This window comes from Camellia sinensis, unplaced genomic scaffold (genome assembly GCF_055761805.1).
Source record: "Camellia sinensis isolate YWXY unplaced genomic scaffold, ASM5576180v1 Unanchor1, whole genome shotgun sequence".
Lineage (NCBI taxonomy): Eukaryota > Viridiplantae > Streptophyta > Magnoliopsida > Ericales > Theaceae > Camellia > Camellia sinensis.
The window spans coordinates 11,721,245-11,865,423 of record NW_028128987.1 but is presented as its reverse complement, the minus strand read 5'-3'; the positions used below and the strand labels follow the sequence as shown (position 1 = coordinate 11,865,423).

Sequence of the window (144,179 nt, the reverse complement as noted above, 5' to 3'; positions counted from 1 at the left end):
GTTGTCGGGAAGCATAAGCTATAACCTTCCCATTCTGCATTAAAACACATCCCAAACCCTTATGAGAAGCATCACTAAATACAGTATAACCATCCGTACCTGAGGGTAAAGTCAAAACTGGTGCAGTCACAAGTCGAGTTTTCAACTCCTGGAAAGCAGATTCTCTTTGGTCAGTCCAGTCAAATGATGTCCCCTTCTGAGTTAACTGAGTCAATGGTAGAGCAATTTTGGAGAAATCTTTGACAAATCTTCTGTAATATCCAGCCAATCCCAAAAAACTTCGGACTTCAGTCACATTTGTTGGTCTAGGCCAGTTCACTACAGCTTCAATTTTCTGCGGATCAACAGAAATTCCATTTTTGCTAACAACATGCCCCAGAAACATAACATGGTCAAGCCAAAATTCACATTTAGACAGTTTAGCATACAGTCTCTGTTCTCTTAAGGTTTGTAGGGCAAGTCTCAGATGATGTTCATGCTGTTCTATACTTTTGGAGTAAATCAATATGTCATCGATAAATACAACAATAAAGTCATCAAGGTATGGTTTAAAAATTCTGTTCATAAGGTCCATAAAGGCAGCAGGGGCATTCGTGACTCCAAAAGGCATAACCAAAAATTCATAATGTCCATACCTCGTTCTAAAAGCAGTTTTATCGATGTCTTCCGGTTTAACCTTCAGTTGATGATACCCCGATCTGAGATCAATCTTAGAAAACACTTGTGCACCCTGTAACTGATCAAATAAATCATCAATGCGTGGCAATGGGTATTTGTTCTTTACAGTTACCTTATTCAGTTCACGGTAGTCGATGCACAGTCTCAGTGAGCCATCTTTCTTCTTGACAAACAAAACAGGAGCACCCCATGGCGAAGTGCTAGGTCTGATAAACTTTTTGTCTAACAGTTCTTGCAGTTGCACTTTCAGTTCTTTCAATTCAGTTGGAGCCATTCGGTAGGGAGCTTTAGAAACTGGTTGTGTTCCGGGAATCACATCAACGGTAAATTCAATCTCCCTGTCAGTCAAATCTCCTGGAAGATTATCTGGGAAAACATCTGGAAATTCTCTGACTATAGGAATGCAATTCACATCAGTTTTAACGCTATCATCAGTAGACACAGTCAGTACAGAACACAGATATCCTTTACACCCCTTTCTAATTAATTTAACAGCTTTTACTGACGAAATCAAATACGGAGGAGGTACTACTCCACTCCCATTAAACACAAATTCAGGTAGACCAGGTGGACGGAAAACAACTTGCTTGGTCACACAGTCAATAGTGGCATGATATTTTTGTAACCAATCCATCCCCAATATTACGTCAAAATGATCAATGTTCAATGGCAGTAAATCAATAAACAGATGCATATCCCCAACAATAATTTCACATGCGGGGTACATATAAGCACATGTCATGGATCCCCCTACGGGTGATGATACGGCTAGCAGGTAGTTCATAGGTTCTAAGGGTCTATTCAATTTCCGTGAAAAAGCATGCGATACATAAGAATGCGTAGACCCCGAATCAATTAATACATATGCATTTTGTGCACAAATAGAGAGAATACCTGACACAACGGTCTCGGTATTCTGCACATCTCCCGGTACTAGTGCGAACACTCGGCCTTGCCTCACAGGCTCTTTCCCGGTAGCTTTAGGGTTAGGCTTTGGTGGAGCATTTGATGCTGCTGCGCTTGGTGCAGCTTTACCACTGGCTTGTGGAGCAGAGGGGCAGTCCTTAACCATGTGGCCCACCTTGCCACACCTGTAACAAGCTCCAGATACTCTGTAACAGACCCCCTTGTGCTTCTTGCCACACTCAGGACAGGGTGGTATGAACCCACTCCCTTGGCTGGGGCTAGTTGTCGACCCCGTATTCTGTTTCTTATTGGCTGGGTTGTGCTTGCCTTTCTTGAATTTGAAACCCTGCCTTTTACCATGCCATTCGGTTATTGGTGTTTCAGATTGTTTCACTGCTGCAATGTTCGACTCGGCCATCAATGCCCGGTCGAGAACACCCACAAAAGTCGGTAATTTCAAAACATTTATCCGGTCAAGTATTGCCACATTTAGGCCGCCTTCAAATTTTCTGGCCTTCTTATATTCAGTATCCACCATATGCGGTGCATAACGGGCAAGTTCAGTGAATTTTGTTTCATATTCTGCAACGGACATTGTGCCCTGCTTCAGTTGTTCAAACTCAGTTACTTTCCTATCCCTGACACACTGTGGGAAGTACTTTTCAAAGAAGGACTCCTTGAACTGAGCCCAAGTCATAACAGTATTTGCGTCGCGGATCAACATCCACCACCTTCTAGCCTCTTCTTGTAGGGTGAAGGTAGCTAACAATACTTTATTTGCTTCTGAGCACGGAAACACTTCAAATAGTTTTTCTGTTTCAAGCACCCAAGCTTCAGCTTTTAACGGTTCAAGGCCTCCCTGAAAGGATGGCGGTTTCATTTTGCTGAACTTCTGGGTCAGAGCAATAATATCCCCATCATTCACATTAACATTAGGTTCCGGCTGTACCGGAGGAGGAGGAGGTGGAGGCGGTTGGTTCTGTTGTTGTTCAAGTCTAGCAGTTATCAGTTCTATCATTCTTTCCATTCTTTCCATTCTTGCCTCGGTAGACGAGGACTCAGGTTCATTTGCACTGTCCATTTCACTATAACAGTTATAACAATTTTAAACATAAGCAGTCATTGGTTTACCAGTTTAACACATTAACAGATATTCAGTCATAACATAACCACACACTTATCATGCTCATGAGATGCCCTAATCACTTTTCTAGGACACCCTATAGCTCATTTGGACACGTGTGTGCGGTATAACTCGTGGTAAGTATCGCTCTGATACCACTCTGTCACGACCCAAACCCGGCCCTATGGGTTTAGCACCGTAACCGGCCAGTAATCTGAGATTACCGAAGGCCTGCTTAACAGTAATACAGTAAAACAGAGTACAGGGCCTGGCGGAAGCCAATACAGTAAATAAATAGTGTCCATTGAGCTGTGACAGTCTGTATGCAAAAAGGCTTTTCATACATTTATACAAAAACAGTATACACAATATTTACATTTATTCAGACTAGGGACCCGACCTAGATAACAGTACCGTAACACTCGGTCTATACAGAGCAGTAAAACAGTACAAAACAGTACAGAAGGGGGGAAAAACAAACAAAACACCCCCCAAGCCATAGCATGGCAACTAGGAACCTCGCAGTGAGGCACAAAGAGGCACAAAGGCTGGCTTGACAAAACTGGAGTAACCCTGACGCCTCTAGCTGCGGTCTGGTGCCTGAACACCTACATATATATATGAGCAGTGAGCTAAAGCCCAGTGAATAACATAAAGCGTAAAGAGGTTTAGAATGAATGTCCTTACAGTAAGGAAAACAGTTCAATTCAATCAGTATTTCAGTTGTTCAGTACAGTAAACAGTCATATGTGGTACATCCATTAGCATAACAGTAACAGTAGGTCTTGAAAGACCGAACAGTAATGATGGCCATCAGTCAGTAAACAGTAGTGGTTCCACGAGGGAACCGACAGAGAATTCTGTCGCAGTAACAGTAACAGTAAACAGTAAGTACTAAGGATGCCACAGTACAGTTCAGAAATAAAGGACATACATTCATTCAGTAAATAATACCAGTTCAGTTCAGTATTCAAAAGATATCAGTTGAACATATCTTTACACAATTGTTACTCACAGAGTTCTGGGCTACAGTATGCTAGAGCGTGTCTCCCCAGTTGCCAACCCTACACAGTTCACAGATTGAACACACTAAGCTACACAGTTGGGAAATCTCATAACTTAATCCCTAATTTGCCTGGGTGTGTTCTACAATGATATCCTCATCAAGATGCCTTAAACTAGGCCTAAGAATGCCTAGGATGGGATGAGGATGCAAAAATACACTTGGAAAATATTTCGCAAAGTTTGCTGAAAATAGGAGCCTCGCTCGAGCGAGACTTTCTACGCTCGAGCGTAAGTCCAAAATCAAAGGCTTCGCTCGAGCGAGTAATCCTTCGCTCGAGCGGTCTGCAAAACAGTAAAAGTACTGGATGCTGAAATTTTACGCGCGATCCTCGCTCGATGGTCGCTCGAGCGGAGCCCTGGACAAAGGCGCTCGCTCGAGCGGGGAATCCTTCGCTCGAGCGAGGAAGCCAAATCTGGAATTTCCAGATCTGCCTCCCAAGCTCAAACCAAGCATTCTACCACTCCAAACTCGACCTCTTGGGCCCAAATTCTGGAAAACATCATTAAATTCAATGTATAACAAGTTTCAAAGCTCAATTTATGAATTCAAGCCCCAAAGGTGAGTCAATTAAAACCACATTCAAACCCATTTTCAAGAACAACATTCAAACATGTCATGCATGAGTTTTAAACCAAATTGAAGCTCCAAAGCTTGCTCAAATGAGCTCATTTCTTTCCAAAACCAGATGAAAACATGGTCTATAACAACAATATGAGCATGCATGTACTAATGTCCATGTAATTAACCTCAAAATGCAATAATACTAACATGCATGCAAGAGATGAGCTTCAATCCACCATTAATGAACCAAATCATGGCTTAGCTCTACAAATGAGGCATGAATCATGCAAGGATGAACTCAAGAACACCATTAAGATGATGAATGTCCTACCTTAGTCTTGTAGAATTAGGAGTGAGGGAGCTCAAATATGCAAATACACTTCAATTCTTCAAGATTCACAAGCTAATCAACAAAAACACTTCTCTCCCTCCCTAACTCTCTCTATGGTCGGCAATGAGAGGGGAAATGGCTGAGGAAATGTTGTCTTAGGCTCAAGTGTGTGTATTGAGTGGGCCACTAAGGGTGGCAAAATGGTAATTAAGCTTAACTCTTTAATTAGCTTATTTAATCTAATTTAATCATACCTAATCAATTTTCAGATAATTATACCATAAAATCACATTAAATATGAGGGTCACGGAACATCAATCGGTTTCTAATTCGGCCGCCGATAAGGCCTTCAATTAGAAGTTTAAACATATAAACGTGAACAGATAATCAGACAATCAAACAGATAGAATGCAATTAACTAACATATACTCAGTCAATTCAGTTTTAATTTCAGTCAGTCAGTTATCAGTTCCGTTTAGCAGTAATCGGTGATTATCGGTAATCAATCAGTCCTTAATCAGTAAACAGTATGAGGGTTGTTACAACTTGTCCCCTCCAAGATACAACAGCCCGACTAAGTCGTATGGTTAACCAATACTACACAATTAGTTGAACCCAAAGCTTTATTACATACACCCTTTTTTATTTGCCTGATAATCTCACAAATAAGAAACTTAAGCTACAATAAGAAAGGTGAAAGGCTCAATTTATAGGAGAGGAAAGCTTGGTCACCAAGAAACGGGTTAACTTGGAGGAAAAATATAGGAGAGGAAATTGGTGGGAAATTTCCTTGGAGGTGAGGAAACTTGGTGTGAAATTTCCTTAGAGGCTTGGTGGATAAGAATTATAATAACCCTCACCACTGATTACCGTTAAACATTGATTACTGATAATTGAACTGATTATAAGTACTGAACTGACTGACTGAAATTGAAAACCGAATTGACTGAGTACATGTTAGTTAATTGAATTTTATCGGTTGACAGTATGATTATCTGTTCATGTTCATATGTTTAAACTGCTAATTGAAGGCCTTATCGGCGGCCGAATCCGAAACCGATTAGTGTTCTATGATCCTTAGAATTAATGTGATTTTATAGTATAATTATCTGAAAATTGATTAGGTATGATTAAATTAGATTAAATATCGATTAATCGCATAGTTTGATTTAATTACCGTTCCGCCACTTAGTGGACCACTATCTCTTGAACCTTGTATACACTCCACGTATTGATCAAACAAACATTTTCTTCTCCTCTTCTTGCCTCAACCGACCCAAGTTAGAGAGTGAGAGAGAGTTGAGTTGTTCTTGAGAGATTTGCTTGATCTTGCTTGGAATTGAAGTGTTGATTGCTACTTTGAGCTCCTAGACCTTGAACACAAGACTAAGGTAGGACATTCATCTTCTTGTTGTTGTCTTAGAATCCATTCTTGCACAATTCATGCTTTAATTGTAGAGTTAAGCCATGTTTTGGTGCATACATGTTGAATTGAAGCTCATTCCATGCTTGCATGTGTTCTTGGTTGAGTTTTGAGTTGTTTTCATGGCAAAAATGTTACATGCATGCTCATATTTTTATAAGAGACCATGAACTCATCATGTTTTGAAAGATTTGGCTCCTTAGAGCATCAAATTGAAGCTTTGAATTGATTTGAATTCATGCATGTTTGCATGTTCTTCATATTCTTGAAAATGGGTTTGAATATGGTTTTAATTGACTCACCTTTGGGGCTTGAATTCATAAATTGAGCTTTGAAACTTGTTATACATTGAATTTAGTTATGTTTTCCAGAATTTGGGCCCAAGAGGTCGAGTTTGGAGTGGTAGAATGCTTGGTTTGAGCTTGGGAGGCAGATCTGGAAATTCCAGATTTGGCTTCCTCGCTCGAGCGAAGGATTCCCCGCTCGAGCGAGCACCTTTGTCCAGGGCTCCGCTCGAGCGACCATCGAGCGACCATCGCGCGCAAAATCTCAGCATCCAGTATTTTTACTGTTTTGCAGACCGCTCGAGCGAAGGATTCCTCGCTCGAGCGAAGCCTTTGATTTTGGACTTACGCTCGAGCGGAGAAAGTCTCACTCGACCAAGGCTCCTAGTTTCAGCAAACTTTGCGAAATGTTTTCTAAGTGTATTTTTGCATCCTCATCCCATCCTAGGCATTCTTAGGCCTAGTTTAAGACATTTAGGTGAGGATATCGTTGTAGAACACACCAAGGCAAATTAGGGATTAAGTTATGATATTTCCCAATTGTGTAGCTTAGTGTGTGTTCAACCTGTGAACTGTGTAGGGTTGGCAACTGGGGAGACACGCTCTAGCATACTGTAGCCCAGAACTCTGTGAGTAACAATTGTGTAAAGATATGTTCAACTGATATCTTTTGAATACTGAACTGAACTGTTTACTGAACTGGTATTACTGAATGAATGTATGTCCTTTATTTCTGAACTGTACTGTGGCATCCTTAGTACCTACTGTTTACTGTTACTGTTACTGTTACAGAGATCTCTGTCGGTTCCCTCGTGGAGCCACTACTGTTTACTGACTGATGGCCATCATTACTGTTCGGTCTTTTAAGACCTACTATCACTGTTATGCTAATGGATGTACCACATATGACTGTTTACTGTACTGAACAACTGAAATACTGATTGAATTGAACTGTTTTCATTACTGTAAGGACATTCATTCTAAACCCCTTTACGCTTTATGTTATTCACTGGGCTTTAGCTCACTGCTCATATATATATGTAGGTGTACAGGCACCAGATCGGAGCTAGGAGCGTCAGGGTAACTCCAGTTTTGTCAAGCCAGCCTTTGTGCCTCACTGCGAGGTTCCGAGTTGCCATGCTTTGGCTTTGGGGTGTTTTGTTTGTTTCCCCCGTCTGTCTCCATACTGTTTGGATTACTGTATAGACTGTCAGTTGCTAACTGTACTGTTATCAAGGGATTAGGTCCCTGTACTGTGTGACTGTAAATTTTGTATAGACTGTACTGTTTGTGTATGTATGAGTGCATGAAAAATCTTTTTGGCATACAGACTGTCACAGCTCAATGGACACTATTTACTTACTGTATTGGCTTTCGCCAGGCCCTGTACTCTGTTTCACTGTATTACTGTTCTGCAAGCCTTCGGTAATCCCGGATTACTGGCCGGTTACGGTGCTAAACCCATAGGGCCGAGTTTGGGTCGTGACAAGAATGAAGACTTGACTTGGAGACTTGACTTGGAGACTTGGTGGGCAAGTTTTCTTGGAGGAAAAGAAAGGATTAACTAGGAGAACAAGTTATTTGGAGCCCAATCATACAATATAATCTATAACACATTATAATATTAAAATATCTGCTAATAATAGCCTTTAGCATCATGAGCTTGAATACCTAAAAAGAACAAAAATGCATTAAAATAATTAAGTAACTAAAATTGAAGATTTTAACAAGTGCACTTTAAGAGGCTTAAATGTAAACAAGCACGTATCAGGCCTTCATCATCATTTTTTTTAATTCAGTCAACAATTGTTGATATTCTTCAGCTTGGAGGCTTAATAAAACCTACCTAATCTGGATTAGAATTCGTCGTACTAGAAGGACACGTGATTGTCATGTGTATTAAAATTTGACTACACAACCAAATATGATCTTTTTAAAATCCTGGAACAAGCCGAGGAGCATATGTACTAGATGAAATCCACAACCTGAAACAAGGAACAAAACAACTAAACCGGTTGCTACCGATCAAAAGAGCACTTCGGCAATCAAGTCGAGAACGATATCCCTCAAGGATAATCACAAAGTATAACAATGATAGCGAGAGATATAGAAAGAGAAAGAGATGTGTAAATAAATTGAGAAAGAGGGTTACCTGCAGAAATACCAAGAGAGGTTCAAAAATACTAGGCTGGAAGGTTGCTACATTGCAGCTTTTCAGCCTTGGCTCGTGCGGTGGCCCCAGCCGCTCATGTTGCTACTCCGCCACTCGTGTGGTGCAATACGACCTCTCATACGGCGCCCAAGCAAGGTCTCCATGTCTGGCCACTCGTGCAAAGCTCATCGTCGCTCATGTGGTGCACCTGGTCGCTCGAGCGGTGCCATGTCCAGCCTTCATAGCTCCTTGGCCGCTCATGCAGTCAGATTTTAGATAGGGTCATGTTTGAAAGGTGTTTCTAAGTCTCTGTTTTTCATCCTTATGCCCGAAACAAAAATATTAAAAACATCACATGCTAAATAGGCATTGACATCAACTCAACGAACTCACCAAAGTATAATTTGCTGCATCAAGGATCTAAAAGTGTACCAGGGCATCTATACAAGTGTCCCCACAATTGTCCTTGTCCATTGTGTTCTTGAAGTACCTGTACATTTGCTTGTGAGGCATCACCATTTTTATTATTTGCTTCATTTTGGACAATCACTACTGCAGACCATTTGCCTATGTTCTTGTCTCCTAGTATGTGCCATCATTCAAAATTAGAACGAGTCTCACTGTGTGTTCCAATTTATATTAGTACAATTCTGGTTAAGCTTAGATCGATAGAGCTTTAACACAAATTTCATCAAACAACACAATAATCAAACTAATTGTGTTAATGTTCTATGCCTTGAAATATTCAAAGACTTCTTTGGAATAATAACAAGAAGGAAAAGTAAAAATAGAGAAAACAAACTATTTTAGTAACTTTTTGATTTTTTACGGAAAAATGTGCAGAAAAATAGAGAAAATGATGTGACAATTTATAGTGATTTTTTGGTTTGGTTTTTTGGCTAACATAGCTACTTCCCAAACAAGGCCTAAAAGACTCCCAACGTCTACAAGGAATACACTGAAATTACAATATACAATTATGCGTTACAAATGGGACTAGTCCACTTTGTGGACTAGATGGTGTTATTGGCCCCATGGGGTCTATCATGGATCTCATTTTGATAATCTGAATCGTTCAATGTGTAGAACTTGTTGAGTACTTCATTTTTGCAAAAAATCACATTGATCGGATGTCAATAACCCCTTGATTAGATCATGTTTTTGTCAATGGTAAATATAATTTTAAAAATAAATTGTTGATAAAAATGTGTTCTGATCAAATGTCTATTGGACGGTAACCGATCTATTGGTATCTGATCAATGTGATTTTTTTGTAGGGATAAAATACTTGACAATCTCTACATATTGAACGGTCCGAATTATCACAGTGAAACTCGTGGTGGGCCTCATAGGCCCAACAACACCGTTGTAATTAGTCCTAAAAAAAAGATTTATTCCTAAATAATGAAAGATCTATGCTAAGTAATGTGTTGAGGATTGATGACAATGTCATGCCATCCCTCTTGCCCACTTTATAAGTTGGGGCTAGCTTCTCTCTAATCTTAAATCAGACCGAAGAGGTGTTGTCCAGCTCGCTGAGTTCACTTTTGGGTTCTGTTTTGATAATCTGAATCGTTCACATTTTAAAATTTGTCGAGTTTATCATCCCTACAAAAAATTAAGCAGATCAGATATATAATTTGAATCAATTTTGTATAAAAAAAAATAGACGGTAAGAATAAATTATTCATACAAAATTGATTCGAACACGTGATTTTCGTTTTCCGCACGACTTGATATTTTGCATGAATGATATTCTTGACAAATTTTAAAATATAAAATGGTCAAACTTTGAGACGGGAGACCGTGCAGATCCTTATAAGTTATATGCCTCAAATAAGAAATAACTGATTTGGCAATTTATTCCACTTTCCACATTTGATGGGAATAACTTTTCCAACAGTTATCAATTACAAGATGTATGTAGTTCCATATGTCCTACACATACATAATAATAATAATAAATAATGTGATTTTTTTTATAATAGTTAAAAAAATTATAATTAATAAATATAATATAAGGAATAATTAAAAAATTTATAAATAGTAATAATTAAAAAATTTATAAATAGTAATTAAAATAATATCTTAATTAAAAATAATAATCTTAACAAAAAAAATAAATAACATAACCTAATTAAGAGATGATAAGGGGCAAGGTAAAGGGGTAAAGGGTAAATTATTAATAGGTCGTAATAGTTAGATTTAATTTTCTTCAAGTCTTATTAAGAATAAGTCTTAATATAATCGTCACTAAAATTAAATTTTTGTGACGATTTTTTATATATGTCGCTAAAAATTGATAATTACTGATTTTTTTATCACGATTTTTATATATTATCGTTAAAAATTACAATTAGTGACTTTTTTTGTTACGAAATTTTCAAACTATCACTAAAAATTAAAAATTAGTAATTTTTTGTAACAATTTTTTTAAACTATTATTAAAACTTGTAATTAGTAATATTTTTTTATGATTTAAACTGTTACTGAAAATTAATAATTAATAATTTTTTTAATAATATATAATAAAAAATATCATGATAATAATTATCATACAACCTATTAAATAATAGGGTCTGGCTTTGGTCTAGTCCACCATCGGACTGGACCGTGCTGTTGCATCCCGTGGGGGCCCACCACGGGTCTCGTTTTGAAAATCTGAACCGTTCAATGTGTAGAACTCTTCGAGTATTATATATCCGTAAAAAATCACGTTGATCGGATATCGATAGCTATGTGATCAAATCCATTTTTTGTCAACCGTTAATTTATTCACCGTCTATTTTTTTATACAAAACTGATTTAATCACATAGCTATCGATATCCGATTAATGTGATTTTTTATAAATATATAATTCTCAAAAAATTCTACATATTGAACGGTTCAGATTTTCAAAACGGAATCTATAATAGGCCTCTACAGACCTAACAACACAATTTAATCCGATGATAAGCTGGACGAAAGCCAGACCCTAAATAATAAGTCCCAGAGTAGAAGGTTAGTGCAATGGGGATTGTGCTCCAAGTTGAATCAAAGCCTTTTTTTTTTTTTTTTTTTTTTTTTTTTTTTTTTTTTTTTTTTTTTTTACATGTCAAGTCTCCTACGATTGTGGCCGTTGACTAGTGGACTCCATCATCAGTTGGGGAAGAACAACCATGGCTTTCAATAAAGTGTCACCAACCCCAGTCCCAATCCCAAACAATCAATTTCAAGAAACCCAAGAAATGAATAATAATAATAATTACAATAAGGTGGAAATTCCTCAAATCCAGAAGAAACCCAGGGTACTATGCCTCCATGGATTCAGGACAAGTGCTGAAATCCTCAAAAAACAGGTCGGACGGTGGCCTCAAACCCTCCTCGGAAAGCTCGACCTCGCCTTCGTTGATGGGCCTTGTTTGGCCCGAGGCAAATCTGATGTTGAAGCCTTCTTTGATCCTCCCTACTATGAATGGTTCCATTCTAACCAGGTCTCATCAAACCCCATCTTTCCAAACTAATCATCTCATTTATTTTAGATCCATTCATTTGTAGTGATTGTGATTTGGTTGTGCCAAAAAAAATAAATAAATAACTATTCAATTTTGTGAAATCTATGTTTGTTTTCTTTGTTGTAGGATTTTACAGAGTACTACAATTTCGAAGAATGTCTTGCTTATCTAGAAGATTATATGATTAAGCATGGACCTTTTGATGGTCTGCTTGGTTTTTCCCAGGTGGGTTTGTTGAAATTTTTACCTACACTTGGATGACAATGAATTGGGTCACACTCATGTGAGTGTGAGTGTCCTACGCCTGAGTTTTGTATCTCTAGTATCTGTTTGGATAGGGTGATTTGGTGAGAAATGATAGAAAATGAAGAGAAAGAGAAGTCTTTCTCATGTTTAGTTTATAATTTTATTTCTCTCTCTCTGATTGTTAAAAATTGCTGCTCTGAACAATTGTAGGAACACAGAACTCAGCTCTATGACCTGTATTACTAGCATAGTCATGGAATTGATATTCTTGATGTGTCCTTGTAAAATTTTCTTTTTTGATTGTTAAAATATTGCTGATCTGATGAAAATTAGGGAGCACTTTTATCAGCAGCATTGCCGGGGATGCAATTGGAGGGAGTGGCTCTAACCAAGGTTCCAATGATAAAGTTTCTGATAATAATATCAGGGGCTAAGTTTGGTGGACACAAGTTTGGTTTGCCCAAACTGGCTGCTAATGCATTTTCCTCCCCCATCAAATTACCATCCCTCCACATTATAGGTACTTGCCTCTTATAATTTCTGGGTGATCTTGGTATTGAACTAGATGTGGTCAAAATTTCAATTATTTCTTGTTAATTTTGTATATATATATGTTTTGTGAATCGGTAACGAGTATTTACAATTTAAAGAGAGTTACAACCGGATAATCATAGTTGAACAGATATATAAGCCAACAACTGGGTCCCCCATAATGGGGAAGAAACAACCAACCCCAACAGTCAACCTAAGGAAGAGCTCCATAATGGGAAATAACTAAACAAGCCTATAATAGGGAAGAAATTATCAATCTTTGCATTTAGCCAGGATTGACTATCTGACCTCCTAGGTAGAAGTTTACAGGGGTAAGCAACTGAGCTAACCCAATTGGTTTTTGTATTCATTGATTTGAAATGAGCGGATTTGGAATTGATTACAAGAAATATGCCTTAATTTATATTGAATGACTTACTTGTAAGATATCAAAAAATAGATGGAATGATTTGAGTGCTTTATTATGATTGGATTTCAAATGACAAAGTGGAAGGAAATAGTTATTTCAAATCCATGGTAATTAGCTGTACAAGGATTCTTGTAAAATATCCCCACTTTATGCCTTCCTGTGAGGGCATCTCCAATCCTTACACTTTACCCACATCAAATTTAAATTTGAGTAAAAATGCTTAAAAAAAAATTTCACTCCCTTAAAACTCATACCAAAATGAGTTTTATTCAAATTTTGGCTCAAATCAAGCGAGACTTTTATATATATTTTTTTTAACCTCAAATTTCTAAAGCCAATTTGTGGTGATATGTCAACTTCTAATTTACAATTGTGTCACTTACGGATGTAAGAAAAATTGAAAGAACTGACCAAATCGGTTAAACCAAACTAAACCGGTTATATTTAGTCGGTTTTTTAATAGGAATTAGTCTGTACAGTTTTTAAAGTTAATTTTTTTCGATTTTCGGTTCGGTACCGGTTTAGGCACCTTGTGTACTGAATGAAACTGAAACCAACCGAAAGTTTAGCATATTAAACATAATATATATTAAATATATAATGAAATTGGTTGAGTATAAAATTCAATTGATTCACTTAATTGTTTATTTTTTTCTTAAATATTCCAGGTTTGACAATAGATATTGACAATGTGATAAGTTATTAGTTTGTCACTCATATGTGCTTGAGTCAAGTTTTGCTACTACTATGCCTACATAGCTATATCAGATGTTTATGTCATTTTCAATTTTTTATTTTAACTCTACTTGATAGACTTGTGATTTAATCTTATGGGATGATGGTTTTAAACTTTTGTTTTGTTTTGATGTCAAGACTTTGGTTTTCAGATTATATTTTGTTTCTACTTCTACTTCAGTAAAAGTTTAAACACTTAGTATTTATTAATTCTTTTGTTTGTATTTTTGTGAATGGTTAGATTACATATTGAAGTAATGTACAAATGGCTAATTCAATATTTTTATATAAATTATTTACTATACTACAAATTTAAGAAGTAATTCAAATTTGAAAGGTCATAAACTAAAAACCGCACCAAGTCAAACCGTTTGAATTGGCGTGGTTTAGTGAAAAATTCAGTCTATATCGGTTCACAATATAATAGAACCGACATTATCGGTTCGGTAAAATTTCACCTAAGCACCGACCGTCCGGAACTGATTACATCCCTAGTGTCACTTAACAAACTTCTACTCAAATTTGAGTTTGGCCATTGTAGTAACTCTATATGAGATGAAAGCTTTCACTCAAAATTTTACTCAAATCTGAGCAAAATATTTTCAGTTATACATGAGCAAGGGCTGGAGATGGCCTTAGGTCTTTAATCTAGCTCTAAGAACTCGCCCTCTTTTACATTTGAAAATTGAAATCCCTTAATCTGTTGATTTCAAATCTATTTATCCAAGTGTAAACTAGGTCACATCGTTTTCACACTGTTTTTCTCTTAGGAAGTTGATGGCGAATGCAATTTCCATGGTTAAGTTGAAAGCAATGTTCCAAAGATACATATCATTTACTCATATATTACAGTACCTGCTGTGCAGGTGAGACTGACTTCTTGAAGGAACATGGGATCGCATTATTGGAATCATTTCAGGACCCCATTGTAATTTACCACGCCAAGGGGCACACAGTACCAAGACTTGGTTAGTATTTAAGCTGCTTGGTGTAGGTTACCTGAGCTGCTTATAAATTTCTTTTTTCTTTTTTTTAAAAAAAAAATTTATTCAGGGAGTTTGTGACAAACTGTCTGTTGTAGCTTTTGCTTACGACTTATTATGTAGAAATAAGTTACATAAGTTAAAAAAAAAATTGATTATCTGGAAGTTAGGCATGGATGCGTTTGACTTTTGCTTTCTAATTTTCAGTTTTCAGCTTACAATAAGTTGCATCAAACGGGTCATTATGCAGTACTTTCTGTCATAACTGTGTCAACCTAGAACAAGCTAATGATTCTTTTATGGGATTGCATAGATACTGCTATGTAATTTCACATATCAACATACTTGTGCAAAAGAAAGTTTCATGTAATTCTTGGCAAACTTTCCATTGCTTTCATTGAACTTGGTGCTTGTGAATCATTATTACTGAACTCATACAATAATCTATTTAATTTTTATTTTTTCGGCTTACATTTGTGCAGATGAGAAAGGCGTGGGTACAGTGCTTGGCTTCATTGAGAAGATTTGGCAGATGCAATTGCAGGAAGAAATAGAACAATAATATTGTGCTTAGATGTGAATGTTGCCAATTTGTTCTCTTGAAATATTATGAGACATTAATAATATATAACTTATTAACTTTGTTGTGATGTTAGAAATCAATCATTAACTTTGTAAGTTATCTGAAAATAGATGTGTAGGATTAGGGTTTCCCCTAACTCTGAGATATGTTGAATAGAATAGAAAGCTCATTTATTTGTACAAAAGAAGGCAGTAGTTTTTGAGGGTTAATTACACTTTTCACTGAAAAATTGAATCTCTACATTTAAATATAGTTTCAATGAGGCCATTCCTTCTAAATTGAAGTTAAAATTATGTTTTGTTTGGTTTTTAGAAATTTGTTTCAGAAATTTTTTAAAAAAAACTTAAAATTAATTTGGTGAAAGAAATTCTAAAAAAAAATATCATTTTTATATAATTTTATTTTTTAGGATATAGAAATAATTTTTATAATTTTAAAAATATATTTTTGACATCTATTTTTATCAAATTAGTTTTTATTTTTTCAAAACAAAATTCTGAGTATTTTTTTTAAAAGACAAACCAAACATGGCCAATTTTGAGATACTGGTCATTTTTTTAAGGTTTAAATTTGATTAGAAGTTGAAATTAACAATTTTTGAATATTGTTAATTTTCTAAGGTGTACATGTAGATAAAATTAACAAAAAAAAATTAAATGAAATGATCAAATTGAAACTAAACTTTGAAGTGTAAGAATTAAATTGTTTAAATTAAAATTATAGAGATTAAATTAAAATTTGAGTCAAACTATAAAGGTACAAAATGTAATTAATCCTTTTCTAAGGCTGGGCATAGGGTTATCTGACTCGCACAACTCGTCCTACCCGAACTGACCCGCATACATATGAGTGATTTCGCAAACATAATAGGGTTGGGTATACTTTGGAATATGTCATTTTTTCGGGTTACGGGTGAATTACGGGTCTGAACCGCACTCGGAACACCCTGTCTACATTTACATTTAAAAAAAAAAAAAATGGACCGTTCATCTATCCTAGATATTTTTGCCCAAACAAACCAAACCAAATCTTAATCTCTCAAAATCAAAACATCTGCAACGACAGCGAAGCGACCAATCAGCCTTCGCAAGATCGACTCTCTCTCTTCGGCAACTCTGAGGTAAGCATTTCTCTGTCTCTGTCTCTCTCCCCGGCCTGTGATTTTTTAGAAGGCAATCAGATCTGTCTCTCTCTGTGCGTAGCCTCTCTTCTCATCTCACTCTCTCTCATTCTTCCATCTCTCTCTGTGGTGACAAGTGAAGCGACCGATCGACCTTCACAAGATCGACTCTCTCTCTCCGGCAACTCTCAGGTAAGCGCTTCTCTGTTTCTGTCTCTCTCTCTCTCTCTCCGATCTTTGATTTTTTTTTAGGCAATCAAATCTGTCTCTCTCTCTCCCCGGTCTCTGAATTTTTTTATCTGAATCAAGATTCTGTTGATGTGACTAAGATTATGTTTCCATGATGATTAAGATCTTGGATTAAGATTCTTTTAAGATTCTTCATAGACTTGTTTATATTATAAAAGAAAATTAGAAGTGGAAATTAAATATGTTATTGAATTTTAATTGAATATGTTTAGTTTCTGTTTAATTGAACCTGAAATTGAATCTGTTTAAATTCTTCATAGACTTGCACAGAACATTGTTTGATTTTAATTGTTTTTTTTTTAAATTTTTTATGGGAGTTTTCTGTTAATGAATTTTATTTAGAGGGTTTAGGGTTTATTGAATTTTTAGGAGTTATTTTTGGGAGTTTTCTGTGTGATATGGTGGGTGGGTTTGATCTTTGTACTTAAGGGAAATTGAATCTGTTGATTACTGAATCAGTTATTTAGAGGGGAAATTGAATTTATTAATTACTTTTTTATATTATATTTATCATTTAGTTTTTATTTAATTTTCATTCTAATTTTTGTAATCCAATTTGAATGGGTTTGAATTGAATGAAGTTTCCCAACAATTTATTTTTATTTTATTATTGCATTTTGGATGAATGTAAAAGTTAATAAAGAATTACTTTTAGGTAAGTTTAGAATTTTGAATAATTTTACTTTAATTGTATTGTTGAGTAGTAGATAGATAGTGAATGTGATTGATTATCTAGTTTAGAATTTTGAAATATATGCTTGTGTTAGTTTGTGATATGATTTAGGATTTTGAATGATTTGTTTGTATTGTTAGGAATTGATTTTGTTGTGTTTTTAATTTTATAAGTTTTAATTCATTAATTATTAATGTTGGAGCATTTTAGAAAATAGGAAGAAAATGGTCCAAAATAAATATTTACAAAATTGGAAAAAAAAAGGCTTAAAAATAAATTTTTAAAGAAAAAGTCCAATCCGCAAACCCTCCCGCACATCCGTGAACCTTATCCAAACAAATCGCACTGCGAGCGGTTGCGGATTGACTTTTTCTCAAACCGCATATATGCGGACAGGTCCAAATCGATCCATAAACTGCCCAAAACTGAACCGCGACCACCCCACTAACCTATGACATGAAAGAAACTTACAAATTGGATATAGAGGTAAATATACATCCATTAAATCGGATTCATAATTAAGAAGAAATTTTTAATATTTTAATATAACACAAAAGATAAATGGCATTTCATTTGGTACATGATTTGCAACCAAAAATATTCTTTAAGATTTGTTTGGATATGAGAAGTCCCAAAAATACTTGATATATTTTTTTGTTGTCACGGTCTAAACAGGCCTTTCGAATGAAATCTCAGGTTTAAACTCAAATAGAATATTTTGTGTGTAAACTTTCGTTTCTTTTCGAGGCCGAATTACATTAATGGTTCTTGTAATTTAAGATTTATATTATTTTGATTTTTAATTTTTTAATTGTGATTTATTTGATTCTGAATTTTGAATCTCGTTTCAAATAAGGACAATTAAAAACATTGTTACTCCATTTTAAGGGTAAAGTTGTCAATTTAATAAAATATAAACCAATTTGACAAAAATAAATGTCAAAAAATTATTTTTACTCACCAAAAATAAAATTACATAAAAATGATAATTTTTTTTTTATTTTTTTACCAAATTAATTTTTGTGATTATTTTTGTTGATATTTTTTTATAGTTATCATGTACTAGATGGTTATATTTATTGTTAACAGATATTTTTGAATGGTTATCATGTAATAGATTGTTATTAGATTTTTAATATATAATTGATATGTTTAATATCCGAAATCCTTTTAGTTTTGGATTTTTTTTTTTGATTTAATGGATTGGTTTAATAATGATATCAAAATTGTCGCTATATTTGACTTTTAAAAAAATAAAAACTAATTTAACAAAAATAAATATAAAAAAATTATTTGAAAAAATTATTTCTACCCTCCCAAAATATAAAATTATATAAAAATGATATGTTTTTAATTTATTTTTTTTTTAGACTTATTTATAAGTCTCTTTTCAGACACTTATGCTATGTTAAGTCCTGTGTAATTTCTTATAGAGTCTCAAGTCCTATTTAGATAGAAATGTATTCCACAAAATCCTACACAAACGTAACGTGACGTGACACTTATATAAACGTAATGTAACGTGACACCTACATAAACGTAACGTAACGTGACACTTACACAAACATAACGTAACACCTACATAAACGTAACGTAACGTGTCACGTTACGTTCGCAAACTTAATGAGTTTTTATTTTTTTAAATTGAATGTGAAAATGTTGCTGGTTTATGTTGGTGTCATGTTACGTTTCATATAAATATGATCTATGGCAACATTCAATTTTCTATATAGGAAATTGAATGTTGCCATAGATCATAGGTGTCACGTTACATTTATGTATGTGTCACGTTACGTACAGGTGTCATGTTACGTTTATGTAGGTATCACATTACGTTTATGTAAGTGTCACGCTACGTTACGTTTATATAGATATGATTTATAATAACATTCAATTTCCTATATATGGTTTTACTATTATTTATGATATTAACAACTAATATTGAGGGTAAATGTGTCAACAAATTTCTCACAGGACTTATGGGAACATAAGTTTTTTAGTATGACCATATGTAGCACAAGTCTCCCTAATAGGACTTAAAAATAATTTTCCCTTTTTTTACCAATTTAATTTTTAATTTCTTAGAAATTTGTTTCTCAAAAAAATTCTGAAAAACAAACCAAACAGAACTTTATAACCAAAAAAGTTCCAACATTATTTATTTTTTAAAAATGCCATTATATTTCAAATAATATAGAAGTTGATCAACACAAAATTAGTTGTATGACGATTTTGCCCTTCAAATAGAATAATAATGTCTTCAATTGTCTTTATTTGAAATAATATTCAAAATTTAAGGTCAAATATATTACAATTAAAAAATTAAAGATCACAATGACACAAATCTCAAATTATATAGACTATTAATATAATTTGCCTTCTTGCAAACTAATTAGATCTAGGAGAGTAGTTCAATTTAATGTCGCAAGGGGAGTATACTGATTTTTCTTGCTTGTAAGTTTATTTGGGTTTGGGTTTTTTTTGTAATATAGTTATGACCAAAAGTGAAGAAGACAAAGATTAAGGGGTAGTTTGGAATAATTTAAATAAATATATTTTATGAAAAGATGTGTAGTGTGGTATAAAAGTAATGTGACTCAAATAAAAAAAAATGATATAACTTAAATAAGATTTAAAAAAATGTACTAAAATAGTGTACCCCTAACAACCTTTAATTAATCATGTAATATAAATCCTACATATGCGTAGGGGCGTAATTATGGCCCGGTGGCCTAGGCTTTGGCCGGCCCAAACGGGCCTCGCATGCTTCCTTTTTTTGGAAGGTCGAAAAGTGGAGCCCAGGCCCAAGCCCAAGTCCACTCATAATAGAGCCTAGGGCCGAGTCTGAAAACCTGGTGTAACGCCCTGAAATAATTACAATAATCCAACTCCAAACAAATAATACAAGATGACATAATTGAAATGATAGGCTTTCATTAATCATAATTAATATACAAAAATGATAAGAAATAAAAGCTAAACAAATGTTAATATGCCCTAAAGGTTTACATCTTTCTAAGCCAAGGTTTGGGTACATCAAAAATGAGTCATAAGTTCAATACAAATAAAGCTCTCTAGGCTTGTAGAAAAGTTAAATACAAGATAAACAAAACTGAGTCTTCTGCTCTACAATCCTCCCAAGCTAAGTCCTTGGTGGAGGTATATCATCAGCACCTGAAAATGATTTTCTCAAGTAGGGTGAGCCAAAACCTAATAGAAACAATCTACCACAATATATGAATCTTAACAAAGATAGAAGTATGATATGCATATCCAATGCCCATAATACAATCATTTATAACTTTTTCACAAAACCATGCCATGTCGTGCTTTATATCTCAATTCATTTTATCTTAACACATAAGCCATTCACCATTTTATTTAGACAACAAAACTGAGAGTACAACTCAACGGGTGTCTAACCACCACAGCCATTATACAAATACTTTCATTTTGCCATTTTACGAATATTTCGTCCACGGGAATCGACACCCATGTATACGTGCGGTTTTCAGAACTTTCACCCCAGACACACAAGCCAACTTAATTCACTGGAGTCTATCCCCTTTCTTCTTCCAAACATAGAGTACATCCCTTTCAAACATCATACATTTACAATGTATTAAAGACATAGTCACATTTAATGACAACGAATAAAAGATTAGTTTCAATTCACCTAATCCTCATGCAATTTCTACAACAATCATAGTTATCCCCCACCGATAACCCAAAGCAGATATACAATCTCCAAGACAGATAGATTATCCAAATTTCTATAGGTGAGAGGTAATATATATCCAATACCACCATTTATATAAACATTCATCCAATTTCATTTTCTCAATACCAATTTCATTTATTTATACAAAATAACTATTTTAGACACTTTAGAGCAAGACTCCATTTTCTTTCAAAATCCATCTCGGTATCAAAATCAACAAATTTATCACAACACAACCTCACATTTACTCCTATAACCATTTTTCATACATACATTTGAAAACCCCTCTTTTGACTTTAAACCAAAACCCTAGTTTTGTTCAAAATAATTCCAAATTTCAATATTCTTTACACATCAACAAATAACTATGTTAAAACTCATAGAAGAGTGTAGAAAGTCCCTACCTTAAGTTTAGAAGACGAGTAAAGCAAGGAAGAAACTTCAAAGACACCGAAACTAAGTTCTATTCAAATCAAAATGGAGCTCTTGAGATGCTCTGCCTTTTTTCCAAAGACACTAGGGTAGAGAAACCAACGGATTTAGGTAAAAATGTAGAGAGAGAGGCTCTAGATCTAGGGTTTTGAGAGAAAAAAATGTAAAAAAGTTATGTAGAAAGGTGATGCTACGAATTGATATACGTACAGTTCACTCGAGCGCAAGAAGTGAAGCTCCAACGTCAGACACAATAAATTATTCCGCTCGAGCACAAGAAGTGACGCTCGAGCACAGAATGTACACTTCTAGTAGTTTTGCAGACAACAAACCCAACACTCGAACACAAAGGCTGCCTGAGCTGAAACTGCTCGAGCGCAGAAAACACCACTCGAGCGTAGAATACACTCTCCTAGTAGTTTTGCAGACCTGCAAAAGTACTGGGAGTTCATAAAGTCCGCTCAAGCACAAGAAGTACCGATCGAGCAAAGGAGTAAAATTTTGGGCAACAAAAGTTTAAAAACTAAACAATCAACCTGTTTTAAACACTACAATCACAATCCAATAGCCAAACTCAAGGAAGTATGATGGGAAAAGACATGAACAACACTACGAAACCATAAAACCCGAGTCCAATATACTAAAGGGTCGGGTTAAAACCAGAATCGCTATACCTGGGTTTGGGCTTAGGGTCGATCCCGAGGGTCTGGTCGCGGGCCGGGCCTGGGCGGGTTTTTTTTTTTTCTTTTTCAAAAAATGAACGATAAATACATTATCTATGTAGATTATTTTAGGGATAAAAAATAAAATAAAAATTGCACTAGAGTATTTTAGTTAAGATTAATGAGATGTTTAGTTATATTTCATATATGGTAGTATTTAAATTTAATTATGTATGACTTATATTTTTTTAATTATGAACTTATATGTAATTATGTAATTTTTTCCTTTTGAAATAAATAATTTTATATATATGAAAATGAAACTTTCAATATTACAATCATTTAATTAATTATATAATATTTATTGAATGAATAATTTTTATTTCAAAATGAAATAAAAATATTACAAAAATTTATATCATTAAATGAAATATGAAAATGGTTGCAAATTATCAGTTGACCCAAATTGCATTTGACTTTTAATATCAAGTTGTTGGCTTTGTAAATGTTTGTTAACATGCATTTTTAGATGACTAGTGCCCCCTGCAGATGTAACACTAAGTAAATGTGTACAATATTTATATTTTGCTTTAAATGTAATTGTACCATCAAGATTATTTATAGATATTTTTTCAAAATGTTCCCAAACACTACTAGTTGTGTCCCTAGATGATGATCCAACTATTGGAAGAGAGATATTAGAAAGAGAATCAACAGATTCATGTTGTGTAGTATATGTATCAACATCGACATAAACATTAGGAATATTATGATCTATAGTAATGTAAGTAAAATAATATATAAGAACTAACAATTAATTTAAATAATGAGTAACAATAACGAGTAAAAAATAATAATTAATATGCGTTCAGAAATAATTAATGTAAAAAAATGAATAGCTAATATATTTAATTAAACTAATTAATGATGTTACCGACTAGCGAATGCGATACAAAAATTAGTTTCTTCTGATAAAAGTTTCTTCTTGCACAATTGCAATTGCCACCTAGAGATGACACTTCAAAATTAATTGAGAGTTGAGAGAGATTGAGAGTTTAAGAGAAATTGAGAGTTTAACAGAGATAATTGTTTGTGAGATTTATTTTGGAAAATGAGGGTTATTTATAGAAGTTTGGAAGATCGAAGTAAATTTATAAATTAAAAAAAAATGGCTGTTGTGTTTTAAACGGTAATATGACCATTAAATTAGAATATTATTTTTATTTTTAATTTTTTTTTTTTTGCTTTTGGTCTACAGAGGTGCAAACATTTAAATTTTTTTAAATTTTTTTTTATTCATTGCAAATTGCAATGATGTGATGCATGACAAGGCAACAAGGGGCAAGGGGTAGGGCAGCACTGTTGCAGGCATCAATTTTGCCTCCCTACGCAAGGAAAAGGTCTGCTCTTTTTTCTTTTTTCTTTTTTACCGTTGTTGCAAGCCTTTATTTATTTATTTTTTAATTATTATTTAACCGTTGCAACTTGCAAGCCTTTTTTTTTTTTTTTTGAAATTTGACCGTTGGCAAGCAGAACCGGAAAAGGAGGGTCAGGCCACTCACAAAGCCAATTTTTTTTGGGCCTGGCCGGGTTTGGCTTCAAATGGAAGGCCAGGCTTAGGCTCATGGCCCTGGGCTGGGCTCGGGCCCATGGTTACGGGCCAGGCCCACCTCAGGCCACCCACGGGTCTCGAGCCATTTTTACACCCCTACATATATGTTTGCATGAAAATAGGTTAAGTTAGGAGGTTTGGGGTGTAAGCTATGAAGTACGGACACGGACACGGATACGGATACGGGACACAGTAATTTTCAAAAAATAGGGACACGGACACGGACATGGTGGGAACATGACATTTTTTTTTTTAAATACATTTTTATGTGTTATGTACATTCATATTACATTCATCCTAAATCAAAATTAACAAACACTAACTTAGTAATATTAATTCAATAAATATAACCACTACATTTAAACAAATTAATAGATAATCCATTCACAAAAAAGTCATAATAAATTATAACAAGAACTAAGATGAGAAGGAGAAAACATTCAACATCCAACAATATTCTTCACAAAAGCACTAAATAAGATAGGCAAAAGAAGGGGAAAAAACAAGAAGAAGAAGAAGAAGAAGAAGTTGGCCTCCCAAAGCTTCAAGTAGATCCAATTTCTTCCACGTCTTCATCATCATTAGCATTACAATCTTTTTCTTTGTTTGCACCTCTATCATCTGTAAACAACACAACCTCCATCTCAGGTTCATCAAGTGAGAGATTTGCAATCTCAAACATCCCAACATCATCAAATGAATCAAATGTGTCGCCCGTAATATCCCATGACTTGGTCTCTCCTTTAAGGTATTGCAGGGTTCTTCTTGATAAAAGACGGAGATTACTATGAACAAAAACCAAATCTTTTGCACGTAGGGGTGTCATCTTGTTTCTTTTTATTGAATGGATAAAAGAGTATATACTCCAATTCCTCTCAGCACATGACAAAAAAGAAGATAGCACAAGTAGCCTTAAAGCCAAATATTGAAGAGTGGGTGCAGATGCACCATGAACAACCCACCAACTATGAGGATCCATATCATATCTATCTCCAATGGAATCAATGTCAGCAAATGGCCCCTCTTTGGTTAAGAACTTGGCATATTCCAAATTTGCTCTAGTGCGCTCCATTGGATCATCAAAGAACCTTTTCAAGCACTTTGTTCTCTCAAGGCAGACCTCCTCATCCTTATGTGGGAGGAACTTGACTTGGATTTTCATAAAGCCACACATCACTATAATACCTAAAATGAAAAAAATGTACTACTCATTATAAATATGAAAGAATAATATTAAGCTTAAATTAATAAAAATAGTAAATTGTGTTGTAATCATCTTGGATTCAATGAGTGAGCCAAGCAATGAAGTGGTGTGTTGTTCTTGTTCCACCGGTCTACAAGAATATGATGTACTACATTACATAATGTAGACTCTTCTTCTAGTCGCTTTCCTTCATGCTTATATATCACCATATTCACTTTTACTATCATTGTATCCCACATGTCATATACTAAGTGAAGAGAAGGTCTATCGGTGTCACAAACTCTAATCATATCATAAATAGGAGCAACAAAGGAAAGTATGTAGTCGACTTGATCCCACCAAAAGTCATCCAACACCTTATCCTTTACAAACTTGGCCTTACCAATATCATCATCCCTATAACAACTCCATTTGTCACTGAATACTATTGTTTCGAGACCTTACTTTATCAACTTGACCCTCTTAAGCATGACAATGGAAGAAGCAAAGCGTGTCTCAGCAACAAAAAAAAGCTTCAAACTCAAAAACTCATTGTACATTGCCAACCTCACAGAATTATTACAAATAAAATTCTTGATCATCATCACATCACCCACAATCCCACTAATCCAATTACACTCTTCAAATGCAACTAAATTATTTTCCACATTCTTGGCAGCACAAATATTCTTCAAGGCAAAATTAAGGGTGTGCACAACACAAGGAGTCCAAAAGATGTGAGAAAATGACGCTTCAATTAGGTGCCCTACCGCCTTGCAATTTGGGGCATTATTTGTAATGACTTGAATCACATTTTTAGGCCCAACCTCCATGATTACTTCCTTCATCAAGTTGGAAATAAAATACTTGTCCTTTGTTTTCCCTGAACAATCAACCGCTTTAAGAAACATAAGCCCTAAGCCCACCTCTGGTAACAGTCATAAAATTTATTAATGGCCTTCGTTGGGAATCACTCCATCCATCACTGACTATACTCACTCCCTTCTCTCTCCATGTGCCTCGAATAGAGTCTCATAACCTATATGTTTATCCTTTCTTTTTGAAGCAATATAGTTCTCAATATGTTATACCCATGCGATACATATCCATGTATGTTGCTATTTGCAGCAAAAGTAAATGCACTAACATAGTAAGGATTTCTTGCCAAATGAAATGACAAGCATGTTGAATAAAACATTCTAGCTATCTCACCATTTAATCGTTCTCAAGCCCCAATGTTAAATGCTTTCATAACAGGGTTACTACTTCCACTCCCTGTAGCAGTTGGCCTCTTCTTTTTTGATCCATAGATCTCCTCTGGCTCATTAAAACGTAAACCTAATGATGCACTTGAACTGGGAGGAGGCAATGAGACTTTCTTCAACCTAGAGTTTTTCAATTTCAACTCTGCTGCTCCAATTACTCTCTCAAATTCAGCTGTAACAACCCCGACATTTGATTAACGTTAATTCATGATTAAATATGCCTAATAAGTAATTAAGGTGAAATTATGAAGAAATTGCATGTGTGTCACATTATTTGTTCTCATATCTGTCTAACGTAGAAATATTTGTTTGAATTTCTGTTTTGTTTTGTGAATTTAAGGCTTGACATCTGATCATGAAATCGACTTGATGTATGTGTTAGTTGGAATTTTTAGAACATTATGGTAAGTTTAATTAGAATTTGATTCGGAACGATTTAATTAAAATAATTGATGCTCAATTAAGCCTAATTAATGAATTCTTTAATCCAAGCCTATATAAGGCACCTATTATGCCTCCACTCATCATTTTTCCTTCATATTAGCACATTTTTGAGCTCACACATACACAAACCAACGTGGGAGAGAGGGAGAAGAGGAAGTTGAGCTCAAATTAAAAGGGTTGCTAGAGAACTTAGAGATTTTGGCTTGGAACTTCCAACAATTGATCATCTAGAGCATCATTGACAAGCCTAGGTAAGAATTCAACCTTTAGATTGTACAATTATGATGTGTAGGACATGAATTTTAGAGAATTATGTTGGATAATGCAAGGATTGAGTTAGAAATGAAGAGAATTGAACCATATCATGCATGCATGCATATATCATGGTATTTTGAATAGATTTTTAAAGAATTTTCACATGCATGTGTTTATCTTGACTTGGTTTTGAAAATTCACCACATTTCTTACCATTTGATCTTAATTGATCATGTTTTGGAAAGCCTACGTTCTAAATAATTCATGCATGTTATGTTTATGGCATATTCATAAATTTCAAGTTGGAGTTTTGATCAATTGGCATACCTTTGGGCCTTAATTTAGTGAAATGATCTTCAAACCATGGTATTTTACAAGTTTTGAAATGTTTTTTTTTTTTTTTGAGTTTTGGCCAAAAAGATGAGTTTTGAAGTGTGTAATTCGAGTTTGGAGCTTGGGAGTGCAATCTGGAAATTCCAGATTCTGCACTTCCGCTCGAGCGGCAGAAGCTGCGCTCAAGCGACCACTCTGTGATCTTACACTTCCGCTCGAACAATCTAAAGTCTGCTCGAGTGTGAAATGCGAGCTCCCAGAAGTTTCATATTTTTGCAGACCGCTCGAGCAACAAGAGTTACGCTCGAGCGAGGACCTGAGTCTCACGCTCGAACGACCGTCGAGCGTTCGTCGAGCGTGAAAATCACATAACCAGTACTTTTTCAAAGTTTGCAGACCGCTCGAGTGAAGGAAGTTGCGCTTGAGCGTACCCTCACATGTTTGCATGTCCGCTTGTGCGAAGGAAGTTGCGCTCAACAGATACCCCTGTTTCCAGCAAAGTTTTGTAAAACATGTTCAAGTGCATTTTGACATCCACATTGCATCCTAGGCATTCCTAGGCCATAATTAAGACTCAATAAGAAATTAAGACCTAGAAACACACTAAGTATGGAATGAAAGAAGTTAAGTACCAACCGAGTGTGTATTTCATAATGTGTTTCTGCTATGTGTATGTAAGTCACGTGTCACAAGTTATCTGATCTATCTATTCTGTAAATAGAGCCATCTGTGAGTAATAACTTAGTAAAGCTATGTTTAACTTTAATTATTTTCTGAATGATATGAATTAAGATCGGCTTTATGCAATGTTATATTCTGTATAATGAATGATTGTCCAAGTTTCTTAAATGTATTCGTGACATCCTTAGCACAATGCCCTTGCACGGGGGTGATAATACTGTGGTCTACAAGTACAAGGCCCTTGCCTGGGGGTAACAATACCGTGGTTTCATGGCCCTTACTCAGGGGTAATAATACCGTGCCCCAAGTATATTACAAGTTTCCCGGTACCGGAGGTTCCTTATGGAACTAACAAGCATGATAACGCTAATAGATATACCATGTATGATTAAGCATGAACTTTGATTTCCATATGTAGTTTGAACAAGAATATGAATATACATCTGTTTTTAATATGAATTCTGATTTCTGAATCTATTATGGACATCATTCATTTAAACCCTTTACTCTGTTATTATTCACTGGGCTCCCGTTCATTATTTATTTTATGTATGTAGGTGAGCAAACGCGTAACCAGGCCTAAGCTGCTGCTTGGAATGTTCTGAGTCAGCCAACCACTGTGCCTCCCAGGGAGGTTCCTTTTTGAAATGTTTAGTTCTGTAACCTTGCTACAGATGTTTTTGCTTGTTTGCTTATCTGTACATTGAACAATGTTCCCTTTTGGCATTATCTGTGTTTTTGGGTAACGTAAAACTAATGTATGTATGACGTCACATATATATATATATATATGTATGTATATTTGTAGTTTTGAAATTTTCTGTCTCATATATGTTAACATAGCTTTATGGACATTGTATATTTTCTATATTTGCTTCCACAGCCCCTTATTATATATCATTCAGTTAAGAGGCATTTGGTAATCCAAGGATTACTGGTCGGTTACGACGTTAAACGTATAAGAGCGGATTTGGGTCGTAACATTAGCTTTATCCTTAATTGTTACTTTTGGATACACTTCTATCCTTTGATTTTTAATTTGCATCAAATGGGCTTTTACCCTAGTGTATGAACCTTTACGTGTAGCCCGACAAAAGTTACATTGAAAAGTATAGTTCCCCCCTCTTGCACCAATTTTTTCTAATCTAATCACATATTTCCACAGTGGCTTATCATCTTCAACATCAAAGGCAGATTGTGTGTTATTAGTAGAATTTGAACTAGACATTTTTCCTATAAATTGTAACCATTATAAATTAACATTAACATTAGAAGGGGGAACAAAAAAAAAAGAAGTTTTACATACTGTGTGTATATATATAAACCTATAATTTTTTTTTATTTAAAAAATACAGTTTTAGAGATATATATACATATATATAAACATATAATTACAAAAAAATAAAAATAGTATATATATAAACCTATAAAAAAAAATAAAAACAACATACAATCGAGCGTGAGAGAGAGAGAGAGCTTACCTTCAAAGTCGTCTGGATGGAAGACAACTGGATGGAGCTTGACTGATCGATTGAGAGAGAAGGTCTTACCTTTGATCGACTTGATGGGGTTGGGGGTCTTTGATCGACTAGATGGAGGTGGTGGAACGATTGGTTCAAATCGACTGATGGAGGTCTTCGATTGGTCTTCTTCCTTTGATCTCTTAAATCTTTTTTTTTTTTACTTTTTAAATATTACACTTTGACCTCAAATAAATATAACAAAATTAAAAATGAGCCCCGTCGTGTCCCATGCTGTGGCCTGATATGGACACGTGTGTCCACACCGTGTCTCCTACAAAAAAATCATTAAATTAAAAGGGACACGTTATATGGCGCGTCCCGTACATGTCCCCGGCTTGTCCACGTGTCGGATATCGCCACGGCACCGATGTTGGAGTGTCCATGCTTCATAGGATGTAACTGTGTCAAGGCAAAGATTACTTATGTGAAAAATGGATCTAACTTTTTTTGACGAAATTGTGTAAGGTTCAAGTAGGGATATAATCGGTTCGGTACAGTTGATATTTACGTAAAAGATTTTACTAAATTGATAATGTTGGTTTTCTTATTTTGAGTACCGATACAGACCGCTTCTTCCATCAAACAGTACCAAACTGAACCGATTGAAATAGTTTGGTTGGGTTCAATTTAATCAGTTTAGGACTTTTTAAATTTGAGCCACTTTTAGTATAGTCACTAATTTATATAAAAACACTGAACACCATATATTCAATCCATCCGTTTAATAAATACTTTTCAATTCCTAAATTAACAAAAATACAAACAAAAAAAAGTTAAAAAATATTAAGATTTCAATAATAATGAGTTAGAATTAAGATTATATATTGTAAGAGTTTATAAACTTAGGTTATAGAGATTATAAGGTTAATTAATTAATAATAATAATTTATTATACTTATTAAAATCATTAAATTATTAAATTATATACATATATTAAATACAACAACAATGATTCATCCCACTAAAAACACCACCACTAATAGCACTAATGCATTAAAAAAAAAATAAATAAATAAAAAAATACAACTCCAAGACCAAAACATCACATCATTAATGGCAGGACCCACTGCCACCTAATTAGTGGGAGCACTAATTAGTGTTCCCAAGCATTTTTCTAAATACAATATATATTGAAATAATCAATTTTAATTTAGTACGGTGTACAAAGTGTTTGAGCCGAAATTAAAAAAAAAATTAAATTAAAAAATTACACAAACCAATTTTTATTAAAAACAAATCAAATGTAATCGATTTCGTACGATTTAATCAATTTGGTTGATTTTTTTTTTTTTTTCTTCTTACACTCTTACGCTCCAGGGACAAAGCCTCTTACACTCTTACGCTCCAGGGACAAAGCCTCAGGTTCTTTACTGGCCTCAACAAAAATGATTTATTATCTCCTAAGGATTTGTAGTTAGGAAGAGGGAAAAATTAGTCTACGCATCCTCCACAAAGAAGTTTTCTGTCTCATATACGTTAACATAGCTCTATGGATATTGTATATTTTTTATATTTACTTCCGCAGCCCCTTATTATATATCACTCAGTTAAGAGGAATTTGGTAATCCAAGGATTATTGGTCGGTTACGACGTTAAACGTATAAGAGTGGATTTGGGTCGTAACATTAGCTTTATCCTTACTTGTTACTTTTAGACACACTTCTATCCTTTGATTTTTAATTTGCATCAAATGGGCTTTTACCCTAGTGTATGAACCTTTACGTGTAGCCCGACAAAAGTTACATTGAAAAGTATAGTTCCCCCCTCTTGTACCAAATTTTTCTAATCTAATCACATATTTTCACAGTGGCTTATCATCTTCAACATCAAAGGCAGATGGTGTGTTATTAGTAGAATTTGAACTAGATATTTTTCTTATAAATTGTAACCATTATAAATTAACATTAACATTAGAAGGGAAAAAAAAAAAGTTTTACATACTGTGTGTATATATATAAACCTATAATTTTTTTTATTTAAAAAATACAGTTTTAGAGATATATATACATATATATAAACATATAATTACAAAAAAATAAAAATAGTATATATATAAACCTATAAAAAAAAATAAAAACAGTATACAATCAAGCGTGAGAGAGAGAGAGAGAGAGCGCTTACCTTCAAAGTCGTCTGGATGGAAGACAACTGGATGGAGCTTGACTGATCGATTGAGAGAGAAGGTCTTGCCTTTGATCGACTTGATGGGGTTGGGGGTCTTTGATCGACTAGATAGAGGTGGTGGAACGATTGGTTCAAATCGACTGATGGAGGTCTTCGATTGGTCTTCTTCCTTTGATCTTTTAAATCTTTGTTTTTTTTACTTTTTAAATATTACACTTTGACCTCAAATAAATATAACAAAATTAAAAATGACCCCGTCGTGTCCCATGCTGTGGCCTGATATGGACACGTGTGTCCACGCCGTGTCCCCTACAAAAAAATTATTAAATTAAAGGGACACGCTATATGACGTGTCCCGTACATGTCCCCGGCTTGTCCGCGTGTCGAATATCGCCACGACACCAATGTTGGAGTGTCCATGCTTCATAGGGTGTAACTGTGTCAAGGCAAAGTATTACTTATGTGAAAAATGGATCTAACTTTTTTTGACGAAATTGTGTAAGGTTCAAGTAGGGATATAATTGGTTCGGTACAGTCGATATTTACGTAAAAGATTTTACTAAATTGATAATGTTGGTTTTATTATTTTGAGTACCGATACAGACTACTTTTTCCATCAAACAGTACTGAACTGAACCGATTGAAACAGTTTGGTTGGGTTCAATTTAATCAGTTTAGGACTTTTTAAATTTGAGCCACTTTTAGTATAGTCACTAATTTATATAAAAACACTAAACACCACTTCAAACATATTCAATCCATCCGTTTAATAAATACTTTTCAATTCTTAAATTAACAAAAATACAAACAAAAAAAAGTTAAAAAATATTAAGATTTTAATAATAATGAGTTAGAATTAAGATTATATATTGTAAGAGTTTATAAACTTAGGTTATAGAGATGATAAGGTTAATTAATTAATAATAATAATTTATTATACTTATTAATATCATTATATTATTAAATTATATACATATATTAAATACAATATATATTGAAATAATCAAATTCGATTTAGTATAGTGTATAAAGTGTTTGTGTCGAAATTTTAAAAAAAATTAAATTAAAAAATTACGCAAACCAATTTTTATTAAAAACAAATCAAATGTAATCGATTTCGTACGATTCAATCAATTTGGTTGATTTTTTATTTTTATTTTGGGCGCTGATTGAGGGCCCGAGGCTTCGGGGCTCGAATGCCCCGAAATGCCATTTTAGGTAAAAAAAAAAAAAAAAAAAAAAAGAAAAAAAGAAAGAAAAAAAAAAAACAGTTTCCAAAAATGGAAATTAGGGGTATTAGGGCCAACTTTTTTAGGGCCACCAATCATTTTCCTTTTATTTTTCTCACGTTCTTACGCTCCAGGTATAAAGCCTCAGGTTCTTTACTAGCCTCAACAAAAATGATTTATTATCTCCTAAGGATTTGTAGTTAGGAAGAGGGAAAAATTAGTCTAGGCATCCTACACAAAGAAATTTGACTGTCTCTCTCTCTCTCTCTCTGCAATCTTCAAAGTCCAGCGATCCAAACACTGAACGCTGATCGGCCATTTTCCTTCTCATTCTAAGGCGAGTTCATTTCTCTCTCTCTCTCTCTCTCTCCCTCTCTCTCTCTCTCTCTCTCTATATATATATATAATTTCTATACCACTCGTACACCACATACATATATATCTTGTGATTTATAACCCGTGATGCAAGATTTGCAATTTGTTGATGTCAAGGTTTGGCTGTTCTTATGGCTTCCAATTAGAGAATCTTGAGATCTGCTTCTTAGATTTGTAACTTCGATGAAATTCTGTATCTGTGAAAATTCGGAGAATTGGGTATGGTTGGTGATCGATTTTGTGCTTAGTAATTTGCAAAAAAAAAATAAAAAAATAAAAATAATAATAATTTCTCTGGATTTTGGCCACCGTCTGAATTTTCTCTGATTTTGGCCACGGTGTGAATTTTCTCTGGATTTTGGCCACGGTGTGTATATTTGTTACTGTACGATAATACATTCAGTGACGAGGTAACTCTCATTTGCTCTATTTGTATGTGCAAAATTTGATAAGTACACTGGAAACAAGATTGCTTCGAGCGACATTGGTGCACCTGATGTTCAAATGTCTTACAGCCAGAGAAAATTGGTGAAAATGGTGGTTGATCAATTTTCTCTGGTTTATTGTTGTCTGAATGTCTTACCGTCTAGAGAAAATTGGTCAAAATAGAAATGGTGATTGTCCAATTTTTTCTGATTTAATGTTGTCTGAATATCTTATTGTCCGAGAAAATTGGTCAAAATGAATTGTTCAATTTTTTCTGATTTGATGTTGTCTGAATGTCTTATTGTCCAAAGAAAATTGGTCAAAATGAAAATGGTGGTTGTTGAATTTTCTCTAGTTTGTTGTTGTTTGAATGTCTTACAGTCAAGAGAAAATTGGTCAAAATGAAAATGTTAGTTGTTCAATTTTCTTGCGTTTGATAAAAAATACAAAGATAATTGGTCAAAACACAGAGAAATTCTCTGAGAAGTCTAGAGAAATTCTCTGGATCAAATTTTCTCTGGATCGATATTGAGGGACTTTAGATATTATGAAAATATTGAGGGTTCTTTATGTTATAAAATCTTAATACTAGGGACCTTAAAAAAAATTCTCTATTTTTTTTACAAATATTTTACTTTTAGTTACATTTAAGTAAAATGTATCTAAAAAAGTTAAAAAATTGCTTAAAATTTTAAAAATATTCACTGAAATTAAAAAAAACACAAAAAAAAAAAAAATTAATTGAATCTAAAAAATTAAACCAAACACACCAATTTATTTTATTGGAATTTTCTTTTATTTTTAATAATTTTTTTCTCATATTTTGGTTTTTTTTTTTTTTTTTGTACTTTTTAAAAAAATTGACCGGTAGATTGATTAACCAGACACCAAAATACGGAACATGTGAAAAACACATCCAACGAATCACAAGTCTTTCTCTGTCGCCTCCTCACAAATTGGCAGCTATTCGAAATCAATCATTGTTCATCTCCGTTGCGCCCCCTTGTCGTTGATTCTTGAATTTTTGGTTGATTTCTTCCCAAAAATGGTACTCTCGATTACCCTTTCTCTGATTTTTCAACAAATTTTCTGTTTGGTTCTCGGGAAAAATGAAATGAAAATAAAACAATTTTTTTTTTGTTGGTTTGTGATTGGCAGATCCGGTTCATACTGCTTCAAAACCGGCAAGGGAAGACTCGTCTCGCCAAGTATTACATTCCTCTCGAGGAATCCGAGAAGCACAAGGTCGAATACGAGGTAAATTCATGTTTTGATTTTGTTTTCTTTAGTATATTCTTGTTTCTTGGTTAAAGAATTGAGGATTTTGAGTTTTGTTACCTTGTTTGTAGGTTCATCGGTTGGTTGTGAACAGAGATCCCAAGTTCACCAATTTTGTTGAGGTTGGTATTGTATAAACCCTAGCCATTTAGATTTGAATTGAAAGAAAACAAGGATTGTAATGTTATTAGAATCTGATGCACACACCAAGGTTGGGGTGCATATCTTTTCTGTTAGTTTCACAGGAAATTCTAACCAAGCTAACAAATTGTCCAAACTATTGCCCAACTGAATTTGTTGGCTGTACGGAACCACACCCCCCCCCCCCCCCCCCCAAAAAAAAAATAAATAAAAAAATAAAATAAAATAAAATGGAGGAGCACGTCAGACACATTCGAAGCTTGGGAGAACTGCTGAAACATATTGACGCCTTGTAACTTCAATCCATCACACAAGAACATTGAATGAATTGTCTTTAAGGAACCTCATGAGGTTGTAACAGTGATGCCTGTTGGAAGTTGCAGTACCAAATTTGTTTTGTTGCAACAACAGTATTGAAGATGCAGATATGGTGTGCGACTTACTTTGTGGTTTCTATGTTGTCCCCACTGTTGAAATGCACAAGTATGCATGTTCACCTGAATCCCAAATTTTGGAAATGCAAACACTGATTCTCTCTTGATGCCAATTGGTATACATCTTGATAGACACATCAGAAAAACCAAAATTGGAAATGAAGCACACAACCGAACCGGGGGGGGGGGGGGGGGGGGGTGTTGTGGGCACTTATCAATTCAATGGCCTTGTTTGGTTTGTGTTTCTAAAAAAAAAATTGAGAAAAATTTTCTACAAATAAGTTTTTAAAAGTAATCAAACCAAACAAATTTTTCCAAAAATTGTTTGGTTTACAAATTTTCCAAACAAATCTCTCTCATACACATCAAATCAATCACTTTTTCCAAAACTCTCTCAAAATAATTTTTCAAAACATCTTTTCGAAAAAAGTCAAACCAAACAAATTTTCGTACTTTTTATCTCAAAACATGTTTCTCAAATACAAACCAAACAAGGCCAATACCTTTCTGCATCAGCCACATTTCCAACTCTCTCAAGATCAATCTTTTTCTGGTTTTGACCCAACTTTTCAGTGTCTTCACCACAAAACTCCTTGATCGACATGTCAGTGTCAATGGGAGCATCCTTGAGTACCCCATCAGACATGGTGGCAATGGCTTTCAGCCCATTCTTTGAATGCCTCTTCTTGCCCACCAATTGGTCGGACATTGCTGCAGTGAACCACTCATCCTCAAAGCACTGCAAATCTGTCACCAAGATTTCAGATTCAGCCTCTGTTTCTTCACCCATCAGTTTCTCGATGCGATCGAAACCATCCTAAAAGATCTCAATCAGATTTGAAAGCTTTGCATCAGTTTCTTGACGATCTTTGCGAAACTTGTTGCAAAATGACTCCCAAGGTTTCTTGTGGTGTTGCCATTGCCAAAGATTGTTGGCTCTGATACAACTTGATGCACACACAAAGTATTTAGCAAAGAAAAGAATAACAGAAAGAAGCAAGAGAGATAACAGAGAGAGAAGATCAATTCTAACTAACTAAATCTATTCAACTAACTCTTCTAATTAATTCTTGCTTACACTTGTATCAGACTCTTAAGATGATCTTTGTAATTCATTCTTTGGCTTTTGTACGACTGTATAGTATGAGATTTATATCTTGTTTGGCTTATGCTCATGTAATTGTTGTTTTTCACAAAGTAATGGTTTTTGAAATATTTTGAACCACCAATTTAAAAGGTTCTTTTATCTCTTAGATTATATTGGGGAGTAGCGAGGTGAGTTTATGTGTTGATCATTTCAGTTTGTTAATGTGCAGGAATTTACATTAATTGTATGAATAATTAGGTTTAAATTGATACATAATAGAAGTTGAGATGATGGATTTTTTGTAGCTCTAGGAATTTTAGCTCCTCAGAGAATTTAAACCCTTTTTTGAGTCCAAATGAACTGTTACTATTCCAACACACTTTCTATTGAGATAATAAGCGCGTAATTTTACTCTATCTCTTCACAGGGAATCGGACTTATATCCTAGGTTTTTCCAGCATGACTTCTAACTTTCAATATTTTTATTGCTCTCTCAGGTGCTTTCTTTAAAATCAATAATGTGTTTTTAAAATTTTTCTTGCAGTTCCGTACACACAAGGTTATCTACAGGAGATATGCTGGATTGTTTTTCTCGTTGTGTGTTGATATAACGGATAATGAGTTGGCATATTTGGAGTGTATCCACTTATTTGTGGAGATATTGGATCACTTTTTCAGCAATGTTTGCGAGCTAGATTTGGTATTTAATTTTCACAAGGTTTGTTCCTCTGCTATCTGTTTTTTCTATGTGCCTGATGCCATGTTATTCTTTCATTGGCTTAGATACTGTTGTGGTGATATATATGCTGCAAACTACGTTCTTGTTTTCTTTTGTTCTTCCATATGTTATGGGATTGTTGCTTCGCATTTGAGTTTTTGAATGAATTATTAGTTTCCACTTTTGCCAATAGTTAGGACCAGAGCTCTTATTCTGCTTATGGTATGAATTTCCCAAAATTTAATCTATTTCCAATGATTGTAATGAGGAATAGTGGACTGAAGCTGAGTTATATCATGTTTGTGTAAGATTCCTGAAGGCTTTTCTGTATATTCAATTGTGTTTTAAAGATTACAATCAGACCTTAGATTATATAGCCCTAAATCCTAAACCAAAAAAGGAAAATACAAATACAATTATGTCTCTAACAGGACTCTAACACAATCATGCCTCTAATAGGACTCTAATTTGTACAAAACACACAATAATATATTCTATATTCTCACACCCCCGCTCAAACTCAAGGTGTTTTAGCAGAAAATACTGAGAGTTTGCTAAGAAGAAACTGAAACCGAGCGGTAGTGTGAGTCTTGGTGAAGAAGTCCGTAAGTTGCAAAGCCGAAGGGATGAAAGGAAGTGAGATAGAGGCAGACTGCAGATGCTTGCGAACAAAGTGACAATCAATCTCAATATGTTTCGTCCGCTCATGAAAGACAGTATTGTGGGCAATCTGAACAGCACTGCGGTTGTCACAATAAGAGACACCCAAATCAGATAAGAGACAACGAAGCCAAACAATCTCAGCAGTGGCATGAGCCATAGCACGATACTCAGCTTCGGCAGAAGAGCGAGCAACGACTGATTGTTTCTTGCTTTTCCAAGAGATCAAGAAATCTCCAAGAAATATACAGAAACCAGACATAGACTTACGATTAGTAACATCACCGGCCCAATCAGAGTCAACATAGGCCACCAAGTCCAAATAGGAAGCAGAGGATAACAATAAGCCTTGAAAGATGGTACCCCTGAGATAGCGAAGAACGCGAACCAAAGCAGCCCAATGAGTAGAGCGAGGAGCAGAAACGAACCGACTAACCACATGAACAGCATAAGCAAGATTAGGGCGAGTGACAATCAAATAAACTAAACAACTCACAAGCTCGCGATATAAGGTGGGATCATCCAGAGGGACACCATCAATAGAGTTAAACTTCACATTAAGCTCAACAGGTGTATCAGAAACCTTAGTATTAGTAAGACCAGCATGATGAATGACTTCATTAGCTTACTTAGCCTGAGACAGAAAATAGCCTTTGGGAGAAGAAGCAGCCTCAATACTAAAAAAATACCGTAATGGACCCAGATCCTTCATTTTGAATGTGCGGAAGAGACGCTGCTTGACCTCAGAGATAGCAGAAGAGTCCGAGCCAGTGATGATCATATCATCCACATAGAGTAAGAGAGCAACAAAACCAACTGAGGTATGTCGCAGAAATAAAGCAGAGTCGGTAGCAGAAGGATGAAATCCGAGCTCGGTAACAGCAGTTTGAAATCGATCATACCAAGCACGAGGAGACTGCTTTAGACCATACAGAGCACGCCAAAGACGACAAACCTGACTAGAGGGATGGCGAAGACCAGGGGGAGGACGTATGTAAACCTCCTCAGTGAGATGGCCATTAAGAAAAGCATTCTTAACATTCATCTGATAAAGCGGCCAAGAACGAACAGCAGCAGCAGAGATCAAAGTACGGACAGTAGTCATTTTGGCAACAGGAGCAAATGTCTCCTCATAATCAATACCATACTCTTGAGAGAAACCTTTGGCAACAAGACGAGCTTTGTAACGATCAAGAGAACCATCAGAATGAGTCTTGACTTTGTAGACCCATTTGCAACCAACCATGTTCTTATCAGCAGGCAAAGGAACCAACTCCTAAGTACTAGTTTTCTGTAAAGCAGACAACTCATCCTCCATAGCTTGAACCCAATGAGGATCCTGATAGGCCTCCTTGTAAGACTGAGATTCTACAAAAGAGTGAATAGCAGACAAAAAGGTACGATAGGAAGCAGAAAAACAAGTATTAGACCAACTCAACCTGTTTGGAGGATGACGTGCTCGAGAAGGATATCGGTGTGCAGTAGAATCAGAGTCGTCAGAAGTAGAGGGAGCAGCAGCAGGGGCAGAGACAACCGGTAGAGGAGGAGCCTTGCGACGAGAATAAACTAACAACTGAGGAGGAGAAGAAGCCGAAGGAGGAGAAGCAACTAGAGGTATAGGAAGAGAAAATGGAACAAGCTCAGGGGGAACAGTGGAGATGTACTCATCATACGAGACCTCAGAAGGAAATGGGTCAATGTGAACCAAATCCTCTTTGGAAACTGGAGCAGTGAGAGGGGGAAGCTGGAAGTAAGATAGATGTTCAAGAAAGGCAACATGACGGGAGACATAAAGACGACGGGAAACAGGGTCGTAACATCGATAACCTTTTTGAGTAGGACTATAACCCAAAAAGACACAGAGGACAGACCGGGCACTAAGTTTGGTCCTATCTTTGCGGGGAAGAAGATCAAAACAGGCAGACCCAAACACACGAAGGAGGGGAGTAGTTAGGAATTTGGGAGAACAAAGCCTCATAAGGAGACCGACCAGAAAAAAGGGGAGTAGGCATGCGGTTGAGAAGAAAAGCAGCAGTAAGAATTGCTTCCCCCTAGAATGGAGCCGGAACAGAGGCAGAGAGAAGAAGAGACCTAGCGGTCTCAAGAAGATGACGGTGTTTACGCTCGGCTCGACCATTTTGGGCAGGTGTATCTGTATAGGAAGTTTGGTGAATGGTACCCAAATTGGCCAAATACTCACAGAACTCATTTTTAAAATATTCTCCACCCAAGTCAGACCGTAACACTTTAATTGTAGACCCAAACTGAGTAGTAATCATAGACTGAACAGTACGGTATATCTTATAGAAATCGGACTTATGAGTCATAAGATAAGCCTAAGTGTAACGGGTGCAGTCATCAACAAATGACACATAGTATGCAGAACCCCCTTTGGTGAGAACAGGAGAAGGGCCCCAAACATCAGTGTGAACTAAAGAAAACGGTGTATCAGATAAAGAAGTACTTTTACGAAAAGGTAAGGCTGTCATTTTGGCAAGTTTACACCCCCGACATTCAGTAAGTTCACTAGGAGAAACTTTACCCAAAATACCTGACTGAGCTAAAGACCGTAAGCGGTCAGCAGACAAATGCCCTAATCGAGAATGCCATAAATAGAAAGGACCAGACAGAGAATCTAACTGAAAAGAGGAAAAGGCAGTCAAAGAGGTTGCTATAGGCAGATGCAAGCTCTCCACCACATAGAGGTCTCCAATTCTACGGCCGGTTCCAATCTACTGCTTAGACATTCGATCCTGTATAGAACAGATAGCAGAAGAAAAGATAACATCAAAACCAGAGGCATCAAGCTGACTGGTAGATAATAAACTGACAGATAACTGAGGAACATAAAGGACAGATGGAATAGAGACAACAGACATAGCAGACGGTAGGACAAACCCAACAGATACAATAGACATATCAGATCCATTAGCAGCATTGACAGTAATAGGAAAGGGAGGAGGAGTACAATTTTGAAGTAAGGAGAGATGGGAAGTCATATGATGAGAAGTACCAGAGTCAAAAATCCAAACAGACGAAGAAATACCTGAAAAAGAACCAAGCAAACCTGAATGAAGAGAGAAAATAATTGAGGCAAATGGGGATGGCTGGGAGGTAGACAATATATGCTGAAGCTGATTAATCTGAGCAGTTAAGGAAGCCAAGTAAGGATTAGGAGCTGGAGCGGATGTAGTCTAAGTTACACGGACGCGGGTGCGGGTGTCGGATACGGGTATGTGTCTAGGTGTCAGATTCGCCTATTCGTGAAAATAAGGATACGGGGACTCGGCTAAAAAGTGTCCAAAAAGTAGATACGGATACGGGGACACGGCACATAAAATATTAGTAGAATTTTTATATTGTACTAACTAACTACATAATCTATGCATCATGATTTTTTAGTTTAATTTTTTGATTTTATTTTTAACTTTTTGACTGATTTTTGATATTCTTAAATCAACCCTAAATAAAAAATATTTTTGTATTTATTTTCTATATAAATATAATAATGCTACATTGAATTAATTATATTATAGAAGACACAAAATAAAGAAAATATCAAAAAATAAAATGTGCACACATTACCTGTATACCATCATACACACTTCCCAATTATCTCGAGTCATGTGCAGAGCTCATAAGACCATTATTTTTAAATGAGAAATGTTATGTATCTCAAATATTTTATTAAATATTTTACCAAACCTTTCATATGGGGTGTGATTCACACAAATTTACATGCGTGTGAGTCCTACACCCATATAAGAAGTTTTGTAGAATATTTGGGATCCCTAACATAACTCTTTTTAAATAAAATCTTTCTTTTTTTCTTTTAAAAAAATCACAATATAAAATTAAAAAATAAAATATATTAAAAAATACTTAATAGATTAGTGCTATAAATAAAAATTTTATGCATAATTTTATTCGATAAATATTATTGTTCCCATGGCACTTGTTAATATTGAGAAAGTGTAAAAAAAATATAGTTTCAAAAATATAAAAAGTGAATTAAATTAAAAATATATATTAAATTTAATAATAATTTTTTCAGAATTAACATATTTTTTTATCCTTATTATTCCTTAGCAAGTGTCCCATTCACTTAAAAATAAAAACCTATTGAAGATGCATTTATTTATAATAATGATATTATCACAAAATTTATATATATAATTTTATGCATGAATAGAATTTTTTAATTAATATTTTATTTTTTATTCACATTATCTTATTTTGTAGGTAAAAAATATCATAGAAATAAAAAATAAAAGATTTAATAAAAAAATAAAAAAATTGATTTATTTTCTAAATTTAGTGATATGTGAGGAAGATGATTGGTTAATAATTAAAAAATATTTAATTATTGACTAATCATCTTTTAAATATATATAAAAAAATATATAATTGAAAAATGTTATAAACTCTAAATAATTTATTAAATTTTCTATCAAAATTCTCATGTACATAAGTGTGAGACCCACACAAATTCACACCACACAAATTCACTTGTATAGATCGTATATTCATATAAGAATTTTAATAAAAAATTTAATAAATTATTTAAAATTTCTAACATAACTCTATCTAATTTTTAATTATGACTAACTATAACACACATATATATATATATATATATATTATGTATGCATCCATTCCCTCTTATTATAATTGTAATTTATACACACTGTCCCAGTCCAGCTATCTCGAGCCATGTGATGCTGGACCATATCTCTGGAGACTCTATTTACAATCTTCATCTCACATTTGAAAACTTCTCTTACAGAGATAAAAGAAAAAAAGAATGAAGTCTCATTCTCATCTCTCTCTACCATGTCTCTCTCAGCTCCTTTTCTCATCTATCAGTTCTCCGGCGAAAGGCTTGCGACCTCCGGCGAAAGGCGTGCGATGACGGAGCAGAGGCTTGCGACCTCCAATCCAACTACAAAGGCTTGCGACCTCCGGCGAAAAGGCTTGCGACCTCCGGCGACCATTGGTCGACTGTAAGTTTCTCTACCCTTCTTCTTTCTCCTCTCCTCTCATGTCAGCCGTGTCCGAGGAAATCATGCCGAATCCGACACATATCTCACACCCGCACCCGTGTCGCGTCGTGTCGACACGGGTACTCTGCCCTAAACCGGCGAGTCCATGTAACACAGGATGTAGTATACGCAGCGGGATCAGGAGCTGGAGACATCGTAATAACCAGAGAGAAAAGTGAAGGGGACTGATGGGGCAAAGTGTAATAATCAAAATCTGAGGGGTCAAACTATAATAATATGGAACTTGTTTGGGCCAAACAAGAATAAACAACTGGGTCAAGAGTCGAACCACACAGACAGAGACAAGAGTCAAAGTCGACTCTGGAGCAAACAAGAGTCGAAGTCGACTGAGAGACAAGAGTCGAAGTCGAAGCCGATCATGAGGAACAAGGGCAGACAACTCTTCGATCGTGCGAATCGAAGCAGGAAAGAAGTCGGGATGTCGACTCCAGAGGGGTTACGAACCAGACTGGAGAACCCACGACTCACGACTTCAGAGACGAAGCTGAAAGGGACCGAACCTGAGGTTGCGAATCAGAAGACGACTCGATCAGAGAGACTGAACGAACCAAACCCAATCTCAAACTAGATGGGTCACATGAATTCAGAAGGCTGAAACAAAGAACTCAACGAGGCAAAGAAGCTTTGACAATGGCTGCTAGGGTTTTGAACCATGCTCTGATACCATGTAAGATTCCTGAAGGCTTTTCTGTATATTTAATTGTGTTTTAAAGATTACAATCAGACCTTGATTATATAGCCCTAAATCCTAAACCAAAAAAGGAAAATACAAATACAATTATGTCTCTAACAGGTGTAGACACAAATTTTAAAACATGAAGTGTTTCAACACATTTTAAAATTTTATGTTACAAATGTCCACTGTTTAGTTTTTTGGACTAAACAGTGTTGATTATTTGAATAGCAGGTTCTTATTTCCGATCTGTATTTCAGATCGTTAATTACACATTTTATACAAATGAAACTTCCGATTAATGAAGAACAAAATAAACAACAAAAGACAATTTAAAAAAAAAGAAATTTTTATTGAGATTGTTATGGGTTTTGAACCCTCGAATACAAAATACAATTTGGGTTTGGAACCCTTTACCTATTCATCGCCATTAGCGTAGGCTCTTGAGTTCTCTAGGCTTCTCTTCTTCTTTCTTGTAACGATTTGTTTAGCTCTCAATTTCTTTCTTTCTCTCTCTCTTCTTTTCTACTTCTGATTTTCTGATCCCCCGGTCTTGTGTGATGGTCCTCATATTTATGGAGGGCCATCAGGTGATAGGAACGCTTCATCTTCATTTTGAATTTCAAATTGAATGATAGCGCCTGTTTGAATTTTGAATAATAGCGCTATCTGATTAATCATATATCTGATTAACCGGATTGATCTTTGGGGTTTCATCATGTGTAGTGTCCTTGCTGTAGGCTCTACAGGTGTCATCTTTCGTAGGCTCCACGTGTCATTTGAGCATCTTGAATAACTTGATCTTTGGGGTTTCATCCTGTGTGGTGTCCTTGCTGTAGGCTCTACAGGTGTCATCTTTCGTAGGCTCCACGTGTCATTTGAGCATCTTGAATAACGTCGTTAAGAGACGACGTTGTTTTATTTATACACTTCAACGGAGCAGGTTAATTATTTTGGGAAGTGATTGCCTACAACAATCTTATTGTAGGCTCTATGTGTGTCATTGACTGTATTTGAAATTTAAACATAAATTTGGTTTAAAATTTATGTGCCAACAACAGGACTCTAACACAATCATGCCTCTAATAGGACTCTAATTTCTACAAAACACACAATAATATATTTTATATTCTCACAGTTTGTATACCATGCCTCATAGTGGCTATATTCGTCTATATTTTCATGATAGAAACTCTCATTTGCTGCTGTTTTTCTGACATTTGCATCTTGTTTCTTTCTACCTTTGAATAGTAGTGCATGTTGTGCTGGTCAAATTGTGAACTTGCATAGTGATATTCTAGGAAAACATTAAGGTACAATCATGTGTGGTGTTAGAAATTGTAAATGCTGTAGTATTTGGATACTTTTTGTTATTAGCATTTACTTATGTTTATTCAATTAGCATTTGATGCTATCTCTGCTTTCCTGTAAATTGGAAGGCCTTTTAATTTGTTGTATCTTTTATATTTATTGCGCATTTTTCTTGATGATGGTTGCTTTTGGTTAGTTTTTTTGTTGGTGAAGGACAAGAAACGATATTGGGTTGGTGCTTTTCAACTTGTGTGATTTCCTGTGCCTAACCACTTGATCGTTATTTAGTGTTTCTGTTCTGTAGTATAAATATATACAAGCATAGTTGTCAAATCGAGAACTGTATCAAGAATCGAACCAAATCAAGAATCATTATGTTTCAGTACAAACAATGAAAAATGATGTCAAACAATTAGTGGTGATTCAGGTTCAGTTTTATTCAGGGGTTTGGATGTTTTGGGACTGAACTGACCAAGTTGGTTTACCAGATTGGTGGACCGAACTGACTGAACCTAACCTATGAACCATGCCATTTTGGTTTCAATCGGCTCAGTGTGGTTCGATTATTTGATTCGGTTGACTACTTCATTTGGGCTTTTCAAAAATTAGGGCTCAAATTAGGATTTTCATAAATTAATCGATTGAAATAAAATAAGGGTATCGAAATTACCTTTAGGTGAGTCTCTGTGATGCGCACACAAAGTATTTAACAAAGAAAAAAATAACAGAGAGAAAACAGAGAGAGAAGATCAATTATTTCATAAAATCCCCATACGTTCTTGACACCCATTGTACCTTCTTATACTTCTATAACTAATTCTGCTCATCCACTAACTAATCAAGTCTATCAACTCAATTAACCCTTGTAACTAACTCATGCTTACTCATCATCTAACTAATTCTCCACTTGTATCATTCCATCCCCCTTAAAACAACATTGTTCTCAAGGTTGGGATCAAATACAGAAACGTCAGAATACATAGATGACCAAAAATATCTTCACATTATCTGACTTGTTCCTTGTGGCTTGTTTAGTCAAAGGCTCAAATTGTGCCTGTATGAATGACTTTAGAAGATGCAAAATGATGACCTGATAACCAAGATTAGGTCATTGCTTATGTTTCACTTCTAGCTGCTGCATAACCAGAAGATCCCATATGGTCATTGCATCAATTCTGCTAGACCCCACAGACAGCTGCTCAATTTATCTCTGCATTAAATGCCAAAACAAATATGTTCTTGAGCCACAGATTGTTTCCCACTTGAAAGATTATTTGCTATTGCTTTAGTCCAAATAAGGCTTTGGACTTCTGTAGCTTGTGTACAGGCAGGCCATAGGCCTCTTTGCAAGTTCAACCTTGTGTCCAAAGTTGAAATACAATGACACTCAAATCCACCAGGGTCCCAAGTCTCACCGAAACAAGCAAAGTGGAATTTTTTTATTATTTTTTTTAAAATCAGCAACAACAAAGATATATTAAGGCACAAGGCCAAAAAGAAGTGAGGATAAGGCATCCTCTACATGAAAGAAAAAACAGCGAAAAGAAACTAGAAAGAAACAAACCAAAACACAAAAAAAACAACACTCAGTAACATCTAAAAAAAACAAACTGACACCCAATCTGCAGCAAGCGTAAAAAGTGGAATCCCTCGGAACACTAGACTCGCCGAGGCCCAAAAAGACGCCAAGTATCTCACTTTTTCCCATAAAAAATCTATATCACAAGAAACTCCTTCGAAGACATGCCCATTTCTTTCCAACCAAATGACCCAAAAAATTTCAAAGACATCACAACTCCATAGCACTAATAAGCAAACAAACCTCTTAGGAGTTTGCTCCTCTCTAGGTCTCAGGTTCAAAACCTCTTAGGTGCTATCAACTCTTGTATTGGGCCAGTCCATACGGAGCTCTGCTCTGGCTTTAAATGGGCCCCCGCTAGTGGACGGTGGGATTGGTCCCCCAGGGATTAGTTGAGGTGCGCGCAAACTGGCCCGGACAGCCTGAGTTATCAAAAAAAAATAAGCAAACAAACTAGCAGAAACTTTTTTATGCCCTCTAGAGCAAACAGACAACTGATAGATGTCAACATTAATTGCTTCCTCATCATATTGTGCTGCGAAACCCACTGTAACTAAAGAAATTCTTGAATTCAGATCTGTTATAAAAGCCATTTTAACCTCCTTTGATCGATATCCCATAGGCAACACATCTAGTGAAATTCCTGAAATCTGAATTTTTTCGTTTTCTTTAATCCCCAATTCAATGATGCTAGAACATTTGTCATTTTCCACTGATGAACTGTCAGATTTAGGAATCTTCTCTTTAGATACAATCTCTAAATGGAAAAGAGGGTGAGTTTTCATACATGGAACATCTGCTTTTAATTTCCCCAACTCTACCACCACCACATTCTTCTCATTTGCACAAGACTCATCATCTGAACTGTTGTGGCTGTTGTTCCTAGAAATCTGTCCATCCAAAGACTTCTGTCCATCATAAGATTCTTCCTCATACCCAGCATACTTGATACAATCATTCTTTCTGTCATAATCTGTATCAGGCTTCAATACATCATCAATTTGGATAATAGTTTCCTTGTTTTTAGCCACTGCTTTTGAATCATCACTTTCTTCATAATCATCACTATCTTCATCATTCCAACTTAAAGCACCCTCTTCTAATTCCTTTGATTCCTTGCAGTGCATATTTGGATCACATTGAAAATCAAGAACTGTCTTAGAATTAGATATTTGATTACCAGCACTTCCATCAAAAATCTAATTCTTACCATGAGATTTGATCTCAGGGTTGGTGCTCTAAATGCGCATCTCTTGTAGTAACGCTAAACCAATGGTTTGATCCATGGTATAGGGTTGGAACCTTCGCACACCAGCCTTGATTTCAAGTCCATTGATGAAGCACTTTATTGAGAATTCATCAGGCACATTCTGGGTTGTATCAACTATTTCTTGAAACCTTCTTTTGTAAATCCTAACATTTGATAATTGCCTCAGTTTTCTGAGTTTTTCCACTGCCTCTTCAAGATCTTGATTTTTGCAAACTTGAAATCGTCAGCTGTTCTGATTTCTTGAGATCCAGCCCCTCCTGCCATGGCTGTGATACCTCACAGGTCTGAGAATCTACTGCTCTGATACCACTTGATGCACACACAAAGTATTTAACAAAGAAAACTGTTAAATTTGATGTATGGAAAAAATAGAGAGAATGAAATATGTATTGATGATTGATATTATTGATTGATGTATTGATGTATATATTACAATGTTTCATGATTCCTATATATAGAAGAGGGTGAGTGTGTAGTAGGTAAGGAGTAGGTGAAGTGGAGGTGGTAGTGGTGTAGTGGGTTAGGTTTAGTGGAGTAGGTGAGGTGGTAGTGGTGTAGTGGGTTAGGTTTAGTGGAGTAGATTTAAGTGGGTGAAGTAGGTGATAGTGGTAGGTTTTGGTACATTTTTAACAGCCCCCCGCAAACTCAAGGGGGATAGGAACTAACCAACTTGAGTTTGGAGAGACTAACAAAACAAGAAAATAGACAAATACATAAAATAAAAAAGGATAGGAGACACTGTATGGTCGTGTCAGACCATTGGTGAAGACACTGGATGGTGGTGTCATAACGTTGTAGAGGACACTGTATGGGGGTGTCATAACGTTGTAGAGGACACTGTATGGTGGTGTCATAACGGTGTAGAGGACACTGGATGGCGGTGTCAGACCGATGTAGAAGACAGTTTATGGGGTCATGTCGGACCGTTGTAGCAGACAGTGTTGTGACAGTTTACGGAGTCTTGCTGGACCCTTGTAGAAACTAACCGGAATCAATGTCGGGACAGTTTACAGAGTCTTGTCGGACCCATAAAGGAGCTGACCGGAATCAATGTCGGGACAGTTTACAGAGTCTTGTCGGACCCATGAAGGAGCTAACCGGAATCAATGTCGGGACAGTTTACAGAGTCTTGTCGGACCCTTAAAAAGTCGCACCCTCAAAAGGTGTGCCCAATCTTTCAAAAGGCGTGCCCAATCCATAAAAAGGCGTGCCATCAAAAGGCGTGCCCAATCCATAAAAATGCGTGCCATCAAAAGGCGTGCCCAATCCATAAAAAGGCGTGCCATCAAAAGTTGCGCCCTCAAAAGGCGCGCCCACTTCATCAAAAGTCGTGCCCGACAAAAAGCGTCGAGCCATCAAAAGGTGAGCCGGAGACGCGGCGAGGCACGTGAGCGACAGAGCGGCGTGTCAGCCGCGTCGTCAGTGTCAATATAAACCAATGCGGAGGCGGTGGAAACCAAACCAGACTGAAACCTCTAAACTTGTCATTCTGAAACAATCTGTAAATAATCTGTATCCAACCCTTCTCGGAAACACTCAGCAACCCAAAAAACATGGCCTCTTCTTCCCGTTCAGCTACCCAGAACATGGCCTCATCTTCCCGTGGTCTGCTCACTCTCTTTCCCGACCTCAACGAGTCAACAGGAGAGATAACTGGTGCGGTGGCCCGTGAACCTCAACCAAACACCTCTGGTTTTGCTCCGTTGAACTTTCCGATGCGGTCGGTGGAGCAAAAAATGGCAGTGCAAACGGATATTGAAGCCAATCAGTATACTTTGAAGTCATGTGTGGAAACCATGACTGCGGTCACAAACTTGTCGCACCGGCTGCAGAGTAGGACAAATGAGGTGCAGCATTTAAACGCCCAACTGGCTCTGCTCCAGCGCATGTATAAGGATGCGCGAGCAGAGATAAGTGTGCTAAAGGCGGAAAATAAGGAGCTGAAGCGGAAGGCCACCGTGATGTTCCGATTTGGAGGGCCGCCATATGCTGCAGTGGAGGAGCAGGAAGTAGTGATCGTGCCCAGTGGAGTGGGAAACACGGAGGCAGCACCGGCAAGGATTGCCCAGGACGGTGGCTGTAACGCCCTCAAAATAATAACATTAAACCCATCAGATAAGACATGCATTTACATATAAACTAACCACATTCCTTTATTTCATTGAGTTCCATTACATAAGTATTACATGTTAACATCAAAACAAAATGCCCTACGGGCTTACAGCTTTCCAAGTTAACACTTGGTTACAACAAAGAGTACTAACTCGTTACACATTAAGCCCTTGGCTTGAAGTTACATGTAATACATCAAAAGTAAAACAACTACACTATGTCCGCCTCTAGCCTCCCAAACTATGTCCTTGGAGGTGGCATGCTTCCTGTACCTGAAAATGATATTCCCATATAGGGTGAGCCACAGCCCAGTAGAAATGCACTAAACCAACCATGGACATTGACTAAAACATTAGCAATTGATAGTTGGTCAACACTGATGCAATCACATAAATAACATATTTATGTCAACGACTTACAAGTCCCAATTACTTTTCATTTTCCCTTTAACAACAGATAAGCATACTAGCTCTATCATCATTTCCACAGATATGTATAAAAACTATATCCACATTCTCAACAGATATGTATAACAACAATATCCTCAGATAAGCATATAAGCTGTATCCACACTCTACAACAGATATGTATATCAACAATATCCACAGATAAGCATACAAGCTGTATCCACACTTCACAAAGATAAGCATATGAGCTCTATCTTCACTTCTCTAGACAAGCATATGAGCTGTGTCTACGGAGTTCATCCCCTATCTCTTCCCAATACCTATCCGGTTTAGAGGTACATCCCCTATCTTCCCCTAAACCGCGGAGTACATCCCCTATCTCCTCCTCTACACATAACGTATATAAACACATTGGTTCTATATACAATCACACAATACACACAATTAATGTATTCTATCAACCGTCAAGTTCCATGACACATTCCATTGATTAGTTTCCGTTTACCTAATCATCATGCATTGTCTACAACAATCTCGACTATCCTCCACCGATAGCCCAAAGCAGTTATTTCTAAAACAGAAAATAAATGCACAAATGGATATTCAATCAACATTCTATTTCCTCATTTCTCACCAATTAATTATCCCAATTAATTAAACAATGTAATTAGGCCATTTTCCATAATTACTATTTCAACCCTTAGGTCCCATTTTCATCAATGATTCAACAATCATTCCATTTTTCTATGCCAAACATGCATCTAGGTTTATTATGAATAAAACCCCAACTTTTGTAAAATTACACAAAAGTCCCAAACTTTCACAAAATTACCAAACCAAGCCCAACATCTCAAAATACCAAAATTTAAAGACAAAACCCATAGAGAGGAGTAGGTTATCCCTACCTCAAATTCGGAGTCCCAAAGGAGAAGACGACAAAACCCAACGTGCTCCAAAACCCGAGATTTTCAGATTAAAATGAAGCCCTCGACGATCAACAACTTTTTTGTAAAGGCCAAAGGTGAGTAAATCACTCCTACTAGATCAAAACCTAGAGAGAAGGTAGAGTCTAGAGTGAGAGGCTCAACAATGGTGATTTTGGAAAAGTAAGAGAGAGAAGAGAAAGTGAAAAAGTGATTTGAAAAGTCACAATTTCGGGACTTTAACCCAGGTCTCCGCTCGAGCGTAAAACACCCCGCTCGAGCGTCCACTCACAGACTTCCGCTCGAGCGGCCAACCTCCCGCTCGAGCGCAGAATGCACTCGCCCAGCACTTTTGCAGAACCAGACCTCCGCTCGAGCTCCCAACCCTACGCTCGAGCGGCACTCAGACAACCCCGCTCGAGCGGCCAATACCACGCTCGAGCGTACAACGCTGCACAGGAAAATACTGAATGGGTGTAATCTCCGCTCGAGCGCCAACACCTCCGCTCGAGCGTACAGGCCAAAAATCTGGGCAACTAGTTTTGGTTTCTAAACTCAACCATCCTGAAACAAATCCGCCCAACACATCCTATAACTCAAATACGAAGTAAAAGGATGTAAACAAAATAATAAACAACTACCAACATCCACGGACACATGTCCGGATCACGGTATAACAAGGGTAAACCCGGGATCGCTATAGTGGCAAGAAGAAAAGACCGACTGCAGAGTAGAGAAGAAAAATCCCACTGTGCCGATTTGTGTTGGTTTGGTTTTGTGTTTGTTGTGTTTTTTTTTTTTTTTTTTTTTTTTGTTGGTGTAAAATGGTGATCGGGGTGAGTCCCGACATGAAGAAAATAAGTTGGTGTGCAGTTCGTCTTCTTCCTTTGTTTTGTTTTGTTTTTTTTTTTTTTTTTTGGTGCAAAGAAATAACAATGAAAAAAAAGATGAAAAATAAAGTGAAAGAGAAATAAAAAAAGAAAAAAAGAATTAGAAGAGATGTGAAATCAAAACGAGAGAGTGAGGGAAAAAAAGAGAGGGGTTCACGTGGGTGCTGTGTGTGAAAATTTGCAATGGTTTTTTTTTTTTTTTTTTTTTTTTTTTTTTTTTTTTTTATGAAAAAAAAAATAAAGAAATAAATAAAATAAAAGAAAGAAAGTGGAGTGGTGTCTGCCATGTGCATGCGTGTGATGAGTGTTTGGGAATATAGTATAATAAAGAGATATAGATATATATATATATAAAAGATAAGGGTTTGAAAGTGGCAGAGAGAGAGAAAAGAGATATACATGGGCAAATCAATGTGTGTGTCGGTGAGTGGTCTGGAAAGTAAAAGAAAAAAAAATAAAGAAATGGAGTGGGCTTTGCATTCGGCATGGTGGAGGGAAAAAAGTGTAAGGTCGAAGGCTGCACTCGTAGTGCTGAGGGGCAGATTGGCTGAAAAAGGTTCTCATTTGAGTGCTCCAAAAAAGGTAATTATCTCCTTCAAAAATCGGTGGGCCGGCTGGTGAATATTTGAAGGTTGTAATGCTGGAACAAAGAAAAGCTTGCTCAAAGGCCTGATCATTCACGGTTTTGAGTTGATAACCAATTTTTTTTTTTTTTGTGTTTTTTTTTTTTTTTGATCGGACGGCGGCGATTGAGGTATGCAGGCTGATCAGACGGTGTTGAGCTTGAGACCTGGTGGCAATGGAGGCAATCAAGGCAGCAGAGTCCTTGGTCCTCGCTTCGAGCCTTCTTCTGGATTTGGATCTTCTTCTCTATCTTCAGATCTTTCTCTCCTTCGTCCTCATGGCGGCGCTCCTTCTTCCTTCTATCTCAAGACTGGAGATTCCCGGTTCGAGGGCCATGAGCGTGTTCGTTACAGCCGGGACCAGTTGTTGCAACTTAGGGAGGTTGGTAACATCCCTGAGGCTATACTCATATTGTCAAATCCAAAAGACGGCATAAGAACAGAGGGAGGAACAATGACAAAGGAAGAATATTTTCGGGTATGTGTTTGAAAATTCTAGCGGACTAGGTTGAGGTCCGGCGGGCGGCCAAGGCGAGGTTGCCGCCCGCCGGTGAAGCGGGAAATACTAAGGTCTTAACCTTGCTCTGATACCATGTTAAATTTGATGTATGGAAAAAATAGAGAGAATGAAATATGTATTGATGATTGATATTATTGATTGATGTATTGATGTATATATTACAATGTTTCATGATTCCTATATATAGAAGAGGGTGAGTGTGTAGTAGGTAAGGAGTAGGTGAAGTGGAGGTGGTAGTGGTGTAGTGGGTTAGGTTTAGTGGAGTAGGTGAGGTGGTAGTGGTGTAGTGGGTTAGGTTTAGTGGAGTAGATTTAAGTGGGTGAAGTAGGTGATAGTGGTAGGTTTTGGTACATTTTTAAGGAAGAGAGAAAACAAAGAGAGGAGATCAATTATCACATAAAATCTCCATACATTCTTGATACCCATTGTACCTTCTTATACTATATGTATAACTAATTCCACTCATCCACAACTAACTAATCAAGTCTATCAACTCAACTAACTCACAGGTCTGAGAATCTACTGCTCTGATACCCCACTTGATGCACACACAAAGTATCTAAAAAAGAAAAGAACAACAGAGAGAAGGAAGAGAGAAAACAAAGAGAGGAGATCAATTATCACATAAAATCTCCATACATTCTTGATACGCATTGTACCTTCTTATACTATATCTATCACTAATTCCACTCATCCACAACTAACTAATCAAGTCCATCAACTCAACTAACTCTTGTAACTAACTCATGCTTACTCATCAACTAACTAATTTAATTCTCCACTTGTCACTGATGCAATTCAAGAAATTGACATAGAAAAATAGTAGAGAGAGAAAATGATAGAATTAGATCATCATTCAGCCAGAAAGTTCCAACAAAATTCCCTTTGCATTCCTAACACCCATTGTACCTTCTTATACTACATCTATAACTAATCCCACCCATCCATAAACTAACTAATCAAGTCTATCAACCCAAACTACTCAACTAATTCTTGTAACTAACTCATGCTCAACTAACTAATTCTCCACTTGTATCATTGATTGAATGAATCACTGATTGAGTGATTGTCGACAAGGAGAGATGATCCTTGTTATGTCCACAGAGACATTAACAAGAAGTTGGATAGAGACGATCGTTGCATTGACTGTAAAGATATCGACAAGAAAAGAGAGAGAGAGAGAGAGAGAGAGATTTAATATGCTATATATGTGTGGACGGTTAGGATTAAAGGCAGAGTTTTAAACTAAACCGGTTTAGTTTCAGCTGCGGAGGTTTGGAAAAATATAAGTCGACCGCGAATGAATTTAAAAAAATTTACCAAAATAAAAACCAAACCTACCAGATTAAGGAGGGAAATTGTCCAAATTTTTTTTCTCGGCCAGTTCGGTCCTCTCTCCTAAATATTTCACCCCTACAATCATATATATGAAAAAAAATTAAAAAATTGATTTTGGCACATTTTATAGAATAGTTATTATATACGGATGTGATTACACCATCTAATGGAGAAAATATTACCTTCATAGCAAGAGATGTGGGTCTAAATTCACCGATTGTAAAATTATTCAAAACTTATAATATGATCCCTTTTGGCATTCAAAAATGGACTTAGGAATAAGGTTGTTAAGATCGGGATCCTACATAAGATCGTTTTAGGGGTCTGTCGGATCGGATCGTAGGATCGGATCGAGAATCGTAAGATCCTACTAAAATGATTAAAAAATGCAATAATTTTTATATGACTAAATAATACTATCAAAATATATATAGAATAAGCCCCAAAAAAAGAAATATAGCAATTCAATGTAGCATTCAAACATTTTTTTTTCAAAAAAAGAAGTCAAAAACATAATAAAACCAAATACTAACACTTGCAGGCATTAAAACAGCAGTAGCATTATCATTTATAGCATTGTAGGCATTTCCAATTATACATAAGCATGATTAAGGTGTCTCAACTTCACTCTCATCTCAACCTCATTCACTGAACTGCATATAATTAATTTGAAGTTCCATGTCCATGAAGGCTCACCAATAATGGACAAACCTGAATTTCCCAGAAAGTGACAAACTTTCAAAGTGCAAACAAGAGCAAAAATAAATAAATAAATAAAATAAGCAAGAGTAAAATTTCTTTATTGATGAAGAATGATTGTTCAGTTGTTTTTAGTATTTTTTTTACAGAACAAAAATAAATAAATAAATAAGAGGTAATTTACAGAACCAAAAATAAATAAATAAATAAATAAGAGGTAATTTACAAAACCAAAAATAAATAAATAAATAAGACCCCAAAAAAAAAAAAAAATCACCGAAGGAGGTGATTCAGTAAAGAAAGAAGGAGAGATCAATGAAGAAAGAAAGAGGAGCTGCTGAGCAGCGAAGAAAGAAGAAGAGTCTTCAAATTCGAAGAAAAAAAAATAGAGCAGCAGACCTGGAGTGGAGTCAACGAAGGAGAGAGAGGGAGAAGAAGAAGAAGAAGAAAAGGAAGAGGAAGCAGCGTACCTGGAGTTGTTTGCCCAGGTCAGGCTTCGTTTGATGTTGAATGATTGAATCTCACTTTCCCTAGGTCAGTTTTCTTCGTTTGCCCTAATCGCACTTTGCTTCTCTCATTTTAGGTCCTGATTTTGCTTTTAAGTTGCCCAAAAAATCCTTCAAATCTGGATCGCATGGAGTCACGATCCAGATGCGATCCTACCGATCTCGTCGATCCCACCACGATCCTGCTCTAGGGTCGATCCGATGTACGATCCAGATTGAATAGTGCATATTGAGTCGTAGGATCGTACGATCCTACGATCCGGATCGCGATCTTAACAACCTTGCTTAGGAACCCTTTATAGAGTAATAAGTAGAAAAATCAAGTAGAATTTCTTTATTTTAAAATTCAAAATACTTTAAAAGATATGCTTATTATTCAAAAAAAAGTTTAAATGAAGCAGTTGTGGAACCATTGCATCTGACAGACTTGATCCAAATATTAGACCATATTTATTTCAGTAAAAATATCAATAGATAATTCATGGGTTCAGGTTACTTCAACCTTAAACATCCTTAAATGCATTATGACATTTTCTTAGGAAACAAATGAGGAAAAAATGTTAAAATATGTTAGGTTTGATTGGATCTAATTGGATCCTATTAAAAACTTTCTAATCACCAAAATAACAACAGTCATGCAAGGTATTGATTATTTTCATAATAAACATTGTTAGAAGTTGTATATGGCATTTTCACTAAAAAAAAGGATAAAAAAATATTGGAATCTATCAGATATGATAGTTTCAAGAATTGAATGTATCATAAAAAGTGAATCAATTGGTTATGAATCATGCGATTTACGATAAATTTTATCCCAAAATAGATCCACCTATAGATTCATATCGATCTATGCATGAATCACAAATCATAATATTATGATAATAGAGCTTACAAGTAACTTCTGCATATAAAATTGGACAGTTGCTGTAAGCTATGTACAGCATCATTATTAAATTAGAACGGTAATTTAATGCGTATGGCTAGTAACATGAATAATTTTGAGAGATCATGTTGGGGTGCTGGACCATCAGTTGAAGAAAGAAAACATGATGATATGCAAAAGTTGCAACAAATATGAATACGAACTGGTGTTAGTAAATGACTTGGCCACTGTGTTGGCGATTAGCTTTGATCAATCTGTGTGGATGTTGGCATGATATTGTGAGAAAATGATTGGTAGCATTTTCCTCTGCTGGCCACTTAGATTAATACCCATTTGGGATAGCTGTGCTGCACTACCACCTTTGTGTAACTGCGAAGCAAAAACTATGTTTTACTTTTTAGAGGATGCATGAGATGTGTTATATTTGATCATTAAAGAGTGGCATATGTTAACCCCTTAGCTCCATTTTTGTTTGACATAAAAATCATTATGCTTGGTGAGTAGCTTCCATGTCTCTTGATCAACCATCACATTTTTGGACCTGCCTTTAAATTTATGCAGCATTTTGTCAATTTTAGAGGTCTGGTGTCTATTTTAGTTCCCTATACATTGATATTGTTCATTGATTTCTTTAATTTTAATTTTTTTAGTGTTCTGATTACCTGTCCTTTTAAAATAGGTGTATCTGATACTGGATGAGTTCATTCTTGCCGGGGAGCTCCAAGAAACAAGCAAGAGGGTATGTAGTGTTCTATAACGTTTGTTTCATTCCTCGTGCATCTAGAAAGAATGTTATAAAAGTTTCTGCACCTCCTATTTTGTGTTTTTTAGGAAAATGATAGCTACACAAATATCTGGTGATGTTGTTACTATTTAGTTTCAATTGACCATTATATTAACTTTGATTGAGGTGGATTTCCAAGATCTCCAACAAAAGGCTTTTGTTTGTAATTCTTGCATATAATTTTTGAAACTATTTGAGGAATCTGGAACTAGAGTTGGGTTTTTGTTTAAACTTGCAGGCAATTATAGAGAGAATGGGGGAGTTGGAAAAGCAGGAGTAAAGAATTATGTTGCAGCAGCTTGTGTTCGAGCACTTTTTTCCATCTTCAATCCTTCGTGGGTTTTTTTCTCGTTTCTTTTTTGGTGAAATTTGTTTACACCATATCACAGTTGGTATTGTTGTGATAATATTAGAAAATTCAACCTAAAGGATTTTGCTTCCTGCCCTTTTCTATATCTTCAGCGTGCGGCCTTTTGCATTTTCTTCTATGACATCTCTGGTATTTGTTGTTTAAATCAATTTGTTAACCTATATTATACAATGGACAAGATTGCTTGTGCATATGCTTTTGTTTTTATAAATAATTTATTTATTTATTCTGAAATTATTCTTATGTTAGAAGAACCTCCTCTGGAAAGGGTAATGGAGTATGACTTGGTTGAACTATTTTTCTGTCGACATTCTGGACTCTGTTGAACTCTCTGCAAAATAATTGATTTCCTCCATTTTTACTACATTGTTTTTGTTTGGTTTCAATTTCGTAATTAGTTTTCTAAAATTTTTCTACAAAAATAGAAATTAGTGTGATAGAAACTAACATCAAAAATATAATTTTAAATTTTTAAAAATTATTTTTGTGCTCCAAAAAGGTAAAATCAGATGAAGTGATGAGTGTTTTTTATTTATTATTTTTTTTATAAATTTAATATTTATTTTTAAGTTTTTTTTTTTTTGTTTATAGAAAATATATTTTGAAAATCAAATCAAACAGTATGGAAATGCAAATTGTATTTGTTTAACTTCAGTTACTCTTTCTTGCATTCTAAGGAAAAAACCAATCCAATAGTATCACCATCCAATAACAATTCACTATATAGATATAAACCCAAAGCCAACAACAGATCCAAAAAGGCTACTCTTGAAACACTAGCAATACACTAAAATTATGCATATATGTTTTTGCCTCTCCATAGAAGTCGAAGCAGACAATACAGGACTTATTCTCTCATCTGATAGTGCAACAATTGGAGTTTTGAATTTGCCTCTGCACTTGGAATTGCTCGTTCTTAGCCAGAAGGGAGATGATGATGATGGTGTTGCCTTTTATCCCTGGCATGGGGCAAACATGAGGTAATAGTTAGTATCCTTATATTGTCACGATAATCTTATTTTGATCCATTTATTTTTTATTATAACTGTTAATTTCTTATACTTTAAGCCAAGTTATAATATCATATTTTCGTCCCTTTGATAGTCAATGAGGTAGATGAAACTTGAAAGTGAAGTATTCGAAGTGAAGTTTAAATAAAAGTGTAGATGTATTATAAAAAAATAAAAAATAAAATATCATTAAGTTTACTTGACAAGTTCCATCGACCCCATTAACGATTGATGGACAGAAAAATGATATTGCAAGCTAACTATCACAATTAAAAGTAAATAGATTAAAATAAAATTATGATAAAATTACAGGGTACTGAAGCGTAATCAACTCAAACAATTTTTTCATCACATCTGTTCCCAACCTTGCCGTTTTTAATATAGTACTTCTTTTGTACCTTGTTCTTGTAACCAAACACAGACCAACATAAAACTACTTTTCTGACTTCTTAATGGCATAACCAAACTAAACGTATATTCGAGGCTAGTGCTATGACAATTTGGTTTGTATTAAATAATAATAATAATAATTCCCACAATGATCTAATGACTAGGAATGGCAACGGGGCGGGGCGGGGCAGGGGCGGGGATCGCACTCCCCGTCCCCGATCCTCGATGGTGGAAATACCCCCGTTCCCGGTCCCGATCCCCGACGGGAAACTTGTCACTGCCCCCGCCCCCGCCCCCGCCCCCCAACGGGGATCGGGTTTCCCCGACCCCGATAATTCCCCGACTAAAATTAAATAACAACAACAACATAAACATTATCCAACAACAGATCTAACACATCAAATGTATATATAATTTCATCAAATGTATATCAGATGTAAAAAATTCATCAAATGTAAAAAATATATAATTCATCAAATGTAATTCATCAAATGTAAAAAATAAAAATAAAAAATAAACAATCTAACACATCTTTCATCAGATCTGAGCATGTTGAATCTAACACAACTTGTGTGAGGCAGATCCGAGGGAGGAGGCGACAGAAGCGACGGAATGATGGAGATCGGTGTGAGACAGACGCGACAAAAGGGAGAAGGCAGTGATGGAGATCGGTGTGAGACAGTGAGATCGGAGGGAAGGAGATCGGCAGCGAGTGAGATCTGCAGCGATGGAGATCGGCGTGAGGTAGCGCCGTGAGGCAGCGCAGCGATGGAAATCGGAGGGAGAGGGGGGAGGCTGTGGCTGAAGAAGGATGATCGGCGTCGCGATGGTTGCTGTGACTTGGTCGCGACAGTGGTGAGAGTGAGAGAGAGAGTAGAGTGAAGAGAGAGAGAGAGAGACGGAAGACAGAATTGGAGATGAAGGTTTGGTTTGGTTACTATATGTGTGTGTATATATATATCGAGGGGTAAATTAGTAAATTCATTTCGGGAAAAAACCGAGCCAAGGAACGGGGACGAGGCCGGGCCGGGTACGGGGCTGGGACACTTATCCCCGTCCACGGCCCGAATCTGTTCGGGAATTGATTTTTAAATACCATCCCCGTCCCGTCGGGGATATTTTTCAAAAAAAACCTGCACAATTCGGGATCGGGGGGTCGGGTCCTCATCAGGCCGGTTTCAAATTGCCATCCCTACTTATGACAATGCTTGAAACAATTGTAGGAACCAATTCAAGCAAAGGACCAACAAAATTCCCATTAAGTAAAAGACCCTCTTTTCTTAATCACACTGTGCCTGTGACCTATAAAATTGATAGATGCCACATGACATAATTGAGTTGCATAGGCCTCTTATAATGAATTAATTTTTGGGTAAATTACCAATAGCTCATAATAATTAGACTTAATTCTCAGCAAATCCTATTAAAAATAAGTTTTGATAAAATTGTCGCTAAATTTTTTTTTTATGACAATTTTTTATATGTCTCTAAAAATTGACAATTAGTGTTTTTTTTTTTTGGTCATAATTTTTATAAATTATCATTAAAACTTATAATTAGAGACTTTTTTATGACAAATTTTTCCCATAAGACCCATTAAATAATAAATCTACTTATTAGGACTTACACGTAAGTGTCCCTTAATTTTTAGTCACTATGGAGCCCTGGGTCCCGTCAAGTTTTTTTTTTAAATTCTATTATTATCACTTTCATATTTTATGAGTGTTTGTAGAATGCATAATGGGATAAATTCTTAATTTTATAGAAATTATATTTATAAGATGTATCATAAGATGGCACACTAATTTTATAAAAAATTATTTTACTGAGTATCTCTAATACTATTAAGAATTTTGCCTTTTCAAAGATTATGGTGAAGTACAAATTTATTTTAGGGTAAACTTTACTTTATTCCGTGTGATTTGAGCTAGGTGCGATTTATCCTCTAACATTTGAAAATAACCACGTAACCTGTGTGGTTTCTAAATCAAAGCGCACATGTAAAATTGACTTGTATACCCTTATCCTTATCTTTATCCTTATATTTTCATTTAAACTAAACCTATATAATATATATATATATATATATATATTGTTCACAATTCACAAAGTTCCAGAGAGAGAGAGAGAGAAAAGAGCAACAATAACGAGGGCCAACAACCAACGAACCTCAACAATCAATTCTTTGCTATAGACATTTGGTTATCAATTCTAGAGAGAGCCCTAACCAAACCTACTTCTAAGAAAAAGAAGGTCTTGTTTGATTTGTTTTTCAGAAAAAAAATTTTGAGAAAATTTTTTTATAAATAAATTTTTAAGAGTAATCAAATTAAACAAAATTTTTCAAAAAAAAATTTCAAAATTTTGTTTGGTTATCTATTTTCCAAAATCACTCTCTCTCTCATACACATCAAATCAATCATTTTTTTTAAAACTCTCTTCTCAAAATAATTTTTCAAAATTATTTCTGAAAAAAGGCAAATCAAACAAGTTTTCGTACTTTTCATTTCAAAAACTACTCTACAAACACAAATCAAACACACCTGAAATATTTATATAACAAAGAAATAGATACATATTAGGAATGGCAATTTGAAACCGGCCTGACGGGGACCCGACCTCCCGGCCCCGAATGGGACGATTTTTCCCTGAAAAAAACTCCCTACGGGCCGAGGATGGTATTAAAAAATAAAGCTCCGATCATTTTTAGGCCGGGGATGGGGATAGATTCTCCTGTTCCCGGCCCCAGCCCCGGCCGAAGTAATCCCCGTATATATCCCTGAATATATATTCCGCATATATATATATATATATATGTTTAGGTTACTTTTAGACTCATTTCATTTGAGCCTCTCCCACTCACTCTCTCTTCTCTCAGCCTCTCTCTCTCTCTTTCTCTGCTGCGATGCTTACGGCGATGGCGTCGGCATCGACCGCTCCTCCTTGCTCCCTCACGGCGTCACTCCTCCCTCACGGTATCACAGCTGTGGCTCCTCCTCCTCTCTCCCTCACGGTGGCTCCTCCTCCCCCCTCTCTCTCTCTCGCTTTGTTTTTTGATTTTGTTCTTCAGATCTGGAAGTACTGGTCACCGGTGCCAAGATCCAAGTTGAGGAGTGAAGAGACGAATCTGGGTGTGTTGTTAATGATCCTCAGATCTGGAGCTGAATATATATGTTAAATCTATTGTTGTTATTAAATCCATTGTTAAATCTGCTGATGTTGAATCTGTTATTGAATCTGTTGTGTTGTTGTTCATGGGTATTAAATCTATTGTTAAATTTTTTATTGAATATATGATCTGAAGCTCTGTTTTTTTTTTTTTTTGTTGGCCGGGGACTCTTCAGAGTCGGGGAAACCCGATCCCCGTTAAGGACGGGGTCGGGGGCGGTGACAAGTTTCCCGTCGGGGATCGGGACTGGAGACGAGAGAATTTTAACCGTCGAGAATCGGGGACGGGGAGAGTGATCCCTGACTCCGTCCCACTCTGTTGCCATCCCTAATATATATAAACATATGTATATATATGCAGAAGAGGAGAAATTTCATGTGGGTGATGAGGTGGGTTTCTTGAATTTCTTGCATTAAACAAGTGTTTTTTGGTTAGAATAAACTAGGGGTAGGAGAGAGAATATTTAAAGTATTGCTGGTCTATGTTTACTTGACTGCACAACTGTGAAGCCCTAGACAATCAATCATTGATAATCAATCAACACCAATCAATCACCCCAATCAATCCGCCATTCTTAAAACTGACAACTAAATACAGATTAATGCATATATATATATACTAAAATAAAAATACAAATACAAATTATATATATGCATTTATAAGTTTAGCCCAAGAATATCTATGTCTATACTTCTATCTATATCTATCTATACTATTTATATAATCAAATGTAGTTATTTTGTCAAATTTTTTTAAATATTTATTCCTAAATTCGCATAATTTTAAAACACGCTCTTTTCAACCTTCTTTGATTGTCTTTCGTGTTTTCTATTTTTCTTCATTTTTTATTTGTTTGATTAATTAAAATTAAAATTAATTTCATTATTTATGGATAAAGATTTGAATTTCAAAATTCGTCCATATAGATAAACATATAAAAACTGAAAATTAATTTTATAATCTACAGATAAAGATAAAAAATAAACAATTAATTTAAAAAAATTAATTTCATAACTTATAGATAATTTAAAATTTCTTCCCATAAATAAACAAATAAAAATTGATAAATAACTTATAAAAATTAATTTCATGACTTACAAATAAAGATAAAGATTAAATAATTGATTTTTTTTTATAAAAAAAAACAAAAGTACTCTCTTCCCCCCCCCCCTCTCTCATTTCATGCTTTAATTAATTTTATTATAGATAAACATATAAAAATTCAAAAATAATTTATGAAAATTTATTTCATGACCTATAGATAAAGATAAAAATTTTAAAAATTATTTAAAAATAATAATTTCATGACTTATAAATAAATAAACATATAAAAATTGATAAATAATTTATAAAGATTAATTTCATGGCCCACAGATAAAGATAAACATTATATAATTGATTTTCAAAAAATTAAAATAATAAAATTTAGATAAAGATATGATTTGTTAATCTATATATCTATCAAAAACATATATATCTAAATCTTTATTTTGATTTACTCATTTTTTTTCTCCTATTACATATTATCTTTTTTTATTTTAAATTTTTTATCTTATGAAATGCTCTTATCTATAACTTCTTATCTCTTATTAAATTCATAACATTCTCTTGATAATTTTTATTATTCGTTATCATCTACCAAATGATAAAGATTATAAAATAAAATAAACATTTATTCCTAAATTCTCATAATTTTAAAACACTCTCTTTCTTACGTGGCAACCTTCTTTGATTGCCTTTCATGTTTTCTATTTTTCTTCATTTTTTATTAGTTTGATTAATTAAAAACAAAATTAATTTCATTATTTATGGATAAAGATTTGAATTTTAAAATTCGTCCATATAGATAAACATATAAAAATTGAAAATTAATTTTATAATCTACAGATAAAGATAAAAAATAAACAATTAATTTTAAAAAATTAATTTCATAACTTATAGATAATTTAAAATTTCTTCCCATAAATAAACAAATAAAAGTTGATAAATAACTTATAAAAATTAATTTTATGGCTTACAAATAAAGATGAAGATTAAATAATTGATTTTTTTTTTAAAAAAAAAGCAAAACTTCCCCCCCCCCTCATTTCATACTTTAATTAATTTCATTATAGATAAACATATAAAAATTCATAAATAATTTATGAAAATTTATTTCATGACCTATAGATAAAGATAAAAATTTTAAAAATTATTTAAAAATAATAATTTCATTACTTATAGATAAATAAACATATAAAAATTGATAAATAACTTATAAAGATTAATTTCATGGCCTACAGATAAAGATAAAGATTAAATAATTGATTTTCAAAAAATTAAAATAATAAAATTTAGATAAAAATTTGAATTTCAAAATTCGTCCATATAGATAAACATATAAAAACTGAAAATTGATTTTATAATCTACAAATAAAGATAAAAAATAAACAATTAACTTAAAAAAATTAATTTCATAACTTATAGATAATTTAAAATTTCTTCCCATAAATAAACAAATAAAAGTTGATAAATAACTTATAAAAATTAATTTCATGGCTTACAAATAAAGATAAAGATTAAATTTGATTTTTTTTTTAAAAAAAAACAAAATTATTCTCTCTTTTTTCCCCTCATTTCATACTTTAATTAATTTCATTATAGATAAACATATAAAAATTCATAAATAATTTATGAAAATTTATTTCATGACCTATAGATAAAGATAAACATTTTAAAAATTATTTAAAAATAATAATTTCATGACTTATAGATAAATAAACATATAAAAATTGATAAATAATTTATAAAGATTAATTTCGTGGCCTATAGATAAGATAAAGATTATATAATTGATTTTCAAAAAATTAAAATAATAAAATTTAGATAAAGATATGATTTGTTAATCTATATATCTATCAAAAACATATATATCTAAATCTTTATTTTGATTTACTCATTTTTTTTCTCCTATTACATATTATCTTTTTTTATTTAAAATTTTTTATCTTATGAAATGCTCTTATCTATACCTTCTTATCTCCTATTAAATTCTTAACCTTCTCTTGATAATTTTTATTATTTGTTATTATCTACCAAATGATAAAGATTATAAAATAAAATAAATATTTATTCCTAAATTCTCATAATTTTAAAACACTATCTTTCCTACGTGGCAACCTTCTTTGATTGCTTTTCATGTTTTCTATTTTTTTTCATTTTTTATTAGTTTGATTAATTAAAATTAAAATTAAAATTAATTTCATTATTTATGGATAGAGATTTGAATTTTAAAATTCGTCCATATAGATAAACATATAAAAACTGAAAATTAATTTTATAATCTACAGATAAAGATAAAAAATAAACAATTAACTTAAAAAAATTAATTTCATAACTTATAGATAATTTAAAATTTCTTCCCATAAATAAACAAATAAAAGTTGATAAATAACTTATAAAAATTAATTTTATGGCTTACAAATAAAGATAAAGATTAAATAATTGATTTTTTTTTATAAAAAAAAACAAAAGTACTCTCTTCCCCCCCCCCCTCATTTCATGCTTTAATTAATTTCATTATAGATAAACATATAAAAATTCATAAATAATTTATAAAAATTTATTCCATGACCTATAGATAAAAAATTTTAAAATTATTTAAAAATAATAATTTCATGACTTATAGATAAATAAACATATAAAAATTGATAAATAATTTATAAAGATTAATTTCATAGCTTACAGATAAAGATAAAGATTAAATAATTGATTTTCAAAAAATTAAAATAATAAAATTTAGATAAAGATATGATTTGTTAATCTATATATCTATCAAAAACATAAATATCTAAATCTTTATTTTGATTTACTCATTTTTTTTTCTCCTATCACATATTATCTTTTTTTTATTTTAAATTTTTTATCTTATGAAATGCTCTTATCTATAACTTCTTATCTCCTATTAAATTCTTAACCTTCTCTTGATAATTTTTATTATTCGTTATTATCTACCAAATGATAAAGATTATAAAATAAAATAAAAAATTATCGCTCTAAATGAGAATAGTATTAATAATGAAATAATAAAGGTTACATGGGAGAAGGTAGCACAAAAATCTCATAAAATTAATTTTCTTCACTATATTTATAAAAGGTAATAATTTGAGATTCTTTCTATTAGTTATAAAAATAATTTGCATTAGATCATTGTTATGTTTTTTTTTTTAATTTTTTTATAAGGCTGTCATTCGTTATAGTATTTCTTCAATCCCATCTCTAAATTCTCTCTTTGAAATTTTTTTTTTTTAATAATTAAGTTTAGAATCAATTTCTTATCAAATTTGTTTTCTTGATCCTTATTTTATTGAAGGATCGAGACGAATAAAACTTTCATATAATATATGAAATTAATGAATATAATATAAAGATGATAGGGAAGTACTACATATTTGTTAATATCTCTATGTTATTATTAGTTGATTTGCTAGATTACACTATAAATTTAGAGTCTATATGATTTAATTCAATGTTCATGACTCTATTTGTATTTGACCATTTTTTCGTTGAGTAACCGATATAATTTTTTTTTTTTTTTGGTATATAATGATTAAAGCTATCATTTGTTATATTTTTTCAAGTACAATTCAAATATTTTTTTATCATTTTTTTATAAATAAAATAGATTAAAACTATTCTCTTATGTAATTTTTATAATACTATGACATTCTTATCTTGATTAATTTTTTTAAAATGATGTACAAACTGTGCAAGTATTATTCAAACTATGGAGAATGATTTATACTTTGATATGATATGAGTGTGTCATTGATAGAGGAAATCAAAGATAGAGAGTTGCTAATATAATCAATTAATGATTTATTTGAGAAGTTCTTTTTATAAGCAAGGCAACAAACTTAGATTAAAATTTTTTAAAAACTACTTATAAATTATAATTAGAAATTGATATTTATTTATAATTTGATCCCACAATAATAATATACACCATTGATTTAAAAGTCCAAGTAAATTTATGATAACTTTTCTGAGTTTATAGAATTTCTCTCTTTTAATGTTTTGTTTAGTTTGATATAAGTTATTTATGTTATTAAGTGATTGTGATACTATTATTCTCAATAATTTTTATAATTAATAATTTCTTATGCATATCAAATTTTATTGTAAAATTTTATGAGTTAATTATTGTTAACATCTACCTAGATGGCTTAATATTATGGCTTGTCGTTATTAAGATATGATTTAAGATTAAGATAATTTATTTATCACACAAAATATATATAATTTATTTTTCCGTGTATGACACGGGTTACCGCTAGTATATATAGTATATATATAGAGGAAAGGGATGTTGGTATGGGAAGGTAAGGGGGAGTGAATAGAGAGAGAAATAGTAGAGAAAAAGAAAGAAGCAAAAAAGAATGATATTTTTTTGTAAATTTGAAAGTAAATGAAGGGTAATTTAGTCATAAAAATTCACCCTAACCTTGGTTAGAATTTTTTGTGAAACTAACGGAAAGTACCCCAACCTTTGTGTGCGCGCATCGGATTCTAATAACATTACAATCCTTGTTTTCTTTCAATTCAAATCTAAATGGCTAGGGTTTATACAATACCAACCTCAGCAAAATTGGTGAACTTGGAATCTTTGCTCACAACCAACCGATGAACCTACAAACAAGGTAACAAAATTCAAAACCATCAATTCTTTGACCAAGAAACAAGAATATACTAAAGAAAACAAAATCAAAACACGAATTTACCTCGTATTCGACTCGTGCTTCTCGGATTCCTCGGGAGGAATGTAATACTTGGCGAGATGGGTCTACCCTTGCCTGTTCTGGAGCAGTATGAACCAGATCTGCCAATCACAAACCAACAATTTTGTTTTTTTTTTTTGGGGGGGGGTAAACAACAATGATACATCTATCTAAAATTAGAGGCCTCAAATGATTTATTAAATTTTTTATCAAACTTCTTATATAGGTGTGGGATCCACACATATGTAAATTTGTGTGAATTTTACACCCATGTAAATGGTTTGATAAAAAATTTAATAAATTATTAGCATCACATCAGATGTGTTTCACACACACATTAGAGCTTTCCAAAACATTTTTATTTGGATAAATTACAAACACACCTCTGACGTTTACTTAAATTATAAATTATCCATGTAGTTCTAAAAATTACATTATGTCCCTTCAAATTTTTAATTTTATAACAAATAGGCTTTTTTATTAATAAATCATCAAGTTAGTTAATAATTTTTAATAATGTTAAAATTTTATTTCAATTAATGATTCAGATAATTTTATTATTGTATAGGTTAACAGTTAAAAATTTCACTTTTTCAATTAAGTCTATTAAATAAAAAATTCTGACAGGGAGGTATTTATAATTTTCTAAACTACAAGGGGCAATTCTTATTTTAAGCAAACCCTAAGAGTATATTTGTAATTTGTCTTTTTTTTTTAATTTTCATTTCATTTTTCCCGAAAACCAAACAGAAAATTTGTTGAAAAATCAGAGAAAAAAAAAAGGTAATCGAGAGTACCATTTTTGGGAAGAAATCAACCAAAAATTCAAGAATCTACGACAAGGGGGCGCAATGGAGATGAACAATGATCGATTTCGAATAGCTGCGAATTTGTGAGGAGGCGACAGAGAAAGACTCGTGATTCGTTGGATGTGTTTTTCACACGTTCTGTATTTTGGTGTCTGGTTTAATCAATCTACGGGTCAATTATTGTTAAAAAGTTAAAAAAAAAAAACCTAAAACTAAAACTAAAATATAAGAAAAATTATTAAAAATAAAAGAAAATTTTAATAAAATAAATCAGTGTGTTTGGTTTCAATTTTTTGGATTCAATTTTTTTAAAATTAAATTATTTGTTTTTGTGTTTTTTTAAGTTTTAGTGAATATTTTTAAAATTTTAAGTAATTTTTTATTTTTTTAGATGCACCTTACTTAAATGTATCTAAAAATAAAATATTTGTAAAAAAATAGGAGATTTGTTTTAAGGTCCCTAGTATTAAGATTTTATAATATGAATGATACTCAATATTTTCATAATGTTTAAGGTCTCCCAACATTGATCCACAGAAAATTCGATCCAGAGAATTTCTCTATATTTTGACCAATTTTCTCTGGTTTGCTCATAATTTTCTGTGTGTTTTTTTTATCAAACCTGAGAAAATTGAACAAACATCATTTTCATTTTGACCAATTTTTTCCAGACTGTAAGACATTCAGACTACAACAAACTAGAGAAAATTCAACAACCACCATTTTCATTTTGATCAATTTTCTCTGAACTGTAAGACATTCAGACTACAACAAACTAGAGAAAATTCAACAACCACTATTTTCATTTTGACCAATTTTCTCTGGACGGTAAGACATTCAGACAACATCAAATCAAAGAAAATTGAACAACCACTATTTTCATTTTGACCAATTTTCTCTGAACTATAAGACATTTGGACAGCAACAAACCAAAGAAAATTAAACAACCACTATTTTCACCAATTTTCTCTGGACTGTAAGACATTCGAACAACAGGTGCACCAACGTTGATCGAAACAATCTTGCTTCCAGTGTACGCATCAAATTTTGCACATACAAATAGAGCAAATGAGAGTTACCTCGTCACTGAAAGTATTATCGTAGAGTAACAAAAATACACACAGTGGCCAAAATTCAGAGAAAATACACGCAGTGAACAACCAGAGAAAATTCATACAGTGGCCAAAATACATAGAAAATTCACGCAGTGGCCAAATCCAAAGAAAATTTACACAGTGGCCAAACCCATAGAAAATATTATTATTATTATTATTGTCAATTACTAGACACAATTAATCACCAACCATACCCAATTCCCCGAATTTTCACAGATATAGAATTTCATCAAAGTTATAGATCTTCTTTAATTGGAAGCCATAAGAATAGCTAAACCTTGACATCGACAAATCGTAGATCTTGCATCACAGGTTATAAATCACAAGATACATATGTATGTGGTGTACGAGTGGTATAGAAATTATATATATATATATATATATATATAGAGAGAGAGAGAGGGGAAGAGAGAGAGAGAGAGAAATGAACTCGCCTTAGAATGAGGAGGAAAATGGCCGATCAACATTCGGATTGCCCTGACTTTGAAGATTGCAAAGAAATAAACTCACCCTAGAATGAGGATGAAACTAGCCAATTAGCATTCGGATCGCTTGATTTTGAAGATCGCAGAAAAAGAAAGTCAAATTTTTTATGATATATTGGTGTAGTATGTAGGATTGAAGGACCTTAGACATCATAAAATAATATTGTGGATATTTTCCATTACTAAAAGTGGCAAGGGATCTTAAACTAATTTTTCCTAAGAAGATAAGTTGATAGAATTAAGGAATAAACAAGAAATTATCAAATTTTATGTACTCAAGTAGATTGAACATACAAAATGACAATAATAAATTGGGTAAATTACACTGACACCCCCTGAGATTTATGTTTATTACAATTCTCTCCCTCATATTTGGAAAATTACACTGACCCCTTTTGTTAGTGTAATTATTTGACGGTGTTAATTTTTAAGTTAAAATGACATATTTACCCTTAACCTTTACATATACTTTAAAGGGTAAATTACATTAACACCCTCTGAGATTTCAATTTAATACAAATCACCCTTGACATTTAAAAAAAAAAACTAATTTAATAAAAATAAATATGAAGAAATATCTTTAATTTGTAAAAAATTATTTCTAACCTCTCGAAAGATAAAAATTATATAAAAATGATAATTATTTTTTATTTTTTATTTCTTAAGCAAATTAATTTTTTATTTTTAAATTTTGTTTTCTAAAAATCAAACCATACATAACCTAAGAATTTTTTGATAAGTCATTTCTTACGTTGGTAACTTATTTAATTATTTGTTAATTTTACAACATTTTTACCATCTAAAACCTGCTTGGTAACTATTTCGTTTTTAGTTTTCAATCTATATTTACAAAAATTTTAAAAACTGTCATAAAAACTTATTTGATAATTTTTTTGTTTATAAATGGTTATCTCAGTTTGTAAATTTGAGAAAAAAATATAAATTTAAAAAATGAGTTTACATTGATTTTTAATCAAAAATTTAAAAATTTGACTAACAAATTTTGTTTTCAATGATTTTTTTTTTCAACTAATACTAACTGAGAAGGCAATTGGTAATGTTACTTTAAACCTTGAGGAGGGGATTGTAATTTTTAAAATGTGAGGGGTGTCAATGTAATTTATCCACTGAGGGTAAAATCGGTATTTAAAAAAATTAAATTGCTGACATCAACAAAATCTGTTAGTTGACTTAATAGTCAACTAATTGAGGGAACAATCTGTACTGAAATTTAAATTTCATGGAAGGGATGTAATTTTCAAAAAGTGAGGAGGAAACTGTAATAAACATAAATATCAGGGGGTGTCAATGTAATTTACCCTATTAAATTTAAATAAAATAAAATTGGGTTATAAATATATTTTGTGCAAATTTATATTGAATTTAATAATTAAAATATTATTTTTTTTTCTCCAGTTTTACCCAATAAGAATAGACAAATAATTTAGGTTAAAAAAATTTAAATTTAAATTTAAATTAATAAAATTAAAATTTTAATATTTATTTTGTTACAATTGTGTGTGAGATTTTTTTACATAATTTCCTCTTTCTTTTTCATTTTTCACCAAATTACTCTATTAAAACAATCAAGCAAACAAACAAACAAACAGGCAGACATGCCCTAAAATCCAGCGACTGTACCGATGGTTTTCCGAAAGTTCAAAAATTGGACCGTTGGCCGAAGCAATCCTATCGATCATCTGTAAACGTCGCCGCCGTGCAGATCAGGTTTGTCTTTTCCTTCTGTCTCACGAACCCTAATCTTGAAGCTATCAATTGTGTTGTTACTCATTAAAATCTTGTTCTAGTTACAATTTTCAGTTTTCCAGAGATTGTTTGGATTATATGTCATTGGTTGGGAAACAATACTAAGATTTCTATTATAAACCCTTCTCAGTTGTGGACCCAGAAATTTCTGTTGTTGCTTTTTTTTTTTTATATATATTTTTTTTATTTATTTTGGGGGGGGGGGGGGGAGGGGGTTTAAAAATGCCGTGTGTAAAAAAATAAAAAATAAAAAAAATTAAAATTTATGTTGGAAAATTAAATAAAAAAAAAAAAGGGGTTTGAACATTGTAGCAAAATAAATCCTGAGTTTTTAATTTTTTCAATTTAATCCCTAATTTTTTAATTGTTTTTAATTTTGTTGGAAAAATTGTATTTTAGTTACAAAATTCAATGGAAATTGGTGTTTTAGACATTTTCTGTGCACCTCCATTAAGTTTAATGACTAAAATAAACTTTTTTTTTGTGGCAATTTTACTTAACCAAAATAAGCAGATGATTTAGATTGAAACCACATAAAAAATTAATGTTTAAATTGATAAAATTAAAATCTCAACTTACCAAAAAAAATAAATAAAATAAATCTCAGGTTTATTTTGTTACAAGGTTCATACCCAGTATGTAACTTCAAATTTATTGTCAACAATGAACTTTGTGCCATTTTTTCTTGTAATAAAAACATTTTGGTGCTGTTTGGTAACCGTTTACAATTTACTTGTTTTTGTTTATTGAAAAAGTTGGACATGTTTATTTTTATGTTTATTTTTGAAAAAATAAAACAAAAAACATATTTGGTATCCACATGTGTTTTACAAATCTATTTTGAAAATAAGTGAGAAGTTGTCTGCTGTCAGTGGTAGTTGCCAGCGGGAGGTGGTGGTTTGAGGTTATTGTCGGCTGGAGGTGGTGGTTGGAGTTGATTTTCAATGACTAAAGGTGGTTGCCGACGGCCAAAGGTGGTTATTGGTCGCCGGAGGTGGTTGCCGAAGGTCACTAGTGATAGTGGTTGGAGGAAGTCACTGGCAATAGTGGTTGGGGATGGGGATGGCTGGTGATGGTAATGAGCGGTATGTGGTGGTTGGAGGGAGTGGGAGAGGAAAGAAGAAATGAAAATATACGTTCTAAATAAATGAACCCAACTTTAGTTTTTTTGATTACAAAAATTTCGAAATTTTATGAATTGCTTACAATGTTTTGAAAACGAAAATAGACACCAAAAAGTATTTGTTTATAGTTTTTAAATTTTTTATGAACATAAACATAAAACTGTAATTATGATAGTTACCAAACACGACCTCTGCTTTTGGTTTGAATTTCCAGGATTTTCAGATCTTATGTTCTATTTGAGGTAATTAACTAAAGAAATCATAACCCTATCAGTTTGTGATGTAACTCATTGCTCTAGTGTTCAAGACTATTCTATAAACCTTTCCTAGTTGCCATTTCTAATTAGTTTTGTGGATGTTATAGTTAAATTGTTGGATTACTGCTATTTTAATGATGTTAGTTAAAAAGAATCATTTTTTTTTTTTGAATTTTTTTTTTATTTTTATTACTTTTACTTTTGGGGAAAATATGAAAATGCACACTTTTCAGATACCATTTAAGCCCCCACTATCACTTTGCAGTCCTTTTCTGAGACGAGCGTACAACGCCAACTGCAACCGCAGCAATCAATCGTTCACTTCCACAACTCCTAAACTACTGCCCTGCACATGAGGCTACTCTGTACTGCTTTTGCGACAACCAGGTATACCTCCCTTCCACCCCTTGTTTTTCTTTTCTTTTTTAACATAAGATGGTCTGTTGGGCTTCTTTTTTTTTCTTTTTCTTTTTCTTTTTTTCTTTTGTTTGCCCTTTATTTATGTTTTATACGAATCAATTCTCAATCTGTAACCATAACTGTGCCATGATTCTAATTTTTGATTGAGTTTAAATTATTTATGTCTGTGTCGTAAATTCTTGGTTTACGGTTAACCAATAAAAGAATGCCACAGCAGCTAATTCATGGGCTACATAAAAAAGCACTATATTCCCTGTTTCTCTCCCTTACCCTGTCTTCCTTCCTATCTGGTTTCCTTCACTATAGACCCCCTCCCCTAGTAAACCCCTCTCCCTCATCCAGCTACTGAGACTGAATTTCTCCTTTGGGCCTCCAAGAGATCCATACGTGAATGTCAGGATGGTGATATCTCTTTTGTTTGTCCATGAATACAGATACTTTGATCTGCAATATACAAAGAAATAGGTAGAGACCAACTATTTGGTGTTATCAAATATTTGAAAGATCAATAGGAGATCATGTCCTTCCCATCTGAAGTTTCACATGTCCAACAACCACCACAAAAACATAGTTCCACATGTCCAACAACCACCACAAAAACATAGTACCATGAGTAAAATGTTGGTACTGGGTAGGACAGACGTAGGCAGGTTTGGTTGCTGGTGCCTTTTTGTTTGATGTAGTTGGTTTGGTTGGAGAGGAATCGATGTACATTTCAAGAGATTTATCATGATGTGTCGTGGCTTGAGAATCGGTTGTTAGTTACTTTTTATAATTGATTGGAGAGAATGGTGGATCGGGATTTGTTTGCTTTTTAGAATTTTTGGATGATGTTATTGGGTAGGCGTGTTAGTTTCTTTTTGAGCTTTTGCATTCTTGTATTCTTTGCATCGCCTTGATACTCTTTCAATAAAGGTTTCTTATTTATCCACCAAAAAAACAAAAAACAAAAAAATGTTGGTATCGGGAAGAGGAAGTGAGGTGACGGTGGTTGATGGAAGGGGCTAGGAAGGGGGAGGAAATGGTGGTGGGTTGGTGGTGGGAGACGGTGGCGGTGGTCAGTGGTAGGGATTGGAGAAAGAGGAAAGGGAGGCAGGGAGGCAAAGAAACACGGGAGAAGGGAAAGGAGAGGAGGTGGTCAAATGTGGGAAGATATATGTAGGTGGGTGAAAAGTTCTTGGTGAGTTTCATCAACTGACCAATGTGGCACTTTATGATTTGCTACCCGTAAACATGTGACTTTACGGGAAAGCCATGAGGAAGTTAAATCTTTTTTATTTTAAAAAAGAACAAAGGAACAAATAGTCACCCTCTCTCTAATCTCCCATTCTCTCTAATTGAGCTCAATTTTTTTGGATTTACTTAACAAAAAAGAAAAGATGCTGATGCATATGTTTGAGGCGCACAACTGTTACCTTAGTTTTCGGCATGTTTCTGACTACTTAACCTCATTTTCCATGTTGTGTACATGACAAAAAAAGAAAAAGAAGAGAGAGGAAGAGAGTTAAAAAAGAAGAAGAAGAAGTTGTGTGCCACATATATCAAGCAGTTAAGGTTTTTTGCTTTAATAATTGCTCATTAAACGACTTTAGGATGATAGCCATTGTTCTTGGAACGGTTCATTTGTCTGAACATAGGTGCAATTCTATTTAAGTGAAACTTTAAAATGTGGTGAAGAGGATAAGGAAACAAAAGTTGCTAGTTAGTCTAAATAAATTCAGTCTGGTTAACTTTTTGTTTCCTTTGATTTAAACTTTTATTTTGAATTGCTATTATTCTTAAATTTAGAAGGATGTGGATTTTTTTTTTTATGAAAATGGTAGGAGAAGATGATAAATATATACTTTTTCATAATTACAAATGAACTATATTAGAATTCTCAAACCATTTTATTATGCATCACATCATATTCCAATGATGCTTTTATTTTCCACCTGTTTGAAATGTTTGGTTGGGCTTGTTTTGTACATGCCAGAGTACTTGCATTCTCCAATGGAGACTAGGACGGACATAAACGTGACCAACAAATCCCCATCTTTTGGCTCTCTTCTTCAGTGGAGCCAATGGCAATTGCTGGATTCTATTCTCCCAACAGGTGGCTTTGCTCATTCTTTCGGTCTCGAGGCAGCAGTTCAAGCTCGTATAGTCTCTGGTCCCGAAGATCTACGTACTTACGTGATCCACTTGTTGGAAAATACAGGTAGCCTTCTTCTTCCATTCATTTATTCTGGAACCATCTCTCCCGATATGCAAACCTGGCATAGACTAGACAAAATATTGGAAGCGACACTGACAAATGAAGTGGGTCGTAAGGCATCGATTTCACAAGGATCGGCACTTTTGAGAGTGGCTTCGGCTGTATTTTCAGAAATCCCGTCTCTGAAGATAATGAGAGAAACATCTTTAGCTACTGGCAGTGTTGCTTTCCACCACGCTCCCATTTTTGGGCTCGTATGTGGACTTCTTGGATTTGATTGTGAAATTTCCCAAAAGGCTTACATGTTTATAACGATGAGAGATATAATCTCTGCTGCCACTAGGCTAAATTTGGTTGGCCCGTTAGGTGCAGCCGTATTGCAGCATCAGATTGCCCTTGTTGCGGAAGATTTGTCAAACAAATGGATGAACCGTAAGGTTGAGGACGCGTGTCAAACGGCCCCTTTACTTGATACAGTGCAGGGTTGCCATGGATACTTATTTTCTAGGTTGTTCAGTTCTTGAATGGCTGGAATAAGGTGTATGAACAATTTTCATGGTCTCAAAGCAAATCGTTTTGAGTTTTAGCCTAAACCAATAGAAGATTTGTTGAACAAATGATGAATATTTTCTTAGCATCTCAAATATCTGATTACTTTGGTTGATTTGATTTTGTTATGTAACAAAAAGATGCTCAGAAGCATGTTGTTGTTTTCTCTCACATATGCGCATATACACAATTTGATGGTTGAAAATTGATATGAAAAGCTTCATATTTTATAATGGTGATTTTATTTGGAATATATCTTCGTGATTTCTTTTGTGGCGAAGATTTTATCTAATAAGTGAAGATTTACTTATTGAACAATACTATACATAAATACACTTAAGAATAGTCATTCTTATGATATTCTCGATATGAAACATTTTGTACTTTGGCATGTTATACTTCTATTTTTAACTCTCATTACTAGTTATTTCTTCATTATAAATTTTTGGGTACGTAATAGTTCCACCACTCGAACAAATTATTCTATAAAATGGTATTGATGGGAAGAAATCTATTAAACCAATCACTTCCGCTCACATAAATAAACACAAAATATGATTCAAAATGTTTATAGATTGCAAATATTTTATCTCACATCTGTATATTCTGCGTGTGGTACTTTGTATATTCTTCTTGACATTTGTATATTCTGCGTATGGTACCCCGTGCAAGTAAATTTTTTCTTAAATCTTAAGCAAATGGGGCACACAATCCTAGGTTTAAGAAGGCCTGGGTAACCAAGTTATTCTGCCCCCCAAGGTAAAACAACTTGAACCCTGTAAAAACAAAATCTAACGTTTTGCATGACGGCCAAAGCTAACAAACCCATCACATACAAGCATAATATAAATTCTACACGAGTATGCTATGATATCAAGAGAGAAAAAAAACTGAAAGACCTTATGTTGAAACTGAAAGCAGTAATATTGGAGATTACGATATGGCAATGATTTCTAAGCACACAAGCGGAGATTGACTAATCCAAAGAAATCCATCAAACTATCTTCCACAACCAAAACCACCCCCAAAAACAAAATAAACACGACATTCAAACAAAACAAACATAAGACTTTCATAGTTCTGGTAACCATGAAATTGTCCCTCAACAACCCTTCAAAATCAAAGACAACCTTTGACAAATTAAATATGAAAAAGTGTGCAAGAAGTTTGAAATTCTAAAGGCATTCAAAGATTTTCAGAAAGTTCACAGGCCGTAGACATGTCATCCCATGAACAAGACCCACAACCACGTTTTTGGCAAGATGAATCAGATACAGACATAGTGCTAATTTGCTTGCAGTCACCGTTGAAATCTTCACCAAGAAGTGTGCCTCTAGTATCATTCAGAACGGAATGTTCCCTACCTCGCTCAGTACTATGACCAAACCAATTTGAGGCAAGTAAGAAATCAGGCCTCAAGAACATCATCTGATTTGCATTTTCTTCATTTACATCACATTTCGTTGTAACCCAGTCAACTGCTTCTTGCTTCGCTAGACATTCTTCATAAAACCACAAAAATCAATTAATATATTACACATGAAAAAGGATATGAGATACAGACACAATATGATACAGATACAAAAAACCTTTAAAAATTAAGAAACTGCACGGCTAAGATACAATTGAAAAAGAAATATTTTTTTAAAATTTTAGTAGAGCAAGTTCAACGTGTGCTCAAGAATGATGAGAAACATACTACAAATTTTGAAATACAAAATACAAATCATTAGGACTTAAGTTCTAGTTTAAGTCACTAGCTGGTTCACTTTTTCAATTTTCAATACATCTTGCAAATATTACAATAACAAAACAATCCACAACTTGTCCATGTGTTTTTTCCTTTCACACTAGTGTTAAATATAAAAACACTGCATGCAAAATTACTTGCTTATTTAATTATTGACATTTAATTTTACGATCATTATATTCTCTTGTTAATTTCTATGAAGTAATGGTAGATATGCATGATATGATAAGGATATGCTAGTTCGACAATTCTATTACTTTAACTCACCATGTTCTTTTTATCAAAGCAAGCAAAGTATTGAAAAAATATTATTGTATTTATCCTCACAATTATACTATAATGTTATGTAAGAAATGTTACAATTCCAATTTCATAAAAGTTTTAATGCGTGATTTAGGGTAGCTGATACTTCAAAATGAAGTATCCATTTTGAAGTATTGGATACTTTTAAGACGTATCAATACGGACACGATACGGATATGTCTCCCTTCTAAAAGTATCCATGCTTCATAGCAAGCCAAACTTCATCCAAAAAAGCCAATGCAACAAAAAAAATAAAAAATTACTCACCTGGAAAGATCTCAACTGAATGGGGTTCGTCGAAGGAGGATCCGCTGATAGGAGTACACTCGCTGAATACTGATGAAGTAGAATGACCAAGAGGAGAGATTGGGTCACTATGAATTTCCCATTGTGTCTCGCGGAGATTCTGAGACAAGCTGTCCATTGCATCACCAGCCACAACAGAAACATTCGAAGTCAGGTCGCAAGAACTGTTCTTTGAGCTCTTCAAAGTATGCGATTCATAAAGTACTGCTTCCAGCAGACCACTGTTCCGTCTAGAAAGAGAATCCGACTGTGCTTGCTCAGTCGAGGGGGACTGAATAAGAGTACTGACAGAGTCAAGGGATGGCAGTGGGGACGATGGTGTTCCTGTTTCCCAGCTACCTACTTGAGCATCTGAATATTGGAGTGAAGGGAGCTCCGGATTCATAGCCCAAGGCATGGGCTCCGAAGAAGAGAAATTGCCATTTAAAAGGGCATGGCTGCCAGGAAGTATGGATGAGGACAATTGGGTAATTTTCTCACAACCATCATCTGGGTATTGATCAAATGCCGGGAAATAATCAGCAGTGCTACTATTGACACAAGGAATCAGGCACTCAGATTCCAGGGATTCCCGAAAGCGTTTTGGTGGATGCAACATTGAGAACATCAAGCTATCACTATGGGAAGAACCAAGACCTTGTGCTAGTAAGCCACTTGCAGGAATATCGGGAAGTGCTGGCGAATACAACTGTTGGTCGAGTTCCAAATTTTTGAATTCCACAGCAGGAATCTCAAAGCTATTTGTTGACAAGAGATCAGGATGGTGTGTTTCCACCATTGGGAATGTACCCACGTTCTGACACTGTTGATTCTCATGCAATGCTTGAGATATATCAGGAGGGTAAATCGGTAAGCCAGCACGGTGCCGTCTCTTGATTCTCGTATTCCAGTAGTTCTTTATCTCATTATCCGTCCGTCCAGGCATCTGACAAGGGAGAGTAGAATCAAATTAGAAAAGCAGTTGAGCAGAAAAGCAAGAAACTAATGCTTCATTTATTTTGGCGGAAAGCATAATCAGGAAAGGAAATGCATCCTCACTACTCGTTAAAGCTGCAAAATGATTGTAATATTGGTAATTTGTTGAGCTCAAAATTTCACATGAAACGGTAACTAATGGGTGGTGTATACAAACCCCCCCTCCAATATATAATTTTTATACCCCAAACATAAAAATAAAATTAAATAAAATAAGTAAAGAACAAAAAAATATAGAAAAAGTCCAAAAAGAGAAAGAAGAAAAGGAAAATCCACTTATTCGTCAGGCTTACACTAATAAATTTATAGATTTTTATTAGCAAAAATTTGTAAATACTGGTGCTGCAAGCAGATGATGGGTTTTCCTGTACGACATTCAAGTTGACCTTTCTAAAACAAAGATAAAATGATATGGTTTTAAAAAGGAAAAGAAGAAAATTCAATTCAATTCATTTTAAAAAATAAATGACATCTTTGTATAGTTTAGTACCATTGCTTTGGATGTGCTATGAATCATAGTTATTTTTAGAGCACTACACTAGTCAAGCAAGTGCATTACCTTTAGATAATAAAGATGGCATGGCTACAATCGGTCACAGAAAAGTTTAACTGTTTTTCTTCTTATTTGAAGATTATAAAATTCATCATTAGCAGTATTGATCATTTTATGATGAGACACAGCAGAAGTGTGACTTTTGAAGAAGAATTTCCTTAAGTAGCTTTACCTGATATAAAACAGCACCCTATCCCATCTGGCTTCATCATCTCACAATGGATTTATTACTCCATATTTTAGGGTTTTAGTTAGGTTCACCAATTTCATATTACCGCACATGTAACACTTAGGCTGTGTTTGTATCATGGATTTGAGGAGGAATTTGCAAAGGGAAATGAAAAGAAAAGGCAAAAGTTTAAAGGAAAACCAAAAAATAAAAAAAAAATTACCCTATATTTCATTCACTTTTCCTTTCTCTTCGCAAATCTCTCTCCCAAATCTATGATCAAAACACAGCCTTAATGAATTCGGAATTAGGATGGAAATGGCAAAATTTTATGAAAGGCAGCCAACGCAAACTTTCTTAGAATGCAAAAACAATGGCATATTAATTATTATGAAGAAACTATAAAGGGAATTTTTAAGGAATTTCATTTAAATAAATTTCAAGATATCTCGAGAAAAGATTTGTTACGTAATATGACTAAATAAGAAATAACAATTCCGATATGACACCAACTATGAAGCATTGACATGCACACGGGACATGGATACGAAATGAAATGACATGACATGGACACGTCGACACGGAAAATTTCAAAAAAGTAGGACACAAACACGGCTCAGACACACCACAAATAATTATACGTTGATATAATATTATCTAATAATATATTATATTATATAGTTATATTTGTGCATAATATATACAAAATTAAATAATTACTTTATACCAAATAAATCTTGTATCTAATTTTCTTACATGAATTTTTAGGCTATTGGATTGGACCATATTAGTTAAAAATTAGACAAACCATAGGAAACATATATAATCGCAACATTTCCCTCATCCTCCTAACCCTATATATACATTTTTTTTAAAGAATTATATATTATGTTATTCTTAAGAATTATACATTGTTTTTAAGAATATAAGATATTTATGTCAAATTCAACTTTGAAAATCATACGGTAGTAGATATCAAACTGTTGGTCTCATGTTTATATTTTTAGTGATAGACATGGCCAAGAAGTGACGGACACATCGTAAAACGAGTGTTGGGCACATATCCAAAATTAATATTTTTAATTTTAATTAGGGACATGGTAGAAAGAGTATCTGACACTTGTCTGAGAGTGTCCGAAGAGTGTCGGTCTCCGACATGTGTCCAACATGGACACGTCGCCTTCTTAGAAGTGTCTGTGATAGCCATGTGATGTATGAAACTTCAATTTGTGAAGAACTACCATCTTCTATACATTATCAATTTTGATAAACACATCCGAGAAAAACTTTTGACTAACCTAATTGGAGAAGTGTGCATGTTACAAGTAGCCATGCACTAGAATTTGCCTGTTGACAATAAACCAATGTACATGTCTACCTAGACTTTCTATATGTTTCAATTCAAGAGGAAAACAATGTAATGAAGAAATATGGCTCAAAAGGTGCAAAATGCAAATCTAAAAGTTATTATGCTAGTGTCATTATGCTTTATTGTGGAGTGTATGAGATAGACAAGGAAAGAACCAAATATTCTCAAAAAGTGACCTCCTTATAAAAGGGTAGTCTTAGGTGCACAAGGCTCCCGCAATGGTAGGGTTTAAGGAGGGTTAGAATTATGCAGCCTTACCTTACATGCAGATCGGCTTCTGCCAGCGTTATTTAAGGTTAAAGGCAAAACAAGGCGCCCAGATCTCTTGGGGCATAGGTGTAAGGCGCGCATGCTTCATCTAAACAAAGCGCATATTATAGATATTGCATAGTATTTATACATACGACAAATTAAATTTATTGTGTGTTTTATCTATCATATACTAACCAATGAAACATTGTATTTTTACAGGAGATTATTACCACCTAGCACATTACATCAACAACTTCAAATGAAATAAATTTAAATTAAACAAATTAAAAGTAGTTAAGCAATTATACAATAAAGCAAATAAGTAAACAATTAAATATTTAAACGAATTAAGTAAATAATATATCCAATTAAGTAACTTAACAATAAATACTTTAGATTGCAAATTATTATTTGGCTATTGTCACTGGCCACAAGGGAAAAACTAAAAAAACAAAAGACGATATGCGAGCCAAAATATAAAAGTTTAGGTATTTATCTTCAATTTGTTGTTTAGGGTTGAGACTATCTATTTATTAGGGATAGTATGTGAGCAACATATGCAATTACAATGAGCTCCAGTAGATCACAGGGTTGATATTGCATCTTTAAAAAATTAGGCACAATCGAAAAAGGAGTAAACCGCAGGTGCGCCTCACACCTATGCACACTCCTGCAATAAAATTGGTTTCCGTGGTTTGAACCCATGATGCCCATGTCACAATGGAGCAACCTTATCATTACACCAAGGCCTGCCCTAAAAAGCTCCTCCCAAGAAGATAAGAAGATATATTTTTTTTTCCCCATACTACATCAGTTGTAGCACTTTCCATCTATGTAGTGCATCCTACCTCGATGTCAACATGACATAACAATGCATGGAACCTTAAATTTATTCAATGCATTCAAAGGAAAGGGGAAAAAAGAGATCTACAAAACAGATTAAACAATTACAGATAGCTGATGTCAATGTCTGTTTGGTTAAAAATTATTATCTTGAACCAATATTTACCCAAAAAAAGGTAAGGAAGAACTATTCCAGAAAATATACCACTACTACAAAATGCATGGCACTAAATTTAACCAAAATATTCCCATGTTAACGTCACTAGAAATATATGAAGATATAATATTAAAGATATTACTAAACGAGAAATCATAATGAAACATTGATACACACCTCTGCAGCCATGCGAGCCCATTTGTTTCCCATCTTGGCATGTAGTTCAATGATTTGCCGCTCTTCCTTTGGGGTGAATGCACCTTTTCTCAAATCTGGCCTAAGATGATTTGCCCAACGTAGACGACAACTTTTCCCACAGCGAGAGAGTCCTGAGTGCTTCTGGACAGCATTCCAGTTCCCCTCTCCATGCCTGTTAACATAATCCACCAAAATTGCATCTTCTGCCGATGTCCAGGGGCCTTTCTTCAACAGACCACCACCACCCAATTTTCCTATGCTGCTAGCTTCTTCAACAGATGGTGAATCCATGCAATCCTCGGACATCTTATCTTCACTATCACTTGTCATTTTGCTAATCTCCTAAAGGCTGATAAAAAAATCAAAAAAATCAAAACACTGCAGTACAGCTCCAAAGAATCAATGCTGTGTAAGTACTAAATAGGCGGAACCAGTAAAATTGAGAAGCAATCATTGAGACTAAGAATTGGTGTAAAAACTGCATGGCATATACAGTTGAGCAATTGACTAATAACAGTAAGGGAAAATTTCATTTTACCCCATGGTACAGGGCCATGAGCACATATCCCCTTATTATTTGGAAATAACCACTTAACTACCTATGGTTTGTGGACTAAAACGAACCATCACATTTTCCATCCAAATTAAAGGAAAATCCATTACACATACCTATATCTCAAAATAACTAGAATTATGTGCATATAACCTATCACACAGGAGCTAAAGTGAAGGTTTATTTCAAAGGAGAGGTATAAAATGAGGGTATTTAGGTCAGTTTACAAGTTGTTAGTCTACAAACCATAAAGTTAAGTGATTATTTCCAAATGCCAGAAGGCTATGCATACATAAGGTGAAATTTTCCCTAACAATAAAAGAACATAGCCTCATCGTGTAAAAAGCAAAACATAAATTACATTTCAAGAAAAACCCATAAAGCTTAACATCAGTGGTGCACAATTAACAAAATTGCAAATTCATCGTTGAAATAAAATTAGAATTAGTAAGAACGTAAAACCAACCCAACCCATGTACAAAATCAGCAAAAAAAGTAGCATAACAACTATTTCAACCTATCTTTCTAGCAGTTTAGTGATCCAAAACACTATAGCATTGTCTGGTTACAAGATTTCTGCATTCGTATTGGAGAGCAAAATCTGGTTTAGGTTGTTGCCAAAAGAAAAATAAAAAATAAAAAAAAGAAAGAAAGAAAGAAATTTCTGCAATTACAAAGTAGTAGTAACTAATTTTGTTAACAAATACATATACTGCATAAGGGAATGTTTTACCCCGAATGGAAGTTGCAAAATTAAAATAAATTATCAAAAGCTCATTATGCTTTCCAAGATTCCTCTTCCCACCAAAATCCAATCCCAATTTATGTTTCTCACAGCATATGCTATTCTTAGATAGTACCACAACACAATCTTATATAGATTATAGAAAACCAAAAACTTTTGAAAATGTGACTTACACAAATATAAGTAAATAAAATTTCCCAAGTAACCAAATTTTCTAATTCATACCTTCTAATTCAATAATGTAGCATTTATGAACGAATTTAAACCAATTGCAGTGGTAGGGAATTAATTAAAACTCTACAAAACACTACAATCAGTTTAAATTGGTTCGTAAATGCTACATTCTTGAATTAGACTTGTTTCAAGAATTTATTTTTTATATAAGAAAACCAAAAACTTTTGAAAATGTGACTTACATAAATAAATAAATAAAATTTCCTAAGTAACCAAATTATCTAATTGATACCTTCTAATTCAATAATGTGCATTTTTGAATGAATTTAAACTAATTGTAGTGGTAGGGAATTAATTAAGACTCTACAAAACACTACAAGCACTTTAAATTTGTTCATAAATGCTACATTCTTGAATTAGAAAATTTAGTTACTTGTTTCAGGAATTTATTTTTCTTTTCTTATCGGTCGCGTCTTCAAAAATTTCTAGTTTTCTACCTTATCTAACATTGTGTTGTGGTACTTTATCTAAGAATAGCATCTATTGTGAGAAACATAATTTGGGTTTGGACTTTGGTGAGAGGAGGAATTTTGGGAATCACGATCCTGATCATTGCTTTTAATTTTGTAACTTCCATCAGTCTTCCATTCAGGTAAAATATTCTCCTTACTAAATATATGTATATAACAAAATTAAATACTATTAGTTTGCAATTGCAGAAATTTCTATTATTGCTTATTTTGGCAACAAACTAAACCAGATTTGCTTTCCAATACATTTGAAAAAATTTATAGAATTTAATATAAGCAAATAATTTAGGGTTCAACATAAACAAAATGAAAATATTAAACATTTTAAACATAAATACCGATAAACATCACTATTTTAAAAAAGAGAAATGAACAATATTTCAAATTTCAATATAAAATATGAATAAGAAGAGAGGGGAGAACAAGGCTAAGAACAGGAAGGGGGGAGAAGGAAAAAAAAAAAAGACCAGTCTAGAGAAGGAGAAGAGTGGAGAATAAGAATAAGAAGAAGGAAGAAGAAAAAGAAGGCAGCAAAGTGACCAGAACAAAAGAAGGCGGCAGCAACATCACAACCATGTGAAAAAGAAGATAGCAACATAGAGAAGAGAAGTAGAGAAGACAACAACGTAGAGAAGAAGAAGAAGAAGAAGAAGAAGAAGACAACAACGTGAAGAAGAAGAAGAAGAAGAAGAAGAAGAGAAGAATTTTTGGAGTTGCTGGACTGGATAACGGAAACGGCAGCGTCAAAAATTCTTCGGAAATTAGAAATTAAGGCTAATTTTTCTTCTATTGTTGATTTGGGGTTAAATGCCCAATGTATTGGCATGTATACTTAAGAGTAGGGATCTGCTATAGCAGCACCATATTATATCAATGGTCAAATTTCAAACAAAACCAATCAAAGCAAAAAAAAAAAAAAAAAAAGCCCTCAAGGCCGCACCTTGGGCCAATCGCACAACTTAACAAAATTGCCTGGCCTGGAACACTACGAGGCGCAAGCCTTGCCCCTAGATGGGACTTGGGCCTAGGCACACACCTAGTCATGCTTTTAATAACATTTCTACCGTGAGCATTTCTCCAATTGCCACTCTAGTAAGCATGTCTCCATAGCTAGTGTAATTACCTCAACACAATGTGAAGTTGAAAGAGCACAAAAATTGATAATTCCTTTTGTAACTCCTAATCAATATAAATGTAATGTGCTGTGAGACACATGTACCCACGGTTTTGAATGGAAGTCCACAAGTCCACAGTGAGAGAAACCTGTCGGGTTGAACTCCGAAAGATTGCTTTCAAAGTTTTCCTTTCACTTGTATAAATTTATGTAACCTTAGACAATGTGAAATTTTGGTGGAAAGGCAATGACAAACCTTTTAAAACACTCTTTTTTCCACAAAACTAAAAGGTCATCAATGATAATCATACAAGCAAGTTTCCTACGACAATGTTCATGATCAAATTTCTAATTAACAATATGAACTTGACTATTAATTGTTGAGGATAAAAAACAAAAAATTGTTGGGTTGGGTCCTTGTTATTATTACCCTGATAAGAAAAGCATTGCTAATTGTAAGTGTACTAGTGCCTAAAGCACCTGGACAAACAAATTCACATCCACAATAATTGCAAGTTGCACGTTCAGTTTTACTGTCGGCAGTCCACACTAGAGATTTCGATTTGTAAAGTTCATTGCGCTTACCCACCTTTGATTTTGCTCCACCCACATCTCATCCATTTTCTTTGTGATTTGTGCATCAGTCTCCCCCATTGTGTATAACATAAACTAATACAAGAGTTTCCTACATAATGAAGAAACAATTCAAAAACCAAACAAATCAGAAAGCACTTCATTAATTTCAGAATTTTCTTAAAAAGTTTGAAACGATTTGTTTCTCATAAATCTAGTTTTAGCAGTGTCACAATTATAGTAATTATCAATTCTACATTTGTCAAGAAGAAAGTATACTCTGATTTAGAAACGAAAAGGCCATCATATCTTCTGATTATTACGATGATAATCTCCATTTCTTGTTTATTTGAACAGTCATTCGCATAGATGTATATACTCCCTCCGCCCAAATTATTTGTCTGCCACTTTGAGGTTTCTATGAAATGAGGCATGGAAGGGAGCGACTATCAAGAAGTTCCAGGAGTTACGAAGGAAGCTCCAAGCTCATATTGGTCATGGGTTGAGAACAGGAATTGAACTCTATGAGATCTTATCTCCCGTAGGTTCCTCAATAGCTCAGTGATAGAGCAGTCGGCTGTTAACTGATTGGTCGTAGCTTCGAATCCTACTTGGGGAGATTTTATTCATTCTTAATCCTTTAATTCAGAATGAAAGAGCTCGCTTTGACGGTTAAGACTAGGTACCACTTCCCTGTCTTTGTTTCTATTGCATTCTATCTCATCGTATCACGATATTTGATATTTGAGAATCCCCTCGAAAACAATAACTTAAAGTTATTATATTTTTATGTCAAAAATTTTAAATTTTTTTCACCAATTAAAGGATCTCTTTAAATATCTTAATTTGTGAAAAAAAAAGTTAAAAACTTTGACATGAGAATAGATTAATTTAAGTTCACGTTTTCTATGTTGGATAAACAATTTGGGACGGAGATAGTACTAATTGTGAGGACCAGAAAACCTTTGAATCAATCAAACAAAAAGCTAGATTTGAACAAACACATAGATAAAGAGTTCCAGAGACTAATTACAAACACAAATACAAATTTATTATGCAGATCTATTCACGAAAACAGTGTACATTGCAATTCACACAGATCTCTACCTCTTTCGAGTCGCAATTGAACGGTGGTGGAGTCGCAGGCTGAGAGACTGCGGTGGAGGCGTCGAGCGCCGAGAGCGGCAGTAGAGATTGAGACGACTCAGATGACAGACGGAGACGTCTCGCGGCGGCGGTGGTGGTTATAGTGGTGTCGCCGTCTTCTACAGACGGGGAGAGTCGAGAGAGTCCAGAGGTTTCTCTGAGTGATATATACTTCATTTGTTCATCTAACCAAATCAATTACTCATTGATCTAACGGTTAATAATTTATCAATATTATCTCATTTTTAATATAAAATGAAATATCTAATTTTTATCAATTTTGATTTTTAAAATGTTGTCCAAGCACGCACCAAGTTTAAATATATATATATATATATATTAGGAGATTTTTTTTTAAGGCCCATAATATTAAAATTTTATAGTATAAAGAACAATCAATATTTTTATAATGTCTAAAATTTCTCAATATCGATTCAGATAAAATTCGATCCAGAGAATTTCTCTGGACAAATCATAGAAAAAATTCTAAATTTCTCTGGACACATCACCGAGAAAATTCTAAATTTCTCTGGACAACAATGAGGACTAGTGCTCTATTTCAGAGAAAATTAGATTGGTCCAGAGAAATTGTCACGACCCAAACCCGCCCCTATAAGTTTGGCATCGTAACCGGCCAGTAATCCGAGATTACCAAAGGCCTTCCTGTATAATAAAAAATAATCGAAACTAGCGGAAGCAATATACAAAAACACCAATAGTCCAATGAGCTGTTGTAGACGCGCCCGTGGGCCCCATGCTACAGTTCGGACTCTCGAATTGTCACGGTTCTTAATCTAAACCAAAGAGTCTAAATCCGGCAAATCGTTTTAAGAAAAACAGATTTTTAGAAAGAAGTGCCAAACATGGACTGCTTTGTCAGATACAGAGTCGCCACCTAAATATTTTATTTTGGGGGAATTTAGGAAACCCTGACTCATTTGTCTAAGGCCACGTGTCCGTCATCACCAAAATTGCCTCAGCTCGGGAACTTGGGTACGATTGGGGAAGGTCAGCTATGAGCACCCCCTCTCGCCCGATCAAAGATCGGCCTCTACTAACCATGATATCTTGTTTTGAAAGCATTATATATTCTTATTCCGGTTATTAGCCTAGAATTACTACGTTATGCGCACAGCAAACAAGTATAGACCAAATCGCCTAAATTGGAACAAAACACTGCATGTTTGTTTTGAAAATGGTTTGCTACTTGCAAGTAGGCTAAAATGCATGTTTTGCCACCCTCAAGTGGGCTTTAAAAAAGATGGTTTTGCCACTATCTAGTGGGCTTAAAACTCATAGTTTTAATGGATTATTCCAATTTAGGTAATTCAACCTCCATCCACAGGCATTCAAGCAGTTATATCACATAAACAAGTAGCCTCATGGTAAGTATGCTGCCATGGCAACACTCACACGCATGCAAAGATGCTAAAACATAAATGCTTACCGAGTACTCCAAGCCAAAACAGAAACTAGTTAGTAATCATATGCATAATCCTAGTTCATGTTAAGATGGCTAATGTAACACATGCAAGATGCAGCTACAATAGGCTCGGCTAATCTATGAATGGCATATGATGATGCTACAACTAACACGTATTCAACTTGGAATTGAAATACAATGCAGTTAGTATGATGTGCCGAGCCTGGTGCATGCAAGACAAATGTATGGATGCACGCATGCATAGCACAACGTATGCTAAATTAAATATGCCCTAATACTAATCATCAAAGCAAGTAAGTAAAAGGGAGAAAGAAGTGGGGGTTGGAAGATATACACACGCGCACCCACACTTATTACAAATTTGCCCTCGCTCAGAGGGACCAAAAGAATAATACAATTAACTAACCTACAAGCTAATTAATTATTACAGACAAATTAACTAGTTAAGGAAATTAACTAAACTAAGAAAGCAGTAAAGGCCTCGGGAGGAGGGCCCAATGCACGCGTGCTCGGGTTTGCTCGGAAATCCATCGCCATGCACAAACAGCCTCTGTTTACCCTGCTCTGCTCTTCTGAAAATTGCACAACTCCCAAGGAGCGCTCTATGGATATTGGGGAGCATCATTGACCAAGTGGGATCATCACCGGCCATTTTTAAGTGGTCATCGACCATCCATTGAGCTCTCGGCCAAATATATTTGGTCGGTCGGCAGTATATATGGCCGGCCAGCCAAAACTTCCTGCAGAAACCTGTTTGACAGCAGCAGAGGGCAGACAAGGCATGGTAATGCATTTTCAAAGCAATGTTTGCACCACCACCCTCCTTATCATGTTCATGACTCAAAGGAGGATGGTCCTCGACCACCAATCACGCATTTCAATGCATGATGGCCCAAAGAAGCCAAAGTGTGCAATTTCAATATGGAATGAAATGCACAAAACAAATAATGGGCCCCAACCTCTATCATAATCAATTCAAGAGGCATGGGATGCATGCAATGCTATGTAACCTAAGTATGCAAACTAAGCATGCGAATGTGCAATGTGTCAAACATGCAAAATGCAATGTAACAAACATGGAACAAGGCCAAATATGCAACAACATACAAGGCAAGCATGCAACAACATGCTAGGATGGTCTTGAACCAAAGTGGACAGCCCTCAAGTAGGCCCAAAACAGTGGCCAAAAAGATGCAACAAAAGCATGAAAACACACACACAAGCATCCATGCACAAGGGCCTAAACATGGAGCATAAGCCAACAACTCTTCAAAGCATGAAAGGGATGGAAAATGCAAGTATGCAAACATGGAACATGGACTGAAATATGATCTCTAATGATGCCAAATCATGAGAACAAGCCAAGTAAAGCATGCTAGTGACCCACACACCCAAAGCTAACAAGCTAGAATGCGAAGAGACCATGCGAAACATGTTGAGCATGATCAAAGCAACTGAAAACAGAGCTAAAGCATACTAAAACATGCATGAAAGCTTCACAAAGCTTGGCCAAAATCATGCTAGAACAAGGGTCAAAGCCTAAAACATGTTAAGGCAAATTCATGGCATTACAAGACAAGTATGCAAGGCATGCATGGTGTGTCTAAACCAACTTAACACAATGCTATATCATGGCAATATAAGCACAAAAATCAGTTAAGGCATGCTTAACATGAACCTAAACTAGATACTCTCTCAAGAGGCAAAAATGGCCCTTTTCAAGGACAACAAGGAGAGGGGGTGGCCCTCTCCTTCTTAGGACCTCAAGGAACCATCCTCACCATTGAAATCCCTCAAGATTTCAATGGTGAGGAGGCCCAAACAAAGTAGTCCCGAAGCTCACTAAAAACACACAAAAATGAGGCCAAACAAGGCCTAAGAGGGGGTAAACGACCCTAAACACAAAAGTAACCTTAATGAAGTATCTTAAACACAAAAAAATAAAACTTTTTTATGTTATACACAAAGCTCAAAACAGCAAGCAAGATAGGCTAAAAGTGTGTGCAAAAACGGGGAATAAAGAGGGAGAAGGAGTTACCTTTGTAGCCAAAAGGGGACAGCAGCCTCTTGGTCTAAAAAAACAGTCCCTTAGCCTCTGAAAATGGCCTCCAAGCTCCTTAGGTTGATGATGGAGGTGTTAGGCCAAGAGTTGTAGTGTAAATGTGCAAGAACTAGACCCTTTTAAACACTCTAACCCACACAAATGTAGAGAGAAAGGGAGATATAGAGAGGGAGTGATATATATATCCTATATCAGATTTTTCTAACCCTCTAAAGGGGAGGAGAGGCCCTCTTTTTATAGAGAAACCAAGGGGGCAAAGCTTCTCTTAGAAGCTTTGAGCAAAAAGGCTAAGCTTCTCTTAGAAGCTTGGAGCAAAAGGGCCAAACTTCTTGGAGAAGCTAGGCAAAGGGGTCAAGAGGTTAAAGCTTCTTCAAGAAGCTAAAAAAGGATCAAGCTTCTTGGAGAAGCTAAAAAAGGGTCAAGCTTCTTGGAGAAGCTAAAAAGGGTTAAAAGGTTCAAGCTTTTTGGAGAAGCTAAAAACTAAGAGTTCAAAAGGTTCAAGCTTCCTCAAGAAGCTAAAACAAGGGGTTCAAAAGGTTCAAACCCCCCTCAAGAAAAGGTCTCGGCCAGAAAAAGTGGCTAATCGGTCAAAATGTGCCGACCGACCATCAACAGTGCCGACCGGCCTTCACCAGTGGCCGGTGGCAAGGAAATAAGGCCGGTGGCCTCAAGCTATGGCCGGTGAGGTGTGGGGATGGCCTACAAGCTATTTCTCACCCTCAGAAGCAAAACAATAAGTGTTTGATGTAAAACCAAACACAAAACAAACAAGTCGAAAGGTCTTGAGGTAAGGCGCGTAGCTGAAACCTCCAAGAACTCAAGACGAACACGAATACGGATGATCATCGAGTGTTCAAACGATGACGTCCAAGTCTTGAAGACAGTCAAAAATGGGATGTCTACAGCTGTGCATCTATATGAACAAATATTTATATGCAAAAATGTTAATTCACCCACATTCAGTACATAACTTATAACTTAACATCTTATACATAACATATGCACATAACAAAAGTTTATTTCACGATCAAAAGCTTGACAACGGCCTTCCAGGCCTAGCCCCAACTCAGAGGCACACAAAACAACTCAATAGGCTTCAAAACGGTGGCTCAGCTAAAGACCTTTTCTAGGCTTGCCCTGCAGAACGCTCACCTATACATATATATATATATATATATATATATAAACAGTGAGCTAAAACCCAGTGAATACTATTAAAGTAAAGGGGTTAGTGAACGAATTCCAAATATGTCACATCCGTAAAACAAATCATGACACAATCATTCATATTAGTCTCATATCATAACATAATATAATAGTACATCTCACAGAACATATCACATATCGTCTTTTGACTAGAGTAATCGGTTCCGCATACCGATTAAACACATATTACCACAATGAAGTGGCTAACGAGATCTCGTAATCACATATATGTCATGGACCCGCATTAACATGCCGTCTCCCATGACTTTGGACTATCTATGGATGCCATAATAGATTTCAAACATAAGATATTCGTTCACGTAAACAAATATCATTTAAGAAATCATAACTTATCAAATCACATTGGGAACATAATTTATATGAACATATCTTTACAATAATGTTACTCACAGTGGGCTTCCAGAACGGTTGATCAAACAGTTCTTGACTCGTGACCTGCAATCACAAATATGCATAGCACGATACACAATCATCTTAAACATATTTAGTTCACTTATGCTTTTAAAAATGGATGACTAGAATTAAGAATTAATTAGATTATTAATTTCCTTTAATCTCTAATTAAAACATGTTTAGCCATGTATTAACCAAACTAATTAAATATAAGTAATCTAATCATAGACCAATCCTTATTAAGTTCACTAATTACACAATTAAGCCTAAATTAGGCTTATACACATTAAATTACAATTATTCAGTCATATTTAAATTACTGAATCAGAAACTCATAAATTTGCACATTTTGCAATTTCAACTCTATTTTCAAGCAAATCAAGGTCCAAATAATTAATCTTCACATTTATTTCCATAATCTTGAGCTAACTCAATTTCAATTGAATTTAATTAATTCTCAATTAAGGCTTAAGTTGACTACATCTAATTTTATGAACCAAAATCAAATTTTTAATTAAATTCTTATAAAGCTCTAAATATCAAATTAAACTCATTTTTTCATTTTTGAAACTCAATTTCATGAAACAAACATTTTCTTGAACCCAATTTCTAATTCATGCTTAATTTCTCCTTAAACTCGATGAATCATGTAAGAGAACAAGTATAGAATCAAAAATATACCATGCATGTAAAGATTAGGAGTTAATTTGAATAATTCTTCAATATTTTCACATGCATGCCCCAAGCTCTCAATTACATGAGCAAATCTCATATTTAAGGACAAATTCAATTCATTTAAACTTATATCTTGGAAGATAATATGTAATAGAGCTTCAATATCAACAATTTAGAATAATGTCTTACCTTAATTGATGCTTCAAGACCAAAAATTCAGCTTTCTTATGGTTCCTCTTCTTCTTATTCCTTTCAATTCTTCCTGAGTTCTTCTCTAGCACATTCTCTTACTCTCTCTCTACGTGTGGCTCACCAAGGCCACTAACTCTTCATTCTAATTCTTTCTTCTTTATTCAATTGATGAGTATAGAAGAATAAAATACTATTCCACTAACCCTTTAATTCTACATACATAAGGCTTGACTTAATTAGGCTAAGAAATTAATTAAACAAATTAACTTCACTCAAATTAAATTCATCTCATCATCTTATAATCTTAATTATACTAAATTAAATTATACTAATGTGTATTAAGCTCTAATTCCTATTCAATTATTTAATTCCAACCTATTAAAATTAGCGAATCAGACGAAATCAATTTTTTAATTAAACTTCTCGGATAACTTTAAAAATTCCAATTAACATATTTTTGTACTCAATTTTGATTTCTAAACCTATTTATGTCATCAATTTCAATTTCAAAGCCGAATTCACAACGGATAGTTTCTCAATTTAAACAAATATTTACAATGAATCAAATTAGATAATTCACAATTAATCACTTGACATATGCCATAATTAAAATTCAATACATAACTAATTACTTATAATTACAATTAACATTTTCAGGTCGTCACAGAAATTCTCTGGTTTGAATTGAATTCTCTCTATATTGAACTCAATTTTCTCTGGGTTGGTCCAGAGAAATTATCTAGTTTGGATTGAATTTTCTCTGATTTAGTCCAAAGAAATTCTCTGGTTTGGATTAAAATTTCTCTGGATTGATTTGAGGGACTTTAGACATTCTCTTCTTGGCATTTCATCAAACACCTTCTTTGCTAAATCCATGTCCCCAACTTTGTGCATATTTTGCATATTTTCAAAACAACTTGTGCATAATCAGAATCAAGTATTTTCTTTGATGAAATATGATCATTTGTTCAAATTTGGAAAAGAATATAACAAAATTATTTTGAGGATAAGAAATCCATGAATTGAAAGCAACATTCACAATCTGGAAAGATGTGAATTGTGTGTAACTCATTCATAGCATATTTATTACATTGAAGACATGGAATTTAATTGAAGACACTTTTTTTTTATCAGCAAAAAAGAAGCTTTATTGATGGAAAAACATAATGAGTATGATAACTTATATCAATAAAGAAGAGGGTGCAAAAAGCATCACAGTGAAACATTCAGATCTTAACTAGGTTGGCACCTAGATGCACACCATATCATCTGCTAGCATACACTCGAAGCTCCAAGTTGGTGAGAATCCAACATGCAGAGCAAAACAAAACAAAAACAAACAACGAAAAAAAACACCACAGCCGCCCAGGCTAACAGCAAAAGCAACAAAACACTCCCCTTGAAAGACCATTCATCCAAAACCCCTCTACTAGAGCATTAGACCACTACTACAACTCCTCTGGCTGAGCACAGGTTTGGAACTACAAATATGTGCTAACCCCTTTGCACACCAAAGCTAACTCAGGACTGCCATCCTACCTTTGGTAATGCAACTATCCACCAATAACAAATACTTTCATCCACTTAACAGCATTGACTCCAGGGCTATCATGAGCAGCAGTAGGATACCCCAACAGCAGCAAATCATTGATTCTCAATGTAGTCCACATCACGACCTAATCCAATACTTCAATACAGTTGACTTACCTTTCAGCAAATTGTTGATGAGATGAATAATGGTGCATGTTTCCTTCTGAAACTCTAAAGACTATAATTGAATTTAATTGAAGACACTTGATCATTTTTCCTTCTGAAACTCTAAAGACTATAATTGTCCTTAGGCCTCGTTTGGGAATAGGTTAATTTAGTAACTTTTTGGCTATTTGGCTAAAATATGAGCTAAAAAAAGCTAGTATGTTTGAGATGACTTTTTTGACTTTTTACGAAAAGATGTGCAAAAAGTAGAGAGAAAAGAGAATCTTTGATTTTTTGGTATGAGTTATTGATTTTTTGGCTAATTTAGTAACTTTTTGACTTTTTAACTAAAAGAGAAGGTTCCCAAACGAGGCCTTAATGTAGTCAGGGAAGCTTACAAAACTACTGCGTGGAAGCCACCCATATAACAATGGTACATGTTTTGATGACGTCATCTCGTGTTTGCATCTTTGGCCACCATGGCTCGCAACATTCCGGCAACGGCGTGGTAGAGAATGTGCACAAAGAGTGAGGGTTTGGTTTGGATAAAATAAAGATCAGAGAGAAAGAGAGAGAGAGAGTCAAATTTCTTTGATTTGATATATGGGTGTGGGTTTAAGGACCATTGTGGATCTCTTCCATTACTAAAAATGGGAGAGGGACCTAAACTAGTTTTCCCTATATATTATTTAGTTCCTACAAAAATTCAAGTTGGGCTTTTTATTTGAGAGCTTTTTTTTTTTTTTTTTTTTTTGAGAAATTATTTGAGAGTTTTTATTTATACTATAGATTTAACTTCTTATACCTTTTCATTTTCTTACGTATAACTCTCATGTAAAAACTCAACTCTCAAAATCATTAACCTTAATTTCTCAAACACGCCCTTTAACTAGCGTTGTCTTTGCAACTGTGTTGCTAATGCCATAACCTCTTCTACTTGTTATCCCCCTTGTGAACCACCACAACCCCTTTTCTCAACCATCGCAAACCACCACAACCACTCCACTCTCATAAACCACTGCAACTCACATTTTTTTCTCGCAAACCACTGCAATCACTCCCAAGAACCACTGCAACCCCTTTCCATAACCATCGACCTACCTTGTGCACCACCCCTCCCTACTCATCATTCCCAATGATCCCCGTTAGGTAGCCTCTCAATGAACCACTTCACCCCCGTTTAGTAGTCACTCTTCGAACAAACACGATCCGTTCGGTATCAAAAAATCGAATAAAAACTATTCATTGCTTTGGTTGGCTATATTCGAACATTGAGCATCTGTTCAGCACTATGAAGTTGCACAAAGACAATTGGTTTGACTCTTATAGTTCGCTAATGATCTCTTCTTTTTCTCTTTTCTTTCAAAACCTTTAGTTTTTCCTCCCTTACCTTTTAAAAACCCTAGATTTAAGGTTAGGAAGTGGTAAGAGCAACGCGGTACTAGTTGCTAGAGTGGAGATGGTTGTAATGTGGTGATCATCAGGGTAGGGATAACTACAATGCAGTGGCCGTCAGGGTTAGTAGTGTTGTGAGGGGTAGAAGTTGTAGGTTGGTAAGGTGGAAAAAGGTTGTGGAGAGAGTGGATGAGGGCTGGAAAGTGGTGGTTGCAGACAACAACTATGGTGGTTATGGTGGTCGAAAGCCGGTGTGTAAGTTAGGGTTCGAAAAGGTGTGGGGGTATAAAGAGATTTTGAAAGGTTAGCGATGAGGGTATATTTGGAATTATGAGGTAAGTAAGGAGATAAAGTGAAGATTTTTGAATTTTTTTTATGGGGTCTAACATTAGTAATTTTTGCATTTCAAAAGCAAAACTAAAAATTTGGTAAAAAAGTGCATATAAAAATATAAATATTTATCAAAATTAACGTCAAAATGTCATAATTTAAAATTTTGCTTTAGGCTTCAAAAAAGATTGGGTCTAGGGGTGCAACTCAGGTAACTTCTTTTGGATCCAAACTTGTTTACTAAGCATGATAAATTGAACTCAAGTTAGGTCTTAATTGCCTACATTTTTTGAATAGTACTATTTTAACCCAAAAGTTAGATTCAATTTTTGAACTCAATTATGTGACCGTCTATTAGAATGTCTAACGCAACTTTCTCTCTCATGTATTCTTTAATCCTCAGTCAATTATGTCTTTTATACATCTTTGAATCTTAAAAATAAGTTTAGAAAGTGGATTTTTATATCATTTTTTTTTCTTCTTTTTAATTTATAGCTAGGATGATTAATTAATTAATGTTGACATTGATTTCTTTAGTAAAACTACCATAGTAAATTTAGATTTATTTTATTCAATATTTCTCATACTCCATTTATATTGTCCCATAAAAATGCTTTTGTGATTTTGTAATTCAATTAAAGTAAAAAAAATTAAAATTTCATTTAACTAAGTTTTTACCTTCAACCAAATAAGGGGTTTAATTTGTTTATGTTATTACACATTCTTCATTCTAAGCTCTTTAACCATCTTAGTTTTTTTGTTACTTTTTTTATTATTTTTATTTTAATTATTGAAACAATTAGGCCACTTTTTAATTTGTTTCCAAAACTATCTTAATGTTAAATACATTTTTGAAGTAGAAGTTTATTAAATTTGAAGTGCAAGTATGATGAATTTTCGATTATAAAGAACGCGTATTAACCAATCATCTATATAATAAAGCAGGATGATTTTTGAATTTGTACTATACACATTTGTCCTATTAGGACATTTGAACGGCTCAAATCTACTCAATTTATAAAACAACGGCTGAGATATATTTTTCAAAAAATATCCTACATGTACGTTTTCTATTTTCTCGCTTCTTTCTCTTACTTTTTCCATTTCTCACCCATCCTTTTATGATCTCATGATCCTACCTACCTCCCTCTCTCTTTTCTTTTTATTTTTTTATTTTCTCTCATTTTTATTTTTCTCTCTATTTGTTTTATTTTTATTTTTTTAATTTTCTCATTTTTGTTCACTTATTTTTTATTCATATTATATGAAAAAATCTGCAATCCCAGAATTAGGAGCCAGATTTTACTCTGTGTAATGGAGATTAAATTAATAAATTTTATAGTCCACAAATTAAATGAATTTGAATAATTAATTATTATTTTTAAATATATTCAATACATGATAGACTTCATAAATTTAGATCTCATATAAATCTTCAACATCTATATAATAATGCAGGATAGTTTTTAAATTTGTCCTACACACATTTGTCCTACTAGGACATTTGAACGGCTCAGATTTATTCAATTCATAAAACAATGGCTAAGATATATTTTTCAAAAAATATTTTACATGTATATTTTCTATTTTCCCGCTTCTCTCTTTTACTTTTTCCTTTTCTCACCCATCCTTCCATGATCCCACCTTCCTCCCTCTTTTCATTTTATTTTTTTTATTTTCTCTCATTTTTGTTTTTCTTTATATTCGTTTATTTTTCTATTTTCTCCTTTTTGTTCAATATATTTTACACATATTTCCATACAATATATGTATGCCGGTAAAACACTAGGTCATCACGGGCATACATACAATTTCCATATAATTATTTAAGCAAAAGCATTCTGTATGTATGCCCGTGAAAATTGTTTGTATGCCAAATACATCTATGTACCTAGCTATATATTGTATAAGCAAAATGAGTTTTCGTGAGGAGTGTGATGAGAACTCTAAAATTTTATAATAGATTTGTGAATTTATCAAATTAAAAAATAAATTTAAATAATATTGAAATTACAATTATATTATAATCCTATCATTATTTATATCGTGTCTTCAAGCACGGACATACCCTAATTTTTTATATAGTAAAAGATGTTTTAATAAACACATTTTTCTCAATTTTTTAAAGGGAAATATCACATCAATGGGGTTTCAAAAAAGTAATTACAAATTAATGAATTTTTTTTTATTAATAATTAAAATTATAAACTTTTTCATGTATATGTAATTTTATTTATTTATTTATTTTTTTGTTTTTGATACTATTGGACTGTAATAACCCTAATTTTTTAAATACAAATAGGATAATAGAATTCGTGATTGATTGCTAAATATGTTAACATAATTTCCGAAATAAGTTTAAAAGTGTCTTAATTGTTTAATTCCCCCCCCCCCTCCAAAAAAAAAAAGTAAACAAAAAAAAAAACAACAGAGAAAATGATAAGGAGCCCTTAAATATGTTTGATCAATGATTATATGCAAGAACTCTACCTTGCCTTAATTAGCTTCAGCCTCTGTTTGGCAAGTTGATTTTCAGGCTTTTTTGGCTATTTTAGCCACAAAAAACAAAATAGACTATTTTAACCATAACAAACAAAACATCACATCCAACCTATAATCATTACATTCTTCTCTCACAAAAAAAGTCAAAAAAGCCAAAAAGCCAAAAAGTCCTTCACAAACCAAGCTTTTTAGCCCAGGCTAAAATAGCCAAAAAAGCCAAAAAGCCAACCTACTTCCCAAACCAACAAACACCTTATTTCATAATTGCAAGCGTATAAATAATCAACATATGGTTTTCATATAAATTGAAAAGAGCTCGATTTGCCTCTAGTTCAACTATGAAATGGACACCTACCCAACAAAAAAAACTATGAAATGGACGAACAATCCAAGTACTAAATCGGCATTCTGTGACAAGCAGATAGTCTGCATTTATCCATATCTAATCACACTTGCCAACATCTTTTGAGTCAACCTATAAAGACCCAATATTGAGCATGAGTGAGTAAAGACAATTCACATTTTTGTTTGCCACAACATTCGGTAAGCTCGGACTACTTAGTCCAGTTCAAATTCAACCTTGAGACGAGCATTTGCAATTGAAAACTAATTGGATTATTGATACATTGCGTTGTAGTCACATCAGACTGCACAACCTCTGGTGACGAGGAAAAGTTTGCAAGCTGGGAGAGGTGACAAAGGTTCCATTCAACCGCTAATTTAGCTTAAAATAGGAAAATTAAAAGAACAATAATGTTTAAAAAAAGAAGAAGAAAAGAATATCTTGCGTTTCTGATTAATGTGCACGAGCAAAGTTCTCAATCAATTCTGAGAATATGACAAATCCTGCACCTCCAATCACGAGCGAAAGGGTGAGTTTTCCTCCAGGAACCAACAAGGGTTGTTTCGATGACAACTCAGATGAATTTGAGTACCTATCTGACCAAGCCATTGCAGCAGGAAGAATTCCAAACAGTACTAGCACTACAAAGAGAAGATGAAACAAAGTGAGAGAGATTTTAAAAAAATAATAATGCATGGTTTAAAAGAAACTATTTTGCATCTGATTGCAACATATGCAAGGCAGTAATCAATTCACCAACTTGTACAGTTGGCCTGTCGTTCAACCTTTTGGATGATAGATTTCTGAAGTAAGTGAAGTTCAATTATAGAATACCTCCATATGTTCCGGCAAAATCCAATGCTTTGAAGAATATATCTGGGTCAAGCAACGACAATATGAGTGGCGGAATCAAAGTGAGTAGATATGGCAGAGGCTTGTTTTGGCCAGATGGGAGTTTCAGCACTGCAAATTTACCAATTGGTTAAAAAATTGCTATAAAAAAACTTGCTTTTCCCTTGAACAAAGGAAACATTTATATAAACATGTATTCAGCTCACAATATCGTCATCAATAATGGTTGTAATCAACCCAAACCATCATCAACTACAAATTTAACATATATAAGAAAGCATATGCTGTGTTGCTAAACTTCGTTTTTTCTTGAACAAAGTAGACATTTATTTAATGATTCAGCTACACACCAAAATATATATATATATATATATTGTCATCAACTAATGATTACATATTACTTGTTAATAGGACAAGCTTCCACTCTAAGTTTAACAACTCGGGTACTTGCTAACATGTCCACTTCTATTTGTCTCTGAATTTTGAGGAAAAACACTAGTAAAAGTATTTTTACTAAAAAACCCTCTTAATGTTTTTCCACAATCTTTCATTTGGAAGGCACTGATGCACGAGGGCACTGATTATCATTCATGTGTCTAATTTTTAACTCGACTATCATGTAAAGTTCTCTATTGTGACATTTGCAATCATGCAAGGAATTGTAAGTGCATAAATGCACACACTTACATACCATGTCCTCGTACTCCGACCATAAAATGGTTGGTACCAAACTGGTTCATAATCTCATTTGAGAAGGAACCTTGTGTTCTCATATAACAGCTCTCTAACCTATTCAGCCACAACAAAAAGCTGATAGTTGAGGTGATGTAAACCATATCAGGAATAGAAAACAAAATGTTTGGACATTATGTTAGGTGTTGTTTGCTGACGTTTATGGTTTACTATTTTTAGTGTATACAGAAAACATTTAACATGTTTGTGTTTGTTTTTGGTGAGAAACGAAAACAAAAAACATGTTTTATATACACGTATGTTAAAAACTTGTTTTGAAAACAAATGAAGGGTGGCCGAAGGTGGTTATTGATGATCAGAGATGGTGGCCGGAGGTGGTTGTTGACCGCCAAAGGTGCTAATCATAGGTGGTTGACGGCCACTAAATGTGGTGGCTGGAGGTGGTTTTCGATGAGAGGTGGTGAATGAAGGTAGTTGCTTGCCGGTGGAAGGTGGTTGGAGTTGCTTGAAAGTGGTGGTCAACTATGATGTTTCGAGTCCTTTTAAAGCAATTTGAGTGTATTAATCTGTAATTTTTGGAGTGAATCTGGGAATGGTGGGAAGGCTTTAGGGTTGTTTTGTCTCACCTTTGAGTTGAGACCGCTCAAGCAGTAACGTCGACTTTCCAGTATCTCGTTTTGCAGTTTGAACTCCTAGGAGTTCGTATTCTTTGCTTGAGCGAAGGTTTCGTTGCTCAAGCGGTCTTTTGCAGGGAGGAGGGAGATTCTGGGAGTTTGAATTATTCGCTTGAGTGCAGGTTTAGTCGCTCGAGCGATTTGTCCGCAATCTGCTCCAAAAATTTGTCCAATCACTTAAAAGTTGGACCCTTACACCCTTTTCTTTCACTTTTCACTTCACTCTCTCTCTCTCTCTCTCTCTGTGTACATTACACTTTCCCTCTTTTCTCTCATCTCTCTCTCTAGAAACCCTTCCAGGCACCTAATTTATTTCTTTGATCTAACCAAATCCATTGGGTTTTTGACCCTAGTGCCTTCATTATTATTGGAGAGCTTATCAAGAGCAACATTGTGTGTGGTGGAGATCATTTTCGACGCCGTTGATTTTGGAACTTTTCTCACATTTTCATTCCAAATCTTAAGGTAGGGAGTCTTTGAGTTATATATATGATTTTAGCAAGACTAGCCTCTTTTTTTTTTTTTTTTTGGATTTGAATGTAGGGTTTGGGTTTTGTAGTGTGGATTTTGAAAATGTTAAAGAAAATGGCTTCCTTGTGAGAATGTTCAAATTAAAAATATTTTATGAAATCGTAAAACTCTTGGGAGTACCTTGTTAGGAGATTCCATGAAAAATGAAGGAAAAACCTTTTTGGATCAAACCCTAGTTTTGAAGAAATTTGGGGCAAAGTAGATTTTGTGAGATATCCATGAAATTGTTGTTAAATTTCTCATGAATTGAAAGAACCCTCCTTGTGTTGATTGTGTAGTAGAGATATCCATGGAATGAATAAATGTTGTTGGAAAATGTTGAAGATTTTGAAATAGTATAAATGAGACTATGAAATGAATATTGATTGTGAACACGAAATGGCATAAATGTCACATGGATTTGTATTTTGTCATGATTTGGGGAACGATTGAACACTAAAAGTTCACTTGAATAAGTGTTGACAATCATGAAAATATTGCACAAATGAAATACATATATGTAGTTACCTTTCATTTCACTCGTTTGCATCGTTTTGAATATTGTTCATTTACGGTTAGGCCTTGGAAATTAATTCATTGTTTTGAGAAAACTGTTGTTTTGGTGTAAATATGTGTGGTAAGTCCAGATGGGAAGTGTAGTTGGTATTGTTCAAGTTGGCCTGAGTGTGCAGAGTGAAAGGCCGAAAACACGCGCGAAGGAAGTACCACATGCCTTCCGGTTAGGAGCCGGTCAAGTGGGGGATTGGTAGTGCTTGTTATGCCTACTTATAGACACTAGCCTAGGGATTACTTGAGTAGTATTTACCATCCCATTGTCATTTTTTGAATTTCTTGGAGAAAATGAACTTTTCGAAAGAAACATTGCTTGTGTTTCAAAAGAAATGGAAAATTTTTACATTTGAATATGACATGGCATTGCATTCACGTATATGAGATTGCTTAAACATATATACTTTGTTAAGATATCTTTACTAGGCTTTGTGCTCACCCCTGGTGGATTTGTGCAGCAAAAGATGTAATGATCCCGCCTAGTTGAAGGTGTGGAACGTCTTGAGAGCAAGAGACTCTCCCCTTTTGTGATCTTATGGCAAGCCAAGGGCTTAATGTGTAGGGGTTTGATAACCTTTTTGTATAACCAAAAGTAAGCCTTAGAACTTGTAGCCCTTGGGCATTTACTTTGCTATTATTTCTTTTACTTTTATATTATTACACATGCTATGGTTTCAACCTTTTAGGAGATTGAATATGTATTGCATGTGAACACTTTTGTATACCTCTCTTAGGAATGAAATACAAACTGAGAGAATTGATTAATCATAGTAGGATCGTCTAGTGAATGAAATCATCATGTCTATTTTATGTCTATTATTTAGGGGCGTTACATCAACAGTTGAAGATGGTGGCTATAGGTGGTTGTTAACCGCCAGAGTAAATCACCAAAAGTGGTGCATGAAGGTGGTGTCTATCAAGAGGTGGTGGCTGAAAGTGATTGTCACTAGTGGGAGTCGGTTGGCGGCGACTGTAGGAGGTGGTGGTTGGAGGTGGTTTTTGGAAAATGTCACTTTCAGCGGGGATGGTGGTGATAAGTGACGGATGATGGTTACAGAGGGTGGGAAAAGGAAGAGGAAATGATCTTTTTCTTTTTCTTTTTCTTTTTCTTTTTTTAAACAAATGATCTTTTAGTAAATTTTGAAACCTATTTATAAATTTAAAAAATGAAAATAGACAACAAATGATGTTTTTATTTTTTTATAGTTTTCAATTTTTATTTTATTTTATTTGTAAATATAAACAGAATATGTAAAGCATAAACATTACAGTTAGAATGTAAAAAGATGGAATTTAGGATTGGGATTTAAGAAGAAGAAAAAGAAGAAGAAGAGAGAAATTTTATATATATTGAATAATCATTGTCCCTCAACTTTACATCAGTCAAATATATATCGAAACTCTAACATAGCAATATGACCATTGTACGCTCAACTTACATAAATATTAACAAGAGAACAAAAGAACAAAATAAGCATTCTAACACTCCCCCTCAAGCTGGAGTATAGAGATCGAACATGCCCAGCTTGACAAATAAACAATGAAACGAAGGCCGAGCCAAAGGCTTGGTTAGAATATCACCTAATTGATCTGCAGAACGAACATAAGGAGTCACAAGTTGCTTGCGGAGTAAGAGATCACAAATAAAATGGAAATCAACTTCTATATGTTTAGTGCGTTCATGAAACACATGATTATTAGCAATGAAAATAGCAGTCTGATTGTCACAAGACATGCTCATAGGAGTGGGAACAGAGAAGCCAAAATCTTGAAGAGACTGAACCCAAAGCAACTCATAAGCAGTATGAGCCATGGCATGACACTTAGCCTTGGCACTAGAACGAGCAACAACAGTCTGTTTCTTGCTACGCCAAGTAACAAGAGTACCACCAACAAAAGTACAATAGCCCGAGGTGGAACGTCGGTCAGTCTTATTACCAACCCAATCAGCATCACTGAAGCCAGTGACAGACAAAGAGGAAGATGGGCGATAGAGCAAACCCCGACCTGGAGCACTTTTCAAGTATTGCAAGATACGACACAGCCACAAAATGGGATTGGCGGGAAGCATGCATAAACTAACTAACCACACCCATGGCATAGGTAATATCTGGACGACTGACAGTGAGATATATTAACTTCTCAGCTAACCGACGATAATGACCAATATCGGGATATAAGTCTCCAGTCACCATCAAGCTTGACACTAGAAGCCATGGGAGTATCATTGGGCCGAGTGCCTAAGAGGCCAGTCTCAGTAAGAAGATCAAGAACATACTTCCGTTGAGAAAGAAATAAGCCCTGAGAAGAGCGGACAACTTCAATCCCAAAAAAATACCGAAGATGGCCCAAGTCTTTGGTGTGAAATTGTTATCCCAAATACTGCTTTCAAATCAGCAACACCATTGGAGTCACTCCCTGAAATGATGATGTCATCCACATAGACAATAAGAACAAACCTTCCAGTAAACGAGTGGCGAACAAAAACAAAGTGATTAAAGATGGAACGGTGAAATCCATAAGCAAGTACAACAACACTGAAGCGATCAAACCAAGCACGAGGGGACCGCAAATCAGATCTTTGTTTCATTAAAAACAACCAAGTCATCCGAGAGTAATCATCCACAAAAATAACAAAATAAAAGAAACCATTAACAGTGGGAGTTCTAGAAGGACCCCAAATATCTATATGGACAAGAGCAAACGACTCAAACACACGACTAACACTACGACTAGGAAAAGAACTACGGTGATGCTTCCCAAATTGACAGGCTTCACACTCAACCTGAGAAACATGACTCAAACCCGGAACAGCTAACTTGAGCTTGGCCAAGGAGAGATGACCCAAGCGAAAACGCCACTGAAGAGGAGAGACAGTAGCACTCAACACAGTAGATGGAGGATGAGAAGAGGTCTCAACGTCCAAAAAGTATAAGCCATCCTTTTCATGCCCCGAACCAATCATCCTCTTGGTCTAGAGGTCCTGCAAAACACATGAAGTAGGAGAAAAGGTTATCAAACAATGGAGAGCTTGAGTCGATTGGCTAACAGAAAGCAAATTAAATGGAAACTTAGGAACATAAAGACCAGAAGGTAAAGAAAGGGATGAAGAGGACCTTGACCACAGATAGGTTGAGAAGATCCATCAGCAAGTATAATGGTATGATCAATAGGTCTAAGAGTATCAAAAAGAGAGACATTACCAGAGACATGGAAACTAGCACCAGAGTCTAGGAGCCAATTCTGAGAGGACTTAGCCACACATGCAATATTACCTGAACTAGCCATGGTAGCAGTAGAGGATGAAGGTAGACTAGGCCGGAGAGACTGGACAAGAGCAGTAAGCTCACGAATCTGAGTAGTGAGTGTTTCATGCGAATTAACCGGAGAAGCATCAGAGCCAGTGGACAACAAGGAAGACTGTGAAGATGGAACATCTATAACCTGATGGACACAATTAGATTTGCCATACTTCTGCCAACACCAAGGTTCAGTTAGACCTTGGGAATCACAATGAGTACACTTGCGATCACCACGTGTACGAGAACCAAGTCTACTACTACCTCCACCACGTGAGCCACCACTAGGAGAACCACCTCCATGAGAACCCCGTGAACCAGAATAAGAGCCCCGGGACCAGATGAACCATGAACACCCCCACGAGTAGACCCATGATAACTGCTACTAGAAACCAACGTAGAAGATGATAAAGTAGAGGACCCAGAGGTGGATTGTGCTTGTCCCAATGAAGAGCGTAATAGCCTAGAATAGGCATTGGCAGCAGAAGGTAGTCTCACTGGCAAGAATCTGATCCTTGAACCCTCGCAACTTAGGATCTAAGCCAAAGAGTAAAGAAGCCATCATAAACTACTCCCAATGTTGCTTCTATTTGTTTACATCAGTAGTGAAGGGCCGATGCTGCAATAACTGATCCCATAAGGTCTTGAGACTACTATAATAATTAGGAAGGGACCGGCCAAATTGACGCATAGCAAAAATCTACTCATATAGCTCATAGACCCGAGAGACATTGCTCTAATTCGAAAAGGATTCAGCAAGGGAGTCCCAAATTTTCTTAGAGGTATCACAAAATTTCACGGTAGTAGCAACCTGTGGTTCCAAGCTATGCCAGATCCAACCCATAACACAGGAATTCTCACTACACCAGTCATCATAAGCTTTGTCATCAGTGGTAGGAGAGAGTTCGCTAATGAAGCGGGATTTCTATTTACCACGAAAGAAAATTTTTACAACATGCGCCCAAGCCAAATAATTGGCACCATTCATGGTAGTAATAGATTTGGGCATGTCATCATCTTTATTCATAGCCATTGCCTTAGTCTCAATTTCAGCCATGACAATCAATCACTCAAAATACTCAACACAAGAGTATGAATGCAACAGAATTCTTGCAAATAGGAATTATCCACACCAATCAGCACTTACGACCATGAGTATAGCCACTGGAACTAGTTCAATCAACAAGAATCCAAGATTACAGAGGTATTAGTGGAGAACCTATGTCTACCAAACAGATTTGGACTCAAATTCAACCAAAAACACTAGCCCACCAACACAAATCAACACTTTAAGATCAACCAGACCTTGCTAGATAATTTTCAGCCCCTATACAGTAAGTTTCAGTAGGTAGAGCCTGGAAAATAACACTGCCAACTATGTATGGTACCAAAAAGAGTCCAAAATCGAATCAAACATCAACCCAACAGTAGTAAATCAATAAAATAATAGCAAATAACACTAAATGAGTGATTTTCGGCTCCCAAAGATAGGATTCCAGCACGTAGATTCAACAAAAAACAGTTCCAAATATAGATTTGTAGATTGACACCAAAAAACACGAAAAACATTCAAAAATAGAAAATTCACATAAGGGATGATCAAAAAATTCCACAAAAATCACTATAAATCTAAGGAATATATTTCGAATCTAGGGATGGAGGACCCGTCCGTACAATGCTTATGTCATGCTAACGTCATTGTACGGCTGATGACATCAGCACATCTCGGTCACCTCCAATCGATCTCTAGAGTCTATAGAAACCTTTCTAATGAAGAGTAGATTGCCTTGATACCAAGTTAGAATGTAAAAAGATGGAATTTAGGGTTGGAATTTAGGAAGAAGAAGAAGAAGAAGAAGAAGAAGAAGAAGAAGAAGAAAAAGAAGAAGAAGAGAGAAATTTTATATATATTGAATAATCATTGTCCCTCAACTTTACATCAGCCAAATATATATAGAAACCCTAACACAGCAATATGACCATCGTACCCTCAACTTACGTAAATATTAATAAGAGAACAAAAGAACAAAAATAAGTATTCTAACAATTACCAAATAGGGCCGCATATTTTCTTCGATGACGACAACTATACAACTGTGAAGATCATTGACCCCTAGCCCATATATCAAAAGAGTAATGATACACGAACAAAATTTATATATAAAAAATTTATACGAAATGATGTGGCTCATTTATAGCCATTCATTGGATAGCAAAAAAACCCATCACCATGAATCATAATTGTAGAAATACCATTGACAAATCATCCTTCTCTAGACAGGTGGCTGTACTGCCCTCTCTTTTTCAGCTTGGCTAGATATCTTGTCTTCTTGGCCTCCACCATTTTCTTCTTTGCTTCATCCGCCTTGCTCAACTGCTCGGCCAACTAATCTCTCTCGGCTGAGATATCAACAAGTGAAGCCTTCAGCTTTCCCAGTTCGGCCTGCTTCGACTTGTTGTCATTAATGGCATTGCGAAGACTCTTCCTCAGCTCTATCATGCGTTCATGAGCAACGAAGTTCTTTTGCACGGCCTGAAAAGGAGAAAAGCTAAGCATTCATGGACTGGACAGTCAGTTCAGCGAAATAAAATATGGCCCTTACCAATACTATAGATTTGGAGGCCAATCTGATGGCTTTCAAGTCAGATAGCTACTCGTGCTTCTTCATGTCGGCTGAGAGGAACAGACCCTTAGTCAGGTTGAAGCCCAGCACGTTATCCTTGTCTACATAGACCGAGTCAGTGGTGGTCACAGCTTGGCCTCATTCATGGACCGGACAGTCAGTTCAGCAAAATAAAATATGGCCCTTACCAATACTATAGATTTGGAGGCCAATCTGATGGATTTCAAGTCAGATAGCTACTCGTGCTTCTTCATGTCGGCTGAGAGGAGTAGACTCTTAGTCAGGTTGAAGCCCAGCACGTTATCCTTGTCTACATAGACCGAGTCAGTGGTGGTCACAGCTCGGCCTTTGTATTTCAGCTCGAGTGACCACACTAGGGGGGCAGTGATGTGGCCAGGCTGTTCGGCGACAACTTGCTCTATCTGCTCTCTGTGTTCAGCCACCAGCAGCTCGATTGAGTCCTTATCCACCATGTGTTGCTTAGTGGTAGACTGCCTCACCCTTTTAGTTAGCCGAGATGAAGCTAGTGCAGTGGCCAAGGCCAACACCGGGCCAATTTCTTGCACAGTTGGCTGGGTGGTTTGGCCTTCGCTTGTTTCGGCCGGTTGGGAAAAAGAGCTCGGTCCAACGGTGATCATAGACTTGATAGCTCTTATCTTTGCCATTTCTTCCTTAGTTGTTAGTGGGACCAAGTTGATTTCTGGAAGATTTGGATTTGGTTTTGGAGAAGGCTTACGCAAAAAATCAGTACTTTGCTCTTGCGTGGCGTGTTGTATAGATAGGTTGGTTCATAACCGAACAGCTCGTGGCAAACACGGTTCAGATGCTTCAGCGTGGTTCTAATTGTGTCTTGGTTGGCATAGGAATAGCTCTCCGCCAAATGGCCGTGATCTGCAAACAAAAAGAGTGTTAGCTCGGCAAGTTATTCTAAAATAAAAGAAATTGGACCAAGTTATATTGCCCACCTGCACTCCCTTTTTTTCTTATTTGTGTACCAGCCTGGTATCCGTGCCTCGATATATTCATAATTACCAAACACCCACAGGAAATCGTCATCTCTTTGTCCGGTGTGCCGTCAATCAATTTTGCTCGGCCCTTTTTCACCTTAAGGTACCAGCAGAATCCACCCTTATTTTTTCTAAGTGAATACTAATGGAATATCTCGGCTAGCCCTAGGTTTCAACCTAACACGCGGTTTAGCGCAGCTCCGCCATTGATTATTTTATACGTATTGGTTGACACTTGAGTAGGGCACAACCTAGTTTGCCTAAGGAACTCGCAAACTAAGGATTGGATCGGGAAGCGGAGCCTCCCTTCTACTAGGGCTCTGCAAAATACCGCCCAGTTCACTAAAACCACACCGATCTACATTGATCCGCACCACTCTATCCGCTAACCGCAGTTTAAATTTTAAAATTTAACCGCTCTGCTCCGCTATAGTTAATACATATATATTTTTTAACCTATAATGAAATATCAAAATAAAAATAAGTGTGAGAGTGATTTAATATGTGAAATTTATTACAAATTAGTAGTTATATGAGAGGAGATTAATGATACAGAGTTAGGCCGAACAGATTTGGGCCGGACAGAGTTGTGCCGGACAGATTTGGGCAGGACAGAGTGTTGGGCCGAGGATGTGTGGCCCAGTTTGGGAAGAAGTTGCTCGGTTAAGGCAACGCTTGGTTGGACCGAGCTACATGTTTGACGGAGGCGAAGCCAGTCAAGTCAAGTTAAGTGACCGGCGCCCGGAAAGGCGTGGTCAGCCGAGGTACCTGTTTGCTCGGCTTTGTCGAGATGTTGCCTAGCCCGGTCCTTATTAAGCTTAGCTAGTGGAGTGCTTGGATATGAAGCACAACACGACCGTTGACGGACAAGATGGTGCAGCTCGGCTGCCGAGCTCCCAGCAGAGTGAGCGGGCAGTTGAGATTAGGCGACGCTCAGCAGGATTTGTGCTGACAGATGGGATAGCAGAGCCACGTGTCGAGGGACCATTGGGAGCAGGTTTGGGACGCAGAAGGGTATATAAGCATGTCTGTGCCCCCCATATGGGGGGACGAACACTTTTGTAAGGAACTCCTACACAAACTCTTTATCTGCTCTCCCTAAGGTGATCGGACATAAACGGAGCTTGGAAGAAAGGAGTACGGGCTTGCTGAAATATTTGCTCCCCGTACAATTGGCGCCGTCTGTGGAAAACTTACAGATATAACCTTGTCTTCCACGCTCGTCTGACCGCCGACCATGGCGAACAACGAAGAGTTTCCGTTGTCTGCCATAGACGGAGCAACCCCGGAGTTTACCCGACGGAGAGAAGGACCTCCCGCCATCCATCCAATGGCGGACTTGGAGACACCCACAGGAGGACAGTCAGGAGACGCGCGGGATAAGCGCGGGAGAAGTTATGGTCATTCACGAAGTCCGGACGGTCATCGGCGGCGGAGAGAATCACAGGCCCGACGTCTGGAACACAAGTTGAGGGACCAAGACGCTGTCATCCGGCGAATGGCGGCTGAGATGGAGGAGCTCAAGCGGCATGTCAAAGGGAAGGGTGTAGCTAGAGTGGGTGGCCACAGTGAGCGCACCCCATCCCGCCGTTCAGGCGGTCAGAGTCGGCGACGCACTCCATCCATTTCTATTACCAGAAGTTATCAGGTTGGTGATTCCGACGTGCATGCAGAGAAGTCTGGCGCGCAAGATAGCACTTACCGGCCTTCACATCCGGCGACGACGTCGAAGTACTCTCACTCCGCTCATTCAGAGGATTTGCGGGCGGTCTTAATGGAGCGGGCTCGCCGACGTGAAGCTCAGAGGATACTGGCGTTCCAGCGGCTATCCTACGGGGTTCACGCCAGCGAGGAGGTCGGAATGCCTCTACCCCGCCAAGCAGTGCCGCTCCTAGTGGATTCAGATTTGGCCAGGCTAAGTGCCACCCCTTTTGCCTAGGAAATAGAAACAACACCGCTTCCGGTAGGCTTCCACCAGCCGAAGTTCACGCTTTACGACGGGAAAACCGATCCTTACATGCATGTGAGCCACTTCCGACAGGTTATGGCCGGACATAGGCGAAATGAAGGACTTATGTGTCTGATCTTCCCGTCAAGTTTAGGTGAGCTGGGCTTGAAGTGGTTCGAGAGGTTGCCGAAAGGGAGCATACAACGGTGGCATCAGTTGGCCGAAGCCTTTGTGACGCGCTTCAAAACCAACACAAAAACACCAAAGGAAGTCGATCACTTACTAAGTGTTAAGATGGAACCGAGCGACACACTGAAGGCATATAACTCCAGGTATTGGGAGACCTTCAACGAGATCTTGGATTGTCCGGTCAACCTTGCAATCACTCAATACAAGCGTGGTCTCCCGGTCGGACATAGACTGCGGGACTCGCTCACCATGCACCAACCGACGTCCATGGGCCAGCTCATGCAGCGCATCAATGAGCACATCTTGGTCGAGGATGATGCGTCAGCATCTACCGTGAAGTCAACTCCGGTAGCAACAGACAAGAAGATGGCAGGCAAAGTGCACGCAGTTGGGCGAGAGTCCGGCCGCTCAAGTGACAGAGCCGAGGAATCAGACCGTGGCTCGAATCGTAAGAACCGGGGTGGAGGACGTCGGAACGACCGGGATGACTACACCCGAGATGATGTTGCGGATGCCAACAGAAGATTGAAGGCAAGGACTGGCATCACCACGGTCTTCAAGATTCCAATTTATCGCATACTCAGTAAAATCCGAGACGAGGAGTATGTCCGGTTTCCTGCTAAGTTGGGCGATGGACAAAAGGGCTACAATCCGCGGTATCGTTGCACATTCCACCGGGAAAGAGGCCACCGGACTGAGGATTGTTTGCCTTTAAGGCAACACTTAGAAGAGCTGGTCGCAGCCAGGCACCTAGACCTTTACATTGATGGCGGCGTAAAGCCGAATCAGGCTCCGGTCGATCCCAGGGGACAGGATGACCGAGACGCACCACCACAAGGAGTTATTAATGTCATCCACGGCATCGTGGAACCGGAGCGTGTTTGCGAACTCCGGGGCATGATAAAAAAGGCAGAGCATATGAGGGAAGTTTTGTCGGTACAGCCTGCCATCAAAAGGGGAAAGACTGAACAAAAAGACGCGATTAGTTTCACCTCAAGGGATCTAGAGCGTATCCAGACGCCGCACAACGATGCCCTAGTAGTGACACTACGCGTTAAGGAATTTGATGTTAAACGGATCTTGATCGATCAGGGAAGCTCGGTCGAGATCATGTATTTTGATGCGTTCAAGCAGCTCAAACTCCGGGAGATAGACTTGGCTCCGGCAACTTCGCCACTGGTTGGTTTCAACTCGCAACCGGAGTGGCCCTTGGGAAAGATTATCCTGCCGGTCAAAGCGGGATCCGTGGTCAAGCAAGTGGAGTTTTGGGTGCTACAAGTGCCTTCGACGTACAACCTTATCCTTGGAAGGGGATGGCTTCACGCTATGCAAGCTGTAGCGTCGACCTACCACCAGGTGATGAGATTCCCCTCGGCTATGGGGGCAATCGAGGAGATCTAGGGGGATCAAGTCATGTCCAAACAGTGCTTCGTGGCGGTGAATGGCAGCCGGGCTGCCAAAGGGTTCGTGCAAATGATAGAAGGACCGGAAGACCGAGGAGTTCTAGAGGACGTGGGCACTAAGGCAGAGGACAAAGCTGTGGAGGACCTGGTTGAGGTGTGACTCGATATAGAGCGGCCGGATAAGTTCTTCCTGCTCGGTTCCAGCCTTACTGCCCAAGAGAGGACCGAGATGGTTGAGTTCTTGATGGCCAACATCGAAGTCTTCGCATGGTCGCCTTACGACATGCCGGGCCTCGATCCAAGTTTTATCTGCCATCACCTCAACGTCTTCCCTAGAGCAAAGCCAGTCATCCAGCGAACAAGGAGATCGACACTGCATCACGCCGAGGTAGTTGCAGAGGAGGTGAAGAACCTGCTTGAGGCAAGAGCAATTCAGGAAGTACACTACCCTCGGTGGATTTCCAACACAGTAGTGGTGCCCAAGAAGAATGGAAAGTGGCGAGTTTGTGTCGACTATAAGACAGTCAACCGAGCTTGTCCCAAAGATAACTTCCCTTTGCCGCGAATTGACCAGCTTGTGGACTTGACGGCTGGACATAATAGGCTCAGTTTCTTGGATGCCTACTGCGGCTATCATCAGATTGCCATGCATGGCCCCGACCGAGAAATCACCTCCTTTACTACACCGAGGGGACTCTTTTGCTACCGAGTCATGCCTTTTGGTCTGAAGAATGCCGGGGCGACTTTTCAGAGGATGGTGACCAAAATGTTTGCTTCTTTGCTTGGCCGGACAATGGAGGCTTACATCGATGATATGGTGGTAAAGAGCCGACATGAGGCAAATCATTTGTCCGACTTAGCCGAGATGTTTGCCATTCTAAAGAAGCACAAGCTGCGCTTGAATGCGTCAAAGTGTGCCTTTAGCGTGGGATCCGAAAAATTTTTGGGGTTCCTAGTCACGAACCGAGGCATCGAAGCAAACCCAACTCAGATCAGAGCCGTGCAAGAGTTGAAGCAGCCCAGCTCGGCTAAGGACGTGCAGCATCTGGCCGGGATGGCCGCCGCACTTAATCGGTTCATAAGCTGGTCATCAGATCGCTGCCGCCCTTTCTTTCAAGCATTAAAGTCAAAGTTCTCGTGGTACAAAGAGTGTGGCCGAGCTTTGACCGAGCTCAAGGAATATCTTTCTACCCCGCCACTGCTGGTTACACCAAAGCCGGGTGAGGAACTCTACCTTTACCTTGCCGTCTCCCAGCACGCAGTCAGTGCGGTGCTCGTCCGCGCTGAAGGGATCAAGCACCTCCCAATTTTTTATGTCAGTAAGACCTTGCTGCCGGTTGAGACGAGGTACTTGCCGCTGGAAAAGCTTGTGTTGGCATTGATGATGGCTTCAAGGAAATTGGCGCATTATTTTCACGCCCATACCATCATCGTACTGACCGAGTTTCCCCTTAAGGCCTTGTTTGAACGGGCGGACTTTTCAGGCCGAATTCTCAAGTGGGCGGTCGAGTTGGGACAGTTTGATGTAAAGTTCCAACCGCGCACAGCCATAAAGGCCCAAACTCTGGCCGATTTCGTTGTTGAATTCTCGCCAGGAACTCATCCGGTATGCCCGGTCGATATTGCCGCGGCAGAAGAAGGGACTGCAAGCCCGATCGAGATACCACAACTGGGTGGAGTTACCGAAGCGGAATTTGCGCGCCCCACCGTAGTACCCTCAGCTTGCACAATTCAACCAACTGGTGACGCGATGACGGAGTCGGGTATTGTTGTCCCACCCAATCTTTCCGGTACCACGTCGTCAGAAGGTGAAGTAATGGAACTACTCAGCACAGAGCCTGCGGCCGACATAATACCGCAACCTGGTGATTCGCCTACGGACTTAAGCATTGTAGACCGACTTGCTGAGTCCGATGCCGTATCACCAAGGGGGGCTGGAGTGGAACCAATCAACACAGAACTTGAAACCAGACAGCCAAGAAACCGTGATCTCATTGCCCTTCGCAACTCTCAGGACCCATCAGACTGCTGGAAACTTTTTGTGGGGGAAATGTGGAAGCTTTTTGTTGATGGAGCGTCCAATCGTCATGGTGCCGGCCTAGGTATCGTTCTTATCTCCCCGGATGGCCTAACCATTGAACATTCTATCACGCTTGGCTTCCCAGCATCTAACAACGAGGCTGAGTACAAGGCCCTTCTCGCCGGGCTCAAGAGCGCTATTCAAATGAAGGCTGCCGAGCTACTGGTGTATAGTGATTCCCAGCTTGTGGTTAACCAAGTCTCTGGGATTTACGAAGCAAAGGATGACAGAATGGCGAAGTACCAAGCTCTAGTCAGGGAACACATCAAGCAGTTTCAGGCAATCAGAGTCCAACAGATTGGCCGTGAAGAAAACAGCCGAGCTGATGAGCTGGCCAGCCTCGCTTCGATGGTAGACAATACGTCTCCAAACCCCCTGATTATTGACTTTCTTCCACGGCCAAGCATTGAAGACGCCGGGCTGACGGATGTACTCTGCGCCGCGCTAGGTCCTTCCTGGATGGACCCCTTAATCTTGTTCCTCAGAGACCGGACTCTACCAACTGACAAGAAAGAAGCACACAAAGTCCGGGTGAAGTCAGAGCGGTTTTGGCTTTCTCCATCTGGTGCGTTGTATAAAAAGTCCTTCACTGGTCCTTATCTAAAGTGCGTGCACCCGAGTAGTGTGGAGGCCTTCTTGTACGAAATTCACGAAGGCATTTGTGGCAGCCATATAGGGGGCCGGTCCTTGGCCTACCGAGCTATTTCGCAGGGATACCGGTGGCCGTGTATGCAGGCCGACGCACAAAAGTACGTCCGCAAGTGCGAAAAATGCCAGAAATTCGCCTATCAGATCCACCAGCCTGCCAGGGAACTTCTTCCCCTCACCAGTCCTTGGCCCTTCGCCATGTGGGGGCTAGATATAGTGGGGCCACTGCCAACAGCACCGGGCAACCGGAAATTCTTCATTGCGGCCACAGATTACTTCACGAAATGGGTTGAAGCTGAGCCCTTGGCAACAATCAAAGAGAAAGACGTGAAGCGGTTTGTCTGGCAGAACGTGGTCACGCGGTTTGGCGTCCCCAAGATCTTGATCTCTGACAACGGCACCCAGTTTGACGGTCGCCTATTCAGAGGATTTTGTGAAGATTTGAAGATTGAATTCTACAACTCCACTCCGGCTTACCCGCAGTCCAATGGTCAAGCCGAGGCATCGAACAAGACTATACTGGATGGATTGAAGAAACGGCTGGAGAAGGCAAAGGGAAAATGGGCTGAGGAATTACGCAGCGTCCTTTGGGCATACCGAACAACCCCGCAGCGATCTACCGGGGAAACTCTATTTGCTTTGGCTTATGGTATGGAGAAGGTCATACCTTTGGAAGTTGGCATGCCCACCCTAAGAAGCGAGAGTTTTGAGCCCGAACTGAATGCCGAGGCTATTGCCTTGGAGCTGGACCTAGTGGAAGAGCGTCGGGAGAAGGCCCTCATCCATGTGGCCGCCTACCAACAAAAGCTCTCAAAGAAGTACAACAAGACGGTGCACCCCAGACCGTTCAAAGTTGGTGATTGGGCTTTGAGGAAAGTTATGGGCAACACCCTAGTGCCAGGTGAAGGCAAACTAGGGGCAAATTGGGAAGGACCCTACAAGGTTACCGGTCTAGCGGGCAAGGGGGCTTACCACTTGGAGGATCTAGAGGGAAGAGCAATACCCCGGCCATGGAATGCGGCCAACTTGAAACTGTATTATTTCTAAGCTTTTGCTTTCTTTTTTTGTGCAAAGGAATTTTTGGGCTTGCACTTCAGAATGTAATTCTTTTTGTCAATATATAGAAGCAATTTTGCTTTAGCACTTGGACTGTTGTTTTAATGTAAAAACCGAGATGGTTTATTTCGGTTGGAAGAGTTGGTGTTTTGTCCAACTTCGGATTCCCAACCGAGATGATTTACTCCGGTTGGAAGAGTTAGTGTTTTGTCCAACTTCGGATTCCCAACCGAGATGATTTACTCCGGTTGGAAGAGTTGGTGTTTTGTCCAACTTCGTATTCCCAACCGAGATGATTTACTCCGGTTGGAAGAGTTGGTGTTTTGTCCAACTTCGTATTCCCAGCCGAGATGATTTACTCCGGTTGGAAGAGTTGGTGTTTTGTCCAACTTCGGATTCCCAACCGAGATGATTTACTCCGGTTGGAAGAGTTGGTGTTTTGTCCAACTTTGGATTCCCAACCGAGATGATTTACTCCAGTTGGAAGAGTTGGTGTTTTGCCCAACTTAGGATCCCCAACCGAGTTGATTCATTCCGGCTGAAGAAGTTGGTCTGTTCAACTGTTATTTCCAGCCGAGATGCTTTACCCCGGCTGAAGACGTCGATGTTTTGTCCAACATAGTTATTTTCAGCCGAGATGGGTATTCCGGTTGAAAAGTTGGTGAAATCAACTTGGGTTTTATGTTCAATTTTACAATTTATACCGAGATGTTTTGCTGAAAAAGGAATTGATGACGACCGTCCAAACGCTTGATGAAATCATAGCTTTTCATTGATAAAAAGTTAATACAAAAGATGGGGAACTTAGCCCGGTTACATTTGCAGAAACTAGGGGTGTTCGCGGATCAGTTTTGTGCGGTTTGCGGTTCGGTTTTGACCCGCCCGCATCTATGCGGTTTGGGAAAAAATCAACCCGCAACCGCCCGCAGTGCGGTTTGCGGTTTGTGCGGATAGGGTTTGCAAATGTGCGGGCGGTTGCGGGCAGTTTGCGGTTTACACTTTTTTCTTTAAAAATTAATTTTCAAGTTTTTTTTTCCCAACGAATTTAGGCATCAGATTCATTTTATATATTTGTGATAACAATTTTTTGAAAAGTTTATAAATAAAAATTGAATATCAATGCATTAAATGAAAGTACCCAAAACAAAGAGACTCTACACTAGCATTTTTGCCATGAAAAAAATGTATATCAATGCATTAAAGGTTGTACTCAATTAGAATTGCTAGTTCAGTAATCAATAATCAAACTATAAGTTCCATCGACCATTAGAAAGAAAATTTTATTAGGAAAAAGTGGATGAATCACCAATGAAAATTATATAAGAAACCAAGTTTAGGACTTGATAATTCTACGGCATTAAGAAAGTTGAGAAATACTTAAAAGTAAGGATCCTAGTGTCATAGAGAATATAATGGTGCTCCTGTAAAAGTTACAAAGTTGGTATATAAAAAATAATAATAATAATAATAATTAAAGTGCGGGCGGTTTTTGCGGGTTGCGGGTTTAAACCACGACCCGCCCGCAACCCGCAAATTTGTCATATTTCAAACCGCATCCGCCCGAATTATGTTTGCGAAACCGCCTACTTATATGCGGGTTGGGCGGATTGGGCGGATTGAGCGGTTCGGATAAACCGTTGCCCACCCCTAGCAGAAACAGAAAAAAGAAACCTAAGCTAGGGCGGAGAGATCAGGGAATTCCTCATTAGCCTCCAGGTTGACCGTGGCAGTTGGGTCCTGGACACCGGTCCCAGTCTGGCCGGCCTGTTCCTGTTCGGTTTGGTCCTCTCCTTCAGCGTCTGCCTCGCCCTCTTTTTCAAGTCCTTCCTCGGCCTCAGCTTGCAGCGCGATGAAGACGTCATTGCCATATGGAATGAGGTAGGTCGGCAAGAAGACAGCCGGTGAAGAGGCAAACACGTCAGTGTCAGGACCCTGACCGAGCTGTTGACAGGCAGCCTTCCATCCAGCCTTGAAGTAAATGTCCTGGGTGGCAAAGACTTGTTTCTTGTAGTTTTCCTCGGCTTCATTGAAGCCGGCGTTATTGGCGTCCTCGCAGTCTTTTTTCCTCGACTTCTTCAGCTCGTCAAGCTCGGCCTGGATCCCGTCCTTCTTTTTCTCGGCTGCTTCAAGTTGGCCGAGCAGCCTGTTGTTGTCGGAATTGGCGGCTTCGAGCGATGACTTTGCTCGGCCAAGCTCGGTTTGGAGGCTTTCGACTTGGCTGGCGGTATCACTCGCCTTCTGCCGAAGTCTGTGGATGCGCTCCATGACCAAGTGCTGCTTTTGGATAGCCTGCAAAATGAGAATTTGATCAGAGAAGAAACCGTTCAAACACTTGTGAAAATTGAAGCAGAAGATTGAAATTCTTACCCTGGTCATGGACTTCACGGCGGATTTGACCAGCCGGGTGTCAGGAACGTGGTCGCTGCCAACCACGTCGCTCGGCAGCAGCAGAGCCTTTGAGAGATCGAAGGCAAGCAAGTGCTCCTTGTCGCCTTTGACCGAAGCATTGGCCGGGATCTCTTTGCCCCGGTGCTTCAGCTGCGGCCGCCATGCTGGGATGGGGCTGACCGTGACAGCAGGTTGCTCGGTTGTTAGTTCGGCGACAAGCTCGACAGAGGGATCTGCCCGTGGTCTTTTGCCAGCCCGGCGTGTTTCTTTGCTAGACTGCCCGGCGGCTGGAGAAGCTAAGGCGATCACGGCGGCACTTGATTGACCGGCAGCCGGGAAGCGGGCGACGACGCTCGGTATCTCGGCCGAGGTTGCGGTGAGCAGGTTTTTGATTCGGCTTCTTTTGGCCATTTCTTGTTCGTCTGTCAACCGGATTAAGGGGACGTCAGGAAGGGTAGGGTCTGGAGGTGGCGATGGAGCACGGAGGAAGTCTGTTACTTTACTCCGGCGCGGAGCAGAGTACCTGTAGGTTGGGGGTGTAACCGAGCAAATCGTTGCAATCTCGGTGGGAATAGCGAAGCACGGTCCGAATTGCCTCTACGTTGGGAAATTGGTAGTTGGCCTGCAAGGCTTGAATCGTTGCAAAAGAAACAAGAAAACTGGTTAATCACAACATAGAGGTAGGCTGACCGAGCAAGTTTGAGCGGCTTACATGAGGAACCGAAGTTCTTGCTTATAAACCAGCCCGGTACGTCGGCTGTTTCGTAATTGCCCGACACCCAGAAAAAATCGTCATCGTGCAAGTCTTTGTCCGGGGTGCCGGTTACAATTTTCTCCTTGCCCGGCCTAATCTTAAGATAGTAGGCGAGGCCGTCGCCGGTATGACCAAGGGTGTACTGCCGCAGTATCTCGGCTAAGCCTAAGTTTGTGCCTAGCCGGTTGTTTAGTTCGTGCACACCGTTTATTATCCGGTAGGTGTTGGTGGACACTTGGGTAGGTGTCAACCCGGTTCGGCGTAGGAACTCGGTAGTTAATGGATTGAGTGGGAAGCGCAGGCCTCCTTCGACGATCGACAGCACGGTGAAGGGGCATTGCTCTGTTCTACCCCAAGGCGTGGTCTCTTCTTCTGCGAGCTCCAGGTGGACATCGGCCGGTACGCCGTACTCCTCCCTGAACGCAGCCAGCGCGGCCGGAGTATCCACTAGGAAGCGGAATTTCCCCATTTGTTGCCGACCTAGGATAGCTCGGCTGAGGGGTTTGGCACTGTGGTAATTGGTTGTTGCTCGGCCCTGAGAGCCTTAGGAATGGACAGTGGTCCCCTTGGACTCTGCAGGAAAATGATGGCAAGTGTAAGTGTGAGCGCGGTAGCGCAAAGGGAGCTGGACTTTAGCTCGGTCATTAAAAGTGCCAAACCACCTCGGTCGTCTAAGCTTACTAAGGAGCTCGGTCGCCCAAGCAGACCAGATGTTAGCCCGGTTGAGCGACCAACTCCTTTTACTATCTCGGTTTTTGCTAGGGTTGAGACAAACATGTTATTTGCTCGGTTAGATTGGTTTTTTCGATCAAATGAAGACCAGGAGCCCGGTCCACCCCAGTTCTTCAGTGTTCTTCAGGAAAAATGAAGAACACCGTTAACAATGGAGGGTTTGGGATGGTTTTAGGAGCCCAAGGCCTAAAAGCTACGATTTCATGCCCTAATGTGTGAAATATCAAAGAAAACGACAACAAAAGAGAAGTTTGAGGACTTACGAGCGTAGGGCAGGGTCCTCTTCTTCAAGCACGAACTCAGCGTTGGCAAGGAATAAGGGGCAGGAGCTTTGTGAAGCTTGATAGGCAAGAGAGGCAGTAAGAACGGAAGGAAGAGGGCAGGGGCATGTTTATAAAGGAAAAGAGACCGCCCAAATTCAAATTCTGGCAAAACGGCGGGTTGACTACTCGAGAACCAATGGCAGCCCGCCACGTGACCCCATTTATGGCGTCGACAGAACTGAAGAGACAGGTTGAAGATTTAAGGAGCCAACCGGACTACTTTCAAAAAAGAGGACGTCAGCCAAGGAGTATAACCGGGCAAGTTTGCAGACAGTAATGCTACCTAGCCCGGTCGCCATTTAGCATTCTGAAGACCGAAGAAATGTTATCCCGGTCAAAGTGAGTAATCCCAGTCACGCTTTTGCGGACGGAATTAAGGGGCAATTGAGAGGGAGATTAATGATACAAAGTTAGGCCGAACAGATTTGGGCCGGACAGAGTTGTGCCGGACAGATTTGGGCCAGACAGAGTGTTGGGCCGAGGATGTGTGGCCCAGTTTGGGAAATAGTTGCTCGGTTAAGGCAACGCTTGGTTGGACCGAGCTACATGTTTGACGGAGGCGAAGCCAGTCAAGTCAAGTTAAGTGACCGGTGCCCGGAAAGGCGTGGTCAGCCGAGGTACCTGTTTGCTCGGCTTTGTCGAGATGTTGCCTAGCCCGGTCCTTATTAAGCTTAGCTAGTGGAGTGCTTGGATATGAAGCACAGCACGACCGTTGGCGGACAAGATGGTGCAACTCGACTGCCGAGCTCCCAGCAGAGTGAGTGGGCAGTTGAGATTAGGTGACGCTCAGCAGGATTTGTGCTGACAGATGGGATAGCAGAGCCACGTGTCGAGGGACCATTGGGAGCAGGTTTGGGACGCAGAAGGGTGTATAAGCATGTCTGCGCCCCCATATAGGGGGACGAACACTTTTGTAAGGAACTCCTACACAAACTCTCTATCTGCTCTCCCTAAGGTGATCGGACATAAACGGAGCTTGGAAGAAAGGAGTACGTGCTTGCTGAAATATTTGCTTCCCGTACATTATATATATGAAAAATATTATGTAAAATTTGTTTATGTTATATATATAAAAAAATATTAGCAAATTAGTGTTATATATTATGCAAAGGCTTGATAATTGGTTAGAATATTCTTCAATCTACCAATCCGTTCAAAACCGCTCAAACCGCAATTTGCCAATCCGCTAATCCACCATTCGGTTTATAATTTTACTCTCAAACCGCCCGAACCACACCGCGCACACCCTTACCTTCTACTATTGATACTAAGGTAAATGGGCAAAAGTCAAGATCACCCCAAGGCGTCTCTCCCTCCTTGGCCAGTTTGAATTGCACATCATTTGGGATACCAAACTCTTTGCGGAATTCAACAATAGCTCCTGGCAAGCTGACCACAAAGCAACAATTCCCCATGTAGCATGGTTTATTTTAGTTGCTACCTTATTGGAGAAATTATTGCTCGGCTATTACGTAAGACACAAATTGAAGGTGACTGCTCGGTCTTTGAGCATCACCACCTAGCGGTTAAGGTGTGCCTGGTCGGTCCTAGCTCAGTCTACATTATGAAAAATGAAGTGCATTAAGTTCTAGCATGGTAACAAGGGGCATGACAGTAGTGTGAAACTCATCTTGGCCATCGAATTGAAGCCTGTTTCTCGCTTGGTTGTAGAGCTTAAGGCTCGATGGTAGCCCAGTTGTGTGGCCTAGGTCCTAATTCTAGCTCGATTATTGAGCTTAGGCTGTCGTTTAGGTTTCAGTTCGGTCTCAGAACAAGGAGCAAAGATGTTGCCTTAGTTTTTGGGCTGGACCTCAACCTTAGCTTGGTCTTAGAGTGATCACTGAGACCACAGCCTTAGCACAACCACGAAATTAAGCTCGGTTTTGGTTCGGTCCGCGTAGTAAGCTTGGATTTCATCTCGGTTCCCCAGCCGTAGATCAGTTAGGAAGTGGTTGGGCCTTAGCCCGATTCACTTTCTCAGAAAGACTACAAACAGGAAGTTTGCTCGGTTTGGTTTTGATTTTGGATCAATTACTTGGGTTTTCACCTGGTTTAGCCTAGGTTTTCACCTGGTTTAGCCTAGGTTTTTGGGTGTTCATCTCAAAGAGTCAAGCAACGTGTTAAGTGATGACGGATTTGGGGTCGTTTTGAAGCTTAACTCGGGCCCAGGCCCCATTTACGCGAATTTCAGTATAGATTAATGTCGTGGCAGCATATAAAGAGGCAATTAACAATGCAGCATATGGGGAATACGAAGAACACGAAGAACATCAAAGAGAAAATGTAGAGAGATTCGGAAAACTCACGAATTATGGCGTTAGATTGAAATCCGATCAATGAGGCTGCTCTTGCACTAGCTGATGAGACGGCCGATGTGAAGAAACAGTTGAGATCCTCGTCGGATAGTCGTTGTAGTGATGGTTTGGGCTTTATTTGCTAGGGTTTCACTCTGAAGAAGATGAACAGTGAAGGGGCTAAGACACATGTATCATCTATATATAGACAAAGACAAAGAGACACCAACTTTTTGAATTTTCGAAGATTATGCTGACGGCTGGAGAGCTGCACAGAACCACTAAGGAGGCCCCACGTGGCATGGATGTGACGAGTCGTCACTACGATAGACTAATGGATTAGCCAAGCGGTAGGTGCAAGTTCCGAGAACCAACCTAGGGGTTTAGCTCGGTTTGTAGAGTAATCCCAGGCATGCCGAAGCAAAAGGAATTAAGGGGCAATTTAGAGGGGGATTTGTACTGAACAACTAGGCCGAGCTAAACTAACGCGGGCCATGATGTTGGGCTGAGCTAAATCGACAGAGACCAAGATGTTGAGCCGAGCTAAATCAACACAGGCCAAGATGTTGGGCCGAGCTAAGCCCATGGGCCTCGACATCGTGCCGAACTAGTTTGGGCTTGGGCCGCAGGCATAGGCCAAGCCGATGTGGAATCGAACTAGGGCTGGACATGCGTTCTTACGGTGGGCCAAGCTGGGCGGGGTTTAGGCCGCGATCTGTAGCTGAGCTGATGATCGAAGAGCGGCGAAGTTGGTTGACCGCCCAAGAAACAAAATGCCCTTGCGAGGCTGACCAAGCCAAAAGTCAGCTAGAAAATCGGCCTAATTCAGCTCGACACAGGGTTGGCCTAAGCTAGCGCTCTGAGTATGACACAAGTGATTGCTCGGTTGTGGCGTTCCACATGGTCCAATGGAGAAAGGAGGGAAATCCACTCCAGGGACATGTCAATACCGTTTGACAGTTTGGCTAATGTTGTTTGGCGATATTAGCGAGTACACGTATAAGGAAAAGAGAAGGCAGTATAGTCACCCGTCCAAAGAAGGACGACAGAAGTAGTGCACGCACAATCTGGGGTTGCATGGCCAGCATAGATAAAGCGCACATCAACTACCAAAGAAGGGTAAACAAACTTTAACAATTCTCTCTCTCTAGCGCTCTATACTCTTCCTCAACTAAACTAACTTGACCGTCGCAGGGGGTTTTTCGGCAAACCACCCGCTAGGTAGCTCACCTCTGTTCTATTCGCAATGAATCGGAGTCCATTCAGAGCAAGGCGAGCTTGGTAGTAAGGCATACGGAAGACAATGAATATTTCTCCCCCATACAATTCTGTATGTTTTTTTTGTATGAAAATTCTGTATTTTAGCATTTTCCATATCAAAATAACAACAGCAACAACAGTCATAATAATAAAATGGACAAGAAACCATCCGTTTTGAAAATCAAGAGAGAAACACACTCACAGTCAGCAAGGAAGTCGGCAAGGCCCAAAACAAACCCAATATAGGAAGTCGCAATTGCAAGAAGTGAGAACACATCAACTATTGGCTGCAGAACATCATAATTATCACAAATAAGTGATATAATATTCAGATGAATGTTCCATTTACCATCGGTCAACTTGTCCACCCAAAATTCCGATTCTTGTACATGGAATTACTTACCCCAACAACTCGGTTGGCAGATTGCAATTGTTGTAAGGGGTCAATAATCTTATCAGAGCCTATTTCAAAACTTGTGATTGATCCGAGAATAACAGCATTCCAGACAACAAACAGAGCAAGGGGGATAGCAGTGCCTAGGACAATTGCAGTCCTGCGGATTGACATATTGATGATGTCCACCATCAAATTCCAAACAAGCATTTGACAAATTTTAGTTATAACAAAACATTGTACCTAGCGCCATGAGCACAAACAGCAAATCGGTTTTGGCAAACAACAGAGGGAAAGTAAAATTTCATAAATCATAACAGCCTCCTATGGATTTAATTCTCAAAAACCAAATGTAAAACTCATGGTGTTAAGAGATATTTGTACCATTTTTTAATGATAATATGTAAATGTGTCAATTCAGGCTTTAATTGTGGCTTGCACTGAACAGTTTAGTCTTTGACACCTGTCTGCAAGATGCTACAAACTTTACCAATGGACTATGGATTGGTTACATTTTGCTAGATAACCAATTGTCCAAAAATCTTAAACTATTCAGAATGAGTCCAACAATGTAAATAAGCTAACACCCTCCCTCGCGTGTTCCCATCTTGCAGGTGGAGAGGGAAGTAGACAAAAACATAACTAAAACACCAGCTACATGAAAGGAATGAAATTCAAGACACAGCCAGAGTTACCTTCCACGAGAAAACAGAAGTGGACACACACAGAAAATAGAGGACAGCAGTATCAGTCGCAAAATGATGGTAACAGAGTGATGCGCTTAAGTCTATGAAACATTAAAGAACAATGTGTTTGGTAATATAACCCAGAAAACTAAATCTACTTGCAGATATCATCTAAAATTTATAATTCAATATCTATGTGAAGCATCCTCCACTCCACCTCCCATCTTTTCTTTAACACAATATTGCAAGATGAGCAAAGTACTCATGTGGACATATCAAGAAAGGATCGACTTCAAGCTCTCCCCTTACTTTTCTGGTTTAATCCATTCTATTTTAGACATGCTCCAGTCCTAGCTCAATCATTAGGCATCTGTTATCATGCTAAATTATTTAATGTATAGTTGGAAAGAGATCTCTTCTAATCTTTTAGCTTCTCTTGATTAGCTTCATAGCATAATTGCCTGTTCAATTTTTCTAGTCAACTGAAAAGTTCTGCATGTCAAGAGCTAAAGAGAGATACTGGCTCAAATTCCACCAATGGAATATTGGTAAGATGAGATGAGTCACATTGCCATAACAAATTTGGCTAATGCTTGGATTACAACATATAATGACCCCATTGAGAATACATTTTTAATGCATTATTATTATACTGCCTATGTCTAGAGAGCAATCAACACTTGTGGTTCTTTTTATATAGCAACACATCCATTCCTCAAAGATTTAAATCAAGTAGTACAAGTAACTTCTTTCTATTTTTTGAACTAATTTTTTGTCATTCACATATAACTTGAGCATGATGAGAATGGCCATTCATTTCAAACATTGAATTATGATTAAACTAAATTATCAGAAATCAGCACCTCTATATGTACAACATGTTCACTTTAGTTTCAAGCAGAAGCATGAATGACAAAAAATTTCACCTCACTTTTGACAGATTTCCTTCAAGATTCGTACAAATGACAGGCACTACGTTCTGAAACAAATCAGGTTTGAAATTATTGGATAAACCAACAGTTCAAAAATGCTGAAATGGCTTAAAATGTTGAATTACTGAAGGATTTGGATGCAGCTATTACTTGATAAACAAAAGAAAGTGCTATTATGGGTATACTCGCAGGAACAGCTCCAAAGTTGGCTTTCAGAAGAGCATCCCAATGCAAGTCACTACTTGCAACTACCTAGTAGGAAATAAATAAATAAATAAATCCGCATAACGTAATATATATACATATATATATACGGACAAAAAACATAAAGGAGCCACCAGGACAAATAAATTTTGAATAATCTCATTAGTAAATAAATTTTACGAGAAATTCAGATAAGTACTTATGGAATTAATACAAGGGTAACAATGCATTAAGAATGATGGTTTTCCCTTTGTTTCACATTTGTTTATCTGAATTGTGTCCATACAAAGTAACAAGGATAAGTTTAACTGAGACAGTATTCAGTAAGTAAACTACAACAGAATCACCATCTGAATAAAAGCATTACTGAGAATCTCTCTCTTCATTATTTTTTGTATTCCCTACTCTCTATTTTTGGGCCCACTTTCTGTCAAACATAACCTTCAACTTTGGAGCATCCCACCCATAGGTCAGAACAAATATTCTATTTTTCCATTATTGTCAAAAGTTATGTCATAGATTTCAATTATACAAAGCTTTAAATTTTTGTAAATTTTTGCATCCAGGCCACATAATGTCACTATTATGTGCTCCTACATGGAAACCTCTTAAATATTGACATCTCATGAGAGAGAGAGAGAGAGAGAGAGAGAGAGAGAGAGAGTCACATTGTATGGATTTTTGTCCTTCACATTTAAGGAATTAATAACTTCTGTTTCAATACAAATGAAACTCTCGTCATAATAAGTAAAAGTATTTTGCAGTTTTATGCTAGGAACACAATATTAATAGCTATATAGTTCGAGAAGGAGAATTACCACTAGAGCTGTGAAAGAAGTGATGATTCCAAATACGAGAACACCATTTATTGCTCCAATAAACCGCTGGCTGCATAAAGTATAAATTTGGAATCACTGAAAATTTCTTTCCAAAGATATAAAAGGCATCTATTTATAAAGGTAATCAAAATAAGTAATGAAAGAAGAAAAAGCAAAAAGGAACTACTAAATCTCCTATTGTCCTTTTATCTTTTTTAGGTTAGTCCATCTCTATTTTCATTTAGGACATAAGAGCCCATCTCTCTCTATCTTATTATTTTCTTCAGTGCATTACCAAATCTCTGCTCCAAAGCCTATAGAACTCCTAATATGAAAATAACACATTTGCACTATAGTAAAATTAGAAAGTGATAACTGGGAATATTATCGGTCCGTTAAATGCAATGGAGAATAATCAAATGAGACAAAACATCCACGCATGAAGTGCACACAGATGCAACCAAGCTCAAACAAGAACATGAATGAAAATCCATTCAATACGGTAATCATCTTGCCCATACACAACAAAATCCAACAAATGGCTTAATCTTCATGCTGCTGAGGACAACTCCAGTTATGAGGCAATTATTCTATGATTTATTCCCAAAGTAGCAACAAAAGTCCATCTTGTTGATATAACAAGTCAAATTATACTTGTTTGGTGTAGCAACCTTGACGAAGAGACATACATGCAGTCTCATAGTAGAGCAAGGAATAAACCACCACCGCCACCACCAAAAAGAAAGAAAAGAAAAGAACAAAAACAAAAACAAAATCAAAAACAAAAACAAAGAAGAAGAAATACCAACCTTCCGAAGAAGCAAATGCCTCCAAAAAGCAATGAAAACAATGTCGCACTTTCCCATCTGTAATAATAATGCTTCCAGTCAACACCTTTAACTATATACAAGTACTCTGTCATGGAAGATATCATTCTCCAATTGTGTCTATCTAGATTGTTTAAAATCAGCAATTAAAAGTTCGCTTATAGTTACATAAGAACTATCAACAATGTGGTCAACCTATCAAAATTTAAACCTTTCTTCACTTTCGCAGGAAAATATACTGTTTGTGCCTTGTTGCTTTACATTCAGGAGCCCATGGGCATGCAATTGAGAATATTATTCTATCCTAGTTTAAAAGAAAGTTTCTAGAAACTAAAACCAAGTAGAAGATAAGATTTCCTATATAGAGCATTAACACCAAGATTGGTCCACATCAATATATGTCTGAAACAGCAATTCCACAAGAGGAATGACATTATGAAAAGCAGATTCTTCACCAAACGTTGAAAACGAATTATGATTGTCATTGTGGTGAAGCCAGACTGAGGTTCAAATTGCAAATTACTCCCTCTATCCCAAATAATGGTCTCTTTTGGGGAATCTAACTTTTTTTGGTAGTACAATTATTACACTTTAAAAAATTAATTTTCCAAAATTACCCTTTGATAGTACATTTTTTAGGGAATATCAATGTCATAATTGTACTTTTTTGTTGTTAATGAATTTAAAAGAAGGGCAAAATAAGAAATTTATATTATTTTTGTACTTGATATTTGAAAAGGGGCTAATATTTTGGGAAAATGAAAAATGGAATAAGAGACTAATATTTTAGGACGGAGGGAGTATATTTTTTATTATTCTAAAATATGAGTTTAATCTGATCGAGATAATGGGAACTAGACAGCTGGAACCAGAACATTAAGTCCAGGTACAAATCCAAGTTCCTCAATAAAAATTGATTTTATCGATTCAGAAGTAAAATACATTTGCAGAAAACTATAGATGCATGATCTGGATGTTGGAATACTGGGCTCAAAACCATGCATATGAAATAAAATTCTGAAACATGGGTTTTTTGTAGTTCTCCCTTAACTTATCGCATTTTAGTGATATACATGTAAATGAAATAATAATTATGAATTTAGATAATAATGAAATCTAATAACACAACTGATCTCATATGTTGCAAGGACAGCTGCAAGTGTTGCGTATCATTTGATGACAAGAAAATCACCATGATGTTGGCAACAAAGAGAAATGACACCAAAGCATAATAATGACATTGTATTGGAAATTCATTTTCAACTGAATGAAAATTGTCAGTTCATTAAAATGTGACCTTTCATTCCTTTACAGGATTTATCATCTTAAAAACAGATTGTGCAATCAAAAAAATGACGACTGTATAGAATATATGGCAAGACTAGTTTCCAGAACAATATATGGTGAAAGCATCAACAAGCATAGACTATGTCACAGAGTTGTAATCAGAAGTTAAGATTGTAATTCATACAGCGGAATGCCAAGGAAATTTGTCAAAATATCTGAAGAACGATCCACATAAGCAACAAGAAGGGCGTAATGTATGAAGATATACGACCAGCTGCAACAAAGGAACTGAACTTTTGTCAGACGACAAGTCCGTATTCAACTAATACATACTCATCTATGTTACATGGACTCAGGAACGGGCGTCTGGTGCGGGTGCATATCTAGAGGTTAGACCCAAAAAATCTCAAATTTAAGGGCACACAAACTTGATAAAAAAGGTTCAAATTTACAATTTTTTAATCTATTATGTGAGATAAATAGTTTTATATGTAACATATAGGCCAAGTTTGAGAAGACTAAATAAGTGTACTTTTTGACTTTTTTTGTATTATGTGTAGAAAAAGTAGAGAGAAGATGTTGATTGATGTGACCCAAAAAAGATAAAAGATGAAATAAGTGCACTTTTTTTTGTTAGCCAAACTTGGCCATAATGTCAAAATGGCATTTTACTTATTTTATACCAATAATACAATAATATATACATATAATGATATTGTTAAATACAGTATATAAGCATTGTCCTATACTTTTCATGTGTGAGATATGTATCCAATACTCTGTTATCAGAAACTTGCCATTCACGATTCGATTCATGATTTGATTTGCAATTTTTGCAAAATCGATATGAATCTATGGGCGAATCTATTTTGGAAGTGATCTCTAATGAATCGCATGATTTACAATCAATTCACGATTTGATTCACCTTTTATGATTCATGTAATTTTTAAAATTATTGTGTCCAACATATTTTCGACTCTTTTTCTCTCCATCTTTTTAGTGAAAATGACAGAATACAATTTCTAATAGCGTTTAATACCAAAATAAAATAACCAACATATATACATAATTTGCTGTTATTTTAGAGTGATCATGGAGTTTTTAATAGGATCCAATCAAATTCAGTCAGACCCAACATATTTTTAACCTTTCTTCTCTTCTTTTTTTTTCTCCTTTTAAAAAATCATAATATACCTTCTAAAGAAATTTAAGATTAAAGTTACACTATGAATTATCTATTGTTATTTTATTAAATTGAATATTACATATATGAGGTCGGTTATGCCTTTTAAAATGTTTTAGGCTTTAAAATAAAATATTCTGAATAATTCTTTCTTATTATTTGCTCACTGTTATTTAGAAAAGTATGTATGCTTATTGTCCAACTATCAATATTGTTGTTAATTATTGTTACTTTGGAAATTGCTAGTTTGTCTATTTGGTTATTATCTTTATTAAGAATTGTTAATAAGAAATATCTAAAAAAGAAAAAAGATAAGATGGTGATCTTACATAGGAACCTTTGTTAACTTCTTACCTATTAAACTACATGATTATTATTCAAAATAATATTTTCATTGATTTAAGTCTAAATATTTTATATTCATAAGATATATTTAACATCTAAATGTGTAGATATATGTTTTTAAGTAATTTAGAAAAAGTGACCGAATCTTTACGATTTACAATTCGATTCGCTTCGCGATTTGGTACAAGACCATTTCGATTCACGATACGAATTCCGATTTGACAACTATGGTCCAATACTTTCATCGGACAATTTTAATGGCCATTGATACCTGAAATAAATCTGCCTACCATGCAATTTGAACTCCGGCTGTCCCAAGAGTTCTCATGGCCATTGATACCTGAAATAAGTCACAGGTAATTAAGACAAGAAATGTGCATTTAGTAATTTGCTTTTGGTACGATTCCTTTAAATCAAGATTGAACATATTAAATTTGCTTAACTGCAAAGGCAGAATATGTTATATTTAAAGGTTTCGGAATTGCAATCACACCAACACTTGGGATATGCACAGCGAGTTCCAGGAAATTGTGTACGCCAACAGAGTTCATTTCTATCTCCATAGATATGAAGACTAATCTTCCGCAGAACAAAGTGTTGTAAATTCAAGGAGAACAGAAAATCATTTAAATTCTCAACTTATTTTATGACAATTGAAATTAACCGAATTCAAGCATTTATTCTAGAAGAACATCCATGCCATAATTATATCAAGATCCTCCACTATGAGTCCATCACTCTTTGAAAGGAAAAAAGGCTGCACGAATTATTCAAGTTATAAACTTTACCTATGAAATGTTAATATCTTTTATCCCTTGAAGATCTTGAACATGTATTGCAGTGTAAATTGTAAGCTCAGGATAGGAAACAACAATGAAATTACCAATCTTTTACCCCTTGAAGATCTTGAACATGTATTGCAGTGTAAATTGTAAGCTCAGGATAGGAAACAACAATGAAATTACCAATGACACACCACCAGAACCCAGTTCACACATTGTCTTCACATTTACTTCAGCAATAAGCAGCCCTGTAACAACCTGCATCATTTTACCATTTGTGGCAAATTCACTAACATGTACAAAAACCAAGAGAGGAAGAGAGACACATGAATGTGAGAAGAATTTTTAGAAATAAAAATTGTTTATTTCAAGGACCGTTTATCATACCACTTGATGGTTGAAGAAAATCGTTTCAAAATTAATTTTATGAATTCAATGATAGAGATATCAGTTGAATTTTGTAATAAGACAATAAGATTGAATATGGAGAGATAATAAAGACAGAAAAGAGAAAAGAAAGAAAACAAAGGTTTAACGTGGTTCATTCAATCTTGGCCTACGTCCACACACACAAAGCCCTATATAGGCTTACATCTTTCATTCACTCAACTTGATACTCTTATTTACATAATACACCATATATATAGAGTGGGGGATACAATGAAATCCCTTCAGTTAAGGAATTGAAATAAATCAAAGATACAAAACATCATGAAAAACACAAATCATGAGATCTCTAAATATTCTGATATCTTCCATATCTTCTAATATCTTTGACAGTATAATCTTATCTCCAACATTATCCAATATAAAACATACAAAGAAGACATGTGATTTATAGTGGGAAAATGCTTCAAACTCGAACGTAAAAACCCATTGACGTTTCCACTAATAAAAATGAAGTATGACGCTTACCAAAATCCAGACGCATAGATCCTACATACTCAACACCTAGGGCAGTTCCTATAGCAATCTACTATCCACGTTAGCCAATCTCCAAGACTCACTTGTACCTTAGATCTTCACTAGTCACGTCAACCACGTGAACATGATCTTCCAAGCCCGTACATGCCAACCACAATCACGATCAAGTCGGCAGCCTTCTAGACCCACAAATGCTGTTAACCCTAGCAATGATTGTGTGTGATCTAGTATGATTGTGCAATGCTCTCCAAGGTCCTTACCTCATAGTCAAAATACTTTAGAGACTTTGGAAATCTCAAAGGTGTTTTCTCTCTATCAATCACCCATACATATGGTTAAAGGACAACTATATATAGCCCTCAAGAAAACCTAAACCACTAAGGATGAAACACTCAGTGAACTAGGTCATATTTTCTTAAAAATCAACATGCATTCAAACGGAAGAGAGTGTTCAAACAAATGATGTCTTTGGACCTCGTTCTTGCTCAAACGACAGCCAATGTATTCAAATGGAAATGCTACTATTTATGCATGAAAACTAAGCTCAAAAAAGCTAAGTGAAAACCAACCCAAAGGATCCTACGGTCACATACTATTAATTAATTTAGACTATTGCAAAACTAAATCAATTATGGTCAAAAGACAACCAAACAAAAATTACAGAAATAATACTCGTTGCAAGTGTGTATTGCATGCACATGCATGAATGTATTTTACACATGGATAGCCCTGAGTTTCATGAAATCTTTGAACCATCCGTTAGAGTATGACGAGTATGTGCCAAGCTTCAATTGAGTCTCCATGAGAATCGAACTAGAACTGCTCAAGGACTCAAACTAAGATAAAAAGTAAAGATTACAGCCTCTAATACTGGAGCGAAATTGGCTACACAAAAATGACTAAGGGGAACCTATTCTTATGAAATTGGAATAAAATGATGATTTCAAGATTATAATGTTGGGCCTTAATATAGCACCAATTGATCTAGAGCCAATAATAGATCTCGTGTTAATAAAAAAAAAAAAAAAAAAATCCCAAGAGTAAAGGAATGGCCATTGGAATGGGTGCATCATCATGACATCGTAACATGTCCCGTGCATTGTGAATTCCAAGGACATGACTTATGCATAAGAAGCATAGATACAATACAAGCATGAAACACAGATACAACATTATATAGTCACGTCACCAAGAAAGTTCTTTTAAAAATCAGGACGACGGGGCATGGCAACAAATAAGTATATGCTTTTACACATACATGAAAAAAAATTATTTCATTTGTTATGTTACAACATACATATATATTTTATTCCATTATAATAGTAATAAATCATTCATTTTTCACATTTCACATATTGAAAAAGAACAACTCTATTCATAAATAAATGGAAATTTTAGGGCATAAAAGTCTTAAAATGAAAAAAGATAAAAACAAGAGGAATTAGTATGAAAAAATTCACATTGTTTGGATTTTAATCATTGGTTCCCAAGTTATTTTCTTTAAACTTACGTTGTGTGTTACACATGCCTAGGAGATGGACTTGTGCATCATCCCAATGTCCAAAGCATGTTCTATACTAGAAGAATTAACAAAAAACTAGTAGGACACACTTGGAGGAGTCTAGGAGAGTGTTGGTGTCTAACACGTGTTTGACACAGACACTACACCTTCTTAGAAGTGTTTGTGATCTATAGCTTATTGCCCACCTACTGATCATGCATACAGAATAGATATCTGTTGTTGTGAGAGAGGGAGGGAGGGAGGAGGAGAAAAAGAAGAAGAAATGAAAAATAATTTGCATGAAATAGAATGTTGTGGCGAACACTGAGGTTATTACCATAAATACCCAGCAAACAATGCAGGTGACCGCAGAGGCTAGAAATCCAGATTCTTGTGTCACTGCAGGAATTGCAAGGATCCCTGCACCAACCTGTTTATAAAATTCAATTCCAATGTTAATGCATGCATGTGACGCTCACTCATAGAATAAGAACAAGGGTTTAGCTAAAATTATAAATGAGGAGCTTTTCATTTATATCATACAATATTGTCAAACATGGGCCACCAAAAAATTTCAAATGATTAGCAGAAACTAACTAATTCCTCTTAAATATTTCCTAGTTTTTCCTTCTTGGCACCAAATTCTTGGCAAGAGGCCAACTCTTAAACATTTCAATTTATTCTATATTTTAGTGAGAGCCTCACGCACTAACTCACTTTTTTTTTTCTTTTTTTATTGCAACCAGAAATCCACCTTGTTTTGGGGGTTTCTAATGTGAATGAGTAAACCATGTAAAGACAATATATATATATATATAGGGCATTGCTATTCAAAACCAAAAATTAGACCCAATTTTTCACCCAATGACATGACAATCAATTACGATATTATAGATAACACTCTCTCATATCTTCTATAATCATCAACCAATCAACCAGTCATGTCACTTACACATCATTGACTCTAGAAATGGGTTTAGAAAGTGTGTTTGTATATCATTTTCCTATATATATAATGCCAGAGAGAGAGAGAGAGAGAGCATACTTACAGTGGTGCCAGAGACGAGAAGAATTGCACTGGAAAGGCTTCCTGGAAACAAAAGTAAAAAAATAAAATAAAATCATAAATGGAAGCAATTAATTAACATTTCAATTTCAAGCGATCATTAATTTACTTTACTTGTTGAGAGAGAGAGGGGAATAGTAGTTACCAGGCTCCCTCTTGAGAGTGGCTTGATTGAGGTTAGAGAAGAGCCTTTCTAATTGGAATTCTTCATCTTTTTCTTCTTGTTGGGTAGATTGACGATGTGAGAAGCATTTTACTGACAAGGAAGTTGGTGATGATGATGATGATGATGGATTCTTTTGGAAGCGCCGATACAGAAGCAATGGGCGTCCAACACCGCCCACTGTACGCTCATCGTGATGATGATGATGATGGTGATGATGATGATGATGATGAATGTGATGGAATTTTTTTATAGGTTTTGATAATAATGGCACATTAAGAATTCGCATATCTGGACTGAAAATTGAACAAGTAGACGATGATGCTGAACAGGCCATGGCCATGGCTTGTATGTCTTCTTTTCTTTCAGTCACTGTGAACCACCCAACATGCAATAACATCCGAGTATCATCTGTTTTCTTCGTTTCTTTTCTTTTCTTTTCTTTTCTTTTCATTAGGGTTGTTTTCGGAATTGGACTATTAGGGTTGTTTTAGGAATTGGATTATTTTGGTGATTTGTTTTTTGGGGGCTGGCTGCCCTCGGTGATCGGATTGGAAGGGAATAGATTTTGTTTTGATAAATTTACATTATTTAATGTGTAAAACTCGTTTAATATTATATGTTTATAAAAATTTATATTGATCGGATATCAATAGATATTCCATCAGATCAGATTTCTATCAATTGTTTATTTTTTCACCGTTCATTTTTTTATATAAAACTGATTTGATCACATAGCTATCAATATTTGATAAATATAATTTTTGATAAATATATAGTAATCGACGAGTTCTACATATTCAACGCTTCGGATTATCGAAACGGGACCCGTGGTGGGCCTCTACGGACTTAACAGTACTCTCCAATTCGATCACACACTAAGGGGAAGCCAGCCCTTTTTTCAAAAAAAAAAAATTTACAAAGAGAGATTTTATTTATAAGTGATTCTACTTATACTATTAGTTCACTTCTTTATACTCTTCATATGAATTTTTTTTTTTTTTTTTCAATTTTACTCATGTGTACTAAATTTAAATATATTTTATTATCTTTTTACACTCATTGCTCTTCAATTCTTACTGCTTTTCTTTCCTTCTCAGTTTTTCTTCTCTGCCAAACCAAACCAAGCCTTAAGTCTCATCAAATGGAGTCAGCTACATGAATCCTTCTTCTCCACGCGGTTCTATCAAAGGCCATTTCGTTAGTCAAATTAAGTAGATCCATATCTCTATTTACAACGTTAGCCAACGTTAATTTAGGCCTACCTCGTCCCCTAACACTCTTCTCTACCATTACAGCATCACATCTCATCACTACTGCCTCTGTTGGTCTCCGTTGAATGTGATCAAACCATTTTAATCGATTTTCTCTCAACTTATATTCTATCGGTGCTACTCCTACCCATTCCTGAATACACTAATTCCTAATTCTGTCTTGTCTAGTATTGCCACATGTCCACCTTAGCATCCTCATCTCAGCTACACTCATCTTATCTACATGTTATTTTTGGTTGCTTAACACTCCGTCACGTACAGCATCGCTTGTTTAATAGCCATTCTATAGAACTTATATTTTAGTATAGTGGGTATTCGTTTATCGCATAGTACTCCAGACACACTTCTTCACTTACACCATTCCGCCTTAATCCTATGGGCCACATCCGCTTCAATCTCCCCGGTGGTTGTGATAATCGACCCTAAATAACGAAAATGTTCACTCTTAGGCAATTCTTGGTTCTCAATCTTCACTTCTTCTCTACCTTCATTGTTACTGTTACGAAATTTACACTCTATGTACTCTGTCTTATTTCTACTTATCCGGAAATCTCTAGATTCAAGAGCTTTTTTCCTAATCTCCAACTTTGTATTAACTCCTTCTCTAATCTCATCCACTAGCACAATATCATCTGCAAAAAGCATACACCATGGCACGTCATCCTGAATATTTATCGTCAACTCATCCACAACTAAAGCAAAAAGATAAGGGCGTAAGGTAGATCAATGGTGTAACCCACCAGTGATAGGAAATTCATTTGTCTCTCCAATAGGCTATCTAATAATGGTCACCACCCCTTCATACATGTCCCAAATCACATCAAAGTAACCTTTTGTCACCAATTTCTTCTCTAACACCCACCATATTATATCTCGGGACACTCTATCATATGCTTTCTCAAGGTCGATAAACACCATATGAATGTCTCTTTTCTTTTCTCTATACTTTTCTATTACTCTTCTCAAAAGATAAATCGCTTCCATTGTTGACCTGCGGGGCATAAACCCAAATTGATTATCTGACACCTCTGTTATATCTCTCACCCCTTCATGCATATATTTTTTCAAAAAGTGATAATCATAGTGTAGAAGAAAACAATTGATGAAAAAACAGTGGTGAAGAACTATAAAAAAAAGTGAAATTGTGAGTTTTTTTATTTGTTTGGTACGCTTTCGTTTCGTTTTTTGAGAGAGTTCTTCAACTTTTGTTCGGTGTGCCAAAATCGAACAAAATAAAATAGTTCGGAATCACATTACCGAACAAAAAATATATGCCCAATAACCCACTGCCAAATAAAAGATACATTTCCGGTATTTCAAGGCCGAATATTTTTTTTATTCGGTTACTCATTACCGTGCATTTTCAAATTTATTTTTTTTATATATTTTATTTTTTTGATTTGAAGGATTATACTTCTATTTAGGCCTCGTTTGGGAATAAACTATTTTAGTAACTTTTTTGCTAAAATATAAGGTAAAAAAAAATAATGTGTTTGGAATGACTTTTTTATTTTTTACGAAAAGATGTGTAAAAAATAGAGGGAAAATGGAATTTTTGATTTTTTTGTATAGGTTATAGGTTTTTTGGTTTTTTTAGTAATTTTTGACTTTTAAACTAAAACTGTTGCATGCCAAACAAGGCCTTATTGCAGCAATGCAACTACAATCATCTGACTTCTAAACATTTTAAAGGGCACTCGTTTGCTAGTAGATTATCTAAGGAGAAAACATCCTTATTAGTTAACATATCAAAGAGTATGGTACGACCAAAAGAGATATTGATTACATTAAAACGAAGGGATGCCTTAATGCAACGACAATGAAGATAATCTACCTCCCATGTAAAGTGATAGGCGGTTGAATTAATCTAATTTGTTTCACCGAACATACACTTGACAAATGGGCTCCAACTAATTTCTTGTTAAAGTAAAGTAAAATCATCCAATTGGACGATAACAAATTACTGGAAAAAATTAGTTTGTCCAGTAACATGGCACTAGAATAATTCAAATTCTTTAGCATTATATTAGCAAAAGCTATCGGTGTAAAGAGACAAAACTGAAAGGGTTTTGAAGAATTTTTAGTTTAAGATTAGTTTTGGTAGTATAACGAGTGTAATGAGAATCACATTTTTTTAGGTGGTGTATTGAGATGGAGGGTATAAAACGGTAAACTAGTGAGAGTATATATTCCACTAATATAACCTTTAATCCTCTCAATACAAATCATTAACAGATTAAATTTATATTCTGATAATATTCTCAAATGAAAATACCATTAAGAACAATATGAGAGTATATTCTACTTATTCAAAAATTTCAAATTTAAAAATCAACAATGATTTAGACCACTAAAAAATACACCATTAATAACACTAATGCATTGGGAATGGTAAAAAAAAAAAGAAACAAGGCATAGAAAGTGGGCGGGACCCACTGCCACATCATTAGTGCTTATTCTAGTGCTTCATTTCTAGTGCTCCCAAGCATTTTTTCTTTAAAAATATAAAATACTCTTCACACATCATCATCACTTTAGGGTTTAGCGTTTAAACATATAAACACTGCATTTATTTATAATCTTCACCATTAACACACTACACTCATGATATCATTTATTTTCAATTAGCTCACTTAATTTTCTTCTCCATTATACCTTTTTTTTTTAATTCAAAATATTATTGCCTTTGAAAATTTGCACACCATGGATGACAGTAAGATGATTGGTTCCGATATAAACATTGAAAATGTTGATTTGAACATTGAAATGTTAGTTTATGACTTAGTGTTTTTTTTTTTTTTTTTGTGTCTCGTTCATTTGTTAGGAAGATGAGTTTGTTCATCATATATTCGAATAATCAGAGTTGAACTTTTATTAAGATTGACCAAATATTAAATGTTCATACATTAAAAATTGAACATTTTAAGTTAATTTGGTTAAAATAAATTAAATTTTTATTCTTTGTTCAGATATAATTTTTTGAACACATAATTTGTTCAACTCTTCATGAACAGGACTATTTTTTTTTTTTTGGCTAATTTTTTTTATAGAATTCTATGCCCACCCAATGTAGTAATATTGAAATTAATTATGTTGTTGACTACACAAGTGAATCAAGGGTGAGAATGACAATCTAAAACGACTACGAGAGTTCAATACCGACAATGAAAATCAACACTAGCGAAGATGGAGGCCGAATGAAACCCTCCATCGACAATCTGAAACAACGAGACACGACCCGACAAGAGTTCAACATTGATGATGGAGATCAATACTAGTGAAAATGGAGGCCGAATGAAACCCTCCTCCAACGATGGAGTTCAATACCGATGATGGAGATCAACACCAGCAAAGATGGTCTTTGTTCTGAAGATGGAGAGTTTTTGGTATGTGTACTGATGAAGATGGAAAGTTTTTAGTATGTGTAGTGGTGTGTTTTGAAATAGACAAATGATGTGTTACCATAAGGTAGTAATGGAAAGATAAAGCGTGAATTAAAATATTTTTAAATCTTAAAAATTATTTTTTTGTGTGTGTACTAAGTAATAGTATGTACTGAGAGGATTAGTGGCGTGTAAATAAAATTACCCTTTTACAAAAGAAGTGTAAAAATATAAGAAGAAAATTGACTTTTTTTATTAAAATAACTTTTCAAAATGGGAAAGACTAAATAATATGTATCATATATATATTGTATATTATATCAAGGGGACTTTTCGTGATGAGCTGTGTGGGAGTTTCAAAACTTCCAACAAAAATTTTAAATTAAAAAATAATTTAAAAAAATGTTATTGGCTAATGCATTAATATAATAATTATAAAAATACTAATCATTCCATATTTATGTTTTTTAAAAGGAAAGTTAAAAAGAAACTCTTTCTTGATTTGCCCAAATTTATTTTCTCTTATAAAAATTCAAAATGATAGATTAAATTTCTTTTTTCTCTTATCTATTATTTCTCTACACAAAACCCTAGTTGTTACACAATTGAACATTTTTTCACACTATATAAAACTTGCTTATCGCTCAAAATATTATTTCATACTAGATCACCGCAACACTTTTAAACTCTTTTGGCAGAGATATTTAAGGTTAATTAATGTTATTATTTTCTATTAATTATGTCCCAATTTTTTCTTCAGAATTCAAGGCTAAGTGTGATTTAGTAAAGGAAGATGTGATAGCTGTAGGATGGAGAGGCGAGGGCGACATCAACGAATCTAAAGTAGATAGGCTCCAAAATCATTTATCATTTGATAAATTTTTATTACCAAGGTATGATCTTTGCTACAATATTTTCTATTGGCTAAGTATTCTATTAAAAAAGTTAATGTTTTGGAATTTTTCTAATTTTTTTTTGGAGAAAATGATGGAGTGTTTGTGACGATTTAGTATGCAAAGAAGGTACGTAACTCTGTATTCACATTTAAAAAATAAAAAATAAAAAATAAAAAAAATGGTGTCATTATATTTTTTTAACAATAAATACTTTAATTGTTTTCACTATAACATGTTGGTACTTTTTTTTTTTTTTTTTTTTTTTTTTTTTTTTTTTGAGGTTATAACCCCGTTCATAAATATTTTTAAATGCCTTAAATTTATTTATTAGCAGCAAGTTATGCATGACTCTAGCAGATTTTAAAAATCAATCATGATTATGTTTAATTATAGGGAAATTATGTAAAATTAGTAAATCAAAGTATTTTTTTTAAATATATATTTAGGATTACACAGTCTTTTAAAAATAGTTTAATTTTGCATTTGTTGAATATAGCCCGTATTCGATGTGATTTATTCAGTTATATATATATATATATATATGTTTTAAAAATTTCTGTCAAAGTGTTTGATGTAACATATATTTTATAAGGCATAATTATTTTAAATAAATTAAAAACTAAGAAATGAATGTTTTTACTTTTTACTTTTTGAGACTTTTATATTTTTTTATTTTGTAAATTTTACACCGTTACATATTTCACATATCATTATGTCTTACTATGATTTTCCAAAATTAGATTTATATAAATTTAAATTTAAATTTTAAACTTCTATAAAAGTGTCATTTTAGATATGATAATTGATATTATAAATTTTTTTCCTTAAAATGTATCACCATAATTGCAATGTAATATTATTTGAAAAAATTTTTTTTTTGGGTATTATTTGCAAATAATTCTTAATTTGGAAAATGAAACCTAGTACCAAAATCTTTTCATAGTTTAAAATACAATTTTAAAAATCATTCCTTATTAGGTTTTGGAAACAATACAATGAAAGAAAAATTTGTAAAGTCATTAAGAGTAATGTTATAAACACTAATTAATATATCAAGTAAGATACAATAAGTTTTAGGAAAATGCTATGG

At 35.9% G+C, this 144,179-nt stretch overlaps 5 protein-coding genes and 1 long non-coding RNA gene across 11 annotated transcripts; 4 read left to right on the top strand and 2 right to left on the bottom strand.

Annotated features, from left to right (window-relative positions):
* The first annotated feature begins 11,543 nt into the window (after positions 1 to 11,543).
* LOC114276075 (uncharacterized) lies at positions 11,544 to 15,583 on the top strand. The gene is made up of 5 exons (XM_028217840.2): positions 11,544 to 11,998; positions 12,146 to 12,244; positions 12,599 to 12,785; positions 14,828 to 14,929; positions 15,427 to 15,583. The coding sequence occupies exons 1-5, from the start codon at positions 11,684 to 11,686 to the stop codon at positions 15,504 to 15,506; spliced, it is 783 nt and encodes a 260-aa protein (XP_028073641.1). The 5' UTR covers positions 11,544 to 11,683; the 3' UTR covers positions 15,507 to 15,583.
* A 17,624-nt stretch (positions 15,584 to 33,207) lies between these two features.
* On the top strand, positions 33,208 to 58,294 carry LOC114275817 (AP-2 complex subunit sigma). 4 transcript variants are annotated; one of them, XM_082910886.1, is made up of 7 exons: positions 33,208 to 33,370; positions 34,719 to 34,882; positions 34,993 to 35,091; positions 35,184 to 35,234; positions 37,319 to 37,492; positions 57,629 to 57,688; positions 57,972 to 58,294. In XM_082910886.1, the coding sequence occupies exons 2-7, from the start codon at positions 34,880 to 34,882 to the stop codon at positions 58,011 to 58,013; spliced, it is 429 nt and encodes a 142-aa protein (XP_082767012.1). In that variant the 5' UTR covers positions 33,208 to 33,370; positions 34,719 to 34,879; the 3' UTR covers positions 58,014 to 58,294. The 4 variants fall into 4 exon arrangements, with proteins under 4 accessions (XP_082767012.1, XP_082767011.1, XP_028073593.1 ...); XM_082910885.1 differs by having other exon boundaries at positions 33,215 to 33,370; positions 34,706 to 34,882; XM_028217792.2 differs by lacking the exon at positions 33,208 to 33,370 and adding an exon at positions 33,444 to 33,945.
* A 632-nt stretch (positions 58,295 to 58,926) lies between these two features.
* On the top strand, positions 58,927 to 62,741 carry LOC145814265 (uncharacterized). Its single transcript, XR_014357607.1, has 2 exons — positions 58,927 to 59,083; positions 60,085 to 62,741. It is a non-coding gene; the product is annotated as an uncharacterized LOC145814265 (long non-coding RNA).
* Positions 62,742 to 72,382: 9,641 nt separating this feature from the next.
* LOC114275717 (urease accessory protein F) lies at positions 72,383 to 77,384 on the top strand. 2 transcript variants are annotated; one of them, XM_082911117.1, is made up of 3 exons: positions 72,383 to 72,565; positions 74,219 to 74,372; positions 76,381 to 77,384. In XM_082911117.1, the coding sequence occupies exon 3, from the start codon at positions 76,398 to 76,400 to the stop codon at positions 77,124 to 77,126; it is 729 nt and encodes a 242-aa protein (XP_082767243.1). In that variant the 5' UTR covers positions 72,383 to 72,565; positions 74,219 to 74,372; positions 76,381 to 76,397; the 3' UTR covers positions 77,127 to 77,384. The 2 variants fall into 2 exon arrangements, with proteins under 2 accessions (XP_082767243.1, XP_082767242.1); XM_082911116.1 differs by having other exon boundaries at positions 72,427 to 72,565; positions 74,251 to 74,372.
* A 651-nt stretch (positions 77,385 to 78,035) lies between these two features.
* On the bottom strand, positions 78,036 to 89,008 carry LOC145814361 (transcription factor GAMYB-like). 2 transcript variants are annotated; one of them, XM_082911114.1, is made up of 5 exons: positions 88,823 to 89,008; positions 87,732 to 87,827; positions 84,006 to 84,375; positions 79,472 to 80,435; positions 78,036 to 78,653 (listed from the first exon to the last, which is right to left on the bottom strand). In XM_082911114.1, exons 3-5 carry the CDS (start codon positions 84,354 to 84,356, stop codon positions 78,337 to 78,339), a joined length of 1,632 nt encoding a protein of 543 aa, XP_082767240.1. In that variant the 5' UTR covers positions 84,357 to 84,375; positions 87,732 to 87,827; positions 88,823 to 89,008; the 3' UTR covers positions 78,036 to 78,336. The 2 variants fall into 2 exon arrangements, with proteins under 2 accessions (XP_082767240.1, XP_082767241.1); XM_082911115.1 differs by having other exon boundaries at positions 87,728 to 87,827; positions 88,823 to 88,959.
* Positions 89,009 to 101,278: 12,270 nt separating this feature from the next.
* LOC114275410 (uncharacterized) lies at positions 101,279 to 137,971 on the bottom strand. The gene is made up of 14 exons (XM_028217474.2): positions 137,519 to 137,971; positions 137,357 to 137,397; positions 136,645 to 136,737; positions 134,066 to 134,140; positions 133,391 to 133,440; positions 131,756 to 131,845; positions 130,267 to 130,323; positions 129,458 to 129,527; positions 128,586 to 128,687; positions 128,430 to 128,482; positions 126,827 to 126,977; positions 126,626 to 126,710; positions 101,954 to 102,082; positions 101,279 to 101,760 (listed from the first exon to the last, which is right to left on the bottom strand). The coding sequence occupies exons 1-14, from the start codon at positions 137,934 to 137,936 to the stop codon at positions 101,573 to 101,575; spliced, it is 1,602 nt and encodes a 533-aa protein (XP_028073275.2). The 5' UTR covers positions 137,937 to 137,971; the 3' UTR covers positions 101,279 to 101,572.
* Positions 137,972 to 144,179: the final 6,208 nt, after the last annotated feature.

What these genes read in the sequence shown, in the direction of transcription:
- LOC114276075 (XM_028217840.2), top strand. Translation starts at nt 11,684, where the DNA reads ATGGCTTTCAATAAAGTGTCACCAACCCCAGTCCCAATCCCAAACAAT. An exon ending in AATGGTTCCATTCTAACCAG is followed by an intron (nt 11,999 to 12,145) that starts GTCTCATCAAAC and finishes TCTTTGTTGTAG; the next exon opens with GATTTTACAGAGTACTACAA. An exon ending in GCACACAGTACCAAGACTTG is followed by an intron (nt 14,930 to 15,426) that starts GTTAGTATTTAA and finishes ACATTTGTGCAG; the next exon opens with ATGAGAAAGGCGTGGGTACA.
- LOC114275817 (XM_082910886.1), top strand. An exon ending in AGCACAAGGTCGAATACGAG is followed by an intron (nt 35,092 to 35,183) that starts GTAAATTCATGT and finishes CCTTGTTTGTAG; the next exon opens with GTTCATCGGTTGGTTGTGAA. An exon ending in TGGTATTTAATTTTCACAAG is followed by an intron (nt 37,493 to 57,628) that starts GTTTGTTCCTCT and finishes CTTTTAAAATAG; the next exon opens with GTGTATCTGATACTGGATGA.
- LOC114275717 (XM_082911117.1), top strand. Translation starts at nt 76,398, where the DNA reads ATGGAGACTAGGACGGACATAAACGTGACCAACAAATCCCCATCTTTT.
- LOC145814361 (XM_082911114.1), bottom strand. Translation starts at nt 84,356, where the DNA reads ATGACAAGTGATAGTGAAGATAAGATGTCCGAGGATTGCATGGATTCA. An exon ending in GGGCTCGCATGGCTGCAGAG is followed by an intron (nt 80,436 to 84,005) that starts GTGTGTATCAAT and finishes CTCCCTTGTCAG; the next exon opens with ATGCCTGGACGGACGGATAA. An exon ending in TTCAGTTGAGATCTTTCCAG is followed by an intron (nt 78,654 to 79,471) that starts GTGAGTAATTTT and finishes GGTTTTATGAAG; the next exon opens with AATGTCTAGCGAAGCAAGAA.
- LOC114275410 (XM_028217474.2), bottom strand. Translation starts at nt 137,936, where the DNA reads ATGTTATTGCATGTTGGGTGGTTCACAGTGACTGAAAGAAAAGAAGAC. An exon ending in GGAAATCTGTCAAAAGTGAG is followed by an intron (nt 126,978 to 128,429) that starts GTGAAATTTTTT and finishes GTCAATCCGCAG; the next exon opens with GACTGCAATTGTCCTAGGCA. An exon ending in CTGCCAACCGAGTTGTTGGG is followed by an intron (nt 126,711 to 126,826) that starts GTAAGTAATTCC and finishes GATGTTCTGCAG; the next exon opens with CCAATAGTTGATGTGTTCTC.